General features: G+C 55.1%; 1 protein-coding gene across 2 annotated transcripts; it reads right to left on the reverse strand.

Moving 5' to 3' along the window:
- Nucleotides 1–30,869: 30,869 nt before the first annotated feature.
- On the reverse strand, nt 30,870–80,019 carry TBX5 (T-box transcription factor 5). Of its 2 annotated transcripts, none has more exons than XM_008272284.5 (9): nt 77,701–77,915; nt 75,881–76,065; nt 74,103–74,197; nt 72,011–72,130; nt 71,220–71,367; nt 67,958–68,110; nt 60,661–60,752; nt 40,485–40,711; nt 30,870–31,818 (listed from the first exon to the last, which is right to left on the reverse strand). In XM_008272284.5, the coding sequence occupies exons 2-9, from the start codon at nt 76,025–76,027 to the stop codon at nt 31,244–31,246; spliced, it is 1,557 nt and encodes a 518-aa protein (XP_008270506.1). In that variant the 5' UTR covers nt 76,028–76,065; nt 77,701–77,915; the 3' UTR covers nt 30,870–31,243. The 2 variants fall into 2 exon arrangements, with proteins under 2 accessions (XP_008270506.1, XP_051682554.1); XM_051826594.3 differs by lacking the exon at nt 77,701–77,915 and adding an exon at nt 79,891–80,019 and having other exon boundaries at nt 31,100–31,818.
- Between the last annotated feature and the right edge of the window lie 61,039 nt (nt 80,020–141,058).

The raw sequence follows: 141,058 nt of genomic DNA on the forward strand, positions 1-141,058 counted from the left end.
CTGTGCGGTGAGATGTTTGATGCTGCTTGGGCGCAGCCCCCCACCTGTCAGCCAGCTTCCTGCCGGTGCGCACCCCCCCCCCCCCGCTTCCCGGGAGGCAGCAACCCATCCCTGCCACCCACACGGGAGAGCTGGACTAGGTTCCGGAATCTCAACCTTGGCCTGGCCCAGCCCCCAGCTGTTTCAAGCATTTAGGGAGTGAACCAGTGGATGGAAGATGTGTGTGTGTGTGTGTGTGTGTGTCCCTTTTGAATAAATAAAAGGAAATAAATGAAAGTCTCTACAAAGTGGATTTGAGGATGCAGCCGAGGTAGGCTCTCAGTGCACACCCCTGCTGTCTGGTCAGTGGTGTCCTGGGCAAGCATCTACAGCCCTCTTGGCAAGAGTTTCTGCTGGCCTGGAGCTCAGAGTAGACCAGAAGTCCTGGGGAACTGACCCTCCAGGGAGCGGCCATGGCCAACTGAAAGACTGGGACTGCAGGATCTGTGCTCCAGCTTTTTTTTTTTTTTTTTCACATTTATTTTATTTATTTGAAAGACAGAGTTACAGAGAGAGGTATGGGGGGGGGGAGAGATCTTGAGATCTTCCATCCGCTGGTTCATTCCCCCAAAATGGCTGCAATAAGTTGGTGCTGTACCAATCCGAAACCAGGAGCAAGGAACCTCCTCCAGGTCTCCCACAGTGTGCAGAGGCTCAAGGACTTGGGCCGTCCTCTGCTGCTTTCCCAGGCGCATCAGCAGGGAGCTGGATCGGAAGTGAAGCAGCCAGGACTCAAACTGGCATCCATATGGGATGCAGGCCAGGGTGTTAACCCACTGTGCCACAGCGCAGGTCCCCACTCCACAGCTTTTTATCCATCAGGTGGGCCAATGGCTGGCACATTCCACATCATCCCTCAGAGCCCCCCAGCAGGACTGCGCCTCAGTGTCCCACAGCAGTCACCTGCCACAGGCAGCGCTCTGTGTGTGACTTCCCTGCTCCCTGATGGCTGCTGCCTGGCACCCCCCACCAAGGGAACCCCAAGTGAGTTGAAAACGGGGAGCCCTAGGATGCTTGCCTCCGGGTCTGCTTCTGGGGAAGTGTCCCTGACCGTCCTTCATAAGAAGTCACGGCCCCCTCTCCCCCGCGACACCTTTGGGCATCCCTCCATTCCTGTGTTCCAGTAAGGCGTCTCTCTTCTAGGAAGCACAGAGCTCGGGTGCAGGCTGTGGCTACTCGCAGGAGCAAAATGCGCATGCGCACAAAACGCACGTGAGCGAGCACACCGCGGGCAAGCCCGCCTTGGAGGCGAGAGACCCCAGGGTCCTACCTCGGGGTGGGGGCTTCTCCTAGACCCCCTGCTGCTGAGCCCTTGCAGTCCTGGCTGAGCTGAGTTTGGGAACAACATCCTTTACAGCTCGGGAAAAACAGACCAAGCAGAAGCCCGGCGGGCAGCCGCCCTCGCCCTCGGAGGTTCCCAGCACTGCGCCCCAGCCCCGTGCGCGCCCCTGTCTGTTTGTGTTGCTTATCTGCCGCCCCCACGTTCACCTCTCCCCCAGCTCTCACTCCAGGGCGGAGTCACCACCCGACTTCAAAGGCTTCTCCACCCTTGGAAGTGACTCCTGGGCTGTGGGGGCCCGGAGAGGGAGGGGTGGGCAGGGCAAAGGGAGGAAGGACAGGTCCAAGGCCAGAACTTCTCCAGTGCACCAGGGCCTGCCCGTCAGCACGGGCCCTACATGTAGCGCAGGGCTCTGCGGGGCCAGGCCTCCCTGTCCTGAGGGTCCCCGGCCCCCTGGTCCACATTCATCTAGTTGATGGTGAGCGGGCAAGTGGGCTGTGAAAGCTTGATCAAGCTTGGACGGGAATCTAGGGCTCCATGGGGAGTGACTCTTTCCCTGTCCTCATCTGGTGAGTAGGAAATGAAGATCCCCCCACCCCAAAACCAGGGCCGGCGCTGTGACATAGCTGGTAAAGCCACCTGCAGTGCCGGCATCCCATGTGGACGCCGGTTCAAGTCCCAGCTGCTCCACTTCCGATCCAGCTCTCTGCTATGGCCTGGGAAAGCAGTAGAAGATGGCCCAAGTCCTTGGGCCCCTGCACCCACGTGGGAGACCCGGAGGAAGCTCCTGGCTCCTGGCTTCAGATTGGCCCAGATCCAGCTGTTGTGTCCATCTGGAGAGTGAACCAGCAGATGGAAGACCTTTCTGTCTCTCTGCCTCTAACTCTGCCTTTTAAATAAATAAATCTTTTTTTTTTTTAATCTCCTCTGCCGGTTTAAGGACCAAATGAGAAATGGAATGCCAGGTGCCAATGAAAGGGTGGCGCACAGTAGGTGACTAAGCCAGGTGTGGAGGGAACCGTAGCTGGCAGCTGTGAGAGCCTGGCGCACACAGTAGGTGCTTCATGATCGCCACCCTTGACTGATGTCCCGCGGCTGTGACGGGGTCTCCAGAAGACCCTTGGCTGGTTTCCCTCGCTAACCGTAATTCCATTTTCCTGCTTTCCTCTCCTCGCCTCACGGAGGAGAGAAATAATTCATCCTGCTCCCTCCCAAATCCTTCCTCGCCCCACACGCTCTCCGGGGGCTTGCCCAGAGCTCTGCGCCGCTGGAACCATCCCAGAGGCCCCTGTGGAGGCAATGAGATCTTTCTTTATGGGAAAGACAGCCCCGGCAGAAGCACAACAAAAACCACATTTGAAGCGGGTTGGATGCGGTCTGACCACTGGGCTCTCAGCCCCTCCGAACAATGCGCCCTCTATGGAGGCTGCGTCGTAAATATCTTGCTTGCTTATCCTAGGCTGGGAAGTGGTTTCCCGGGCCAAGAGATTGCTTTCTTCTCCTTTATTTATGGGGCAGTCTTTGAAAATCCCACTCTTTGGGTCTGCAAAGCCCATTATTGGCAAGGAAGATGATGGCAAAGTTTGGCAAGAGCGAGATCCCTTGTGGCTCGGGGCTGCGGCTTCCTCCTGCCGCCCTTCTTGGTGATGAATAAGCAGGCCATCGCGATCATGCGTGGCAAGAGGAAAGGTGATTGGGTACTGGGCGCTGGCTGTGCCAAGTGCTGAGTTTCATTCACGTCCCCCACGGACCTCACGGACCTCACTATCAACCCCATTTCTCAGGTTAGGAAAGGGAGGTTCAAACTGGTTATGTAAACCTAGCAAGGATCCATGTCTATAAGAGGTGAAGCGGGGCTCTCGACCTAAGCCAGCGGGACCCCAGAGCCCAGCTTCTAAACCACCGGTTACCATAGCAACCGGGAAATCAACAAGAAACACCCTCGGAGCTGGAGGTGGAGCACTGGGCTACAGGGAACACGCCTTCCGGCCAGCTATTTTTGTTATAAGGTCAGAGCACTGGTAACTAGGAGTCCCCCCACCCCAAACAGGCGGTAAGCAGGACTGTTCGCGTGTCTCTGCGGTCAGCCTCACCTAGAACGAGCACCAAGCCTTCCTGACCCTGCAGTGCCCTGGAGCTATGAGCAAGCGCCTTCCCCTATAAACACCGAGACGCCCACTTGGCTTTGCAGCAGCTGCCTTCAGTGTCTGGAGGCAAGGAAAAGCTTACAGGAGCTTCCTTGGGAGCCCTGCCTGCTGGGAGAGGCGCCGAGGTAGGCAGCTGGTGCAGAGTGGGCACTGGCTGTCCTCCAGAGGGGACACTGTCCCCACGCGCCTTGGGACAGCTCCGGGCGGGGTGGCCTCTGGCAGAACCGGCAGAGAGAGCCTCAGAGACCCAGCCAGAGGAACCCCAGCGGCCCTGGTGGCAGCTGGCCGGGGCGGGCCCCAGTCCCTTTGCTCTTGGGCTGGCCAATGGTCTCCACCCTTCATCTGCTCCACGTGAGGCCAGGGGCCGGCTCCTTCATCTCCCTCGTAGCAGCAGCCCCATGGCCAGCAGCCTCTGCCAGGTCTTCCCTTCTCAATCATCAAATCTCAGCTCTGGGGCCACCTTCTCCGAGAAGCCTTCCCTGACCACTTGAACTAGAGGCGCCACCACCCAGGTCCACCCGGTCACCTCTCCCTATTTCCCTTCCACTGTGAGAAATTACCTAGTCTGTTTAGCTATTGGTGGCTCACTGCCGTGTCCCCGCCAGCCACCGGAACGTAAGGCAGGAGAGCGCAGACCCAGTACCTGCCTTGGTCACATCTGTGTTTCCAGAATCTAGAGCAACCCCTGACCTGCACATAAGACGTGGTGAGGGGGTGCGTTCAGCAAAGGAATTGGTGGTCCAGTGCTCCCAAGTGAACAACGCCATAGAGTGGTGGAGGAGCAGGCGGGCCGACAGAGGCAAAGCAACAGGGACTACTCAGCCGCCCCTGCAGCTGCACAGATACCCACCCTGCTTCCTCACCCCCCGGACTCGGCCCTTTCTCTGTCTCTGAGCTTCTGGAGAGTGCAGACAAGGCCATTTCTCATAGTGAAGAGGAATTACAGAGGGAGGTGTACTGGAGCACTCCTGGGCAGAGGCTACTGCAGGTCGGGTGGTCATGGAAGCCTGCCTGGAGGAGGTGAGAACTGTGTTGCGATTTGGTGACTGAGGAAGAAGGCACTGCTTCATGGGGCTTCATGGGGGCTGTATCCCCGAAGCCAGCACTGTTAGGCCTGAGCAGGGCCGGGACGTCCGACCGTCTGGGTTTAGACACCACTTATTTGTGTGTGATTTCTGATGAGTGACTGGTACTCGGACCCAGCAGTAAACGGAGGTCATAACAGAACTTCCCTCCTAGGCTCAGTGGGGAGACCAAATGGGACAGCTGGGTAGAAGCCGGACCCAACGCAGAAATTATAATAGTAATTATAATAATAATATATAATAATTATAATGACAATTATCACAAAGGGTTTTGGTGTCCTGAAACTTAATTGCTGGGATTTAAGATGTCTGAATGTCATGTGTTTTCAATGTATTATTATCAAGTGCTTCATGTTGTAAGCCTATTGTTCTTATTTTTTTTTTTTTGACAGGCAGAGTGGACAGTGAGAGAGAGACAGAGAGAAAGCCTATTGTTCTTATTAAATATTTTCATGTCAAATATTTCACGATGAATTGTCGTACTGCTTAAAGCGTATTGTTGGCGCAATGTCTCTAATGTATTATTTTTTACTATTCCCTGAATACAGGAATTTCTGATGTGAATGCTTTCATCTCTCCCTGTCGGGCGCCCCCTCCCTCTGAAAATGGAGGACGCAGCCTCTGAGACTTGGACCCCAAGAACTCCGTTTCTGGTTTTATTCTTGGGCCCACGTTCCTTGGCTTGCAGAAACATTTACAATGAGCACCCCTTTTTATAGTTAGAGTCTGAAGGGCAGGGAGAGAATGGGAGGGGCAGGCATGTAGTGAAGAAGCCAAGCTGAACCCGCTGCGTGCAGGAAACTGCAAAGAGGCAATCTCGGGGCAGGTGACGGGCCCTCTGGTCGAGACGCTGCTTGGGACGGCCTATGTCCCATCCTAGAGGGCCTAGGTTCAAATCCCGACTCTGCCCGCAGTCCCGGCTTCCTGCTAATGTGCACCTGGGAGGCAGCAGGTGATGGCTCAAATGGTGGGGCCCTTGCCATCCATGAGGGAGACCTGGATGGAGTTCCCAGCTCCTGGCTTTGACCTGGCCCAGCCCTGGCCATTATGGGCATTTAGGGAGTAAGCCAGTGCCTAGGAGACCTCTCTCTCTCTCTCTCTCTATCCTCTCTGCCTTTCAAGTAAGTAAAATAAACCAAATTGAAAAGATGATAGCTATGTTAGGTCGGAAGCCATGACAAGCCGGGTTCCTCTCGCCGTGGACACCTGGCTGCTCCGGGCCCACTGCCCCCGGGATGGCAGCATCTCTCCTCTCGGCTGCTGGGAGCGGGGCCGACAGTGGCTCTAGGCTGAGAGCCTCTCTGTGACTGCCCTTGGTTGACAAAGGCCCCTCCTGCAAGGTCACACCCCCACCCCCATGGGGCAGCCCACATCCAGTGGCTGCTGCATGATGGTGGCTGCCTTCTTCCAACTCAGGACGACTCAGAGGGCTCAGCCCTGTGCCTGCCGTCCCCACGGGGAGGGCCGAGGCCCTGCAGGTGCATCGCGGCCCCTTGTCTCCTGCCCCCTGACCTCTCCCTCTGCAGCAGTTGGTCCCCAAAGCCCTTGGCACGGAACGCCATGTCCACTGATCCCATCGCCGAGGCAGCGTCCTGGGGGGCTCAGCCTGCAGCAAAGGGGTCCCCTGCAGCGGGCACAGTGTCGGGACAATCACCACTCTCGTGACAAATGGCGTCCATGCAACAGAAACCCAACTGAAGCCGGCTTCAGAGCCACAGAGGAAGTGAGACTCAAGGACCCAAAAACCCATGGTCCCGGGATACACAGTTGATGACAGCAATGGGAAAGATTTCCTTTTATAAATAAATAAATAATGAATTAATTAATAAATAATAATAAATAACTATTTTGTAAAGATTTATTTATTTGAGAGGCAGAGTGATAGACAGAGAGAGGGAGAGACAGAGAGAAAGGTCTTCCATCTGCTGGTTCACTCCCCAAATGGCTGGGCCAATGTGAAGCCAGGAGCCAGGAGCTTCTTCTGGGTCTCTCACTTGGGCCATCTTCCACTGCTTTCCCAGGCCATCGCAGAGAGCTGGATCAAAGTGGAGCAGCCGAGACTCGAACTGGCGCCCATATGGGATGCTGGCACTGCAGGCGGTGACTTCACCCGCAATGCCACAGCGCCAGCCCAAGGGAAACACTTTAGCCACCATTCTTGTCACATCATCACCTTGTCAGGCCCCGCAGGAAGCACCTTACCCATGTCACCATGTCCGCTCCTATAGACCTTGAGCGGCAGGTCTGGGGGCAGGTGTCTGGGACCCCCACATCTCACCCTGGGTGCTGCTCTGGGACTGGCTCCTCCATTTCCAACCCAGCCCCATGTTAATGGGCCTGAGAAGGCAGCGGATGGTGGCCCGAGGGCTTCAGTCCCTTCCAGTTGGGTGGAGAACCCAGACTGAGTTCCAAGGTCCGGGTGTTGGACTAGCCCGGCCCCAGCTATTGCAGCCATTTGGGGAGTGAACCACGAATGGAAGACCTCTGTCTCCCTCCTTCCTGTCACTCCAACTTCCAAATACACCTTTCCGACAAAGAGGCAGGTGTGATGCTTTTCATAGATGAGTAGCTGAGCCTCGCTCAGAGAGGTTAAGTGATTTACTGAGGGCTGCACAGCTAGTAGGGAGTGCAGCCAGGGCGCCAATTCCTGTCTGCTTAGCTCTAAGAACCTTGACCTTCAACATCAGGTCTGCGCTGAGCCTTAGGAGACACGCAGGGAGGACAAACTTATCCCCATTTCACGGATGGGGTCCTGAGGTCTGAGCGTTGCGGGGGAATTTACCGGAAGTCACAGGGAGGTCCAGAAAGGGCCCAAGGAGGATGAGCTAAGCTCCTGCGAGAGACCGCTCTCACTGGTTCAGACGAGCGGGGCCCAAGCCCGAGGAGCCGTCCCAGACACGTGTGTGTGGATGAAGCACTTGGCACAGAAGAGAGCTGGACAGACGCGAGCCGGAGCCAACTGGCAACCGCGGAGGGACTCCTCGCAGATGCAAGGTTGCACACGGGCCCATTCATCCGCATGATGAATGGGGAGGCCGCGCGCCTGCGCCCTGGGGCCCCAGAGAAACCAGCACCTTGGCGGGGGCGGGGGATGCACGTCCCACAGCCCCCCGCCCATCTGCATCTGCAGCCAGCCTCCAACGCCCTCTCTCCGGCTGCCCCTCTGCCCTGGACCCTTATCAAGTGGGCCCTGCCCCCCCGCAGCACAGTCCTTCCCCTCTCCTGGACGCACCCTACCTCCCCCCACCCCCCCACCCCCAGCCCGCGCACCCCGGCTTCACGGTCTCCTCTTCATAAATCACCGCGCCGCAGGAACTGTCTCTCAATCAATCTCTTCCAGGTGTTGGCTCAGACAGTCGCTCAAGGAGGCTGTCCGCCCCCTCGGGGCTGAGGCGCTAAGAGCCTCCCGGTCTGGGAACAGTTTAAAGCCAGATCGCTGCTCTCGCTTCTCAGGGTCTCCTGGTGCAAAGGCGCGCCCCGCCTCCCCAGGATGCACTGAAGGCCTGCAAGAGGCTCCAGCAGAGACGGAGGCGCGAGACAACGGGCTGTGTCAACACTCAAAGGCTCCGGGAATGTATCTGCTGCTCCCTGCACACGCGCTCCACGTGGGGGATCTGAGCCCCCAAAGCCCCGGCCCTCCAAGCGCAGCGGCAAACTTGGCTCTGCCTGGTAGCGTTGTCGTCTCGCGCTGACACTCGGCTGGGAGTGGCAGAGATGACAGAGTGTGGCTCCTAGAATCCCATGTCAGTCTTTTATTTCCCAGGATCCCTTGCTAGGAGGAAGACAACCCCTGGGGTCCTGGCCAATAGGAGGCAGACAGAGGCTGGAGCCAGGGTAGATGGCGGGGACAGGGAGAGCGTGAAGCTGCAGGGTGCGGGGTTTGCTGCTGCAACAGTCGGCCCGCGTGCAAGGTGGCGCTGCCACCTGCTACCACCTTCCAGAATCATCCTGGCATGCAAACGCCGCCACAGCCATGAAGAGCATGTAGCAGTGGCCAGGGCCACCTGCTGACGGGCTCCCAGGGACCTCACTGCGGGTCAGGCCACAGCTGGACTGCCAGTGCCCTCGGGATCCATAGAGCCGCAGGGCAGGCGTGGGGACGACTTACCCACACACTACCGCGCAGCCCTGGGCACACAACTCTGAACGCCCTCATCTGTGATGGGGGCTGGGATTTGGAGCAGGTGCCGTTGGCTGCACAGCGGAGCAGTGGCTGCACAGCAGAGCAGGGAGACGGGCTGGAAGTGGAGCAGCTGGGTCTCAAAGCAGTGCCCATGTGGACGGCCGGTGTCACAGGCGGCGGCTTTTCCCAGTACGCCACAGCGCTACCAAGCCCACATTCCCCCCTCCATTCCTCACTCTGCTCATTCCCACTTCCTCGGCTGCCTTCCTACAATGGTCAATCCCAAGAGCATGCCCCCAGGAAGCCCCTCACACGGGGAGCTCCGTCTAAGGGTCTGCTCCAGAGCCTAACCTGTGACCCCGACTCAGCGCCCACATGGTCCCTTTTCTGTTCTGCTGAGGAAACCCCAATTTTGCTTCCTTTCCTCTCCTCAAAGTGACTTTCTGCTTCCAGCAAAACAGGGCCCCATGCACGGAGCAGCAGGTAGATGGATTAGGGGACAGGTCAACTAACGCATGGACGTGATGGGTGAGTGGATGGATGCATGGATGGACAGATAGACCGACGGATGGATGAACAGATAAGGTTGGAGGTATGGATGGACAGATGACTGGACAGATGGTTGGATGTGTGGATGGGTGGATGGGTGAATGGATGGATGGATGAGTGGGTGGATGGATAGGTGGACAGATGGATGGATGATGGATGGATGATGGATGGATGTCCATCCACTGGGATGGATGGACAAATGGACAGATAGTTGGATGGATGGATGCGCAGATGACATGTGCATGCATCCATAGATGGACTGATGGATGATGGATGGATTTATGGATGGATGGATGGATAGGTGGACAGATGGATGGACGACACGTGCATGCATGGATGAATGTGTGAATGGATGGATGGATGATGGGTGGATGGTGGGTCAGTGGATGGATGGACAGATGAACAGATGGATGGGGGATGGATGGATGGATGACATGTGTGAGCATGCATGGATGGCGGAATGCATGGCTGCCTGATTAGCGGTTGGAGAACTGGAGCAACGCTGGTGACGATATCTCCTTCCTTGCTGCTTGAGGTCTCTCCACCTCCGTCACAGGCGAGTCAAACCCTGGGCTGCAGGCCTCGCTAAGGAGCATGGTTGCTCCGCGGACTTTGTATTTCCTCTAAGTCAGTGACAGCACGAGATGCGAGATCTTGGCACACTTCTTCCCTGACGCTCCCGCTGCTCAATGGGAGATGAAGCGAGGCTGTGCCTCTCCTGGACGGTCCTGTCCTCCAGTGCTGCCTCTTACGCGAGCACACACAGGAGTTGCAGGCCGGGTATCCTAGGTCCAGGCAGGCCAGGGAGGCAGGGGGTCAGCTTGCCAGGAACTGTGCGTGCCTGATCCAGCCCCGTCCGCTCTCTGCCACTTCCACATCTATCTATTATGAGCTGGAGTGAGATCCTCTCTCAGGCCACATCCTCCCTGTCACGTTTTGTCATTTAGAATGTGTTCAGCTGCAAGCAACACACACATGGATATCAGCATATCTTGTATATTAAAACGTCACTTAAGAACTCAGAAGGTGGGGCTGGCACTGTGGTGCAGCGGGTTAAAGCCCTGGCCTGAAGTGCCAGCATCCCATATGGGTACCGGTTCTAGTCCCAGCTGCTCCGCTTCTGATCCAGCTCTCTGCTATGGCCTGGGAAAGCAGTAGAAGATGGCCCAAGTCCTTGGGCCCCTGCACCCACGTGGGAGACCTGGAGGAAGAAGCTCCTGGCTCCTGGCTTCAGATTGGCACAGCTCCAGCCATTGCGGCCATCTGGGGAGTGAACTAGCAGATGGAAGACCTCTCTCTCTCTCTCTCTGCCTCTCCTCTCTGTGTACTTACAAATAAATAAATAAATCTTAAAAAAAAAAAAAGAACTCAGAAAGTAAACATTCCCAGGGCTGGAGGAGCTGCCCAACAATTCGGTCAAAAGTAGAGACCCCTCCAGTCCCTTCTCTTCACCTTATTTAACATGATGGCTTCCATTCGCATCCTCTTGCTTCACAGTCACAGAATAGATGCCTGAGCACCAACTATCACACTTCACTCCAGTGTTCAAATCAGAAAGCAAAGGGTCAAAAGAAAACTGCTCCCTCTTAGCAGCGAGAAAAGTGTTTCCAGACTCCCCCCAGTAGGAGTCTCTGTGACTCTTGGGTCTGAACTCGATCACACGGCTACTTCTTGCTGCAATGAAAGCTGAGAAAGTTAGAGCTTGAACAAAAGGAGGAGGAGGAAGGGGGAGGGGGAGGGGAGGACGGGAGGGGGGAGGAGGAGGAGGAGAAAGGGTACGGGGAGGAGGACGGGGAGGAGGAGGGGGGAGGTGGGGGAGGAGGAGTGGGGAGGAAGGGGGGAGGGGAAGGGGGGGAGGAGACTGACGGGGTGGGGGTGAGCACAGCCAGGAGGCAGCTCCTGACCCCCCCGCCACTGGACTAGGGTCTCCTGCTTTGGACCTCACCTTGGCACTTACTGCAGCGAGCCCCCCGTGCCCAGAGTGAACCAGCCGCGTGGGGCTCCATCCTGAAGAATGACGAGCAAGCACCTGAAGCCTCCGGTGCCCTTTGGGACGTGGCTGCTTCCAGCCCCCGACCCGCTGTGCTCCAGCCACACCGACACTTTCCCGTTCCTAGAGCTGCTGGGGCTCAGTCCCACCTCAGGACCTTTGCACATGCTGTTCCCGCTGCCTTATTTTTCCGTCACTTCCTACCCACCTTCTTGCAGCTTAAAGAACCTTCCCTCGGAGCAGCTGCCACTACTTCCGTAGGCCACAGACACAAATCACCTTTACAGGGGGTTCATCTGCATCCGTCCCCACTCCCTGGACACTTGCTGTTCCGCTCCAAAGGGCGGGGGTGGTGCCATGTTCCCTGTCAGAAGCGGGAAGGTAAAGGCTTTAGGACCACGCCCCGTGGGTGTGAGCCTCAGCTCTGCCACCTGCTGGCCGTGTGGCTCCCAGCAGGCTCCCCAGCCTCCGTGTCTCCCTCTCCCCGAGGCCAGGGTGAGGTGAAAGCTACTTCATAAGGTTGTTACAAAGATCACACGGGCACTGGTGCAGCAGCTGCCTGGCTGCCTGGGACCTGCATCCCCTCTCTGGGTACCTGGTTCAAGTCCCAGCTTCCCCAGGTCCAACCCAGCTTCCCGCCAATGCACAGCCGGGGAGGCAGCGGGTGACGGTTCTAGCACTTGGGCCCCTGCACCCATATGGGAGACCTGGATGGAGTTCCAAGCTCCTGACTTCAGTCTGGCCCAGCCCTGGCTCTTGTGGGCATTTTTTTTTTGAGTGAACCAGCAGATGGAAAAAAATCACTCTCCATCTGTGTCTCTGTCCTTTCAAACAACAATATGAAAATAAACCAAAATAAAAATTTTTAGAAGCTTTAAGGAAAGATTAAGTGAATTCATCTATAAGAAGGTTCACACAGTGCCTGGCATACGATATGTTATAGAAGATTTTGACATTAATATCATTTATTAGCAGCTGCACATTCCCAGTACCTAGTGAATGCTGGTGCACAGTAGGTGCTCAAGAAATACTTGTAGGATAAATGGCCATTTTTTTCTCTCACAGATAGTTCTGCCTTTTTGCTTCTATGTCCTCATCCCTCGCAGCAGGACCTGGCACATAGTAGGTGTGCAGTAAGTAGGGTGCACACCAGCAGGCACACAGTAGGTGTGCAGTAAGTAGGGTGCACGCCGGCGGGCACATAGTAGGTGTGCAGTAAGTAGGGTGCACACCAGCGGGCACACAGTAGGTGTGCAGTAAGTAGGGTGCACGCCGGTGGGCACACAGTAGGTGTGCGTAAGTAGGGTGCATGCCGGCGGGCACATAGTAGGTGTGCAGTAAGTAGGGTGCACACCAACGGGCACACAGTAGGTGTGCAGTAAGTAGGGTGCACGCCGGCAGGCACACAGTAGGTGTGCAGTGAGTAGGGTGCACGCCGGCGGGCACACAGTAGGTGTGCAGTAAGTAGGGTGCACGCCGGCGGGCGTCGCCAGCCCCTTGGAGCCTTCTTCCCTTTCTTTCTCCGGTTCAGGTGGGGCCTTCAGCCGCCCGCCCCGGGCAGCCTCCCCAGCCAGAGCCTCGCGCGCCTTCCATCACACACAGGAGTTCTCTTGGAAGACAGCGCGCGAGGGAAGGAGCCATCAGGCACTGTCCGCTCTCTGGAAGCAGCACTTATTGGTTATTATTCGTGATTCATCATTAGGAATGTGCACGCCATCAGCCTCTGCGCCAATCAGCAGTCTGGGGCAGGCCCAGGGAGGGAGCTTCCGCCTGCGGGAGGCGGTGCCGGGAGCCACTGCCTGCGGACATGCATGCCACACCCCCAGGGTCCTGCTGGGATGCCACACCCCCAGGGTCCTGCTGGGTTCCTATTGTCGTTAAGCTTGAATGATGCGGCTGACCCAGGTATCAGAACGCAATACCCCACAAACACGCACAGCTTTTGTGGGCCACTTTAAGAGCTTTTAAAAATCAGAACAATTTGATTATACAACTAAAACATGACTGTGTCCTCCTTCCTTAAAACAAAGCAGGAGTTCTGTCTCGTAAGGTGCTGGTGAAGATGCCGGTGCCCCCTGCTGTACCCCCTGGGTTCCCTCCCCAGCTCCAGCTCCCGACCCCCGCTTCCTGGGGCGATGGCTCAAGGGATTGGATCCCTGCTCCCCAGATGGGAGCCCTGGATCGCAACCCTAGCTCCCAGCTTCAGCCCTGGCCTCGCCCTGGCCATTGTGGGCATTTCAAATAAAAATAAATAAATATTGTTTTTGCAAATTGACTTTACAGATAAAAAACACATGGCGCACTCCATCCTGGCCCCGTCACCGGCTCTCCGACAGTGTGCGGGAGCCTCGGTCCCGCTTATGCTTGAACCAGCCTGCACCCGACTCCGCGGCCGGCTTGTTCTGCTCGTGTGTAGACTGATGTCCTGTGTGTGTGTAGACTGACACGGAGCCTTCTCAGCTGGGGTGTGTTGATTTGCTCTGTTGTTCTGAAATGACTCCACATGGCCAGGCCGGGCGAGTGCACACTGGGGCTCCCTCTGTGATCCGGGTATCACACGCCCTTGCCACACACGCTGTATGGAGTCGCCTTGTTCTCTTTTTTAATCTTTATTACTTTACATCTACTTGAAACGCAGAGCAACAGAGAGAGACAGAGACAAAGAAACAGGGAGATCTTTCATCCGCTGGTTCACTCCCCAGATCCCCCCAACAGCCAGGGCTGGGCCGGGTCAAAGCCAGGAGCCAGGGATGCCATGTGGGTCTCCCAGGTGGGTGGCAGGGGCCCAGATGCACTTCCAGGTGCGTTAGCAGCAACCGGGACCAGAAATGGAGGGGCTGGGACTTGAAGCGTCGCTGATGTGGGTTGCGAGTGTCCCCAGCGGCTGCTTAACCCGCTATGCGGCACCCCCACTCCCCCCCCACCGTAGCGTAGCGCAGCGCTCAGAAGAGCAGGTGGAGTCCCACTCACGCAACCCCCCCCCCCCCCCCCGCGCCTCTGAAATCACCAAGGAGTGGTGGGGGGAGTTCCTTTGTGAAATGCAGATGCCTGGGTCCCTTGCAGACAAATTGAATGCAGACTCTGCGGGGGGCCTAGGCACCCTAGCGCCACAATCCCGCAGACCTCGGGGCGTATTGGAGCTGCTTCCCAGAGAGCTTTTAACGGAGCTCTGCGCATGCTCCCCCGTGTGTCTGCATTGGTATTGCCCCAGGGCGGGATTTCTCAACTGGCGCGGCTCACGTAGGGCCGGACCATGCTTAGTGGCCAGGGCTGCCTGTGCACCACCGCCCCCTGCCCACCAGACACTGGGGGACCCGCACGTGCATCGCGACCACATAAGGCGTCTGCAGACTCCAAGGCCCCTGGGGGCCGGACTCTCCCCTGGTTGGCAGCCCCCAGGCTGCAGGACGCACGCGGGTACTTGAGTGGACACTGCCCTGTGCCCTGCCGGACAGCTTTCTGGGTCCCCACTGCTGGAGTCCGCCCTGAGAATGGTGGAGGGGGGCCCGTGTCGTGGGTGGCACAGCAGGGTGGGCACCAGTTCGAATCCTGGCTGCTCCACATCCAATCCAGCTCCCTGCTGGTGGCCTGGGAAAAGCAACAGTACTTGGACCCCTGCCACCCATGTGGGAGACCCGGATGAAGCTGCTGGCTCCTGGCCCAGTCCTGAGCATTGCAGCCATCTACAGCGTGAACCAGTGGATGGAAATTCTCTCTCTCTCTCTCTCTCTCTCTCTTTCAAATAAACAAATTAAAAAAGAGGGAGAGAGACTTGGGGCTGGAACCTTAGCATCTCTCTCCACTGCCTCCCCCAGCCCCCCACCCGGGAGCACGGTCACACTATGGAGTACAATCCTAGAAGCTAGAAAGTGCGTCCCAAGGCCTGCAGTTAAAGGGCTTTAAGTCAGGATGAGGAGGAACTGAGTGAACCCTCCCTCCTTACCTCATCTCCCTCCACGTGATTCTGCTTTGGGAGGGCTACTTCCTCTTCCTACCCCCACTCACATTTCCAGAATGCAGCGGCCAGGCCAACGCTGGGGCTCAGCAGGTTAAGCCGCCTGCTGATGACACCGGCGTCCCATCTCCGAGTGCTGGCTCCAGTGCCGTGGCTCCGCTTCCAGTCCAGCTTCCTGCTAATGCACCCGGAAGGCAGCAGGTGCTGCTCCAAGGGCCTGGGCCCTACCCCGGTGTGGGAAGCCCGGATGGAGCTCCTGGCTCCTGGCTTTGACCTGGCCCAGTCCCGGCTGTTGCAGCCATTCGGGGAGTGAGCCAGGGGATGGAAGAGCTCCTCCCCTCCTCTGCTTTCTGAATAAATTAATAAATCAATCTTTATAAAAATTTTCCAGACTCCCCTCTCTATTTAAAGTCACAGTCTGTGTCCTGGGTTTCACAGGCAATGAGTGTGTGTGTGTGTGTGTGTGTGTGTGTTTTCTGTCTGCACATGCGCACACACCACGTGTCTGAACCAGGGTTAAATTCAGCCTGGGAAGGAAGAGGAGAGGAAGGCGCAGGTCCCCCCCCCCCCCCAAGTCGCTGTGTCTTGAAGCCAGATAAGCAGCCGAGCCATCCGTCTCCGCCAGCACAGTCGCCTCTGTCTGTGGCACTGACGCACTCACGCACAGACGGCTTCTGCCAGGACAGGGGAGGAGCTTGGCATCTAGGGCGGGGCGCCCCAGAGAGCGGGGCTGGTCTGGTGTGGGCCCCCCAGAGGGCCCCACTCTGCCCCCCCCCCAGCCTCCCCGCCATGGCCCTGACCTGGAGACGCCCCGCCCCCCGCCCCGCTGGAGGGTGCAGCGCGCGAGGACAGCGGATGGCGTGATGGCCGGGTGAGGGAGAGCAGAGGAGGGGAAGGGTCTTTCGCAGCCCTGGGCCCCGGCCCACGACTCCCCCTCCCAGGATCCTTTTCTGGCTCTTCCTAGACTAGGACAAGGAAGCCGAGACCCGGAGAAGCCCGGCCCTTGTGGGGGGCCACGTGGCTGCTAGGGGACTTTTGTGCCGGGAAGCTGCAGCCTCTGTAGCAGGCTGTCTCCTGCAGAGGAAGCCGATCCGAGACATCGATGACCCAGGTGCTTTCCTGTCCAGGCTTTGCTCCGGCTCCCGAGCCTGGGGGACATCCAGTTTCAGCGGCTCGAGTCCGTTTAGCCAGGACCTCCCACCTCGGACGGCTGATCAACCTGGGGGTCTGCCCAAGCTCCTCCACCTTCACCACGCCACGCCCAGGGGAGGTCTCGCCACCCCGGCCTGCCTTAAGCAAGAGTCCTCCTGGCTGGGGTTGGCCAGAATCCCTCTGGCCCCTGGTGCTGCTGTTCCCTGGGAACACCCACTTACCCGCGCTGGGTTCAGAGCTGAGGTCAGCGTCTCTCCCCCCTGCTGCAAGACCCCTCTGCCGGGGTCCCTGCCCCTTAATCGAGTTGGCGTCATGAATAACTTTATTTTCTGAGCTCTGCCGCTGTGCGGGGCCCTGCTCCAGGTCCTGGTGATGGAAGCCGAGCCTCGGCTTGGTCACCCATTTCTAGAAAGCCCCTCCTTTGACTGAACTCAGACCCGCAGAGAGCATGCTCACCAGACTCCATCCTTTTGGCCGCTGGAACACAGATCTTGCCACACTGTGAAGCCGGGTTCTGCAGATGCCGAGGGACCCCAAGAAGAACAGTCCTCTGCCGTTGAGTGAGGCGCTCTCCGTGCTGGGTTCGTGCCCTGGGCCCCTTGTCACAGAAAATCAGCACAGGACACAGCAGGGGCGGCTCAAGCCCCTCTCCCCTCGCTGAGGCTTGGGGCCAGTTTTGTGGGTTAGGTGATGAGAAAAGCTGCTTCCGGAACTGCGGACCGGGCAAATTCTGGTTGGAGGGGCTTGGAGCCAGGCCATGCATGGCAGGGTTTTAGCAAGAAGGGCTCCGGCCCCGGCTGTCTCGGACCAACAGACCCCCCACACACACTCCCCATGGGCCTGCAGCGTGTCGGCCCCACTCGTGTGCTGGTCTCTCGGGTTCACAGGGGGCGAGACTTGGGGTATTATTAGCGCTCTCTTTGTACCTGCACGACCCCGAAGATAGTAGGAGCTTTAAAGATACGAGCCAACCGCCCGTAAAAGCACAGGAGGGGGGATCTCCAGGAGAGGAGGGGGGAGCTACAAGAGACGTCTGGGTTCGGGGCAAGTCTGACTGCTCTTGGGTTCACCGCGGTGGCATCACCCAGGAGCCACAGGGTGTGACATCACGCTTACAAGCACCCCTGGGACAGCTCCCTCCTGGGGATTGGGTTGTCATCTGTGAACTCCTGGGCTCTCGTAGCTGACTGTGACTCTCCCCTTGTTTTGGCAACGAGGAAACCCAGAGCCAAAGCTGCTTCTGTTAACGACACGGGAGGCTGCAGTTCCGAAGTCGGAGAAGCAAGACGCCTAAATTAGCTTCCCAGCCGAGAGCAGCCACCTATTATGAGTTCTGTGTGTCCGGAATTCGCACAGGCAATTTGTTTTTTAATATAAGATTTATTTATTTACTTGTAAGAGTTACAAAGAGAGAGACACAGAGAGAGAGAGAGAGAGGTCTTCCATCTGCTGGTTCACTCCCCAGTTGGCTGCAATTGCCAGGGCTGGGTCAAGCCAAAGTCAGGAGCCAGGAGCTTCCTCCGAGTCTCCCACGTGTGTGCAGGGGCCCAAACACCTGGGCCATCTTCCTCTGCCTTCTCAGGCCCTCAGTAGGGAGCTGGATCGGCCCCAGAACGGACAGTCTGTGTCTGTACCATGACGTCGGGACCTGGGGGTGGGACGACCTGACAGCTCTTCACTCAGTGGCTGGTGGCAGATGCTGGCTTTTGGCTGGCGGCTTTGGTCCCCTTCTACATGGGCCTCACCTGTGGTCTCTCCCCGTCGGGTCCTTTGGGCTTCCTCGCAGCATGGCGGCGTGGTGTCAAGTGCGAACATTCTGACGTGGACAAAGAGGACATGAGGGTATTGTGACCTAGCCTGGGAAGGTCGCAGACTAAGGAGGGAGCGGAGCTGCACCTGCTGTTCCCTGCTCGGCCCTTGATGCTGGGCACTTTACCCTTCCTCACGCCCACACGCCACTTGCCAGAAATAAGCTATCGGGATCCATCCCACCATCAAGAGAGGGGCCAGACTCCTTGGATGGGAGAAGCATCAAGGCTCTGGGAAGAGCGTGCAGGACAAACAAGTTGCTGGGGCCCTTTGGGAAAACACAGTGACCACAGGATCCCAAATGGAACGCACCAGCCACTGTGGCTCTGTCTTCCCATCTGCTGCGGTCTATGGGGACCACGTGCATTTCGCAAGCAGCCTCCCCTTCTTCAGGAGAATGGGCACAATATAGACATGAATGGCCAACCGTGCCCTTTGCTGAGCGCTTGTAATGCACTAGGCACCGGGCAAATGGCTCCTTCCAGACAACCTCATCAATAGTTCACAAGGGAAGAAACCGGAGCTCAGGCCATTGAAGATGTTCAGCAGAGTGGCTTCACCACGCAGCGGCAGAGCGCCAGGCTGACAGCTGCAGCTCCGCACCCAGACGGCCTCCTCCAGGGCCGGGCCTGGAGCCTCACTCTGCCCCGAGAGTCCGGCCTGGTGTCGGGACAGGAGGGCTCTCCAAGCCCCCTGACCGCCCAGTGTGCATGCACACAGCTTTCTCTGGGAAGCAAGGGAGCAGGAGCTATGGGTATCCTGGAGTTCTGCATGCAGGCAAATGGCGGTAGAAGGTAAGTTTAGGTGGCTGCACAAACGTTTGAAAGCCATGCAGCCTGTTTTCGTAATGCACATTTTCCAAGCACAGTTTGGAGAGCCCTGGTCTGTCAAGATGGACATTCACCCCAGCTTGAACCAGCCAGCCTGACAGGGACCCAGTAGGAGCGGTGTGAGCACCCACTTCCCGTCAGGCACCCAGGGAGCTCTCAGAATCTGAGCCTGGCACAGGGGCAGTAGGACAGGCTGCTCCTTGGGACACCCACATCCGGTATGGAGCACCAGGTTAAGTCCCTGCTACTGCGATTCCCATCTAACGTCCTGCTAGTGCGCCTGGACAGCCTGAGTGCTTGGGTCCCTACCACCCACATGGGAGACTCTGGTGGAGTTTCTGGCTCTAGGCTTTTGCCTAGCCCAGCCCAGCCCAACTCCAGCTATCACAACCATTTAGGGAGTGAACCAGCAGGTGGAAGATCTATGTGTGTGTGTGTGTGTGTGTGTGTGTCCCTTTCTATATCATTTTGCCTTTCAAATAAATGAGTACATAAATAAATCTTTTTTGATAAAAGGGAATCCAAGCACAAGGCATGCAGTGTTGCACTGGACTGTGGACTACTTGAAGGCAGGGGCTGTGTTGTGTCAGCCGATACAGCGCAAGTGTTTGTCCCTTCCAGGAACGGAACTTGCGCCTCCATTCCCTCCCCTGTGAAATAGGGAGGCAGGAGCACCGTCTGCGACTGGGCATCCCCACCTTCCAAACTGTAGTGCCTGTGTTCAAGTCCCAGCTCCACTTCCCATTCAAGCTTCCTGCTAATGTGCACCCTGGGAGGCAGCAGGTGGTCCCTGCTTCAGCCTGGCCCTCCCCAGCTGCTGTGAGCGTTCAGGGAGTGAACTAGCAGATGGGAGATCTCGCTCTCCCTCCCTCTGTCTCTCTCTCTCTCTCATAAATACAACTTTTAAAAGTTAGAGTACCACCTGCACACCTCACAGAGCTACACTGACAATCTTCTAACTGGCCGGATCTCTGTTTGGTGTTGACTTCTAGAGTTCAAAAGCAAGTTCCCAGCTTGTGCATAATGATCACAGAAAACATTCCACGTGCAGTAAACAGAGCTTTGGACGCACCTGGGTCTTGAGCCTCAGATGACAAAGGCGAGGCCTTACCCCTCCCCCGCTCTGGAAGTGGCAGCCTCAAGGCCAGGGGGCACGTGTCAAGAACAAGTGGAAATCTCCCCCCCCCAAAAAAAAAGATTCTTGTGAACTTCTGACCCCTCGAACCAAGGTCTTTGGGACAAGCGTCCTCGGCTCTCGGATCTAACCAATGACAGTCATGGCACCCGCAGGTGGAGCCGCGTTGGGGGTGCCTTGCTGCGTGCTGAACACAAGCCACGAGCTCCCGTGGCCAGGCCTTGCTCTGTCTCTCCTGGCCCAATTAACACCAACTTGTATTTCTCTGTTCGCGGTAGGATGCGGCTGGTGAGGCAGCGGGAGAGAGAGCCTCATTATTTGCTCTTTGCTTGCTCGTGGAAATAGCAGGAATCCTTGGCTCTCAAAACAGAGCCAGCTCTGAGCCAAGGAGCTCCATCCAGATATGTTATATATTTATTCAAGGCAGCCATTGGCCGGGATATGACTATAAAACACACATTTTGAATAAAAGAGGGAGATTTATGGTGCATTTGTGAGACTGAATCGTATCGCTCTGCCTCCCCAGGCTGGGATCCTTAATCACTAACATACCCCCAGCTTGTACACTCGGTGGGCACGGATTGCTTCCTTCTGGTCCCGCCCCCATGAAAGATGGGATGGGGATCGCGCTGCTCTATCTGACAGTCGGTAAATGAATTGCCAATTCATTCCAAGCTTAGGTGGGGGCGGGCTCTTTCCTGGGAAGGGGAAAAAAAAGAGAGAGAGGCGGGGGGGAGGTGGCTTTCATATGTATCTTTGATCAGTCGGGACTTGACAAATTATTTTCCTAGGAATTTCTGGATCCTTAATGCCACAAGGGGAAAAAATGGATTTGGCCTAAAAGAAGAGCTTTCATGTTTCAGAAATTAGAGCGACAGGAAAGTGTTTCTTGGGTTCCTTACTCTCTTTGCTTCTCTCCCTCCACGGTATTTTTTTTTTTTCCAAGGAAAGGAGACAGAGAGCAGAGATATTTGGGAAAGGCTGTGGGCAACAGCTGGGCTGCCTGCTGGTTAATTTTTAATTTTTTAAAAAGATTTTATTTATTCATTTATTTGAGAGGCAGAGTTACAGACAAAGAGAGGGAGAGACAGAGAGAGAGGTCTTCCATCCACTGGTCCACTCCCCAGATAGCTGCAATGGCTGGAGCTGGGCTGCTGGTCTGAAGCCAGGAGCCAAGAGCCGACATCCCATATGGGTGTCAGTTCAAGTCCCAGCTGCTCCACTTCTGATCCAGCTCTCTGCTAAGGCCTGGGAAACCAGTAGAGGATGGCCTTGGGCCCCTGAACCTGCGTGGGAGACCAGAAGAAGCTCCTGGCTCCTGGCTTTGGATTGGCCTAGCTCTGGCTGTTGTGCCACTGGGAGGTGAACCAGCAGATGGAAGACCTCTCTCTCTCTCTCTCTCTCTCTCTCTCTGCCTCTGCCTCTCTCTAACTCTGCCTTTCAAATAAATAAATAAATCTTTTTTAAAAAAAGGATTTTGCTCAAAAAATAAGCTATTTTTACACCCCACAGCCTGGATAGATTTCAATGGCACCGAATGAGGAAAAAGTCACTTTCCCAAAGACCCTATCACATGCGAGTCCGTTTATGCAACACTCTTGAGTGACAACATGATCGCTAGAGAGGCCAGTTCTGGGTGATCAGGAACTAGGAATGGGGGTAGGAGGCGTGGTCATGGCTATCAAAGAGCAGCAGGAGGGAGGGTCCTGACATGATGGACAGGCTGAATATTTGGCACAACCCTACACATGTGATACAATCGCACAGCCCGGCACACACAGGTGCACCTGAACACAAATCTATGCAGTGGTGGCGCCGCACATCTGTGTCGGTGCCCTGAGGGTGGCCCTGCTCTGTGCTCCCTAAGAGTCAGTGCCCATGGGCAGAGGCGCAGCAGCCCCTGTGGTGTCTCCTACTACCACCTGCGAATCCACGTGATGGGGCCGCCTGTCCAGGGACCATAAACACCGTGATTATCTGGGGCTCGCTCCGAGCCTGGGCTTGGGGAGGATTTGGAAGGGGGGCCCGGGAGCAGGAGGGAGGAAAGGAGAAACAGCCGAGCAATTGGGCTGCTGACCTGATGAGCACTGTGGACACCCACAAGTCCTTCCAGAACCTTCCGAAGCATCGTGTAGAATGCACATCTAGTGTTACAGCCCTTGGTCCACCGACTCACTGGAGTCGTGATCTCTGGGCAGGGCCTGCATTCAGGCCAAGGGGTCCCTGGGCTTCAGGGAAAACCAGGGAGTGGTGGCTGCCTATTGCGAGGGTTGGGGGGGGGGACACACTGCCACATGCACTGAACTGCCCCCCACTAACCACGGCTGGAATCAGAGTGGGCCAAGGGCACAGAAGACGCAGCACAAGAAACATCAGCCCCCCAGCCCTGCGCCCCCGGGAGAATCCTGTCTGCTGTGAGCACACCCATTACCTGTTGAGTTGGTTGTTAATCCATCAGGCCACTGTTAGTGACACCTTCCACGGTGAAATACAAGCAAACAAGACTAGGGCATGCCTCATGGAGCTCTCCTGGCCCCAGAGAAAGGCCTGGATTTCAACGTCAGCTAAGGGTGGTCTTTGTGGCACAGGGGGTAAAGCCGCTGCTTGGGACGCCAGCATCCCAATCAGAGTGCCTGGTTCAAGTCCTGGCTGCTCTGCTTCTGATCCAGCTGCCTGCCCATGAGTCCAGGAGGCAGCAGTGCTTGGGTCCCTGCCGCCCACGTGGGAGACCCAGATGGAGCTCCAAGCTCTCGGTTGCAGCCTGGCCTAGTCCTGTCTGTGTGGCCATTTGGGGGGTGAACCAGTGAATGGAAGACTCTCAATCTCTCTCTCTCTCTCTCTCTCTCTCTCTCTCTCTAATTATAATCTTTATACTATCACAGTTTCTTTCTTTTTTTTAAAGATTTATTTATTTGAAAGGCAGAGTTACAGAGAGGCAGAGGCAGAGAGAGAGAGAGAGAGAGGTCTTCCATCCGCTGGTTCACTCCCAAATTGGCTGCGATGGCCAGAGCTGCACTGATCTGAAGCCAGGATCCAGGAGCTTCTTCTGGGTCTCCCATGTGGTGCAGGGGCCCAAGCACTTGGGCCATCTTCTCCTGCTTTCCCAGGCCACAGCAGAGAGCTGGATCGGAAGTAGAGCAGCCGGGACTTAAACTGGAGCCCATATGGGATGCCAGCACTGCAGGCGGTGGCTTTACCTACTATGCCACAGCGCTGGCCCCCAGTTTCTTCCTCTCCAATCTCTCCTTTCCTGTGTGTTTATGTGTGTGTGTCTCCCTCTCTGTGTCACTCTACCTTTCAAATAAATAAAACTTTAAAAGAATTACAATCAAGATTCCCCTACCCTCTGTGCCTTCCTGAGGGGGTTGCAGTTGAGTTGGAATCTGTTATTTTTTTTTAAATTTTTTAAATTTATTTTGACAGGAAAAGTTATAGACACTGAGAGAGAGAGACAGAGAGAAAGGTCTTCCCTCTGTTGGTTCACTCCCCAAATGGCCGCTACGACCAGCGCTGTGCCGATCTGAAGCCAGGAGCCAGGTGCTTCTCCTGGTCTCCCATGCGGGTGCAGGGCCCAAGTACTTGGGCCATCTTCCACTGCACTCCCAGGCCACAGCAGAGAGCTGGACTGGAAGAGGGGCAACCGGGACTAGAACCCGGCGCCCATATGGGATGCCAGCGCCGCAGGCGGAGGATTAACCAAGTGAGCCACAGCGCCGGCCCCTGGAATCTGTTCTAAAGTCCGTGTGGATTCAATGTGCAGAGAGGGCTGCGTGCTTCCCTGCAGCTGTCTCCCTTACCCGCTCCATCCGCCCTGTGGGTCCCTCTCCTCCCCTCCTCATACAGACGTGGAAAGTGAGGCCCGGGCAAAGGACGTGGCTCACACACTGTCCCAACAGCATCCTTCACTGAGACGGAAGGTGTCGAGGATCTGCCAGTCAGAGGCACAGCACCTGCTCTGGCCCACTCTGGCCACCCGTCCTCCTCTCCTCCTGGCCCCCGGGAAGTGGTAGCAATGGCGTGAGTCACTGCATCAGTGCAGGACTGCACGAGCTACTCCAAAGCCGGGTGACCTTGGCCATGTCACCCAAGTGCTCTGCTGAGGGGCCTCATCTAGAAAGCAAGTGTGAGATTTGTTCTTCCCTGGTGGTCCTGGGACCCCGCAGATCTGCCATGTGGCGTGGGGTCCGGCCGGCAGTGCGTGGTCAGTACGTGAAAGCTGTTGTTGCCAGTGTCACTCCAGCTAGCGACAGCAGGGGGACAGCGGTCAGATCTCGACACCTGCACAAGCTGCCTCCGCTCCGCCCAGATCACGGTTCTAGGAGCAGAGACCAAGGAGGCTTAAAGGAACGCGTGAGGCAGGATTAGCACATGTGGCTGCTCTGTTACAAGGGGAAAAATGCATTCTGAGATGAGAAAAGAAAACAGCATTGACCGATCAGCCTCTGGGGTGTAGAAATTACCACGGCCTCCTGGCTGCCACAGAGGGTCCAGGGTTGACGGCGCAATCTAAACTGTGCTGCAGATCCTGCTGGCGTGGGAGAGCTATGTTCTAGTTATTGTTGAAGGTGAGGGTGATGAGGATGATCTACTCCTAAGCCCCGCCTGGGCTTTGGTCTGTTCTAAAGTGACGGACCGCGGGGCTGTTTCCCACCCAGAGCAGGAGGAGAAAGAAGGGGACAGCGATGGATGTTTTCACCCGTGAGTGGTTCTCTAAGCGAGCTCAGGGCAAGCCCTGGCTGCCCTTTGTCTCACCCGGGCCTCCGTGGACCCAGAATCCTCCGGGATAAGTCATGTACTCAGCTTATCCCCATGTCACAGGCGATCCGGTGTGCAGTCCCAAGGTCACAGAAGCAGGAAGTGACAGAGTGAATTAGAGAACCCAGGTCCGTTGTAGAACAGAGGCCAGAGATGTGAGCACCTGATGTGTGTGTCTGTGTGTCTGCATGTGTCTGTGTGTGTGTCTGTGTGTGTGTGTGTCTGTGTGTCTGCGTGTGCATATGTGTGTCTGTCTGTCTCTGTGTGTCTGCATGTTTAAGTGTGTGTCTGTGTGTCTGCGTGTGTATATGTCTGTGTCTGTGTGTGTCTATGTGTATCTGCATGTGTATGTGTGTGCGTCTGTGTGTGTGCGCCTGTGTGTGTGGCTGTCTCTCTGTGTGTATGTGTGTGTGTGTGCATCTGTGTGTGTGTGCTGTATTTCTTAACAAGGGGGTCCTAGCTCACCCCAGCCAGACATCAAGACAACTGAGAATGCAAACAAGTAGCAACCCCACAAAGTGAAAACTGAAAGGAACCTCCAGGCACCCCCTTGCTTCCTTGTTGGTTTTTTTTTTTTTCCTTTTAATTTGAGAGACAGAGAGAGCGCAGACAGAGGGTATGCACCTGTCCCTATACTGACTCTAAATGCCTGCAGTGGCCGAGATGGGCAAGGCCAAAGCCAGGACCTGCAAGCTCAAGCCAAATCTCCCAGGCAGGCGGCAGGAACCCAATCCCTTGAGCCCTCGCGGCTGCCTGCCAACGTCTGGATGAGCAGAAGCTGGGGCCAGGAGCCCGAGCTGGGCACTGAGCTGAGGCGCTCGTGGGGGACGTAGGTGTCTTTCCCCAGCGTCTTTTGTTTGTTTGTTTGTTTGACAGGCAGTTAGACAGTGAGAGAGAGAGAGGCAGAGAAAAAATTCTTCCTTTCTGTTGGTTCATCCCCAAAATGGCCACCACAGCCAGCGCACTGCACCGATTGGAAGCCAGGAGCCAGGTGCTTCCTCCTGGTCTCCCATGGGGTGCAGGGCCCAAGCACTTGGGCCATCCTCCACTGCACTCCCGGGCCACAGCAGAGAGCTGGACTGGAAGAGGAGCAACCAGGACAGAATCCGGTGCCCCGACCGGGACTAGAACCTGGAGTACCGACGCCACAGGTGGAGGATTAGCCAAGTGAACCACGGCACCGGCCTTCACCAGCGTCTTAACCACAAGGCCAATGCCTGCCCTACCACCTTGTCTCTGCGGGAGACCACGCTGTGATGATATGAAGCTCGACCCGGCCAATGTCTCTCACGATGGGACCTCTCCGTATAGACAGCAGTGTGCCATCCCTCGTGAACCTGTGTCAGCCCACAGCCAAGGGCAAGCTAGATTTTATTTTACTAATTCTGTTCCTAAGTACAAAGATAATTCATCTTCATCACAAAAAACCAGGAAGCACCCCAAAGCACAAAGAGAACGCGACACCCATGATCCCGGCACTCACTGTTGTGTAGAGCGGCATAACAGCGTTTTTGCTGGTTTCTGTCCAAGTGTGAGTGAATGGAGGCGGGCGTACTAGTAACACCGGGGAGCTGTCATGGAGCTGCTGCCAGCTACCGCTCTTACGTCCAAGGCTCCCTGGGTCCATCTCCTGTCTTCCCCTTCCCAGTGTGTTCCTGAGTGACCATGTGGCAGTCCACCGGACCGGCAGACACTACCATGTTTACGCAATCCCACATTTGGGAATATTAAGGCTAACTCCAGTTGCGCAGGATCAGAAAAACTCATGGTGACTTCCCAGAAAACAGTGATGCGGATCCCTGATTACTTCCTACACCCGGCTCCTCCCAGCGGAATGATCAGATTAAGCGATTAGCACATTGTAAAGGCTTTTCTATACTTTGCCAACCTCTCCTCCCAAAAAGCTTACCCAATTTTCCTTTCAATCGACGGCTTAAGAGGTTGTTTGCCATTTCCTCATTAACAATAAGCATTTGCCGAATCAATGGGTAAAAATGACTTTCAACTTGCATTTCATAGACTGAACTCCTCCTTTGGAAGCAGCTGTGGCGTCTCCACTTTACTGGATGCCTGGACCTCCGACAGTCCTCCGGGGGTGATGGGACGTCTCCCTCCACTGGAGGAGGACGCCAAGGCTTCGACACACTGAGGCTCCCATGTGAGCTTCACCGTGTACCAGCTGTGTGATCTCAGGGGCACACGCATGGGCTGACGCTCGGAGAGTTCTAGGGTTCTTTCTGCCTCCATCCCATTGAGTCCCGCACTCCAGGGACCCAGGAAGCCAGGAGGGTGCTGTAATGTTCCTCGCCCGAGTACAAGGAAGCCGGCACCCACACTTGCAGATCCCCCCTCCTACAGCAGTGGGAGCTACCTGGAAAGGGAGTCAACACAACAGACAGGATCCCAAGGAGAATCCACCACACACAGGCGGGCCTTCCCACGTGTTTGCAGAGTGAATGCGTGAATGCAGACTGGTGGGAGGGACCACTCATTTGTGAACCTACCACTCATACTTCCATCATGATTTCTGCCTCAGGACCTTTGCATATGCCATGAGTTCTGCCTGCAATTATTTTCCTCTTAATTTTTCACCTGGATAATTCTACTGCCCACTAGGGCTCGGGTCAAAAGTCGCCTACCTCCCCCAGATCATGTTAGGATCCTTGTCTTTCCCTTTATGATATTGTGCCTGTTGCCTGCATAGCAGACAATTACCTGTTTCTGTTTCTGTCGCTAACCCACCAGCTCCAGGAGGACACGCCCCCCGTCACCTTGTCCATCCCTGTGTCTCCAGCACTTATGTGTCCAGACCAGAGCATTCACAACACACAACGTAGGAATATGACAATGTGTGACACCAACACAATGACAGAACTCCATGAACGTTTGGATATTACATCTCTACTCCTACCAATTCAGAAAAACGATTCAGCACAACCATTGTCTGGGACCCAGAGTGGTTAACCTGCACCGTATGGAAGGCCAATGTCCCTCCCCCGATATATATAACTTGCTGCGAACATATTTTTTTTCCAGTGGTGACAAATGTTTGAGTTGTGTGGTGGGGGTGTTGTTAACTCCATACAGGTTGAGCATCCGAATCTGGAAATCCAAACTCTCCCACTTTTTGAGCAATGCACGCTCCTGCAAGAGGAGGAATCCACACCTGAGAGGTCCCAGAGAGAATGCAGGTGCACTAAAATACTGCATGAAACTCCCTTGGGGCCGTGGGGATAGGCGTCTATGGAACACAAGCAAATTTCATGTTTAGATTTGGGTGCCATCCCCAAGACAGATCACTGTGTCCATCCCAGATCCAAACGGATCTAACATGCAGAACTTCCGGTCCCACATGCTCTGGATAAGGGCCACTCAACCTGTGCTTGGATGATGTTCTTCTGAAAGAATCGCCTATCTCGTATAGTTGGGAAAAATAGTTTGGGAGAGAATTTCTTCAAAGGCAATCTTCCCTTTTATTTTTAGCTGAACCCACCAGAATTAATATTTAGAGCCAGAATTTATTCAGTGAAACTTGAATAATTCTGTCCCTTGGGGATGGGCAGGTCACTGACCTAGTTTTTCCACTGCACTTGGGAGCAGCTGAATTGTCATTTCTTTATAATTAATTCACACTTCTCGGAGGTCTTTGCCTAGGCAAGATCCTGGGGCAGGGGGGTGCTGATTGCATGAATAATTCGTAATCAACAAGTCAATGGTTCTTGCTTCGAGGGGAATGGGACATAGTGGTTGGCTCACTCTTTCTTTCTTTCTTTCTTTCTTTCTTTCTTTCTTTCTTTCTTTCTTTCTTTTTTGACAGGCAGAGTTAGTGAGAGAGAGACAGAGAGAAAGGTCTTCCTTCCATTGGTTCACCCCTCAAATGGCCGCCACAGACGGAGTGCTGTGCCAGGAGCGAGGTGCTTCCTCCTGGTCTCCCATGGGGTGCAGAGCCCAAGCACTTGGGCCATCCTCCACTGCCTTCCCGGGCCACAGCAGAGAGCTGGCCTGGAACAGGGGCAACCGGGACAGAATCTGGCGCCCCAACGGGGACTAGAACCCGGTGTGCCGGCACCGCAGGCGGAGGATTAGCCTAATGAGCCACAGCGCCGGCCAGTGGTTGGCTCTTGATAGCTAGAGGGATGTAAGCAGGAGCGTGAGAAAACCAGAAGAAAAAAAAAGACCCCAGCACTGTTTGCTCCCCCATTTACTAACCCAGAGGTGCGACGCAGGCCAAACTCGAATCCTCAACATGCGGCATTTTAAATAAGCATCCGCCCAGATCTTGGCACTGGGCTCCCCGAAGACTTCATGGCAGCAATGGGGTCAGAGCAGAGAGCCAGCAGGAGACAAAGAATGGAGGGGGTGACAAGGCCAACAGCAGCAGGAAGGCAACACAGGTGAAACATTGTATTCCAGGGACATGAACCATGGGGTGGGTGGAGTCTGGATCCAGGATCTCCTGTAGATGCCAACACACGCTGGTGTTCCGATCTCGTCTAGAAAATTCTGTCTGCCTGGAACCTACACACATGCCCTGGGTACTTGAAATCATCCCAGATTCGCTCTTATAATGAAAACGGCATGCATGCTGGGTAAACATTTCCATAGAGTATTGTTCAGGAAATAGCACAGGCTCAGTACGGGTGCACTGTGCGTGTGTGTGCGTGTGTTGGCCCGCAGTTGGGTGAACCTGCAGGTGCAGAGCCCACAGACTGCACCGGGCTCCACCACGTTCCAGTGCAGTGGGTCCTCCCTGTCCCCGAGTGGAGCAGAAGGAAACAGAGAGGGGCAGACACTGGCACGAGACACAACTCTTTCCAGCTAACATCCCCTCCCTTCTGTCAGGAGAAAGAACAGGGAAAAAAAAAAAAGCCAGGGTGTTTAAGTCGCTCGGACGTTTTTAAGCACATGGTTTTTATTAGGCATTAACTGGCACACAAATATAAGGAACAAGTACGTAATCCTGCCCCTCCCCCCCTTAGCAACACGAAGACAGAACCGCGAAAGACACCCACGTACAGACACACGCACACTTGCACGGACTCGGACATTCTCAGCCTCAAACATTACCCTGTTCTCTTCCTTAGGGTCACTTACTGGTTGTTTTTTTGTTTTTTGTTTTTTGTTTTTTTGTAATCAAGAAAGCAAAGCACATTCAGGAGGAAAAAAAAAACACACAAACTTGGTTTTGAGTATCAATAAAATTAAAAGCTCTTGGCCAGCTCCCATGCTGGTTTGCATTCCATGTTATTACTTAATTAGAATTCCTATTTATAAATAAATAGTACCAGTAAAATATTACATCTGAAGAACCCTACAATAACGTTTTACTTACACGGCCTTTTGTTTTTTTAGCACTGTTTTCTGCCTTCCGTAAGCACAGTTCTGTGTCGGCATCGGGTGCTGGAGCAGTCAGCGGTGAGCAGGTCTCTTCTCTAGCAAGCGTGGGTTTTGCTTTGCATCCCATTTGGGTCATCGGCGACGGAGGTCTGGAAGCTTGGAGCTGGCTTTGTTTTTTATCAGGAAGAATATTTCTTTGGGCTTTTTTTTTTTTTTTTTTCACAACTCTTGTCAGCGACAGAGCTTGTGCCCTGCTTATCACAGTTTGGCCCCACATGCACACCGGGGCTTTTTAAGTTGTTCAAAGCAACCTTTCCGGACGGGAAGCTATAGGCCACGTTGGAGCGACAGACGGCTGCACAGACCGGGAGCTGGGAAGCCGGCGGGGCTGGGGGAGATAGGCTGTCAGATGGGGCCCCACGTTATCCTGGCTCCGGCAGAGGGGCCGCGACTGGGCGCCACGGTGATGGAGAGTGCAGGGCGAGAGCAGAAGACGGCAGGAACCTTTCCAGAAACATCTCCCGGTGGAGGTAGGTGCTCTTCCTGGTGGAGGAGGGAAGGGTGGCGGCGGCCGCTCTTAGGGACGGACGAGGGGAACCCCACAAGTACATATTTTGAACCCTACTTGCCTCAGACCTCCCCCCACCCCCGCCACCAATAAGGGACTGGGTCCCGTCAAGAAAATTGAAAGAAAAAAATATATTATGATTTATTATATAACACAGTCAACATTAATACCAAGACAGGGAGACGCCCACCACGTGCTGGGAGAAGACAGCTGACGGGGCAGGCAAGGTGTTGGCTGGGGGCCCCGGGGTCTGCCTGATGAGCGTGGTGGCCGTGGGGGGCAGGACTTGGCTGATTCTGCTCATTCGTGAAGTTTTGAGACAAAGCAATGAAGTCACGTGGTTCCAACGGCGCTGTGAACCGCTGAGTGCTGGAGGCCATCACAGGGTGAAACTCTGGTCCACGGGGTTCTCTCTCTCTCCCTCTCCCTCTCTCTCTCCCTCTCTCTCTCTCATTCTCTGGTGAATGTCTGTGACGACGCAGGCTCCACCTTAGCTGTTCTCACTCCAGTCTGGCACCATACCAACCCCGTGCACAGAGTGGTACTGGTGTGGGGACAGGGTCCTAGGCACGCCGTGAGAGTAGAGGAAGTCAGGGGGCTGAACACTCCCGGGGGACTGCAGGCCAGTCTGGGGCCCACATTGCCTGACCACAGGCTGGTGAGCCACGGAGGTCTGGTGCTGGAACATTCCCTCTCCGAGCTGTGCCGAGCCGTGGCTGGCCATGCCAGCCAGCCGGGGGACCAGGGGCCCCGAGGTGAAGTGAGCGGAGAAGTGCTGGTAGGGCAACCTGTCCATGGGCTGCACGGTGGTGACCGTGCAGCTGCTATAGGAAGGCATGCTGGGCCACGTGTTGCAACTGATATCCTCCAGGCTGGGCACCGGCTCGCTGGGGGGCGCCGAGCTGGCGTACATGCAGGCCTGCCGCTGGGCCGATTCTGTCCTGTAGGAGGCGCTCAGGGCCTGCTGCTGGGGGTAGCTGGGGCGGTAGAAGGGGTCCTCCTCACTGGGGGAGGTCTCCATGTAGGGTTTCTTATATGGATGCTCTGTGGTGGAGCACTCTTCATCTGCAGAGACAAGAGGGACACCAGTGAGACCAGGACAAGCGCCGGGCGGCCAAAGGCAGAGGCCGCCACTGGGCTGGCTGCCCAGCGGACCGGAGCGTGGAGTCGGCCGACTGCTAGCTACAGCCCCCCTTGGATACCTACGGGTGGGCTATGTGGAGACCCTGGGCTGTGGAGTTCCAGGTGACGGCCGATCCACTTGGGGCTCAGTTTCTTCATCTCTAAGAGGGAACTGGGAGGCAGGCATTGGACACAGCAGCTAAGGCGCCACTTGGAATGCCCAGATGGGAGTGCCCGTGTCCCGGCCCCACTTCAATTCCAGCTACCTGCTACCGCACACCCCGCAGGAGCATGGTCGGATGGCAGATGCATGGAAGGGGATGGATCAGGTATTGGGGTCCCTGCCACCCACACGGGAAACTCGGGTTACAGCTGCAGGCACCTGGGCAGCAAACCATTGGACAGGAGCTCTCTCTTTGTCTGTCCACCACCCCACCATGCCTTCTAAATAAATACTTTTTTAAAAAATGTAAATGGAAAGTGTAATAATAGTGCTACAAAGGGGAGTGTTGAGGATTCAATGGGAAAATATGAATTCAGCACTCAGTCCACAGCCTGGCACAAGAAAACACTCAACAAACAGTCGCCATCACCATCTTCCCTCATCCCCTGCTGTGAATTCCTTAAATCTGTCGTAGCCATCATTACGGTTCTTGAACCTGGTGCACACCTGCTAGTTCATGACAACAGCATCAACAGTCACAGTAACAGTAACAGTAAACAGTAACCACAGTGTTTACGCCACCTAACGCTGTTCCAGGCACACCCATTAGAGCCTCACCACTGCCCCAGGAGGCGAGTTCTACCTCTGCCCCCACTGCGAGAGGAAAGAGAAGAAGCACATGGAGGTTAAGAAACCTTCTAACTGCTGGAGCCAGGATTAGAATCCCAGTAGCCTGACTGCAAAGGCCCTGCTCTCCAACGTCATGATCCACGGAGAAGCGAAGAAATAAATACGTGTGCAATGCAGGGATGCAGGGATGCAGGGGTGGACGGATGGATGGACAGACGGACGGACGGACGGACGGACAGATGGATGGACAGATGGATGGATGGACGGATGGACGGATGGGTGGATGGATGGACAGATGGATGGGTGGACAGATGGGTGGATGGATGGACAGATGGATGGGTGGACGGATGGGTGGATGGATGGATGGGTGGATGGATGATTGGATGGATGGATGGATTGGTGAATGGATGGATGGGTGGATGGATGGATGGATGGACGGGTGGGTGGATGGGTGGATGGATGGGTGGGTGGATGGGTGGATGGGTGGATGGATAGGCAGATGGATGGTTGGATGGGTGGATGGATGGTTGGATGGATGGATGGGTGGATGTGTGGATGGATAGGCAGATGGATGGGAGCTTTAGATGGATCCCCACATCCTTTCCTGATGCCTCATATACACAGGGATACCCAGTTCACATTTGTTGAGTTGGTAGAATGAACGTGCTGCTCTCTCCTGACTGAGGACTTCACTCCTGCTCTGTGCACTGGTCATTTCCTCATGGAGAACACTCTGTCCCTGAAAGGTCTGCTTGACTCACCGTGGAGTCGTCGGCCCCGCCGAGGACTCGTGAAAGTGCTAGGCTGTGCCCTAGAACACACTGAGACTCAACGCTATGAAAACTATGCGCACACCAAGTTGTTTTTTTTTTTTTTTTTTTTTGACAGGCAGAGTGCACAGTGAGAGAGAGAGAGACAGAGAGAAAGGTCTTCCTTTGCCGTTGGTTCACCCTCCAATGGCCATTGCAGCCGGCACACCGTGCCTATCCAAAGGCAGGAGCCAGGTGCTTCTCCTGGTCTCCCATGGGGTGCAGGGCCCAAGCACTTGGGCCATCCTCCACTGCACTCCCTGGCCACAGCAGAGAGCTGGCCTGGAAGAGGGGCAACCAGGGCAGAATCCGGCGCCCTGACCGGAACTAGAACCCGGTGTGCCGGCGCCGCAAGACGGAGGATTAGCCTAGTGAGCCGCAGTGCCGGCCCACACCAAGTTTTGCATGCAACTTTAAGGGGTGCAAGGACTCCCCAAAACTCAGACTCCAGGCCAAAAGGTATGTGTGGATTTGGACCTGCATGGTATCTCATGATGGCCATTTTTCCTGAACTTTTCAAGACCCCTCAAAGGCATGGATTTAAAAATATCTTGTACCAAACCAAACATTTTTTAATTCCATCTTCCATGAACGTTTTGAAGTACTATCATACTTACTTTACAGAGGAGCTAAGAAATAAGATTGAGCGTGTGTGTCGTGATAGCCACCATCAAGAGCAGCTCTGGTTGCAAGGATAACATCACCCGTCAATCTCACGGCAGACCTAACCTACACCAACACCTTCTAGCTGTCGCCTTGGGAGGAAGCAAGAGTTGGAAGGACCCGTCAAGGTGTAACCCTGAGCACAGAGCCATGGCTTAGCTGGCATCTCACCCTCCACACTGAACACCTTCTTCACTCACCTTCCAGTTTCTTCCTATTCAACAAAAGATAAGAAGTAGTGTCTGTCTTGGGGGGAGTTGGAGAGAAAAACAGCGGGGGGTGTCCAGGCAATTCTCTGCCATGGTCAAGGGCCACAAGGGCAGAACACTGGACCAAGCGGCAGGTAAGAGAGTGTAAGAGCTGATATTTAGGGAGCTCCCCCTAAGTGACCTCACTCTCATCTCACAGCAAATCCTCAAGGCCAAAGCTGAAACTCAGACATCGCTGGCCCACGGTCACTCGGCTGCAGAGGACCAGAGCCTGGAATCAAAGCTGCATCGGATGAATTTCCTGCCACATCTTGCTTCCAGCTCACTAGATTCCTCATGGCCAAGGCCACCACCCCAGTCACCCAACACAGATTTACTGAGCGCCTCCCAAGTGCCAGAGACCATGCTGAGCATTGCAGACAGAGTGCTGGGCGGGTTGATGGGATCCCGTCCGAGAGGTTGGGTCCCGTTGGGTCCTGCTGCGATCTGCCTGCGGCCATGGGAAGACGCACACGTCCAGAGCGCAGCCATTCTCTTGCTCTGGGTCTGAGCCAGCCCTGCAACCCAGATGGAGCAGCCTGCACTTGGGTTCCCCCAACCACCTCCATTTGCCTCTTTCTCCCTGCGACACCCACAGGTAGATCAAAAGGCTCCCCGCACAAAGGACTTCTACATTAGGGTTCTAGCCACGTAGCAGCCAGCAAGTTCCATTTTCAGCCACGTTCCTTCTGGGACACATCTGGGACCCATAGGACTCCCAAAAATTCATGCAAAAAAAAGAAAGAAAGAAAAATGCAGTCGCTCTCCCAGGTGTTCTGTCTTCGTCATGCCAACCATCCAGATGTGTGAAGACATCCAGATGAGTGAGCGGCCACGGTTTTCACCCTTCAGCGTCTGGAGCCTCGAAGACACCGCCCACGCTCGACTTGTTTTCTTCCTTGTTCCTCCTCCCTTGATGCTTTCTCTTCCATTCCGCCATGCCACCCCCACCCCCGCCCCACGGATTCATAAATCTGAATGTTTCCATTGTTGCTAGAATCATAACCTTTAGGATTTTTATTTAACCAGGGCGTTCCCCTTTTCAATAATAGAAAGTACAGCTGCAGGGTACCCTTGGCAAGAGAAAAAAAAAAAAAAAGAAGAAGAAGAAAAAAAAAACAAGGCGGGCTAAGCATTCTCCAGTTTCTGATCCCGGTCCAGATTTGTTACAAGTAAAAAAGGGAGAATAATAGGAAAAAGGCCGGAACACATTTTGGAAAATCGTAAAATTATACATTCCAGTCTTTAATGCCCCAAAGATCTAATGCAGAGCCCTAAGAACCCTCAGTGCTGGCCTGCTGATGAAAGCGGGTCCTGAGCATTCTCGGAGTCTCTCCGCCCTCATGACACCGTAAAGAAATTCCAAAGCCGGCATCCAAGTCTCAGGTCGTCATGACAGATGCTCTGCACAGAATCTCCCTGTTTATTTTGGTTAGGGTTTGGTTCCTTTCTTTTTACTGCAAGCCTGGTAACTGTGTTTGCCAGAAGGCTCTCTGCAGCCAAGTCACTCCTGGCTTTCCTGGGTGGGGAGGGGCTGCACCCTAGGCACAGTCTTCTGACGGGAGGAGTCACAGGTGTGCATCACGAGGGGTCTATTCCAAGTCAGCTCCTGCGATTCTGAACCCAACGGGGTCTCCTGGCCAGCAGGGACTTTCTTCCTGACGCCAATTACCCGCCAAGGGAAAACCTGGTCCCTGGGATTTTTCTGGATGTTTTTGATTCTGGATCAAATGGCTTTAGTAATGCATTCAGAACATAGATTTTTAAGGCCCAGAATTAGGGCTCTGATGCTCACTGGCTAAGGGATCCTGAACGAATCACCAGACCACTGCAGCCTTAGTTCCTGATTGTAAATGGGATAATACCCACACTGCTGTGGGATTTAACTGAGATAATGCTACTTGCAATCTGGATTCTGTCTTCCTTATAGCACAGAGCTTTAAAAATCCCTTAGTTCACGGATAATCTGTGTAGAAAATGTCAGAGTCTACACCAAGCCCTACAGATATTAATAAGTGACAGGACACAATATGGGCCCCACCTGTATTGATTTTGTTGTAATTTTGCATATACTAGCCCCAAAACCCACATTGTTTTGGAAAAAAAAAATCTCTTGGTTCAAATTTTCTTTGTCCAAATAACCAGGACTACTCTCTTTTTCTCCTCTCGCTCTCGCTCTCTCTCGGAAGCCTGAACAGATGGCTCTCTGAAGGTCATCCAATACTTGAAGGTATTTGGGTGGGTTCCAGAGCTAGAAAGCTCACAGAGCAGCCTGCAAATCACTAATCCTATTGAGCAAATATTGTCACAGCTCCCAAATGGGTCATTTCCTTCAGCGAGGGAGTTAGTCCAGATGAAAGCCCAGTGCGGGTCCCTCACACACACAGACTCGGAGCCAGAGCAGCCGTCAGCCTGTCCCCGGCACGTCGGAGTGGGCCAGGACCGAGGCCTGTCACTCAGACACAGCTCCTCCTCCATCTGCACCCAAGCCAGCGTGCTTAGCCGACGTGGAGAGGCAGCGGCCCTTGACGCTTACAGATGGATGGATGGACGGGTGGACGGACAGGTGGACGGACCCCTGTGTGTGTGCTCCTTCAGAATATGGGAAGCCCCTCAGCTGGGAACCGGAAGACTCAGCTTCCCGGCTCATTTGGCCACCCTCGGAAACCATGAAACGTGTCTGCCGGCTCATCATCTGTCTCCCCTTCCCCCTCTCCCCGTGGGAATCCAACTTTCACCTCATCCTGGGTGTGTACCACGCACCCAGCACAGTACCCAGGACACGGTGATGCTCAGTAAGTCTTCTTATGAAGATGCATCCCAGGCCTGCATCTCTCAGACTCCAGCTCAGTCTCTGCGTGGGGAGGGAGGACCCAGAGAAGGGAAGGCAAGGCTGTGATGCCGCCTCCAAAAACATGCAGTAGGGACAAGACCCTGGCCCCAGTGGGTAAGACTCCCCTTGGGACGCCCACATCCCATATCACAGTGTGGAGTTCGAGTCCTGGCTCCTCCACTTCCGACCCATCTGCCTGCTACTGCGTATCCTGGGAGGCGGCAGTGCTGACCCAAGCAGTTACGTCCCTGCTGCCCATGGGGGAGACTCAGAAAGAGTTCTGGGCTCCTGGCTTCAGCCTGGCCAGTCCTGTCTATTATGGGGATTTGGGAAGTGAGCCAGCAAATGAAAGCTCGCTCGCTCGCTCTCTAATCAAAACAGCACCAAGAAAATGCATCCTGCAGTACCTTTTGCAATATCCAATTCCAACTCTCCCTTCAATCTCTTACTGGCATTGCATTTGGTTTCTACTGGGAAGAGGGTGCGAGTCCGGGTGGGAGGATAAGAAAGACAGACAAGTGCTCCCCCAGGCCCTGGGGTCCCGGCTTTGATGGAGTGGCATTGATAAAAGACCTCCCCTGCTTTTTTGGCTCCATCCATCGGGAGAGATAGTTTGGAGACAGCCGGGTTCAAACGCCAGGGAGCCCTGTGGCCTGCGGAGCCTTGGACGTTTCGCTGGGGCTGCCTGTGGGCCGGCTGGAAAGGAGACAGACAATGAGGGGAAGTCAGATAGCGGGGCAGGCAGGGGCCAGCGGGAAACCACCCACGGAGTTATCACTTAGCGGGAATCCCGAACTGGAAGGAAACCTGGCGATTGCTTATCGCTCCGCTCTGCAGCGTGGAGGTTCATGATGAATTGCTATGCGTTGTCTCCCAGGCGGGACAGACGGGGCTCGGCTGGAATGCTCCTGTCCCCGAGGGAGCTCCTCTCTAGGGGGTGGAGGGAGGTGAGAAGGGCAGAGGTCTCTGCGAAGGCGGAGGGCCTTGCGCAGGGGGCACACACCCACACACCCGTGGTCACGGGCTTCGGGGCGCATCTCAGGCCGGCCCACGCACGAGCCGGGGGTGGGGTGAGGTTGGGGCAAGTCTCCAGGCTCCCTGGCCCTGAATCCGTGAGAAAGGGGCCATTTTTCACCTTGTTGTCTGCAAGCAGTCACGGAGCCCTGGCCCCACCCACATCTCCAGCCCCTCCCACCCCTCAGCGTCCGCCTGCGTCCCCTCCCAGGCTGCCTTCTGCCTCTCAAGTCCTGAGTGCAATGGCACACGAGGGCTGCAGTGCACCGGGCCCTGCCTTCTTCAGTGGCCTCCTCTCCCAGCGCCTCCCTCTCGCCTAGGCTCTTGCATCCTGGCCTTGTGTTTGCTCCCTGGAGAGGACAAGCCCCCCACCCCTCCCCAGGGTGTCCTGCCTGCACACTCAGTCACACACACACACCCCGGGGGGACCCCAGATCCCTGCTTCAAGTCCTGCTCCATCGCCCAGGACCCCAGTCCAGTGTTCCGGTGTGAGAGTTGCCGACACATCTTTGCACATCTCCTGGGTAACGATCAATCACAGTCATGCCAAAGCCATCCTATGAACACTCGAGAAACGTCCGACCCGCCTGCCACAGTGTGTGCTGCCTAAGAGTGGGACGGCGGGGAGGGACGTCACCCAGCCTCCCCTTTGCCGCACTGTGCTGGCCCCCCTGGCTGCATGATCGCATGTCCCATCATCTCAGTTCCATCACATGGGTGCCACTGTTATCCCCGTGTTGCACAAAAGGTAGCAAGCCACCCCCGGCCACATAGCAGCAGAGAGGCAGCTAGCTACTGGACCATTTCTGCAACAACAACCCAGCCTCCAACTCCTGCTCCCCCAGTGGCCATCCCAAGTCGATCTGAAGTTCGCGTGGGGGCCACACAATGCCCAGTGAAACTCAGCCACCCATAGAGCCGAAGGGGCTGGCCGACCTCCCGTTCGGAGTCTCCCCCTCCATCCTTCCGGAATGTATTTATAAGGGCGCTGCTCGAAATATCGAGCCTAAAAAAGTGCCTCGGTTCTTTTTTAACGTCTTCCTCCCCTTCTTTCGGTCTGGCATTAATTTAATCGACAGAGCTCCCTAATTCAAACCTGGTGAGCTCTTCATCAGCAAGTTTGACCCTGGTCTCAAAAGCACCTCTCCGGTGGGAGATGAGATTTTTGAACACGTAGCTGATAAGTGAGACAGAACAGAGTGGTGGAGAGGGGTGGTGGCTATAGCAGACCAGCAAATGCAGATTCAAATTCCACCCTCTAAAAAAAAAAAAAAAAAAAAAAAAAAAAAAAAAAAAAAAAAAAACTTTGGGAGCCTCAGTTTCCCCATTTGCAAAGTGGGTTAGAATAGCACCGGCTAAACCGCATGGTTGGCAAGGCCTGGTGGGATGATGGAAGGGCTTTCTTCTGTACAACACAGCACAGCGTCTCTGTGCGGAGACCTGCCCTCCATGGGATGCTCTGAACCTCCTGCCCGTGCTAAGGAGTCGGACGCGTCTCCGAGCATCTGGTCTCCAGCCCCTCCGCCAGCGGACGTGCTGGGAGTCGGGCCAGGGGGCCTGCTGCACGGACACTCTTCAAGCCTTGGGGAATCCACGGGGCCTGAATGGGCCTCAGGTGAGTCTGGGAGTCAGGCTTCGCCCGGCTCAGCTCCCCAGCCCCAGGCTGGCCCCAAGCGTGGTTTTTCACAAGGCCAACATGGGCACGTGTCAAATGGCCAAACTGCTGCTCGCCACATGGAGCGCCCGTGGCCATGGGTTCCTGGGAGTGAGTTTTTTTTTTTCTTGAGACTGAAGCACTGGGTGTCAGACTACCAAAGGCCCTGCACTGGCCCCTCTAACGTCTAACACAGGTGCATCTTAGAGCCAAGCTACGTGCAGGGTAGCCCTGAGCCAACAGAGGACTGCCATGGTGACGATGCCCTCGAGCCACGTCCAGGAGAAAAGGCCTTCCATGACCGTGCACCCACAGACTGTTTAAAAACCAGGCTCAGTAAGTTGGCTCTGCTTGCCAGTCTCCCAATGGCTGAGGTGGGGTTCACCCCAATGGTCCTGAAATCCTGCTCATGCCAAGTACGTTTTCTCCAAGAAAAGGGGCATTGGAGCCCCTTCAACTTGACCTGTGTCTCTGTGCGCTTCTGTGTCGCTTACGTGTTCAGAATCAACAGATGGCACCGCGCACACTCGGCCACCGCCAGGGAAGGAGGAAGAGGTGGGGAGGAGGCGCGCCGGGCTGGGGCTGTCGCACTCACCTTTCCGCTTGGTGCAGTGATAAATCTGGCCGTGCTCCTGGGCCAGGGGGTACGGGTTGGGAGGGGGCAGAAGGTCCGTCGAGGGGCCGGAGACCCCGTTCTCACACTGGTACTGGGACCCCAAGTTGGAGGAGGCAGAGAGAGCCCGGGGCTCACTGCTGAACGGGCTGTGGTTGGAGGCCACCTTCTGCCGCACCGTGCTCCGGGGAACCACGGGGTACTCTTTACTGCAAGAGAGGAGATGGGAAACAGCGCTGGTCAGTGCCCTGGACGACCCCCAATGGCCGAGCGGGGGGCTCAGAACCCATCAGGGAAGTCCCAGGATAAGAAACCAGTGGTCTCTGCGGGGCGCAGGAATGCAGTTTCGTCTTGTACGTCACACGCCCTGGATGTGTACTTGGGCACTCGCTTCTCCTGCCTTATACATTAGGCAAGTAGGCTTACGAACAGCTTCACACAAGGGCAGACAGGTAAAGGAGGACCCCTTAGTCAAGAATCCCTCTTCTCTGGCCCAAGTCCTTGGACCCCCGCACCCGCGTGGGAGACCCAGAGGAAGCTCCTGGCTCCTGACTTGGGTTCGGCGCAGCTCTGGCCGTTGCAGTCAATTGGGGAATGAACCAGCAGATGGAAGACCTCTCTCTCTCTCTCTCTCTCTCTCTCTCTCTCTCTGCCTTTCCTCCTCTCTCTGTGTAACTGTGACTTTTAAATAAATAAATCCTTATTTAAAAAAAAAAAGACTCCCTCTTCTCAGGGTAGGCACTGGGTGCCGTGGTTAAGCCACCATTTGGGAAGCCCGTGTCCCATATCAGAGTGCTTGGTTTGAGTCCTGGCTACTCTGCTGCTGATCCAGCTTCCTGTGAATATACTTGGAAAAGCAGGGGATGATGGCCCAAGGCCGGCTCATTCCTGGCTTTTGTGGGCCACAGGGTGAGTGAATCGATGGATGAAAGATCTCTCTCTCTGTCTCTCTGTCTCTCTCTCTCTGCCTTTCAAATGAAAAAAAGTTTATGTCAAAAAAATAAAAAGAGTATTCCAGTCTAATCCACGTGTCTTCCAATTCCCTTCATTTGAAAGTGAAATGACAGGCACGGGTTCATGTCCCGGCTGCTCCACTTCCGATCCAGCTCCCTGCTAATGGCCTGGAAAAAGAAGCAGAAGTTTGGGCCCTTCCACCCAACTGGGAGACCCAGATGAGGCTCCTGGCTCCAGGTGTCAGCCTGGCCCAGCACTGGCTGTTGCAAACATCCGGGGAGTGAACTAGCAGGTGGAAGTGCTCTCTCTCTCTCTCCCTTTTTTTTTTTTTTTTCTGTAACTCTGACTTTCAAATAAATAAATAAATAAATCTTCTTTAAAAAAAAAAAAGTCCAGATGGCTTGGGCAGTCATTTGGACCTCACCTCTGGATATTAAAACAAGGCTGTTATTGTCCACAACAACCAAGATACAGCATCAACCAAGGCGCCCATCAGCCGATGAATGAATTAAGAAAATGTGGTGTAAGTAGAATGGAATGTTATTCAGCCATAAAAAAAGAAGGAAATCCTGTTAACTACAGCAGAATGGGTAGAACCGGAGGACTTCATAAAATAAATAAGCCAGACCCAGACAGACCAATCCTGCATGTTCTCACTCATGAGTGGAAGCTAAAAAATAAATCCCAATCTTAGTGATTACCAAGGGCTGGGAGCGATGGTGGGGAGGCAGGGAGTTGGACCAAAGGAGTCAGCTGCTGGGTTCCACGGTGTGGGCGTGGTGAGGGCCTGCAGCTCCCAACCACCTAGCACACATCATATCGACAACCAGAAGGTTCCCAAGCCCCCAGCCACACAGAAATGCGGGAGAAGGGGGCACGGCCACCCCGACTTGCTCGCTGTGTACATGTGCCGAAATGGCACGCTGCAGCCCTAAATGTCTCTGCTTGTTGCTAATTTGAAAGAAATGGCTTTCAAATCAGGGCTGAAGTCCTTGTGCGCAGCCGGTAGGGGAGGATAGCTGAGCCGCCAGGGGATGCGGGTGTGAGCCGGTCAGCCTGCTGCTCCCGCCGCGGAGGGAGTTCTCTCCCTGAGCTGCTGTCCTTGTCTCCAGGGATGCCCCTCACTTTCCCATGCCACCTGCACCCAGGCATAACGGGGTTGCACTCGGCCCGCGGCAAGAGCTCAGCCAATGGCAACCTTCGAGACTGTTGCTGACTTGGGAAAGTGGGGGCGGAGCGAAGGCAGTGCCCCGACCAGGCAGAGAGATCAGCGCCTGGGGTCTACACTTGGCTCCACGCACAGCAATGCAGTGACAGCCCACGGACGGCCTCCTTTGAGGAGTTCCAGATGGGCTGTCCTGGAGCTCCCTGGCCTATGAGACAGCCCCGGGGGATGAGACCTGGCAGCGTCAACCGCATCCTCTCCTGGGAAGCAGCACCAGGAACCCCAGCGGAAGCACAAGGGTGGGAGGTGGCTCACACAGGGGCAGTGGGACAGGAGGTGAGAGGAGGACCCGGCTAAAGACAAAAGGGACGGCAGGAGGCGGGCATTCGGCCCAGCAGTTAAGACACCACGTGGGACACCCCCACCCCTTATCAGAGGGCCTGGTTCGAGTCCCGGCTCTGCTTCCGATTCCAGCTTCCTGCTGATGTGCACCCTGGGAGGCAGTGACGGCCCAAGGTCTTGGGTCCCTGCCACCCATATGGGAAGACCCACATGAGTACAGGCTCCCAGCGTGGGTCTGTCCAGCTCCAGCTGTTGCAGGCGTAAGGGGAATGAAGCACCAGACAGAAGACCTCTCTCTGCCCTTCTGTCTGTCTCTCTGCTTCTCCAGTAACATGGATAAACAGATTTCTTTTGTAAAAAGAGACAAGGGAACCCTTGGACTCCTATAGTTATCTTGAAAGATATCAAACGATGCCCCATAAATATTATGTGTCAATGAAAAAATTAATAGAATGAGAAGATAAGAGACAATGACTAGAAACATCAGAGTGTGGAAGAAGGAAAAAGATTCACCCATGAACATCCTCATCCCACTTAGGGTGGGGAGGGGACCTTGAGCAAGGCATTTATAAAGCATACATATTGCCTCATCACCACTCAGAAAGGTTTTTCAAAAGATTTATTTATTTATTTGAGAGGCAGAGTTGCAGAGAGAGGAGGAGAGGGACAGAGAGATCTTCCATCTGCTGGTGCACTCTGCAGATGGCCACAATGGCCAGGGCTGGGCTAGGCCGAAGCCAGGAGCCAGGAGCTTCATCTGGGTCTCCCATGTGGACAGCAGGGACCCAAGGACTTGGGCCATTCTCTGCTGCTTTCTCAGGCACATTAGCTGGGAGCTGGATCAGAAGTGGAGCAGCCGGGACTTGAGCCAGCACCCATATGGGATGCCTGCCTCATAGGTGGTGGCTTTACCTGCTACCAGCCCCAGAAATATTGTCAAGGTGGGCATTGGGTGCACTGTCTAAGAAGCCATTTGACTGCCCATGTCCCATAGCACAGTGCCTAGGTCTGAGTCTCTGCTCTGCTCCCCATCCAACTCCTTGTTGATGTGCGTGGGGCGGGGGGTGGGGGGGAGCAGGTGGTGGCTCAAGAACTTGGTTTGGTCCCTGCCACTTGCATGCAAAACGTGGAATGAGTTCTGAGCTCCTGGCTTCAGCCTGGCCCAGCCCTGGCTGCTCAGGAATTTGGAAAGTAAACCAGCAGACAAGAGATCTCTGTCTCTGTTTCTGTCTCTGTCTCTCTGCCATTCAAATAAATAAAAGATAAATTTTGGGGGCAAGTGTTGTGGTGCAGCAAGTTCAACAGCCTTTGGGATGCCTAGGATGGAGTCCTGCTCCCAATCCTGCTTCCTACAAGGCATCCGGGAAGCAGCAGATGGCGGCTCAAGTCCTCGGGCTCCTGCCACCCATGTGGGAGACCCAGATGGGGCTCCTGGCTCCTGGCCGCAGGCTGACCCAGAAACGGCTGTTGTGGGCATTTGGGGAGTGAACCAGTAGATGGAAGCTCACTTGCTCTCTCTCTCTCTCTCTCTCTCTCTCTCTCTCTGCTTTTCAAACAAATAAATCCTTTCCAAAAAGTGAAACTATATCTGATAGCTACATTTCTGCATAACTGTCTTCATCTGTAACCTGTGTGTTCTGCTTGGTGCCTTTCACCATGTGCCTCTGCGGAGTGGAGCAGGTGCTGGGGAGCCCGAGGCACTCACAGCTGAGAGGAAAACCTCCCTGTAAGCCCCAGAAGGCAGCCAGTTGCAATTTCTGCCCTGACTCAGAACCATCCATTTTTCCCCATATTGCATTTTTTTAATCAATTTTTGGCCAGATAAGCTTTGCCTGCTTGTATGCAGTAGCATCTGAAAAATCATGGGTTTGTGGTATAATCTGGAGCCCCTGCAATGCAATTGAACTAAAAGCTTAAGCATTAAAATTAAAGCACTCAGCCGGTGCCGCGGCTCACCAGGCTAATCCTCTGCCTTGTGGCGCCGGCACACCGGGTTCTAGTCCCAGTCGGGGCGCTGGATTCTGTCCCGGTTGCCCCTCTTCCAGGCCAGCTCTCTGCTGTGGCCCAGGAGTGCAGTGGAGGATGGCCCAAGTACTTGGGCACTGCACCCGCATGGGAGACCAGGAGAAGCATCTGGCTCCTGGCTTCGGATCAGCGTGATGCACCGGCCGCGGCAGCCATTGAGGGGTGAACCAACAGCAAAAGGAAGACCTTTCTCTCTGTCTCTCTCTCACTGTCCACTCTGCCTCTCAAAAAAAAAAAAAAAAAAAATTAAAGCACCACCCCTCCCCCGGAATCCTGTCCTATACAAAGACCTACCCATAGCTCCTTTCGAAGGAAGCTTCCTTAGCCCGTTTCATTCCTGCTGTGCTCCTAGGAGGGAGGTGTTCTTGTGTCCCCATTTCACAGATCAGGAAAACTGAGGCCCATGGAGACTGAGCAAGCTGACCAAGGTCACAGAGCCAGAAAACTTCTTTTGATTTTTTAAATCCAAGGAGGAGGAGTTCAGAGCCAAGACTCCCTGCCCATATCTCCCAACCATCCTGGGTGTAACCACCTCTGGCCTGTGCCCCAGCCTTTGTTTGTCATGTCAGAGCATGACAGAGTGGCCAGACAGGGGACACTGGGCATCCACGGCCAAGTTTCCATGGGGCTTCAGACACCCTCACGACACCCAGGGGTCCCGTAGCCGAGCTGCCCTGTGGCATATGCCATCTCAGACCCAAAGCTGGAGCCATCCCCAGCACCATGCCAGAGAGAACTTGCCCCCTGGGCCAGGAGGCTGAAAGGAATGAAATTAGCTTTATAGCTCTGGCTTTGTGGTTCAAGCTACGTAATGGAAAAAGAAGAAGAAGAAGAAGAAGAAGTATAATAATAATGAGACATTACAAAAGTTGTCAGATCCTGCTGGGATTTCTATTTGGGTCTGCGAGTTTGAGCACTGGGCTGTCACAGCTCCAACAGGATGGGGAAAAATCTCTTTGGGTTTTATATTTTTAATGAGGACTTTTTTTTTTCTTTAATTAAAGAAAATAACTCCCAAAAAAATGTTGGCCAGGGGAATTTACAAGAGAACGTATCAATGGACTCCGTGGAGTTCTCCATTCCAGCACCGCCAAATTGCAAAATTACTCTCTGGAAGGCCAAATTCTGCTTTTGATTATTGACACTCAGAGAAGCAGGAAGGCTGGGAGGGCCCCGTCACTCCCGGGCCCCCGTGGCCTGCTTCCCTCCGAGGTGCTGGAAGCGGCACCCTTGCCATCCGTCAAGAACGTCTCCTTCAGTGCTGACACGCCACGGCCTCGAGCCGGCTGACAGGTGTCAAAACGCGGGAGTGGACGGGCGCGGGGGCTTCTCGCTCACCCACGGAAGGGCCTCAGCAAAGCGAAGAAAATGTCAGAAGCAAACAGCGCCGGGGTGGTTTGCACCGGCCCCTCCATCAGCCAGAGGGATCTGGTTAGCGTCCGTCCCGCAGATCAACTCTGCAGCCTAAGAGCATCCATGACAAAGCCCGGGCGCGAGAGAACGAAAGAGAAAGCTGAAAAGCCCTTGCGAATCTGGGCAGCCACACAAGGCAGATCTCCATCCTCCTCATCAGCATCCTCCTCCCCTTCCTCCTCCTCCTCCTCATCACCCCTGCCGCTCTCAGCATCACCTAACGTTCCAGGTGCTGTGCTGTGTGACTGCAATGCCTCCCCTCATCTGATCGTGGATACAGAATCCCTTCCTGCCCGTACTTAGAGGTACTTTAGAGACAACGAAATGCATGCGCAGAGAGGTTAAGTGCCTCACCCTGGGCCACACAGCTAAGACAAGGTACAGCCATGATTTGCCCACTCGTTCCCTCTTGATAATGGGGAAATTGTTGCCTGTACACCAGCTGCGTGGCAAAGACAACCACCCACTAGACAAAGCAGCATGCTGGTGACAGAGGCTGTACCCCAGCGAGGTCAGCATCTACTGGTCAACTCCCCGTTCGAGCAACCTTTAGCCGTCCACACCCCAGCGCTCTGTGGCTGCATCAGCCTGCTACACGCGTTCCACCCGCCTGCACTCCGGAGGGAAGCTGGGATCCCGAGTGAGTGTCGGAGCCTGCAGAGCAGCCTCGCCCCAGCTCCGCCGCCCCCCCCATCACATTCTGTTCCACGTGAGCGGGTGCCCTGAATGACGCCATTGTCGCCGGGTCTGGTTGTAAAACGTTACAAGGGAATATTGAAGCCCACGGCCCAACTGCACCCTCAGCCCGCCGCCAGCCAAGCGACACCCCCGAGGACCGTTTCCACCGCAGCCCACTCAATCGGCCCTTTCACGGGGGCAGGTGGCCGGAGCGCCGGAGCGCTGGCGTGCCGGCGTGCCGTGTTTGCTTTTGTTTTCCCCCGGTGACGCTTATCCAATTTCTGGCGGCCGTTTTCCAACAAGCAGAGCAGCTCGGGCAAAGCTAGGGACTGGAAAATCCTGCTCTTGTGGGGCAAATTCCTCTCCTTGCTAACACTTTCATCCGTGATTAAAATCTACAAAGCCCCCCCCCGCCGCACCGCCACTCCCGGGAGAATGTTCCCGACTTACTCACTTTCTAACACGCTTGGGGAAGTCACTCTACTCCAAGCCCGGGTGGACACAGCGGGAGCCGTGGAGGGCACGCCCTAGGTGCGATTTAGCCCGGTGCCAATAATAAATAATCGCACACTCCATCGTGTCTGCAAAGCACTTTCTAATCATTTTTATTAGTTAGCTCGCAGCACACCGGCAAGCTGAAGACCATGGCACCATCTCGCTAGTGAGAACCGACAGGCACAAGGAGACTATATAAACTTCCCAGCGTGGATTCCACGGGTGTTGTGTGATGGGAGAGGGGCCAAGAATCTCAGACACCTTTCTCCCTGCCCCTGAGCACCCATCGTTTGTGACAACTTGGCTTTGAGGCCCCCTTGGGAAGCCTCGAGCTCATAGTACCATACAGGGGGTACTTTCAAGTTCAGACTCGAGTTGGGCTAAATGGATGTGCCCTACATCAGAACCCCACCATGAACTTGGCCACTGGCCGTCTGGTCTCTTTCCTCCTCCAAGTCTCAATCTCTTATCTATAAAATGGGAATACTAAGAGCAGGCACATCTTGAGGCTGAAAAGTGACATGGTGTATGGAGAGGCTTAGGAAGGGGGGGCTGTGCTCAACAAACACTAGCCTGTGAAGTGTTCATCATTCTATAAGAGGTCTCCAAAAAGTTCCAGGAGGGGTCGGCATTGTGGCACAGGGGGTTAAGCTGCCGCCTGCCTTGCCAGCATCCTGTATGAGCACCGGGTTGAGTCTCAGGCTGCTCTGCTTCTGACCCAGCTCCCTGCTAACGCACCTGGGAAAGCAACAGAAAATGGTGCTTGGGTCGCTGCCAGCCACGTGGGAGACCCGGATGGAGTTCCTGGCTTCTGTCTCCAGCCCGGCCCAGCCCCAGCTGTTACGGCTATTTGGGGGAGTGAAGCAGTGGATTCACACTCTACTCCCTCTGTAACTCTGCCTTTCAAACAAATAAATAAATCTGTAAAAAAAAATAAATAAATACAGTTCAAGGAAAATATGTATCAGGAAAAAACAATGTGTGGATTTCAAAAACTTTGCACCAAAATAAACTTGTCTTCTAACTCCATTTTCCACAAGCTTTGGGAGCCGTCTTTGCCACACAGAGCCAGCTCTTACTCTGCAAGGCTTCACATGGTCTTGCAGCCCCAAAATACCAAACATTTAAATCTCATCAGTATTCCCAGGGAGAGGCCCACGCTTGCTCAGAAGGGGTCCATGAGTCACCAAAAAGGTTTTGGTCAGCACAGCATGGACAGGTGGCATGGGCACAGTGGGGCAGTTGGGGAGCAGCTGGAGGAATGAGCCAGGGGCCGGCACTGTGGCACAGCAGGCTAACGCCCTGGTCTGAAGCACCGGCATCCCATATGGATGCTGGGTCGAGTCCCAGCTGCTCCACTTCCCATCCAGCTCTCTGCTATGGCCTGGGAAAGCAGTAGAAGATGGCCCAAGTGCTTGGGCCCCTGCACCCACGTGGGAGACCGGAAGAAGCTCCTGGCTCCTGTCTTCGGATCAGCTTAGCTCCGGCCGTTACGGCCATTTGTGGAGTGAATCAGCAGATGGAAGACCTCTGTCTCTACCTCTCTTGGTACCACCTTTCAAAGAAATAAAATAAATCTTTAAAAAAAAAAATGACCCAGATCAACTCCCGTTGCCGCAGATTCTCCGTTCGCAGAAGGGGACACACAAGACCATCTCACAGGACAGTTGTGTCTCCAAGGTCAAAGCTCACACCACAGGGTCAGACGTGACCCTAGAGACTGATTCAGGCTGAAGGGGTGATGAGATCATGGTAACAGTTCCTCAAACAGCCTCGCCAGGTACTAGGACTGAATGGAGCAGCTCAATGTTTTAGTTCGGTATCAGGAAACCACAGTTTTAACCAGTTCAACCACGCCTTAATTCTTGGTGTTTTTTTGTTTGTTTGCTTGCTTGTTTTGATTGTTTTTTTTTTTTAACTAAATGACCTTCCGCAGACTTCTTCCTGTATCAAGGGGACTACCTGTAGGCCTCTTTGTGTTCTGGGGGAGACCACTTGGGGGCCCATTGGTCATCAAGGACCTCCCGGTGGCTTTGGGTTCAAATGCTGACCTTCGCAGGGTCCCCCAAGGCAGCTACTGGTGAAGGTCCCTGAATACGCTGGGTCCCAGCAGGGTGTCTGCCTCCTCCCCGCCCCCACCAAACAGCCCAGGCAAAACCTGCAGGCAAATGGGTCTCACTGGGAGACGGGGCTGTGCAAGGCTGTGGGACTCTGTCCTGGGGAATGGGTTTCCAACTTGGATGTTTAATCCCCTGGGAAATGAAAAGCAAGTGATGACACCCAAACTCACCCCTAGAGAATTCGGGGTCATTGCTCTGGGGTGCAGCCCGGACACAGAGTATCCAGTGTCCCCAGGGGAGAGCAGCTGCCCATAAAAGGGTGCACACTGAGGGCTTCCGCTGATAAAAAAAAAAGACATCAGCACTGGGCATTTGGCGCTGTACAGACGTTGCCAAGGAGCCTGCACCCTCTATGGGAGTGCCCGGGTGTGAGTGCTGGCTCTGCTCTGGATTCCCCAGGGGCAGCAGTGATGGCTCCCAGGATCCGGTCCCTGCCACCCCTGTGGGAGACCCGGATGGAGCTCCTGGCTCTGGGCTTTGGCCTGGACCAGATCCAGCGGTTAGGAGCATTTGGGAAGTGAAACAGCAGATGAAAGACCTCTCTCTCTCTCTCTCTCTCTCTCTCCCTCTCTTTCTCTCTTTGCCTCTGCCTCTCTGTAACTCTGACTTTCCAATAAATAAATAAATCTTTTTAAAAAATAAATAAACAAAAGGATGGATGGACAGACAGATCTGTGGATGGGTGGAGAGAGAGGTGATGGGTGGTGGATGGTGAGAGAGAGAAACAGAGAGAAAGGTCTTCCTTCCATTGGTTCACCCCCCAAATGGCTACTACGTCTGCCGCTACGGCCGGCACTGGGCTGATCTGAAGCCAGGAGCCAGGTGCTTCCCCCTGGTCTCCCATGCAGGTGCAGGGCCCAAGCACTTGGGCCATCCTCCACTGCCCTCCCGGGCCACAGCAGAGAGCTGGACTGGAAGAGGAGCAACTGGGACTAGAACTCGGCACCCATATGGGATGCCAGCACCGCAGGCAGAGGATTAGCCAAGTGAGCCATGGCGCTGGCCCCATGTCTGTGCACTGACGCGCTGTGCTGTGCCCCAGAAGGAGGTACAGGTATTAACACGTGAATGAAAAATTGTGGACTTGAAATAAATAAAGGGGGAAATGAGCAGAGGCTCCGAACAGGCGCTTCTTACCGGCAGACCCGCAAGGGTCAACAAGCAGATGAAAATATCGTCCCCTTCACTACTCATTAGGCAAAGCAAATCCTGCCAGCACTGGGTCATCGGCACCTCACACCTGCTGGCATGGCTGTCATCCAAAAGACGAAAGGTGGCAAGCGTGGGCAGGAGTGTGGAGAGAAGGGAACCGTGGCACGCTGAGGCCGGGAGATACCTTGTACGGCCGCTACAGAAACGAGTGTGCCAGTAACTCACAAAGTTACAAACAGAACCACCATACGCTTCAGCCATCTGTCTTCTGGGACGCTGTCCAACGGAAATGAGATCATTATCTCCGAGAGATAACTGCATTCCCAGGTGTATCGTGGCGTTATTCGCAATAAAAGAGAGGAGGAGACAATGTAGGGGCCCGTCAGGAGAGGAGCAGACACAGAGGACGCGCTGAGCCTGCACGACAGCCCGAGTCAGCCTTGACAGAGAAGGAGATTCCGGAGCAGGTGCTTGGCACAGTGAAGGTGCCACTTGGGGGACCCGGATGCCACTCAGAGCACCTGGCTTCCTGTTCCTGCTCCACTCGGAATTCCAGCTTCCTGCCAACGCACGCCCCGGGAGGCAGCAGGCAGCGGTCCCTGCCACTCCTGTGGGAGACCTGGAGTAAGTTTCTGGCTCCTGGTTTTATCCTGGCCCAGCCCCAGCCGTTGCAGGCACTTGGGGCGCTCCCTCTCCCCCTCCTCCTCCCTCTTCCTCTCTCTCTCTCTCTCTCTCTCTCATCCCTCCCTCTCCCTCTGAAACAAAATAAATAAACAAGGCTTTTGAAAAACTTCATTAAACGTAAGAAATCCTCTCAATGCAAACACATCTGAAGGCCATCAAGCCAGACACGCGAAGACCAACACGGCACCACCTCTCCAGCTCGTGCCACTGGAAAGGAGTCGGCTCGCAGCAGCCGAGAGCAGAAAGGAAGCTGGGAGGGAGAAGTCGAGAGGTGCAGTTTCATGTGTGCAGGATGAGGAATGCGGCGGCACGCGAACGTGGCTAACAACGCCGCCCCAGACACCCGGAACGTGCTGGGGGCGGATCTCAAATGTTCTCACTGAGGGGAAAGACAAGAAAATGATGCCACTACGTAGACATGCATGAAGACAATCCCTTGTACACCTTAACTGTATCTGGCGTTCACACTTCCATAGAGACCACAAGGGTGTGGACGGGCGAGTGGCTCGCAGCACCGTGGGGCTGGGCAGGGGGAGGAAGGCCCGAGGAAAGCAGCCGAGGGCTGCTCTGGGGGTCCGTGGGCTTCACAGACATCTGTGACCCAAGAGCGGCTGCCTGGGCCGGCACGGTGGTATAAAGGCTAAGCGGCCGCATGCAGCGCCTACATCCCATGTGGGTGCAGGTTCGAATCCCAGCTGTTCTACTTCCGATCCAGTTTCCTGCTAATGCACCTGGGAAAACAGCAGAGAATGGCCCAAGTCCTTGAGCCCCTGCACCCATGTGGGAGACCCAAAAAATATCCCTGGCTCCGGATTTCGGTTTGGCCCAGCCCTGGCCGTCACAGCCATTGTGCAGTGAGCCAGGGGATGGAAGACCTCTCTCTCTCTCTCTCTCTCTCTAACTCTGCCTTTCAAATAAATAAACTAAATCTTTAAAAATTAAAAAGGAAATCCATTTGAAAAAATCAAGAGGTGCTTCTTCAGTGTGAGCTCCCAGTCCCCGTGGCCTCTTGCTGCACCCAAACCCTGCTGGCAGAGAGAGGCTGTCACCAACCAGGCAGGGCTTCGTGGCTCATGGGGAGGTAACGCCTTCTCCAGAGCAAGGCCTTGGCAATCACTGAGCTCATGGATCATCTTTAACCAGGAGCCTGAGCGAGCACCGCGCTCCACTTTCAGATTGAAAACAATGACCCTGTGCGGGCAGCAGCTGAACATCACTTTATACTCAGGACGGACGGGACAAGGGAGGGGAGTGTCAAACGGAAGGATTCTTAACCTTTTAGGGGCCCCAGGCTCACAATTCCCTTGAAATTACTTGAAAGGTTTTCCTGCTTCTACATTGGAGATTTTCAGAGAGTGTCTTGCTTTCAATGAGTCTTCAAAAAGAGGTCTTCAATCCATATTAAGAAGCATACCCGGGGCTGGTGCGGTGGCGCAGCAGGGAAGGCTGCCACCTGCAGAGCCGGAATCCTATATGGGTGCCAGTTCTAGTCTCAGCTGTTCCACTTCCAAGCCAGATCCCTGCTAAGGCCTGGGAAAGCAGTGGAAGATGGCCCAAGTCCATGGGCTCCTGCACCCACGTGGGAGACCCGGAAGAGGATCCTGGCTCCTGGCTTCGGATTGGCGCAGCTCCAGGCATACAGGGCAATTGGAGAGTGAACCAGTGAATGGAAGACCTCTCTCTGCCTCTCCTCTCTCTGTGTAACTCTGACTTTCAAATAAGTAAATAAATATTTTATTAAAAAAAATAAGCATTCCCAGAGCTGGTGCTGTGGCAAAGCTGGTAAAGCCGCTGCCTACAGCACGGACATCCCATATGGATGCTGGTTCGAGTCTTGGCTGCTCCACTGCTGATCCAGCTCCCTGCTCATGGCTTGGGAAAGCAGTAGAAGATGACCCAAGTGCTTGGGCCCCTGCACCCACGTGGGAGACTCAGATGCAGCTCCTGGCTCCTGGCTTCAGTGCAGCCCAGCCCTGGCTGTTGTAGCCATTTGGGGAATGAACCAGTGGATGCAAAATCTCTGTCTCTCCCTCTCTCTCTCTGTAACTCTGCCTTTCAAATAAATTTGAATTTTTAAAACAGCAGCATCCCTCCAGAAGCAGGGGGCAGTGGGTGGATGTAGGCAGGCACCCCCAGAGGAGGGTGAGGATGGCAGTTTCCAGTGGGGAGCGTGGACTCCCCTCATGTTCAGGGACCAGGCCTGGGTAATGGTGAGCTCCAGTCCAGCCTAGACACCGTGGCTCCAATGTCCCCACCCAATCCCTGGCTGGGTGGGTGAAAACCCAGATAAACCAACTCCCAGTCCTTGTGCCTCTCCATGCGCCAGCAAGTACAGGCAACTTCCTTCCCTCTGTGAAGGTCTCCAAGGCCATCAAGGTCCCCAGCTGTGACCCAGCCACAGTTGCCTGGCCTCCTGATAACGCTGTAGAGATACAGGTTTGAGGAGCCGGCACTGTGGCACAGTGGGTTAAAGCCACAGCTTGCAGTGCCAGCATCCCATATGGGCGCCGGTTCAAGTCCCAGCTGCTCCACTTCCGATCCAGCTCTCTGCTGTGGCCTGGGAAACCTGTGGAAGATGGCCCAGATCTTGGGCTCCTGTACCCACATGGGAGACCCCAAAGAAGCTCCTGGCTCCTTGCTCCAGATCAGTGCAGTTCTGGCCATTGTGGCCATCAGGGGGAGTGAAAGAGCGGATGGAAGACCTCTCTCTCTCTCTCTCTCTCTCTACCTCTCCTTCTATCTCTGTGTAACTCTGGGTGGGGTCCCTCCCCCTTGGGCTCCCAACCCACCCTAGTGGGTCACATTCAGCCAATAGGATGCAGCAGAGGTGACACCACATTTCTTCCCAGATCACCCTGAGGCTTCCACGTCCTGAGCGCACGAGCGGGACACGGCCACCGGCAGATGCTGCAGCAGGCGGCCAGTGAGTCCCAGCTGTGTCCTGTGTCATGTGAGTGGGCCATCCTCACATCCAGCCCTGGCCCCGCTTCTGTCTGCAGCCCCAGTCAGCGAGAACCGCCAAGCGGGCTCCTGCCCAGCTCCTGACCCACGAAGCAAAGCGCCTCCTGGTGTCTCTTGGTTAACCTGGCACCCAGGGGCCACCTGCAATGCCTCCTCTTCTCCCTGCAGGTGACATTTACGGAGCATTCATACAAAATGTGGCACGGCCTCGGAGTTATTCCTGGAATGACTGAGGTAGTTTGCTTGCACCCCCTTACCCTTTAAGGAGGCTGGGGCTGCCCTGCAGTGAAAGCTGGGGCACCCCACAATCCCACCTTGGCTGGTCACACACAGAGAGCAGATGGGACCGGCTGGATGTGCACACGCAGCACAGCAGTCGGCACTCACGCGTCACCTCATGGCATCCTTGCGGGGGCCCTGGAGGTCGGTTCTATCAGTAGCCCCATTTTACAGGTGAGGAACCAGAGGCTCAGCGGACAAGGGGGCCCAGAGCCACTCAGCGGCTCCTCCTGGACCCTGACTCCAGAGACCATTGTTCCCTTGTGGGCCCTGCTCCTCTGTACTGACATTCTCCAGGAACTGGCATAATAATTGCACTTGTTGAATCAGCAAAACAACAGATTGAAACCTGAATGGGGGCTGATGTGACAGTGCAGCAGTTAAGCTGCTGCCTGGGATGCTGGAATCCCATATGAGTGCCAGTTCGAGTCCCCGCTATTCCACTTCTGATCCAGCTCCTTGCTAATGCACCTGGGAAAGCAGCGGAGGATGACCCAAAGACTTGGGCCCCTGCCACCCGCATGGGAGACACAGATGGAGTTCCAGCCTTCTGGCTATGGCCAGCCAAGCTGTGGCCATTTGTGGGGGGGTGAACCAGCAGATTAAAGATCTCTCTTTCTCTCTCTCTCTCTCGGTAACTCTGCCTTTCCTATAAATAAATAAAGCTTTAAACAAAATACTTGAATACATATAAGTCAGTCTCTGGGCCTCAGTGTCCCCTTGTTTATAAAAGGGGAGGTTGACCAGATGCCATCTCTTGCAGGTACTTCTTTCTCTAGAAGTCCATGCTTCCAGGAGCCGCTCTGGGTGTGCCTCCCTGTCCCAGCAACACTACGGCTGGCCCCCAGGGAGCCCCAGCATCTGACCCCTGCACGCCACCTCCCTAGAGGTACAGCCACCTGCCCACTGCAGCCAGACAGCCCCTCTTCCCAAGAGAGTCGAACCCCATTCTCCCCTGGAGGCCTGCTCCCATCTCCGTTGAACTTCTCCCGGCCCCACTCCCAGCGGCAGCCCTGCCGCCTCAGGGGGGGGGTGTCCAGAACACGGCCCAGTACACGTGAAAGACAGAAGCAAGTTCAGAGACAGGGACGTCCTATGACAGCCCAGGGCTAGGCCGTCTGCAGAAGCCGCAGAGCCCCAGCTATTCCTCCACAGGCCAAGCCTTTATGCATAGTTCTCCAATTTCTGTTATTTGTGTATTATCTTGACAATGTTCACCAATCTTAACGCTAGCTTTACTGCTATTTTGTTTGTATTTCCCTTTAATTAACCGTCAATGAACTCTGTTTCTTCTTACTTTCTCCCTCCCGTCTTTCATAAGAAATCAGTCTCACTGAAAACAATGAAGTCTATGAAATCACAGGTCCCATGTGTCCGTGTGTCCACACACCATGAAAATCATCTCGGGGCTGGTGCTGTGGCATAGCAGGTAAAACCGCCGCCTGCAGTGCTCACATCCCATATGGGTGCCAGTTCGAGTCTCCGCTGTTCCACTTCCAAGCCAGTTCTCTGATGTGGCCTGGGAGAGCAGTAGAAGATGGCCCAAGTCCTTGGGCCCCTGCACCCACATGGGAGACCTGGTGGAGGCTCCTGGCTCTGGATCAGAGCAGCTCCGGCTGTTGCGGCCAACTGGGGAGTGAACCATCAGGTGGAAGACCCCCCCCCCCCCTCTGCCTCTCCTTCTCTCTATGTAACTCTGACTTTCAAATAAATAAATGAATCTTTAAAAAAGAAACATCTCCTGGGCTGAGACACCTACATCTCATATCAGAGGGCCCGGCTTCACGTCCCGACTCCACTCTGCACCCCAGTCTCCTGCTAGTTCACTCCCGGGGAGGCAGCAGTGACGGCTCAAGTCCTTGGGTCCCTGCCACCCACGTGGGAGACCCAGATGGAATTCCTGGCTCCTGGCTTCAGTCTGGCCCGGGCCTGGATGCTGTGGGCATGTGGGGAATGAGCCACCGGACGGAAGATCTCTATCTATCTCTGCCTCTCTGCCTTTCTAACTAATTCACTGATGAAGAGAAATGAGTCTCATTCTAAGTAATAGTATCTAGGCCTCACAGGCCTGGCGCGTCTTGTAAAATCATCTCCTCCGTCCCCAGACCCGGGTACTGCAATTTACAGAATATTAAATTTCAAGATAAAGATTTTTAAGTCACAGAAGAACTTTTCCAGAAATATTTTTATACGAGGCTGGATGTTTGAATCATCCATGTCCTTCACTCTGCTTTGCCCAGAGCCCTCCCATTTGTATCATAAGCAGCGATTGGTTCTGTAAGACAAAACTATCAATGCGTGTGGAAGATTGACAACGCCCTCACGTGCACTTCCGGAACCTCTGCTGCAGAGATGCGTGGTGAGGGCCCTGTCGCTTCCCAGGCAAAGCCAGAGGCCACTTGGTTCTGCGGACTGACTGCTCTTAGCTCTGCATAAGCCCCGCCCCTCTCCCGCCCTCTGCTTGTTGGAATTAGAGCAAATTTCATCTCTCTGCCCTCCTCCCCGAGCCAGCTGTCACCGGGCGTGTGGGGGACAGGAAACAGCATTACACGATTAGCAGGGAGCCTGCTGCTCCCGCCTGCCTGTTATCACGCTGGCTCCAGAGAGCCACAGTCCCCACTTGTCACTACCTGCTGCCACCAGGGGTTGGGACTGTGCCCCAAATAAACTCGGAACCAGGGGAAAAGAGGTCCCGTTTTACTGAGTATGAGCTAGGCGTCCAGCCTGCTGTAGGCATTTTCCCCTACAATTCCGAGACCCCTGGAAAGCCCACTGTGTAGCTGAGAACGGCGCGGCTCTGTGCGATGCAATCCCTTGGCCAAGGTCACACGTGGAAGAACGCAGAGCAAAGATTAACCACAGGTCTGTCCAACTTCGGAGTCTCCCCAGGAGCCGCTCTGCTTCACGCCCTCACTTTCCCTAAGGACAAATCCAGAGAACTAGGACGACGACCCTGCCTGCTCCCCATACCCGGTTGGTAGCTCAGCCCCTCGGTCGCCCAAGTGCAACTCCCGACACGGCTACGGACACACGAGGCTCTCAGAAGCAGAGACATGGAACACACCCGGACAGCCAATCACCCGCTGCCTCTCTCCCTCCCGCCTTTCAGGGACCTGGAGACCCGGAGCAGGTGGTGAGCACGGCCAATTCAGACCCAGGCAGAGTCACCAGCCGAAACAGCCAAACAGCTGTGTCGCTGAGAGCGTCGAGAGAGACTCGCACCTGTGCTCCCCCAACCCATCCTGGCTCTCCATCTGTGTTTGTCATCTGTCCCACCCACCCCCAGGGCATAAGATGCCCCGAGGAATCCTGGGAAGGGACACAGGCTGACCATACAGTCTGCAGCTGAGCGAAGCTTCCCGGAGGAAGGAGGAGCCACAAGTAGATCTGTGATGGCTCGGAGACGGCTGAGCGAATCAGGAGGGGAGAGAGTGCGAGGCACATGGAACGTGTGTTCGAAGGGCCAAAGGTCACAGAAAGAACCCAAGTTTCCAGCATATGGGGTTGGGGAGGGGGACACAGATGAGGGACAGAGCAAAAGCCTGGCTGGATGAGAGGGGCGTGGTCAAGCAGGCGAAGGCAAAGGGACCTTCCCCAGAGGGCAAGAAGGGGCTGGCAGCTTCCTGGCCTTGTCTGATTTGTATTTTTTTTTTAAACACCATTTTTGTTTAATTTATTTGACAGGTAGAGTTATAGACAGTGAGAGAGAGAGACAGAGAGACAGGTCTTCCTTCCGTTGGTTCACTCCCCAAATGGCCGCCACAGCTGATGCTACGCCGATCCGAAGCCAGGAGCCAGGTACTTCCTCCTGGTCTCCCATGCGGGTGCAGGCACCCAAGCACTTGGGCCATCCTCCACTGCCTTCCCAGGCCACAGCAGAGAGCTGGACCAGAAGAGGAGCAACCAGGACTAGAACCCAGTGCCCAGATGGAGGACTGGATGCCGGCGCTGCAGGTGGAGGTTTAACCAAGTGAGCCACGGCGCCGGCCCCATCTGATTTGTATTTTACAAGGATCTGCTGGGCAGCTGCTGGAGAATATTCCAGAAGAGAAGAGGACTGGGTCAGGCCTCAGGAAGTCAGAAAGCTGCGGCTAGTGAGGACACTGGTGGCTCCCAGCAGGCTGGCCGGAGAAGCGGCGTGAAATCTGGGATATGTTAGGAAGGTGGCACGGCTAGCTGAGTCCTTCCCCAGTGGCCTTGGCCACAGCAGTATCCACTCAGCCCCCTCTTGCACAGTGCAGACTGCCAGCGTAGGGCCGGCACCTGGCTGGGCAATGGCCACCTAACCTCTGCGACCAGGAGCAGTGAGGACAGGGCGGGAGTCAGAAGGCTGCGGGCGCAAGGTCTGGGCACACTGGTCCCTCTCGGCTGAGATGGGATTGCCCACAGGACTCACCTCCAAGCCCTAAATGGAGGCACTCAGAGCCAGAAAGCAGCAGAAATAACAAGGTGAGAACCTGGTGGTTTCAGCCACAAAAAGTACCTTATGCACCTGCGAGTACGAAGGAAAGTAGTTACGAACACAGGAGTGCACAGGGGAGTGGGGTGCAGACACTCCTGAAGGCAATGTCCTGTGGGGTTGTTAAAAGCATGCAAAAACAGGGTTGGGCCATTGGTGCCGTGGTTGGGACACTGCTGGGGACACCTGCGATTCCACGTTGGAATGCCCAGGGTTGAGTCCCGCCTCTGCTCTCCAGTCCAGCTTCCCTGGGAGGCAGCTGGTGATGGCCCGAGACCTTGGGTCCCTGCCACCCATGTGGGAGACCCAGATTAAGTTCGGAGCTCCTGGCTTTGGGCTGGCCTAGCTTTGGTTGTTTTGGGCATTTGCAGAGTGAACCAACAAATCATTCTCTGTCTCTGCCTTCCAAAAAAAAAAAAAAAAAAGTCATTTTTTTAAAAGCATGCAAAATTAGATCTGGCAAACCGGCTATCTGAGAATAATGTACATGGCATGTGTTTCTGACCCCAATGTGGAAACCACAAGGCTGTAGGCTTCCTCCTTCCTGGGTCTCTTGGCTTTCTTGGAATGAAGACGTCCATCTATGCGCCTGACTTTATTTTCACAACTTCCATGAGGGATAAGGAAAAACATCCTAAATGATCTCATTTTATTTTGAAACGCCAACCCATCAAAAGCGGGAGGGGGCAGGAGGCGGGGAATGCGTCTTGGTCGAAAGAGATCAAGATGTATTTGAATTCTCTCGCCATATGGTTAGTTATTTAGGAAGCATATCAAGAGGTAGAGAGGATGCCTGACAACACTGGCAATGCTTGTGCAAGCCTTCCCAATCAGACGGAATTCCCACTGTGGACATTTGCTACAACCCCTTCTATCCGTCATATCAGCAACTGTGACCACAGGATATGTAAAAATACCGAGCAATTTTTAGCACCAGCTTCAAATCCCCCAGTGCCCTGGACACCACATGGTGTCAAGTTTGTCTGTATTTCACCCCCAGGAAATCAAGTCATTAACTTCTCTTTCATTTACCAAGAGCTGTTGCCAAAAAGAATAGCATTCATCGGCTGTGACTTATGGGAAAAAAAAAAAAAAGAAAGGCTTCAGTCGAAGGAGAGAGACAGCCGAGGAAAAGGAGAGCGCGGTAGGTTCTGTTCCCGAGGCGGATGGGGAGCGGTGAACCTCCTTGTGGCCCCCTCCCCGTCTCCATGGGAAGATCCACCTTCCAGGTGGCCTGGTGATGTCACCCCCTCTCGAGGGTCATCAGAAAGAGGGGTGCAGGAGGCTCATCCCCCCGCCCCCCCCCCCGTCTGAGTTCCTGGCACTGTGTGGGCAGGAAGCTGGGGGGCGGGGGGCGGGGTGCTGCAGGCTCACCTGCACTCCGGGGGGGGGGGTGTGTGTGAGGGGGAGGGGTGGGAGCCCCGCCCCTACCTTTGCATCCTGGACATCCTGTGCAGCTCCATGTCGTCACTGCCCCGGAAGCCTTTGGCGAAGGGATTATTCTCGATCTTTAATTGCGTGATCTGAGGGAAGGAGAGAGAGCGAGTTGGTTTCCACTCGATTGCCACGCGCTAATGAGAAGTGTCGTGGAAACGCAGCCTCCAGCAACCCAGAGAAGCAAATTAAGGCAGGCACGTCAACAGAGCCAGCACTTCATTCTCGCCGAGGCTTTGAAAAACGTCCGACATCAGGCTGCTTTTAAAAGGGGGGAAAAAACCTGGATTCGGTTTGCCCATTAATTAGAGTCATACTCTGCATCATTCCAGCCAGGGTTTTTTTTTTTTTTTTTTTTTTTTTAATCTTTGGCATTTTGTGTTTCAAGCGCAATCCCGGCCTCCACATTTGGTCCCCTGTCTCCGGAGCCCCGTGCACGCGGCTGCTGAGCACCCGGCGGCACCGTGGCGGTCTCCACGCGGAAGGGCTGGCTCCAGCATGTGAGGATTGCTTCTAAACATTGTGCCAGGCCTCACTGCATGTGCATTTCATGGTTTCACAGACAGAGCAGGCGAGCTCAGGTGGGAAATGGTGCTGCTTAAAACAAACACCAGGGCCTCCTGTACAGGGTCCCAACTACTCCACTTCCCACCCAGCTGCCCGCCAACCAGCACCTCGCAGGCACCAGGTGATGGCCCCGAGGACTTGGCTCGCTGCCACTGACGTAAGAGACCCGGATGGAGTTCTGGGCTCTTGGCTTTGGCCTGGCCCAGGCCTGATTGTTTTGGGCATTTGCAGAGTGAACCGGTAGATGGAAGATCTCTCCCTCTTCTTCTCTCTCTTTTTAAAATGAAATGAAATTATCTTTAAAGCAAGTATGTTCAACTTCATTATAAATAAATAAGCAGCAACAGACAAGAATCAGAACAATCACAAGCACTTCAAAAATTCATGAAAAATGGAATTACGAGTTCATTGGGGTGAAAGCGTTTTGAAAGCCTTGCGTAGCTTTCTCTGAGCTTTTGGAAGACCCCTTGTAGCTGTGAGTCCACGCCCCTTCAAGCTCCCAGGCGAGGAGGAGAGAGAGCGACCTTGGAAGTCTGTACGGTGACACAGCACAGCTGAGAAATAGAACGGGGTCTTTCTGAGGATTTTGGTTCCAGGCCCAGACCTTTAATTTGAACCATCGACACGTATTAGATGAGTGTGAACACACAGTAGCAGGCCCAGGTGACAGAGCGCGTGCATGCAGAGTTGTCTAGAAGCGTTTGCACCGTGTTGCCTGGCAGTTGCCTTCTCTCACAAAGAATTCCCACCCTAGACACGGCAGCAGCACGGCCCCAATTCGCTGCCTGTCTGTCCAGCACCTGTCCCCAGGTGAGCCTGACTTCTTTATTTAAATCAAGCCACTTCCACGTAAATTCATTTCACCCATATCCTATCCCTCCCCTGCCGCTCAGCAAAAAAGGGGCCAATTATATCGAACTCCTTCTGCTGGTACCCACAGAAAGCCCCAGCCCAGAACAAGCCTTCTCTTTGCTGCGAGGGGAGGTGCTAATGCCTTCAGAGGCGAATTTAACACAGTCTAGTCCTCAGCTAAGAGGAGCGACGAGAAAGATTTTCCCTCTGCGATTCCATCATATTCAAGCTCCCCTAAAAAATCGCCGCATCTATTCCAGTAGTGCAAACATACTTTGAGAGTCCCTGTTCAGGGATCAGTAATGAATGCTCTCTCCCATTTGTTCATTTGAGGCATTCTTGTACGTTCCGTTTTCCTGAAGAGATACCTGTAAGGTTTCCTTCTAAGACCCTTGTAGAATGAACACATTATATGTGTGCAATCACAACACAGTGTATTCATAATTAATGTGTTTCAATATGATCCCAGGAGTTGGCGTTGTGGCTCAGTGGGTTAAGGCACTGCCTGCGATGCCAGCATCCCATATTAGAGAGGCACTTTGGGGGACCGGGCTGTGGTACAACGGGTTAACGCCCTGGCCTGAAGCACCGGCATCCCATATGGGTGCCAGTTCTAGTGCCGGCTGCTATGCTTCCGATCCATCTCTCTGCCATGGCCTGGGACAGCAGTAGAAGATGGCCCAAGAGCTTGAGCCCCTGCATCCACGTGGGAGACCCGGATGGAGCTCCAGGCTCCTGGCTTCAGCCTGGTGCAGCCCTGGCTGCTGCAGACATGAAGGGCTGAATCAGCAAATGGAACATATCTCTGTCTCTTCCCTCTCTCTCTAGCTCTACCTCGCAAATACATTTTTTAAAAGGTAGATCTTTAAAAAGGAGGAAATACAGGATTTCAACTAAGTAACATTCTGGGAGGGGCAAAGCTACGGAGACAATGAACAGAGCCATGGCTGCCAGGTAGTGGGGGGAGGAGGGGTGGGCAGGGGCACGCACAGAGGACTCAGGGCCGTGAAATTCCCTGCACAGGACAGCACACCCACGGGACAGCGCTGCACGTCATGGCCCTCTGTCCACACCCACGGGACAGCGCCCCACATCACGGCCCTCTGTCCACACCACACCAGGAAGAAGCCCCCTGCAGACGCTGGGCTCCAAGTGACAGTGATGTGTCAGTGTCGGCTCATGGACCGTAGCAATGTTCTGTCTGGTGTGGGATGTTGATAACAGGGGACGCTTTGCAGCTGCCAGTAGAGGGAGAATGAGAAATCTCTCTGCTTCCCACCCAGCTTTACTGTGGCTGCAAGAGGACTCTTTTTAAAAGTCTACTGGGGGCCGCCACCGGGCTCACTTGGCTAATCCTCTGCCTGTGGTGCCAGCACCCTAAATGGGCACTGGGTTCTAGTCCTGGCTGCTCCTCTTCCAGTCCAGCTCTCTGCTGTGGCCTGGGAAGGCAGTGGAGGATGGCCCAGGTGAGCCAGGTGCATCTTCCGCGTGGGAGACCAGTAAGATGCACCTGGCTCCTGGCTTCAGATCAGCGCAGTGCCGGCCATAGCGGCCATTTGGGGGGTGAACCAACAGAAGGAAGACCTTTCTCTCTCTCTCTCTCACTGTCTAATTCTACCTGTCAAATAAGTTAAAAAAAAAAAAGTCTAAAGAGATTTTTATGGGTGGCTGTTGTGGTGCAGTGGGTTCAGCCTCTGCTGCAGATGTCTGTGTCCCACACTGGAGTGACTGGGACTGAGTCCCACCTCTGCTTCCCACCCAGCTTCCTGCTAACGCACATCCTGGGAGGCAGCAGCTGATGGCTCAAGTCGCTGGGTCCCTGCCGCCCCTGTGGGAGACCTGGATGGGGTTCCTGGCTCCGGGCTTCAGCCTGGCCCGGTCCCAGCTATTGCCAACATTTGGGGAGTGAACTAGTGAAGAGACAATCTCTCTCTCTCTCTCTCTCTCTCTCTCTCATGCATTCTATGTGTGTGTGTGTCTTTTAAAAAAGATTTATTCATTTTATTTGAAGGGCAGAGTTACACAGAGAGAGGAGAGGCAGAGAGAGAGAGAGGTCTTCCATCTGCTGGTTCACTCCCCAGTTGGCTGCAATGGCCCGATCTGAAGCCAGGAGCCTGGAGCTTCCTCCGGGTCTCCCACATGGGTGCAGGGGCCCAAGGACTTGGGTCATCTTCTACTGCTTTCCCAGGTCATAGCAGAGAGCTGGATTGGAAGTGGAGCAGCTGGGACTCGAACTGGCACCCATATGGGATGCCGACGCTTCAGGCCAGGGCATTAACCTACTGTGCTACAGCAACAGCCCCAAAATAAATAAATCTTTTTTCAAAGTACTGACCCTTGGGAAATGTTAACATACAAGCTTACCTGCAGGTAGAAATATCTGTCTTATTTTGAACATGGCTCCTTGCTCTCTAACCCCTACTTATAAAATCCCCTTCCCTCTGGAGTACCCAAGCTGACACACCTGGGCTTCCCCGCTCTGCCAGAAGCCTCCACTGAATCTGACCTCTATTCCCACACAAACGCACTCTCTCCAAAATCAGCATAAAACCGGATATCCGGCAGGGGGAGGGGAGGGGCTGGGGGGAACAAATATAAATACCAGCTTCAACCGGTGAGACAGGGGTTGTAAAAATTAATGAGAATAATTGTTGTGAATTCTTGCTTTTGAAACAAAAAATTAAAAAAAAAAAAACCTCACGAGGGCCAAAAATCTTAATTATGTCTCTCTATTAAGGGTTCATTTCCTGGTCCCCACCAGCAAGCTTGTACCTCATAAATACAGGCTGCATACACAATGATTTAAGCAGGAGGAAAATGGCGTTTAATGGCAGAGTGGGTTAATATTGGGGGGTAGGCATGCTTGCATACACAGCCATTGTTGCAGGAGCGGGGAAATGAAATGGCCACGTGACCTGTTTTTTAACACCTAAATATTTCTAGGGCTTGCCCTGGGAGCTGCTGACAACCGCAGTGAAAACCTTACAGGAACCTGTTTCACAGAGCGGCCGTCGCTGGGGAAGATTCGAGTTTTTTAAATATCTTTTTCAAGCTGTCAACCATCTGGGGAAATAACTCCCAAATCCAGCTCGGATCACAGCTGGGCTGGGGAAAGGCGGCTGGTCGTTAAGAGTCCTCTGGTCTCCAGAAAGGGGAACGAACCCTCCCTTCCCCCGCCCCCCCCCCCCCACTAAAACTGACCGCTCCAATGCCTACCTGCACCTGGTACCTGCACCCAAGTACAGAAAGCTCACTCCAGAGGCAGGAGCACTTTGACCAGAACATCAGTGGCTCATTTCCCCCCCAAATTGTCCTGGCAATGGAACCCCACACACTGCTCTCCTTCCCCTGCTCACAAAACGCTAGACAAATAGTCCTTGAATTGACGACATGATCAGAGAACGAGCCAAGCCAACCACAAAGACTAACATTTGTAGTTATTTCTCAACCACAGTAATAAGAACTTATTTAACATCGCAGTCTTTCCCATGCTAAACAGCCAAGGAATTACACTGACCAGGCAGAGTCTACGTTTTGGATTAAGTCGCCTTGTTAAAAAAGCCGATCAGTTAAGTGGCCAATCAATGGTCTGATCAATCATTGGTAGCACTCGGCACCAGCTCTACGCCAGGCCCTGCGTGTTCCACTTTCCACCGATTATCTCACCGAGTCCTCGTGACGACCCTGGGAGGCGGATGTTCTAGTAGTCCCATTTTACAGATGCGGAAACAGTTAAATCGTTTGCCCAAAGTCAAATAGATCCGAACCCAAGCAGTCCACCGCTAAACCCTACCCAGTGGTGAGTAAGAACTCAGCTGGCTTCTCCCCATGAAGTCAGAAGTCTCAACAGCCGGCCCAGGTGGGACAATAAAGGAAGCAGACTGAGTCCACAAATCACATGCGATCCTGGCACGCTTATTTAAATCACACATCATATATCCACGCGGCGAATGCTTGCAGGGGCTTTGGCTTTGGCTTTGACTGGAAAAGTGCACTGCTTGGGCTTGCTCCTGACAAAGAAAACAAGTGCCAGGCGGCAGCAGGACAGCCGGCACAGGGGACAGCCATGGAAAGTGGCTTCCCATGAAACCCCTCTCCGGGATGCCAGGGACCCTGACAGCCTGGCCAAAGGTGCTTTTATGTGCAGCTCCACTGGGCTCCCTGTGTTGACCCAGCCAACACAGAAAGAGAAAGCAATCCCGACGTGTGTGGCCAGGACATGCATGCGTGTGGGGGGGATACACGCTTCTACACCCATGACCATTTGGACACACAGCCCCCCGGATTTTGGTCAGAACTCACACACATGTGCCTCGTTGGGCAGGCACCCATAGGTGCACATATGCACGGGGGGGAGAAAATTTTTCAAGACAGACATTTGAGGGGGTTCGGATCTGTTCAGGAAGGGCTGTGGTGACCGTTGGGTGTCTTCCAAATACTACACCTGACTGTGTGACAGCGATGCCTCAAAAAACGATACAACAAACAAAGGGTTAAGGAGCACGGGGCTCCCTCCCCCAGACCCGCCCACCCCTAAGATCCCAGTGCATCCCCAGGATGCTTTCTCGGGAGGTCACCTTCATTTGTCCCCACTTCCTGTCCTTCCTGGATGAACCTGGGTTTTCTCAAGAGGGGGAAAAAAGCCCTGATGTATTTTGGGGCCCTCTGTCAGGTCCGGAGGCTCTCAGCGTATATACGTGGGGAACTGAGCTCTCTCACTGCTGGTTTTCCCCTTTATTTTTCCTGTGATCGTGACCACAAAGTTAAACATAGGCCCATAGCAGCCGCAGAGGGAGCAGCTCTCTGGACACCAGCCTCACATTGACCTGAAAGAGTTTGTAGGACTTCCACGGCACCACCGTGCTCTGCCTGGGGCGACTCCCAACACTCCTCCTCCCTGCTTCCAAATCTCTGCTTCCAGGGGAGCCAGTTCTCTTCCGGACGGACGGAAGGCAGCTCCCTCCAGATCCGGGTTCCCAGACAAGGCCAGGCCGTGTGGCCTGGAAGGGACCATCCATCACCGCGTGGCCTGGTCAGTGACAAGCTGGGTTTGGAGATCACCACTTGTTACGTAACAGCCCCCGCCTCCATGGAGACCTTCTGTGCCTCGCAGCCTGCACTGAGATGACCGTCCTGTGGGGACCCGAGGCTCTGGGCCACTACGCCTGCCTCTGATCAGCTTCCCCCACCCTGACTCCGCTGGCCTGGCTGGGACGGGAGTTTTGAGAGGAGGGGCCACACCGTCCCCACAAGGCCTGCACTCACCACCCCACCACACACACACACACACAGACTTTGCCACCTGCCCCACTGCCCATTGAGATGCCCCTAAAACACAAAGTAGAGGACAGGAAGACGCTGACCCCAACAGCAAAGGTGGCCCCCATGAGGGGCGGTCCCAGGCCCCAACATGAGAGAGCTCAGGACCATACAACAGCTCAGAGCGAGCTCTCCTCCCTCTGAGACTTTCAGGAGATCAGCAGGTCGCCTTCTCCCGGCATTTGGCATTTGCGTATGCCTGTTTCTAACTGGTGTGCGTGCCTACGAGGGTACTTCAAAAAGCCTGCAGAAAATGTGATTCAAAGAGACACCTATTCGGAGGCATACAACACCGAAATCCTTGCACGCCCCTAGACGTGCGCGTGATGCCCATAGCAAGCTTGGGGAATCCGAAACAAACAGTCACAACCCTTAACGAAGGCTGCATCTGTGTCCCTGCTCCAGTAGCCCCCCAGGGGGAGAAGCGGGTCCTGCCGCGTGGCGTGGCGGAGGAATGAACTTGCCCTTGGAGCCTGGAGTTCCGGCCTAGAGACCCCTGCGAACTCCCGCCAAGGAGCAGACGCCCCCGGCGCTGGGTCCCGGGCTGGGGCTTTACCTTGTGGTTCTGATAGGAAGTCACGGCGATAAAGGCTGTCTCTGGAAAGACATGGGTGCAGAACGCCGTGTTTTTCGAGCCAAATCCATTATTTTCGTCCGCCTTCACGATGTGTAATCTGGGCTGGTATTTGTGCATGGAGTTTAGAATAATCTAAACAAAATACAGAAAATGAGATTGTAAGAAAATCAAACCTCCCTTTGTTTCCAGATAAAACTGCCCCTTGCTTCCCCCCACACACACCCTGCCCAATCACCCTCGTTATAAGGGCTCTAGAAAAATAGATTTTTTTCCCTCCTCTTTTGAAAAGGGGCCAATGATTTCATTAAAAAGAAACATTTCAAAAATGACAATTTCCAACCGAAAAAGCCAGGGTAATATTCCAGGAATCTACCCAAGGCACACAGAGCAGTAAATCAGAATTCTTAATAAAGTTTGCTTAATAAATTAACTCCCTGCACTTCCCGTCCCCAGCAGGATCCCTGCAAGTGTGCAGTGAGCAATCTGGGGTCTGAGGGGTAAATTCTGGGCGACAACTGTAGAAGAATGGGGAAGACACAAATAAACAAACCCACAAATACAGGGCGCGCCCGGAACGCTCCGGGTCGCGGAGGAAGTGTGTGCAAACCGGAGGACGGGCAGCAGCGGCTGCACGTGTTCCCGGAACAGAGCAGCAGTCCTGGCCCTTTGTCTGGGGCATGAAAAGAGGGGCTGGGAGGGGCTCCGGGGCGAAGCAGGCCTCGCCCCTCAGCTCGGGCAACGTCACGGGGTCCACAGCCAGAGCTAGGCTTCTGGGGGCCTAGGGTCTCCCTCCCTGGCGGCCCTATTTCCAGGGATGCACGGGGTCTGACTGCTGTGACTACGATTATTCCTATTCCTATTATTATTGTTATTATTTATTATTATTATTGGAGGAGGAGGAGGAGAGGAAGGAGACCTCGGCTGCACGTTCTCGCTCCAGCCAGGAGCATTCGCGGGAGATGCGCCGCGATGCCAAGAAACGGGGTTTCCTGGGCGGCCGCCGCCCGACTTCGGACGCTCCCGGGAGACCCCCGGCCGCTGATCCGCGCCCACCGAGCGCGCGCCGCGCCTGCCCAGCCTGCCGGCCCTTTCCCAAGCAGCGGCGGGGGCTGTCTCAGTGTCTTTGATTATTTGCAATGATGACCCCGGGGCAGGCCCCTCGGACCAACCCCGGAGCCCGCCCCGGGCCGGGGGGAGGGGGCAGCGGCTCTCCGGCCGCGCGGCTCTAATCTCGGGCTGTCCAGCCCGGCCGCCTCCCCGGCCGATAGCGACGCCGACCGGGGCGGCGGTGGCGACAGAGAGACGCAGCGGGGCCCCGCCGGCCGCCGCAGCCCCCTGGCCGGCGCGGCCATCGGCCCGGCTTAGCCAAATTGCTTTGACGGCTGGGGACAGTGTGGAGACATCAGCGCGAGGGCGATCTAATGGCTCCTAATTTCATCAGAGCGACTCTGGATCAGACTGTCCGGAGCGGGGAGGGGGCGGGGACGCGCGGCGGCGCCGAGTGCCCCATCCCCGGGTTCGGAAGGACCTGCGGACTCGCCAGGGTGCCCCAGACACCGTGGCCTCGGCGGCCGGGCTGGGCGCCTTCCCCGGCCATCGACCAGAGAAGCTAAGGGGTCGCTGAGGGCGGAGGCGGAGGGTTCCACTTCCCAGCACACAGGGCCCTTACAAAATGGTTGCGTTCTGGAGGGACAGGTCCGCACCCAACACCACCCAGCCCCGGGGCACTCCCGCACTGGGAAACACCAGCAACACCTGCGGTGGGCCACACGCCCTCATCTAGATGGAAAAGAGGCTCCAGTTCCCGCTAGGAAGCCCCCTGTACCTCTGCCCTCCCAGTAACACGGACAGGGAACTGCCGCTCTGCCCCCTGGCCAGCCGTGCAAGCGCCTCTCGGCCTCAGCGGAGGGCTGTCTGCAGGTCCTGAGGTCCCCTTCCCACTCCAGACCCCTGGCTTCAGGACAACATCCCCAAGGACCCCCAGGAGCAAACCATCCTCCCTCCTGGCCAAACACAACCCGCCCAGCCCCCTCCTCTCCCCAAACTGGGGACCCTGTGTGCCTGGGTGGTTTCTCCCGGGAGAGACACTCCCCACTTTTGGAACCAAAGAGACCTGGCCTCAAACCCCTGTCCCCAAATACAGGCTGTGTGGCCTTGGGCAAGTCACCCCCTTCCCGCGGCCTCCCCCGGACAGAGGCTGCGCGTGGCGGTGCCCCTGCGTGGGCCACTGACCCTGTCGAATGCCCTGAGCTGGATGAGCCTGCTTGTAGGTGCAACGGACAAGCGGAAGGTTCTGCATGCTGAGTTCAGAGCCTGCGTTCTGTTCTAGTGATTGTTTCCAACGGGGAGATCTGGGGACACTTTTACAAAATTCGGTGTTTTTCTTGGGAGGAGTGGGTGATGCCCAACTGAGAATCTACCAAAAGCTACAATGGGGCGGCTGGGGCTGAACACTGAGGATCTTGGGTTTGGGAGAACTCACAGGACCCCTCTTTAGGGGCCAATCCCGACTCCAGGCTTAGGGGCCTCGTCTAGGTCTGCTTCCTTGGGGCATAGTGGGGGCAGGGAGAAAGTTGGGCACTGGAACAAACAGATCTGCCCCAGATCACTGGCGGGACGGCTCACCCCTCGTGGGCTGGCTCCTCATCCCGGGCTCTCCCTCTCAGATCAGGCAGGGTGTGGAAGCCACGGGGCAGGTAGGCGGCTCCTGGGGAGCCGGCCTCTCAGCAGTGCATGCTAGGGACCCCACTGGGCTGCAGGCTCCACGCTTTCTGCAGGACTGAAAGCCAGCCCTGTCCCTAACCACACCGGGGACTGAGGCCCAGGGGGTCACACAGGCCTGAAGTGAGCAGCTGTAGTGACCCCTCAAGTCTCACCCTCCACAGAAGCAGAGAGTTGGCTGCTAGCAGCAAGGATGCAGCCCCCCCCCCCCCAGGAGGACCGGACCAGCCCGCATCTCCAGCTGCCTGGGGAGGAGAGACCCAGAGCAGGAGGGGAGGACCACTGGGGGACCAGCAGACATCCGAGGAGGAGGAGAAGGAGGAGGAGGAGGAAAAAGAAAGCAAAAGAAAGAGAGAGAAATAAATGGACAGAGAAAAGATGGGAGGAGTAGGGGAAAAAAGGAAGAGAAGTCAGATCCAAGAGGTAGAGGAAGAGAATAAGGGGGCTGGGGGAAGGAGCGATGGAAAACATAGGCACAAGAGGCGGCGGCAGGGGCACAGCCTAGGGCCTCGGTACTCACGTGTCCAAAGGGGTCCAGGTGGTTGTTGGTGAGCTTCAGCTTCTGGAAGGACACGAGCTGCCGCATCCAGTGTGCCCCAGTGGCCGGCGAGTCTGGGTGCACGTACAGGCGGCCTGGCATGGCGGGCTCCGCTTTGCCGGTCACAGACCTACAGCGGAGAGAGTTGTGGCCGGGGAGCCTCAGGGGCAGTGCTCTGAGCTGGGGATGATCTGGAAATGGCCACCCCCACCCCCACCCCAGCAAACCCAGGTGCCCCCGAGCGCCTGGCGCCGGTGTCGGGCAAAGCTCCCTGGCCTGCTCTCTCTGCGTGCACCTTCTGCGCCAGGAGCGCCTGGGGCCTCGCAGTTTGTCGCTGCAAGACAGCAGCAGGCTCTGGAGGTCTGGATGTGCAAGAAGTCTTGAAGTCTCCTTAGGGGCTTTCAAAGGGGCTTCACTTTCAAGTCTCGGCACTATTGGCAGCGGTGGGAGCAACCCGTCCAGGGACGGGGCCTCTCCTCTCTTGCCGCGTTAACTGAAATACCAGGGGCCGATTTTGCAATTTAATTAAAAAGGCCCGTTCAAAGCAGGTTAACTCATAAAAAATCACTGTAAATGGTTTTATGCCCCCAGAAATACCTCCAGCACTTGGTAACAATACCCTTTTGAAAAATCCACAACCCTGGGTGCTGCCATAGATGCAGGTACCCCGTTTCCTCTCAGTCTCAGTTTTCTAGTCCATAAAATGGGGCGCAGTGGGGGAGGGGCGGACAGTCTCCTCCCCGCCCTCGCCCACCTGCCATTCTGGTGCCTACCATTTGTTATCGGCGAACTTGTATCTGTGGTCGTCGGCGGGGACAATGTCCATGAGGAGAATGTATTTCGTTTTGGGATTGAGGCCAGTTACCTTCACTTTGTAACTGGGGAACATTCGCCTGGAAGAAAGGTAGAGGGAGAAGGAGAGAGGGACGGGGCCGGGGGCGGGGAGGGGGGAGGGGAGCGGAGAATTAATATCCGTATTCCAAAGAGCACCTCCACCCCGTGTGATGGAGAAGAAATTCCTGGGGAAACATCGTGGACGCGAAAACGGGCCCCGCTCCGCTCTCCCCGGGATCCAGCCCGGGTTTCCCTGGACATTGTCGTGCGTGCGGAGGAGGGAGGGGGAGGGAGGCGGCCACTGTAGGTATCCAGGAGGAAAACAGAAACCAGGAGGCAGGCGCTTCTAGAACACTGGTTCTCCGGGGTCTGGGAGGGACTCCCGCGTCAACGCCTGCTCAATGCCCTTTGCAGAGCCAGGCACCTACTATTCCGGGGAACGAGGCTTCTTAGCCCCGTGCAGCCAGGCGCTTCGGCCCAGCCTCGCACCGCGCGCGTCCCGCGGACACCCAGGTGCGCGCGCCCCTGCGCCCTGGCTTCCCATTAACTCTCTGCAGGGGCGAGGGCACCAGCGCCCTGGCTAACTCGGTTGGTTCCCCGACCAGGGAGCCCTAGCAAGAGTTTATTCTTAAATGTCGGCAAACTTCACCCAGGCGAAACTCCCTGGCCCTTAGCAAAGAAATGCCAAAGCCACTGTGGAGTTGGTTTCAGTAAGAGCTGGGGCCTGAACCCTCGATCCACCAGGACTCGATCCACCTCCCGCGGAGTGCGCCCCGGAACTCCGCGACCCCCAGGGCTGCCCTGGGGCGCACGGAGAAGCTGCTGGAGCCGGCTCGCCTGGCACTGCTGCGAAGATGGGAAACTGCAGGCTGTGCCTTGCAGCCACGGCGCGGAAGCCTCTCCGGGTTTATCCGCCCGGGAGCGCGCCCGGAGGCAGCGGCGTAGGAGGCTCCGCAGGCCTTTTATAGTGAAATCCTCTCGGCTCAGGCGCGGGCTGGGGGGGAAGGCGTCCCGGAGAGGTCTCTCCTTCCTCCGGGAAAGGGAAGAGGACCTCATTTCGTTGGTATAAACAGAACGCGCTTCCCTCGTTGAATCAGGCCTCGCGCCGAGCGGGGGAGCCGACTTTGTTTAATTTCAAATAATAATAAATGTCACCGTTGTCAGTTTATTGCGGGAGGCTTGGGCTGGAGAGGCCGGGGGCGTCGGGGAGTGGGCTCCACCCTCCCGCTTCACACACTCCGTGGCTTCGGCCTCGCGGCCTCCGTGGCTTCGCCCGCCTGCCTCGGGCAGAGACCCACGTGGAAAAGCCGCCGGGCCGGGCCGGGGAAGCGGGAGGGTGTCCCCAGGCCTGGGCACGCGGGGACGCGCCGGCCTCCCCTCCCCCACGAGGCTAGCGTCTGTAGCCACAGCTCCGCGAGCGTCTAAGCGGAGCGCCAGGGGTGAGTGTCTTGGCTAAGCTGCCCTGTTTATCGGTGTCTGTATATAGAGCTCGGCCGAGCCCCGGTTCAGTTTCAAAGGCTTCGCCTGCGTTCTATAAACAATGAAAGAAGGTAGCGCATACATTCAACAATTCGGAGTTTGGCAGTCGGGTGGGACCCTGGAGCCACTCCAAGGTCAGAGAGGGTGGGAGTGGTGGTGGGGGTGAAGGATCGAGTCGGAGACCTGTGCAACCCTAAGCCGGGCTGTGCCTCTGCGCTCCCCCTTCCACGTCCCGGTTTCTCTCTGGACGAATCCACCCAGGCGGCTCAGCCTCCTAACCCCTTCCTTCTTCCTGCCTGGGAGCTACAGAAAATGCCCATTTCTGGAGGTGACTGTTTGGGGTATTCCCCCCACGCAGCTGGAGATCCGTGGGCGAATTCTCCCTGCGCCTCCTGGAGCGGAACCCCATGCTCTCACCTCCAGCCACCTTCTCTCCATCATCTCCCCCACAAGAGCCCTGGGCACAGCTGCCCCTGCCACACGCGCGCACACACACACACACACACACACGAGCACACGCACACGCGCACGCGCGCGCACACAGCGGCTCACCTTCCCGCCTTGGTTATGATCATTTCCGTACCCACTTCGTGGAATTTCAGCCACAACTCTCTCTCGTGCAGAAACACCTTGATTCCTTCCATGCCCTGCAGGAAGGAGAAAAAAGTCACAGGAACACGCTCTGGGGTGCAGGGGAGTTGCCCGCCTGACACTTCCCCCCAAAAAAACAGACCCAGACTGTTGCTCCTTCTCCCGCTGCAGGCGGCTTGAGGGTGAACAGCCGCCCATGACCCTTCAGGGTGTGCCTGCCCTGGAGTGCCCCCAGCCTCTTCTCCAGGAATCCCTGCGTAGGGCCAGTGGAGGAGCCAGTTTCCAATCCTCTCCTGTTCCCACAGCGCTGGGCCACCTCCCTCTAATGCCACCAGCACAGAATGAAAGAACCATCCACGGCCAACATGCTCGCGAGTGGCTGTGGGCAAAGCCTGGCTGGCTAGGTTCAATCCAGATCCAGTTTAAACTTAAAAAGAGAGAAAACCCCCAATCTAGAAAACTCCATGCAGGCTACTCTGGTCTAGACCCCCAGATGTCCACGCAAAAAAAAAAAAAACACAGATGTGCGGAGATGTGCCTGGTTATTCAGCGCCGTGGTGAGTGCAAATAGGAGCATTCGCGAAATTTCACATTTCATGGTGTTTATATTACCATGTTGTTCCCACAATCCAGAACAAAAATTAATTCTGTCCGTCTGGGTGAGCAAACCTTCCAGGCCTCCCCACAGCTAGCTCAGTCCACTTTCGGCAATTGTGACTACGGAGCACGGTTGAAACCATTTTGATATTTCCGCTTTCAACTAAAAATCTACAAAACACGGTACAAAATAGCAACAGTCTCCGCTTGAAAAATATCTCCGTAACCCATCTCAAAAGTGGATTTTCTTTTTCCTTAAAAGCAAAATTTTCTGTAAGTCTCCGAAAATGGGATCACGCTCTGGGCTGTACAAACACACACACATTTTCCTGGGCCGTGAAGGCAATGGAGAAACGCTATGGGAAAGCCGGGAAAGACAATGAAATGCCGCCGCGGAAGGGTTTTAGCTAGGCGCAAGTGCTCTCTTGTGGTCAAATCACCCCGCTTCGCGCCCTGTGACACCCGATTTAAAAACCATCGGGGGTGTTTGAGTTCCGCCGCCTGGGTCGTGCAATGCACCCAGGTTTGGGGCCCAGAGCGCAAGGCCTGCCTCCTCGCTCAGCTCGGACCCAGCTTCTGCCCAGGCGAGCCCGGGCTCCCTGGGTCCTCCTGGCATAGCCCCCGAGCGCACCCTGCAGCCGGCGAGGGCTCGCCAGCCCGCCAGGCCCCGACCTCAAGACAAATGGTGCGGCGCGCGGGTCTAGGCGGCGGCGCGGAGGAGGCGGGCGGAGGCGAAGGCGAAAGATCTGAAGAGAGGTCAAACCATCGCTCATGCCGGCCTGAAGCGGCCGCTGACCCGGGCCGTAATAAGGCGCTCGGGGCCGGTGCTGCACCTAGGGCAGTAGGAAAGGACTGAGCTGGGCTACTGGTAGAGGACCCCAAAGGGCTGCCGAGCTGTGACGTCCCCAACAACGCTTCTGGCCTGCCGATTATCGTCCCCAAGAAGTGTACCAAATAGACTAGTATTTGGGGACAGAGGGCAGACAGAGGTGGAACGGAGGAAGAACACAAAAGAGACAAAAACGGGCACTGGGCGGGTTTCCTTCTGAGCCCGCAGCTGGCGCAGAGCGGAGAAGCAGCTGCTGCTGGCTCTGGTCTGGACCCCAGGGCCCGAGGGCTATGGCCCGCCGCTGTCTTCTTACCTGCTGGGTGAAGGCGGCCTGCGGGGACGACGGGGACTTGCTGGGGGTCCCCAATGCACCCTCGGGTTTGGCATCGCAAGGTAGATCTTTAGAGTCAGGCTCCAAGGGCGTGTGAGCCAGGCCAAAGGCCTCATCTGCGTCGGCCATGGTGCGTCGGGGGCCCTGTGCCCGCGCAAGGTTCTGCTCTGAGGACAAGAAGGAGAGAGAGAGAGAGAGAGAAATGCCAAGAGATAAGTTGGAGAGTACAGTTTTAGCGAGAGGAGGGTGCAGCTTGGCGCCCCAAGCTCCAGCCACCAGCACCTCCGTTCCCAGCTGAGTGAGGCCGCCGAAGGTCGTATTATTCGCCTTACTATTACTTTATGAACGTGCACGGCCTCTTGCGAAAGACCCGCGTCAGAGCGCAGGAGGCCAGGCCCCCATCTCCACTGGGCAGGCTCTCCCCGATAAGCCACTGCCCGTCAGATTTGTCTGGACTTCTGGAACAGCCAATAAAGATAAGGCGTGGGTATTTTTGGAAGCCATTGGGTACGAACCAAAAACAAAACAAAACAAAAACCCCAGTGTCCTTTTGAGAATTTTCCCCCCTTGTCAAATTACAGGCAGCCCTCAGAGCTCTTTTTATGAAATTTAACGAGAGGGATATTTTTCTGCTGCAGGCAAGACGCCGGAAATAACCCGCCTCTTGCAAAACCAAAAACACAGGGGAGGGAGGTGTGCCCGTGAAGAGACCAGGTTCAAAAGAGAAGTCGCCTCCGTCTCTGGTCCCTTACCGGACTTAAAATGAGAACTTGTTGAAAACGAAAAGACCTCTCTTTTCCCTCGCCCTCCAAACTACAGCAAGGTCCGCTGGAAAACCAAAAGGTGGACAAGCAGAAGGCCCCAGGGAGGCGCGCCCCTGGGTGCCGGCCGCCGGCCGGGCTGCGCCTCCGCCCTGCTCTCTCGGCTCCCTAGCCCCGGGCCAGGCATGTTGTCGAGCGGCCTGGCCGAGCGGAGCAGCTTCTCTGAGCTTCAGCCGGGCCCCTGCGCGCGGAAACCACAGGCCCAGGCCCGGGTTTGGCGAGCAGAGAATCGGCGCTCGCCGAACGGCTGGGCTGCGGCTGCTGAACCGGCGCTCCCGGGCGGCTGCAGCGCCCGGCGCGGCCCAGGTCTGCGAGGCTGAAACAACAGCAGCCCGGAGGAGCCCGTTTCCTGGCCTCTGAGCCCCTCCAGTCTCTATATTCCCAAGTAGGGCTCGCCCCCTCCCGCCTCAAGACCCGGGAAGACTTGGGGAAGCGGGCGCAAGCGGCGGCCCCCACGACCTTAGGCGCCCGCCGCGGGAGCAGAAGGCTGGATCCCACCCTCGTCCGCAGGGGCCAGGCCCGAGACTTAATAGGCCGAGAAGGAGGGCTTTGGAGGCCCCACTCCCAAGTAGCTTCGGTCTCCTCGCCTTTGGGGTCCGGGGGAGGCAGCGGTGGGAGCCCCGCAGTCTGCTCACAACAAAAGAGAGTGGGGCTGAACCCCCCTCCAGCTGCTGCTCGCTGCCGGCCGCAGGGAGAATCCCAGCCCGCGCCCTTGCCAGGGTTCCGGGGAGCTCCGGGCTGGCGGAGGCGAACGAGATGCGGTTTGACAGAACCAGGCCGCGCGTCTCGCGAACCTCGCCGCTGCTCCCCCAGCCGCGGCCGCCTCCCGGGCTCCACTCGGCCACGAGCTCCGGGCCGCGCTACGTCTCTGGCAGCCTCTGGCCGCCGCAGCTCTGCGGAAGGCACGGCACGGCTGGAGTCCGCCATGCGCGCCGCCCCGAGCCGCCCCGGCTCCCTCCCGAGCCTTCCGGGGCCGGTTACCTCGCTCCGCGAAGCCGCTGCATTCACCACGTCCCCTCTGGCTCCTAGCAGGGCAGTGGGCGGCGAGGCGGGGGCGCAGGCATGGTGGCTCCGGGGTTTACGCAGGGAGCTGCTCGCCCCGGCTAGCAGCTACCGCTGCCTGCGCGGGAGTCCCCACCGCTGCAGCCGCCGCGCGACTGCCTACCTCCAGCGCACACCTCCTCCGCTCGCCGCTCGCGCTCTCGGAGCACGGTCAAGTTGGCAGGCGCCAGACAGCTCCGAGGAGCACCCGACTCTGCCCCGGAGCACAGGCAACCTCGGAATCCCAGGGCCCCGCTCCCCCTTGCACCCCGGGGGAGAAGCAAAGTGGAGAGGCTGGGCGCAGCCAAGAAGTCGAAGTCCTTTCTGAGCAAGGCTCTCGGGGTTAAAGTTCCGGAATTGTAGGTAAAGACTGACTCTCTCTCTCTCTCTCTCTCTGAAACACAAGCCAACTTGGCTGTGAGCACTTACGCTGGGTTGCCTTGATGCTTACAAAAATACTGAAATCCACTATCCAACTAGCTCCCACCTCTCTCCCTCTCTCCCTCTCCCTCTCCCTCCCTCCTTCCCTCCCACCCTCTCGCCCTCCCTTCCTCCACCACCGACTCCACTAGATTTCCCAAACACTGGAATCACAACAGGATTCTCAAACCTAAGACCCCTCGATCACCCCCTCCCCAGCCTCCATCCATCTCTGCTCCTTTGAGGGAGTGCTGGCTGCAAAAACTTCCGCAGGAATCATCGAAAATAGGGCCGACTGTGCCCCGGGCGGTCCCGGGATCTCGGCGAGGCTGGCTGTGCAAAGAATGGAGGGTCCTACCCGTGTGCACACACTCGCTCGCTTGCCGTGGGCCTCTGCGGCCTCGCCCACATCCTCTCTCCAACGCTGACCTCAGAGGGAGAGATGGGTGACCCTGCCTGGCCCGCCAAGCCGGCGCTGGCTGCCCTGACATCGCCCCTCCGCCCCCCACTCATCACCCCCACTCCCAACCACTGCAGGGTGAAGGCAGGGTGAAGGTGCAGTTGCGGGCGGCGAGGGCTGAGATCAAAGATGCCAAGAAATCACCGTGGCCCCCACACCCCACCCACCGGGCCACCAACTGGCCCTGGCTGGAGGTGCACAAGGGCAGTGCCCAGTTTCATTCAAATAAACAGCCAGTGGGGACCGGCTGGGGCTCTCCTCCGTTCGGCTCTGCCACCGGCCCTTCCTTTCTCTGAAATGTATTATTTTGAGGGAGAGTCGGAGAGGTCAGCAGAAGCAGAAACAGCCAGACGGGCTCAGCCTGAGCGAACCGGCTGGGATGCTGAGGACCAGCGCTTAGAATCAATGCCAGGGGTCCCGTTCTGCTTCCCTCCCTCGCCTCCTGGACCCCTGCATCCGCTTCTCTTGGGGCTCTGCTTAGAGACTTGTCCCTCCCCCCCACTGCCCATCCCCAGGCCAAAGTCTGCAGAGGGGGACGAATGGGGGGAGGAGAAGGGCCTGGGAGGTCACTGTGGCGGCTTCGCCATCCCCGCAAACCCCGAAATGGTCGTCCAGCCCAAAGTGTGGGCCAGCCAGGGACAAAACCAATCCTCCCTCCACCTTCCAGGTTTGTTCTCAAACAGACCTTTGCAGGGGCAATTTATTTATTTATGAAAACACCAGCTCCCTTCTAAATCATCATTTAAAGGCCCTTGGGCTCGCTGGCCCGTCCGGTCCAAACCGGAAAGCAAACATGGCATGGAGATGAGCGGCAGCCTGCACATCTCCGGTAGGAGGAAGGGGAAATCCAGAAAGACCTCATCAATCCCTTGAAATTCTCCGAGATTTGCGGATAAAATTAATTCCCATAAATAATCTGTAGGCCCCTCCTGAGAGGCAAACTCTGGGCTCCCCCAAGTCAGAGCCGAGCCAGATTCGCTCAGTTCCTGGACTGCAGATGGCCAGGGCCACCTAGCAAAATCGGATTTTTTTTTTCCCTTAAACCTGGTGGAGAGGAATCCACTTTTTCCAGGTGTCCCGCGCAGGCAAAATGCAAGGGAGTGCCTCCTAATGTCGCTGGCGAACGCCAGTGAGGTGTGCAGGAGAGACTGAGCAGAACCGGGTGCAGGTCAGAATCCAGGAGTGTAGGTAAGGTGGGCAAAGGGGGAAGAAAAACCCGCCGCGCCCCGTGAGTCTTGGGCGACACTCACCTGCGCAGAGCACACCTCGGCTTGGCGGGGGGGCAGAAGCCAGGCGCGGCGCCTCGCTCAGGAGGGCGGCTCCAGGTGGAGACCTTGGAAGGGAGTCCCCCAGAAGCGACCCCTTCCTAGGCCAGGCCTTCTTCTAGCGTCCGTCGAGAGGAGCCCGTACCTCCCAGCTCGCAGTGGGCTTGTGGTCTCCGACAAATTAAATATTACTGTTTATTACCAGGCATAGCCCCATAAAATAAAGAGGCGACCCGGCGATACCGACTATCTCACCAGCGCTGCACCTATAGGACGTGGAGACGTCACGAGCCACGCAACGCGCCCGCGCTGTCACGCCTGACTGGGGGGCAACGGCGGGAGGCTCGCCCCTCCGCGCCTTCGCCTATCAGTCCCGGTCCCGGACGCGGTGGCCCCGGGGAATACAGAAAGAAAAAGAAACACACCGCGTGCTCCCTGGGGAGACTGGGGGGAGTCGAACAGCAGACACAAACAGAGCCAAGGTGGACTTTGGCGGGGAGGGCGGAGCAGGGGGTCTCTCGGGCCGAGTGGGGCTGGGAACCCGTTTGGGGGGGCCCCCTGTGGGTCAGCAATTCGATTGCTGCGAGAGACCTCTAGGGTTTATTTATTTATTCCCCACCCCACCCCTCCTCCCAGGAGGAGCAAACGAATGTCGAGGCGCCCGTCTAGCGGGCTACACCGGGGACGCGCTAACTCCGTGGCAGCTCAAAGACCTGCGTGGGAGCCACGGCTGGGTGATCGCCGAGGCGAGGCGAGGCGAGGCAGAGGCCGGGAGGCAGGAAGAGAGCCGCCAGCCGGCAGGGCTTGCTAAAGGAGAGGCCATTCTACCCGGGGCCTGGGACTGTGCTCGATCCCGGCGAGCGAAGCGCCCCGAGCGGCCTGGCGGGGGCGGGGTGCGGCTGCGGGTGGGGTCGGACAGGGTTGATTTCTGCAAGGGAGAAAAAAAAAATCCCAGCTCCGGGGTCCGCACGGAAAAGAGGCCCTGTCTTGTGTTGTATGGACGATGACTATTATTTCTGATGCGATCAATGGCTGTGATTTCTAAGCAGTCCGGCGGTGGATGTGCGCAGGCTTCTGAGTTAGCTGGAAACCCGCTCGGTTCTGTTGCGAAACCGCTCAGACACCCCTGGCGCCGCAGAGGGGAGAGCTAGGCCTGCCCAGCGCAGAGCCCGCGAGAGCCGGGCCTCCCGGAAGGGTAAGTTCTCCGCCGAGAGGCCCCGAGGGAGCCGCCGGACGTCGGACTCGAGACCGGGCCCCCCCAGCTGTAAGGAGGCGACGCCTGGTTTGGCGCACCCCGGGTCCCCGAGGGCTTTCCGAGGCACGGCCTGGCCGCAGGCCCGGTCCGCGCGGAGCTGCAGCGGCCGAGCAGCGGCAGGAGGCGAGGTCAGGCCCGCAGGGAGAGCGGGCAGCTTCTCCCAGCGCCGGCCGCGGGCGCGCCGGCCAGCTGGACCCCCGGTGCTGCTTCCAGCCGGCGGCCGCCGCATCCCCGCTCTCCGCCAGGCCGCCGCGGCTCCCGCGCGCTGCGCTTTCGTTTCCCGAGTTATTAATAACTACCTTTTCCCAAACCCGAGGCCCCACTGGCCGCAGCGTTGGCTCCCGGACGCCAAGAACGCGACCCGGAGTCCGTAGCCCAAACCCTGGTCCGCCGAGACGAGTCCCGGGTTGACCTGTAGGCCGAGGTGGGCCAGAAACCGCGGCCTGCGCCGCGCCGGGGCTGCAAGGGGGACGGCGAGACTCGGAGCGGAGCGAGTTCCTCTTGGCCTGGCTCCCTGCTCTCGCACCGCAGGCGCGGGCCCCGCAACCGCCTGCCCCGGCTCGAAAACAATCCCACAGGCGCCCCGGAGCCCCTGTGGGCTTCCAGACCCAAGCCCCCCACCTTTCCCCCGCCCCGTGCTGGACTGGAGAGCCGCGGTTCTCGCTGGAGCAGTGGACTCGGGCGCCGGCTGCGGCGCGCGCCTCCCTCGGCTTTCCCGGGACCCGAGCTGTTCCAGACCGGCTCCCAGTTCAGGCTGCTCCCCAAGCCTGCAAAATCCCTGCGCTGATTTAATATTGAAGTGGGTCGGAGAGCAAAGGATTCTTGTGTTAAAAACAGAGAGAGAGAGCGAGAGAGCGAGAGCGAGAGCGAGAGAGCCAAACAAAGAGGACCTGGGCTGCTGAGGAAGTCCCATCCCAAATGACCACTTGGCCTTCCTCCGGGAAGAGAGAACGCACCCTTGTCCTTGCTCTCCCAGTGTCTCAGCCTCTCCCGGGGCCCCAGCTGGGGTGGGAAAGTAGAGGGAAGTGCAGATGGGGCTGGGAAAGTAAGTTAGCATCATGACCATAGAAAAGATGACCAAACTCAGCGACTCATTTTGCAAGAGAGAGGGTCAGTCGGAGGGTGAGAAATTTCCTGGCTTCTCAGGGGGTTACTTTCCCTCTCGCCCAGTGAAATCTGGCCCTGCCGGCGCTTCTTCCAGGAGCAGGGAATAACCCTTCGCGGTGTTTTGTTCCGGGCCTGCCTCCCATTTGGACCCGAGCTGCGTGTCCAGTGTGCTTCCCTAGTGTCCCCACCAAACATCCTTGCTGCTATCTGTACCCGGGCCGGTGCTGTTGCACGGGTTTAGGAAATATTCTGCCCCCACCTCTTCAAATTTGGGGGCTGTTTTCTCTTTTTCTTATTTGGGGTAATGAAATGAGAAGTGGATGCAGGAATCATCCTAAAACCCAGCCGCGAGGACCCTGGTGTTGGGGAAGGAAGAGAGAAGGCGCTTGCAGCTCACGGAACCCACTGTGTTGGCCCTCCTCAATTTAGAAGTTCCCGGTTGCGAAGGGTGAGGGTCTTCAGCTAAGAGAACCCAGAGACCCTGGGGTATATGCTGAGCCTGACAGCTCCCATGTTATCTGCAGCCCAGGACCTGCCCAAAGCCTCAGGGTGTAGTCACCATGTCTACACCGAGTCTACACCGCCAGCAAGCCCTAAAAGGAATGCGACAATCTATCGAGTCCCAACGCTCTGATGCTGTAAGAGAGGCTCAGGCTCACGCATGCAGGTCTGGGGGTACAGGCGGGGGGCTGTCTGGATACCCCCACCCTCCGTGGAAGGGTCCTATGGAAACTTGGGAGCCCGCCGCTCTCTGGGGCTCTGGGAAGACAAATTTTCTTTGGCAAACCGAACAGTGTCACGCTGTCGACACAGCAGACTATTTTTCTTGTTCTCTCACAGGGTTGGTTGGGGTTGGGGGGGGGGGGGAGAAAGCAAGAAAGAAAGGGAAATTAAATCCACACGTGTTAAGCTTGCTCAAAGGGCCGGATTCAAAACCAGAGACAAAACTCCGACTCCAGCTCTGGCTGCCTGCGGGCCTCTTTCCAGCCAGCCTGGCCTCACAGAGCTGGGCATCCCCACCGGAGAGAATTCGATCCAACATTGCATAAAGCCCTGTATTTTGGGGGGGGGGGGTGTCCCTCCCCAGTGCATACCTCCAAGGCTCAGCACTTACCAGCGGCAAAGAAAGCAAAGGAAGTAGAAGCAGTGAGACGAACTCTCCCCCTTGGTCAAAGCTCAGCTCCGTATCGCCAGAATCAACTCAAGGATTCGATTCGGGGCGATGGTCACCCTGTGAGCCAGACCAGTGACCTTGGAAATCCTTAAGGCTCTCGGACTTGGGCTTAACCGAGTCAAGAGAACCTGACGCCTGGTTTGACGGATGCTGGAAGAACGAACTCATTTACCTTTTTTGTGGGAAGATGTTGCAGAAGAGGCTCTGGGCTCCAGTAGGGAGAGGGGCTCTGGCCCTGCGGGGACGTGGGGAGTGGGTAGAGGTGGCCACCGTGCCTGGAGCTGGGAGGGAAAACTCAAGTCTTGAGCTTGAAGAGGTGGATGGGGTGACAAGGGCGGCCAGCCCCCAAACTGGAAGAATCCCTCACCACCGCGATTACTTCGTGGCGACCTCTCATTTTTCTCCCCTTTCTTTCTGGGCAGCCAGCACCCCAGCCGGTCTCTTCCCGGCCTCTTGGTGCTGGGTTTCTGGCCTTTGGGGGCACCCCCCAAAAAAAAACTTCAGGAAGCAGGGACCCTAGGAACCTCATCCCCACATTCAAATCACACCCAAAAATCCTCGGGTGCACTGACAGGTTCCTGATGGAGAAGTCCCCTGCCATTGTTTCCGGCAGGGCCCTGGGTTTCCTGGTCACCATGGCAACAATGGGGCGCCCTGGGCGTCCCGGAGCCTCGCTGGTGGCTTTCACAGAACAGAGATTTGCCAAACAGAAAACCGAGGCTTAGCATGGGGTAGGTTTTGATCTTGAACGAAAGTCCCCTTTCCTACTGAGTTCCAAGCACCCCAGAGGTGTGGGCACACAGAGTACAGGGGACCTTAAAGGAATCCCCAAGTTGGAGCACCCCAGCAGGGGGCCTGGGACTTCCCCACCCCCAGCACCGCAAAGTACCCAGCGGGATGCCGAGGCCTGGAGCTGTTCTCCTACACGGAAGGAGGGAAGCCAGGAGCTGGAAACTGACCTTCAGGTCCCCAAGGTCTTATGAAATTGGGGGAGGGGGAGGGGAGGCAGGCGGGATTGTGCTTTTTTTGATCAGAGGGAACGGTCTCCCTTGTGGACGTCACAGTCACAGTAACAACATTAAAACACTGTTTTTGCCTCCCTTCGCTTCGTTCTTGAATCTGCAGGGTGGGTGGGGAAGCGAACAGCACAGGCCAATTCTCTGTGTCTCTGAGACCGAGCCAGGGTGCTGCCGGGTGAGGACTGCCCAGCTTGGCTGGGCAGCCACGGTGGGAGCAGGAAGCCGGAGAGCCTGGGGGCAGGGCGGGGGATGGGGGGAGAGCAGAAGTTCCATCCCCAGGGTGGGGTGGCGGGCAGGTGGCAGGAGGCCCCTGTGGCTCCATCTGCACTGTCACCGGTCCTCCGGCTTCTGGCACCCTGCAGTCTCCGAACCTCACCGATCATAGAGGAGAGAAATTCCCTTCCCTTCCCTCGCTTCCGATGGGGCACCTCCTGTCCCCAGGAGGTCCTGAGCTGCCCCCACCCACTCCTTTCCCTTGGGAGAATCCACAGGCAGCCCACAAACAGGCTCTGACCTCTACCCCTGCCCCGAGTCCTCTCCCTCTGAGGGCAGCATTTTGCATTCATACTTTCAAGAGTTCTGCTTGTGTCTACACAGCCACAAAGAGAGGAAAGTGGATGTCAGTTAATTGTCGCGGCCACCATTCCGGGAGCTGCTGTGGCCCGGCTTCTTGTATTCCTTTACTCTAAGATCTCTAAGGAAAGGGGGCCCAATTTCCCCCAAGTTTACCGAAGAGGCAGTCTGGTTCCCGAGCCTGGAGCGGGTGGGGCAGGGAGGAGGTCGACTGGGCCGGGTGAGGACGAAAGATGCCCTTTCCAAGCCTCTGAAAAGCACATTCCATCTGGAACCGGAAGCAACTGCCCTTGGAGTCTCTGGCCTTCAGCGGGAAGGGACAGGAAAGCGCACCCGTTCTCCGGTCCTGGCCTCCTCGGGGTCCAGTTGCCAGGGACATCACAGCCTCAAAGCCAGCACACCGGTCCCAGGAGGGAGGAGGGGAGCCAGGAGAAGCAGCCCCTAGCTTCATTTTTTTTTTTCTTTTTGGAACAAAGAATCAGGCTCAGAGGGGGTGAGGACTTGCCCTGGGTGGCACAGCCCATGCTGGAAATGTCCGTGGCTCCTGGCCTGGCCTTATTCTCTGGTGCTTTGGGAGCAGAGCCTGCGAGGAAGGCGCTGCCATTCCCCGCACGCACACGCAGACACCACGCCCAGTGCCTGTGCGTACAGGCAAGGGAGGCCACCCTGCAGCCTCCCTCTGGGAGACTCCCCTTTCCCGGGGTGGGGAGAGCGCCCAGCCTGGCCCTCTGTCCTTGGCTGTGCTTCCCGGGGCGGTGGGGCCTGGCGACCTCAGGGGAATGAAGCAGACATCACAGGACTGTCCCTGACCTCACAGGGGCTTCAGACTTGTGACCCAGAGAGGCCGCGCTGGCGCCAGTTCCGCAGCCTCCCCAGGGAAGCCCTGCGCTTGCGCCCCCTTATAGCCTTGTCCCAGGCTGGCATTGGTTCTGGACGTGGTGCCGGCGGCCTGAGGAAGACTTCCTAGGGCGGGGTGAGGGGACTGTGAGATTCAAACGGGGGATGGGGGGACAGGGCCTGGAAAAAGGTGCAAGCGACCCCCACTCTTCCACCTCCCTCCCTTCCGTTCCTCCACTCACTTCTTTCCTTTCCTGGGCGCAAGGTCTTCTGGGGGTGGAGTCTTCCCACCCCCGTGGGACATGCACCCCCTTCTCCGGGGAGCCCCCCATGCCAGCAGACACGCATCTGGCTCCGTGTTGGGGGTTTCTCCCAGCTTCTTCCAGTGCCCAGCTCCCTCAAGGGCCTGCTGGGCACTGCCGGCCCCGAGCTGTGTCTGGGTGAAGTGCACGGGGCTCAGGGGCAGCCTGGGTGGGTCCCACTGCCTCCCTGCCCAGTCCTTGGCTGGACACCCGCCTGGGCTCGGGTCTGCTTTCCCCATGTCCTGGGGTCTTTCTGTGTGACCATGTGTCATCGCAGGAGGGGCTGTGTGTCGCTGTGCTGGTGTGTGTGTGTGTGTGTGTGTGTTTGCGCTTCCTTGAGGGGCATTTAAGAAATACACAAGGACACCTAGAAAATACATGGAAAAAGGAACAAAAATAAGTTCATTCTGATGCAAAAATTTCTAAACTTCATACCAGGCATTTTCCATGAACTTTTTGAAGACCTCTTGTATGCACGCGGATTTTTTGCACCACAATAAACTGATCTTTTCACTCCACTTGCTGTGCATCTGTGAAGCACCTTTGTAATTTTTTGGTGTGTGAAAACATGCGTGAGTCTTTTTGTGTGTATGTGCGCGTGTGTGCTTGTATCGGTCTGTGTGTCATGGGAACACTGTGTGCCTGTGTCGCTCTGTGTGTCATTGTGGAGGGCACAGTGTGTATGGTGTGTGTGTCTGTGTCTGTGTTGCTCTGTGTGTGTCACAGAGGGCACAGTGTGTGTGGTGTGTGTGTGTGTGCATGTACCTGTGTCACTGTGTCACAGAGGGCACAGTGTGTATGTTGTGTGTGTGTCTGTGTGCATGTGCCTGTGTCACAGAGGGCACAGTGTGTGGTGTGTGTGTGTGGTGTCTGTGTTGTTCTGTGTGTGTCTGTGTCGCTCTGTGCGTGTTGTGGAGGGCCCAGAGTGTATGATGTGTGTGTGTGTATGTGCCTGTGTCACAGAGGGCACAGTGGGTGGTGTGTGTGGTGTGTGTGTGTGGTGTCTGTGTTGTTCTGTGCGTGTCTGTGTCGCTCTGTGTGTGTCGTGGAGGGCCCAGAGTGTATGGGGTGTGTGTGTGTGTGTGTGTGTGTGCCTGTGTTGCTCTGTGTCACAGAGGGCACTGTGTGTATGGTGTGTGTGTGCCTGTGTTGCTCTCTGTGTGTCACAGAGGGCACAGTGTGTATGGTGTGTGTCTGCGTCACTCTGTGTATGTCGTGGAGGGTCCAGAGTGTATGGTGTGTGTGTGTGTGTGAGTGTGTACCTGTGTCGCTCTGTGTGTGTCGCGGAGGGCACAGAGTGGGGGTGGGGGAGGGGCGCTCGTACTGCAGGACTCAGCCTGGAGGGCGGCCACCACCCAAACAGCCGCGCGGTCCGCGGTGTCCTGAGCTCATAACCTCGTTGGTGTTCAGCTGCCCTCCTTTTTTATGGACCTCTTTTATGATTATGATTTTTTTTACCTACAACTCCGAGTGGCAGCCTGCAGGCCTGGGCCTCCTGGAAGGCAGTTATGGGGCTGCAGCTCAGCCTGGGAGGCCACGGGGCCACCACCGTCTCTTTAGAAACAGACTCCACGGCTACTTCCTGGGAGTGTGTGTGTGCGGTTGTAATGCGGCCCCATTCTCAGCCCCAGCACTCAGGGGAAGCCCCACAGCCCCCGCCAGGTGCAAGGTGTGCCGTGGGGTACAGACTCCGGCAGAAACCCATGCCCACCGTGACCGTCCGCAACCAGAGCTAAGGGTGCGACCCAGAAGCACAGCCCACACTGGGCCTTCCCACAGTTCCAGCTCAACCCTGAGCCCTCAGCTTGTATACGTCTTGGAAGTTAGTCCCAAGACACCACGTGCTCCCCCACCCCCAGCCTGCTACCCCCAAGCGTCTTAATCCCAAGCAACCTTTTCCCCCAAGTCCGCAGCCCTGGTGGGTCCCAGAGGACCTGCTCCCTGCTGCTGTATGGATGCCAGGGTGCTCAGACCCCTGCGGCAGAAAATTCCCAGGGAGCCGCGCCTGGGGGCTGCCCAGCCACTGAGCCGGGCCCCCGCCAGCCCTGTGCTCAGTGCAGCAGCTCCACTCCTGGTGGTGCTGCCAGGAAGCTGCCCCACTGCTCCCCTCGCTGAGGACACTGCCCCAGCCCTCTGTCCCCAAGGGGCCGAGTAGCAAGCTGCTCCAAAGCCAGCCACTTGGGAGTTACAGCACATAGCCAGGCACAGCCACTCCCTGCACAGCTGCAGGCACAGTTCTCTCTCTCTCTCGCTCTCCCTCTCTCTCTCCCTCTCGCTCTTACACACACACAATCACACCAGGCAGTCATCCACCTCATGTCTGCGTGCAGCACTTTCCATCCTCGTCATCACACACCCACATAAATACAGGCACTGTCCTTATATGTGCACATACGTGCACACACACATGTACATATAGACGTGTGCAGCCAGCCCTCTGCACCCATGACTTGGCATTCAACCAACAGTAGATTGAAAATGGTTTTTAAAAATTGCATCAGGGAGCCAGCACTGTGGTGCAGTGGGTTAAAGCCCCGGTCTGTAACACTGGCATCCCATATGGGCGCTGGCTTGAGTCCTGGCTGCTCCACTTCTGATCCAGCTCTCTGCTATGGCCTGGGAAAGCAGTAGAAGATGGCCCAAGTCCTTGGGCCCCTGCACCTGCGTGGGAGACCCAGAAGAAGCTCCTGGCTCCTGGCTTCAGATCAGCACAGCTCTGGCTGTTGTAGCCACTTGGGGAGTGAACCAGTGGATGGAAGACCTCTCTCTCTCTCTCTCTCTCTCTCTCTCTCTCTGCCTCTCTGTAATTCTTCCTTTCAAATAAATAAATGTTCTTTAAAAATTGCATTGGTATTGGACAACAGAAATGTTATTTTCGTGTGCTGGTTGCCTAAATGTTGCAGGAGAGCCACTGCGTACAGGGCATTTATGGTGTGTTGGGCGTTAGATGTGACGATTTAAAGTCATGATTGAACATGTCCCTGGAGAGATGCAGGCGTTATGTGAGAACACTGTGTGTTCATATAAGGGACGCCGGTGACTGCGGGTACAGGTGTCTACGGGGGTCTTGGAACCAATCCCTCATGGGCACTGAGAGACAACTGCATAATATGTGTCTATACATGCAAACACACATGCACATAAACACGTGCACACATATATGCATGCGTGTGCTTACACACATACATGCAGGTATACACACACATACACATAACAGCCACGGGAATGTTCCCATACTCAGAAGCACATACACACACATGCATGCACGCACACACACACACACACACACTCCCTCCTCACCCAAGCACACAGCCAGGCAGTCTCACTCCCACACAGGCACCTCTGAGCACCCCCAGACTGACTCCAGAACTCCCCAGAGACACCAAAACCCACAGATACTCAAGCTCTCCACAAACAGTGATGTGGTGCTGACATCACCACACAATGCACCCACGCGCTTCGTGTGCTTTAGGAGAGAGAGAGGGAGAGAGAGAGAGAGCAAGAGCGAGTGCTCCTATGTGCTGGCTCACTCCCCAAACCCCTGCAAAGGCCCCCCGGGGCTGGGATCAATCCAGGTCCTCACCTCTGCCCCCAGGGCAGACAAGAGCAGGAAGCTGGCCAGGGATGCAGGCAGCCCACACCCACGCCCACGCCCACGCCCACACCTGCCCCTGGCTCCTGTAGTCACAGGCGTGCGAATACACACCCCCAGTCCTGCTCCATTCACAAAGGATTCACTCTGCAGTGCCCCCCCCCACAGCGACCTTGTACCCTGGCCCCGCCTCGCACGTAGCCATGCACATGGACCCACCCAGAGTCTGGCTGCCCGTGCCCAGCCTGGGGACAGTCACAGGGCTGCCGCCACCAATGCACGGTGAGGTTCACCTGGAGAGAGCCCCAGGACTCAACAGCCTCCAACCAGGCTGGGGGGACCGGACCGTCACCCATTTGGGAGGAGCAAGGACAGCCCCGCCCTCAGCCCAGCCCTTCCCGAGCCGCCTGACCACGCCCACAGGGGCCCTGAAGCTTTGGCCAGGACGGGACCCCTGCGCACCCCTGCGGCCCTTGGCGATCGCCAGTCCCACTTGTGAATTTCACGTCTGGAGAAGCTGAGGTCTGGAGGCGCAGAGGTAGGGAAGGAGACCCTGAGTCCTCCCCGAGTGCGAATCACAGGACCTCTGAGAGCACCTGGCCCCCACCCCACCCCCACCCCCATCACCACCTTCTACCCTTCCACCCTGTCGCCCCGTCCAGATCCTGAGTTTCCTGCCTCACCCCAGCTCACAGCTCCCCAAATGGCAAATCAACAGCCTCAGAGTAACATTCCAGCTCCCCCCACCACTCACACCCTGTCCCCCTTTCTGCCTCTGCATTCTCCCCCACCTCTGTCTCTGCTCCTCCTCTCCATGAACCTTGCTTCCCACCCCAGGGCCTTTGCACAAGCCATCCCTGCTGCCCTCAGCTCTCCTGGGTGAGGCCAGCCAAGACCACTCACCTCCTAAATGCCCTCTCTCTGTCCACTCTCCGCCACCACCTGTTCCATCATGGCAGTTTTCTTCCTTCATAGCACTGGCCACTGCCACAAGTTATTTTGCTGGTGGATTTGCTTGCTTCCTGGCTAACAACGGCTCCCTCATCAGGTTTTTCTGAGGATTAAGTGAGTCACTAGAGGTAAAGGTGGGAGCACCTGGGGTATTAGCTGTTGTCATTCTTCCTTTTTTTTTTTTTTTTTTTTTTTTTTTTTTTTTTTGACAGGCAGAGTGGACAGTGAGAGAGGGAGACAGAGAGAAAGGTCTTCCTTTTTGCCGTTGGTTCACCCTCCAATGGCTGCCGCGGCCAGCACACTGTGGCCGGCGCACTGCACTGATCCAATGGCAGGAGCCAGGTACTTATCCTGGTCTCCCATGGGGTGCAGGACCCAAGCACTTGGGCCATCCTCCACTGCACTCCTGGGCCACAGCAGAGAGCTGGGCTGGAAGAGGGGCAACCGGGACAGAATCCAGCACCCTGACCGGGACAAGAACCCGGTGTGCCAGCGCTGCTAGGTGGAGGATTAGCCTATTGAGCCGCGGCGCCAGCCCCCCCCCCCTTTTTTTTGTTAAGACTTATTTATATATTTGTTTATCTGGAAGCCAGAGAGAGAGAGAGAGAGAGAGAGAGATTGAGCTTTCCTCCACAGATTCGCTACTCACATGCCCACAACAGCCAAGACTGGGTCAAGCCAAAGCCAGGAGTCGGGGACTCCATCTGGGTCTCCCATGTGGGTGTCAGGAACTTAAGTGCTTGAGCTGTCACCTGCTGCCTCCCAGATGCGAGAGCAGGAAGCTGGATCTGAAGCACGGGGCAGCCGGGACTTGAACCAGGCACCCCAGGAGGGGACGAGGGCACTCGAAGCAGCAGCTCCACCCGCCACGCCGCCATGCCCCTCTGTGACTGTCTTCCTGAGCTTGCTCATTAGGTCTCCACGTCAGGCTGCGCGCTGCTGAGGACAGAGTTCCGGCATCCCTGTGTTGCAACAGCACTAGAAAAACGTGCACTAGGTCCTGTCTGCGATGGCACTGGAACAGGTGCACCCTGACCCAAGGGTATGCGGACAGAGACAAACTACCGAGCGAGCCCGGGTGATGGGACGCTCCCCCTCCTGTGTGATACAAGTCAGTGGGGATGGTGCTAAGTCGGCAAGGGCACATAAATCTCCCGGGAGCACATTTCTAGCTCTCTTGGCCCTGCTGGGCCTAGCGCCTTTCTCGTCCCCTCCCCTAAGTGCGCACCTCACCCCTGACCACCTCTCCTTGGCCCTGAGCCCTCTCACTTGCCCACCCTCCATCTCTCCCCAGGAGGCTGGACAAGGAGCCAGCGGAGAGGAGAAAGTGGTATTTTTATGAGCTGATAAGACCCCTGCTTATCTAGAAAGCTCTGTCCAGTCTCCTCAAGTGTCCCCTGCTGGCCGTTTGCCCAGTGGCCTCTCCACACCATGGGGAAGGCGAGTCGGGGCTTCCTGCCTCTGCTCCACTCCCCACTGCCCTGTGCCCTCTGGGGGGGGCTGCCAGGAGGACTGGGGGACACAAGAGGAGGTGAGAGGAGGCGGGGAGGGGGACCATGGTGAGCGAGAGTGCCGTACGTCCCCAAGCAGGTTTGCTGTGCCACTACTTAAGGACGCCAACTATATTAAATTCTATACGCTCCCAGCCTCTTAAATCCGTTTATGGCCCATACTAGACCCTGAGCTATAATAATAATAAAAATAAAATAAAGGATTTATGCATTCAGGGTGTGGACTGGTCGCCCACAGAAATAGTTGTTGCTAGCTGATCTGGCTGGCCTGTCGCCCGCAGGCTGACCTCCTGCTGTCGGGGCTGAGAGAGGAGAAGGAAGTTCCTGGCTGAAGAGGAGGTAGAGGGAACCCAGGCCCAACCAGATAACAAGCAGCGTTTGCTTCGCCTTTCTTGAGCCACTTTTGCCAAACTACGGTCTCTCCACTCCCTTCTCTTGAGCTCCCGAAGAAGAGTGCTCTTGTACTGAACCCCGAGTGGATCTCAGTCCAAGCAGTGCTTCAGAGCTGGAGACAGAGCAGATAACTGGGGTGGGAAATGCCCAGAGAGGAAGCCGGGCATCGTGGTCAAGGCCTCCACGGGGCTGAAGGTTCGAATCCTGACCCTGCTAACTTCTTGGTGGTGTGACTGGAGACTCTTCATGTCTTCCAGCCTCAGTGGGCCAATCTGGACCATGGGCCTTGACAGCACATCAGCCTCAGGCGGGACAAAGACACAGAGGAGATGTGCGAAACACCCTGCACAGGCAGAGGGGGCAATGCCGGCTGTCTTAAGACGTGCAGAGGTGGGAATAACCCCAGGCAGTCACAGGCGTAACTGGCCCCTGGAAGGTGTTGGTACCAACTGAACAGAATCTGCAGGGACAAGCTGGGTGTCCCCTGGCTGAGGTTTCTGGGGAATGAGAGGCAGGAGCAGGCAGAGAGAGGAGGTGGGAAGTGCTCATGGCCAGAGAGCCCTGGCCCCAGATCCTAGGGGGTGTGGGAGGTTCTCTCTTTGCAAGCTCCTTATCAGGAGGCTGGGACCCTCCCCCCTCACCTCTGCTCAGCACTTAGACCCCCTAGGAGTCAGCGCTCTGGGGCAGGAACCCGGGGGCTGTGTCTCCCTGCTCTTTTGAGTGACAGCCTGAGTGGGGGAGGGACTTCTGGCCTTGAAGTCGAAGCCTTCAGCTGATGAGGCACAAGTGGCCACATGCAGGTTTCCCGCAGGCTGTGGGGCAGCAGTTCTCAGCTTCTGATTACCTGCTATCAAGGAGTCCATGCAGGGGCTAAGGAGGACTGCGTGCAGGTACTAACCCGATCTTACCTGCTGCTCCACACCTGAGCCCTCGCACAGTCCACTCCCACAGACCCTGCACTTAGCTCTGACCAGCGCATCCGTAGCAAACTCAGTGCCTTGTGTGTTTCTGCTCCCTTGTCCCTGCCTTCTCCTTGTGAATGACTCTAGGGTGACCTGAAGGAGGACAAGGCGGGCGGCAGCATCTGCCCAGGTGTCCCAGCTCAGGCCCTAAAGAAAGGCAAAGTCAGCTAAGATCAGTAAAGCCACCAGGTTGGCTGAAGCTTGCCACAAACCCCCAAGTGAGCCCCATAGCACCAGCTGCCATTCTCTGTGAGATAGCAGTCTCCCTGGTTATCTGCTACCCGCATTGTTGTGCCTGTAGATAATGAGACAGGGCCAGGAGCTGGGAAAAGGAGTTTTGAGGTTGCAGTTGCAACATTTCAGGCCTTGGCTGTCATTTCAAAGGATGCTACTTAAAGCATCAGAAATCAGGGATGGCCATGGCGGGGCAGCAGGTTAGGCCGCTACTCGGCCACATCCCACATTGGAGGGCCTGGGTTCGAGTCCCACCTCGGCTTTCCCATCCAGCTTCCTGCTAATGTGCACCATGGGCGCTGGCAGCTCATGGCCCAGGTCGTTGGTCTCTGCCACCCCCACAGCAGGCCCTGAGCTCTCCTGGACACTACAGGCTCGGCCACAGCCAGTGCAGAAGTGATGGACCCCGGGCTAGGTTGTGCTCAGGGCCTGCCTCCTGCCACCGGGACTGTGCAAGGTTCCTAGAGCTGCCTTAACGAAGTAACTTACACGAGACTCAGCTCACAGCGGTGCCGCTAACATCCAGGGGCAAGGTGTCAGCTGGGGGGGCTCCTGCTGAGAGACCCGCGGCAGGGTCTGCGCATTGCTTCTCCCTGCCTCCCGTTGGCTGCCAGCAATCCTTGTCTTGCATTACCCCCCTCTCTGCCTTCACCAGCTGGTTCCCCCAAAAGGCAGCAATGGTTCCTTCCAGGTCTCCCACGAGGGTGGAAGGCACCAAGGGGCATTCACAGGGAGCTGGATGGGAGGTGGAGCAGCCGAGCCTCTCACTGGTGCTGATCTGGGATGATGGCATCCTAGGTGCTGGCTCAACCTGCCTTCCCAGTGTGCAGTGGCAGGAAGCTGGAATGGGAGCTGCAGTTGGGACTCGAACTCGGGCCCTCCAGCGTGGATCCAGGTGTCTCAACCATGAGGCCAAACACTCGCCCCAAATTAGCTTCCAATTCCATTTTCCATGACCTGTTTTTTTAATTAATTTATTTATTTGAAAGGAAAAGTCACAGGAGAGAGAGTGAGACACACACACACACAGAAAGAGAGAGAGAGAGAGAGATCGTCCATCTGCTGGTTCACTCTCCAAACAGCAGCAACAGACAGAGCTGGGCCAATCCAAAGCCAGGAGCCAGGAGCTTCTTCCAGGTCTCCATGCGGGAGCAGGGACCCAAGCACTTGGCCATCTTCTGCTGCTTTCTCAGGTGCATTAGCAGGGAGCTGGATGGGAAGCGGAGCAGCTGGGACTCAAGGTGGGGCCCACATGGGGAGCTGGTGCTGCAGGCGGTGGCATTACCTGCTACTCCACAGCACCGGCACCTCCTGTGAAGTTTTTCCACGCCGTGGTAGATAAGTACATACATACTATGGTGTATATTCTTGGAGCTGAGAGTCTCCCACAACTTCTGCTCAGCTCAAGGAGATGCATCAGGACCTGTCTTTGGCAAGAGGAGACCCCAGAGGGGACACCAGCTCCTACTACATGATCCGAGGCAGGGCTGGCGCAGCGGCAGCGAGTGGAGCCAAGCTCCCAAAGTGCAGCTCGCGGTCCCAAAGCAAGGGTGTCTGCTTGGGGCAGACCCTGCTCCCGTCCCACTTTCCCCGCCCTGTGGCTTACAAAGTAGCCATGCCTTGAAGTACACGAAGGGACAATGAAGGAAGTTGTTTTGACCCCTACCCGCCAATCGAAGATGCTTGTGCCTGGGGCGGGCGTTAAGCGGTTGCCTGCGATGCTGGCATCACATATGGGTGCCAGTTCAATCTAGCTCTCTGCTAGTGGCCTGGGAAAAGCAGCAGAAGATGGCCCGAGTGTTTGGGGCCCTGACACACATGTGGAAGACCCAGATGAAGCTCCTGGTTCCTGGCTTTGGCTTGGCTCAGCCCAGGCTGTTGCTGCCATCCGGGGAGTTGGCCAGCAGGGGGGAAGATAGCTATGTCTCTGTCTATCTTAGTCTCTTTCTCTCTCTCTTTGGTTTTCAAATAAATAAATAATTTTTTTAAAAAAATATATTTGTGCAGCCTACATGGGTCATGGAGACAACACCTTCTCCCACAGTTGTGAGTCTCCACTGATTTATCTCAAAGCCTTCTTTCCCCTTCCACACCCGAATAGGAAATGAAACAGTGTGAGATGAGATACGGAGGGTTGCTGAGCAATCGTGAAGGAAGATCCTTCTCAGAGCTGACCTGTGGTGCCTCTTCCCCGGGATCACAAAGGGGAAGCAAAGCACTTGGCATCTCTGGTTCAAAGTCAGCAGCAGCTGCTGGGAGCAGCGTGACAGCACGGCCAGAGGGCGGAGCCGGCGGCCCCTGGCGCCAGCAGCTTCCATGTTCCAGTAGCCCCGGGCAGAGTTCCTTGGTGGGGAACACTCACGTGACCACTCACGGGTTTGGTGAGTATTTGTTAAGAATCCGATATTGCAACACCTCCTGGCCTGTGCACTGTCGATGTCTCATTTTGTTGACATGGAGGAGGAGAAAGAATGGCAAGGCTTTTAACAAGCTCTAGTGTGATCCCCCCAAAAAATCCCTCTTGTTTAAGGTTTTGGGGAGCAGTGGGGGCAGAGAGGGGGTCCCCATGGCAAAAGCGCAGTGTGTGTAGGTAGCTGGATCCCTCTGTGCAGGGCATTATCAAGCACAGAGACAAGCAGACTTGAGTGACCATGGGCAAGTTATCACCCCTCTGAGCCTCAGTTTCCAGTTCTGTAAAATGGACCAAATGGTACCTACCTTCTAGAATTGGCAAGAGAATTAAAGATGTTCACCTGTGTCTCCCCGACAGAGGACGACCAGATGTAGCAAAAGCGCCATTCTTTCGTGCATAGACCCAAGGCAAGGGAACCAACCTGAGAGGGGGCTTCTCAGCCTCCATGACTCTCCCTGAAGTTCACTGTCATTCGCTTCCCACCCTTCTTCAGCCACAACACCGGCCTTTTGATTACATCCTACCAGTCCGGGGCTGGGCGGCCGGCCCTTTCAGAACACCCAGCACTCTACCGCTGACTGCAATTTCCCCCTCTTTTCTCTGGACCAACCGAAAGAAATTTAGTAGATGGACACCCAGGTTACACCTGGAATCAATTTAATCCTCTACCCCACCTTCTTCTAAAGTCAGCCTCCAGGGCTACCAGGCAGACACCTGTAATTCAAATAAGCATTGGCCGCATACTCTGTGCCCGGAACTATTCTTGGTGCTGAAATCACAGCGGTCAACAACAAAGGAACCTCTCTGCCCTCAAGAAATTCACATTCTTGTGTCTTGAAAGAGATGAGCCTTGCGTGGTTCCACACGGACTGTACAACCGAAGCTTTCTCTCAAATGCCACTCCAGAAAGAGCCATGCAGATCTTTTGTTTAATTTATTTATGTATCTGAAAGGCAGAGTCACACAGAGAGAGGCAGAGAGAGTTCTCTCACCCACTGGTTCACTCCTCCAATGCCTGCAACAGGCGGGGCTGGGCCAGGCTGAAGCCAGGAGCCAGGAACTCCATCTGGGTCTCCCACAGCGGTGGCAGGGACCCAGATGCTTGAGCCACGACCTGCTGCCTCCCTGCGACAGCAGCAGGGAGCTGGACCAGAAGCAGAGGAAGCCTGCCTTCCTGAACGAATCGTAAGAGAGTGGCCCAAATCTGCAAGCACATTTACTGAAGATGCCCTTGACCGTGGCCCTTGGGTAGCCCTGAGCATGTGCACAGTCCCTGAAAGCTTGACCAGGGGCACTTTCACGTGGCCATGGCCATCAGACACAGGAGACTCCCGGGGAGTTTTGGAAGCCAAAGACTCAGGGCAATCCCATTTTAGGGCTCTGGGGAGAAAGCCTTAGCACTTTCTTAGCACTAAGCATGATGCCCACAAAAATGCACGCGGAAACGTGGGACAAATTCAGACAGAAGGACGTTTTCCGAAACAACTGGTCTGTGCTCTTCTCACTCCCCGGCCATCGCTGGGGCTGCTCTTCACTGGGGCGGAGGATGGGGGGCCACAAAGAGACAAAAGAGTCACTGGAGTTGATTGACTCTGGGCTCCACATTGGCATGAGACGTGGCAAGTGCCTGCCGGAGCAGAAGCAGACTCTGAAGACGATCAGAGCAAAACGGACCCCCCTCCCCAGCAATCTGAACCGGAGGACTGCGCCGCGGCAGCCATCATGGCAGCGGGGCAGCGTGTGGGAAACATGGCGGAGCGCGCAGCTGGTGCTCCTGAGATTCTGATGGCTAGAGAAGCTTGCCAGGTGCACTGGAGGAAAAGAGACGGTGCGGACGCTTCCTTGAGTAAAAGTTGCCAGCGCTGGTGCGAACCAAAAATGGGAAGCTCAAGAAAGACAAAGAAACACAGAGGAAGAACATCAACTACATAGAAGGCACCGCTCTGGCTTGGATTCTGAACTGACGGCCATGGAGGGGTGGGATCACCATGAGATCCTCATTGGCCGCAACTGATGGGGATGAACTGACTTGACTTGAATCTCCCAATTTGGGGAAGCGTGCTGGGATTACGTAAACATCCGTGTTTCTAGAAAATACTTGCTGTTGCATTTAAGGTGTCTACCTTACTTAGATGGTTTGTTCACATTACTTACATGGAAGTGAATAAAAACATATTAGCATACATACGCAAATATATATGAGGATACTTGAAAAGGTCATGGAAAATGGAATGCAAAGATAAAGTTATTTTGGTGCAAAACAATTTTTGAAACACTTTATATAGTGTTTTCACTATGTACATTTTTCCACTAAACTTCCTTTTTGGAAGTTTTTTTTTTTTTTAATTTTATTTGAAAGGCAAAGAAACAGATGGAAAGAAGTGTTTCCTCTGCTGGTTCACTCCCCAGATGCCTGGGCCAGGCTGCAGTGAGAGCTGGGCCAGGCTGCAGCCAGGAGCCTGGGACTCCATCCAGGACCCCGTTGGGTGACATTGACAGGAAGCTGGAATTGGAAGCAGATTAGCCGAGATTCGAACCAGTCGCTCTGAAGCGAGATGTGCATGTCCTAAGCAGCAACTACTGCGACAAACACATGTCCCTGATTTTCAACAAACATTCCCGTCGAGTGCGTAGAGACCCCTGCACCCATGCTGGGGACCCGGAAGAAGCTCCTGGCCCCTGGCTTTGGATTGGCCCAGCTCTGGCCATTGTGGCCATTTGGGGAGTGAACCAGCAGATGAAAGACCTTTCTCTCTGTCTCCCTCTTTTTTTTTTTTTTTTTGTACCTCTGCCTTTCAAATAAATAAATCATTAAAAAAAAAAAGAAGAAGAATAGAGAGACATACGGGGAGAAGAAGAACTACTATTTGCACAGATCCTGTGTGATGATGAACCCACCCAAGAAGGAAACAGACAAAAGAGGAAGAAACATCTCAGCCCCTTTGATCCCAACACGCCTGAAGCCAACATGGCCTGAGACGTCTCAGTTTCATGAGTCAGTAAAATCCTCCCTGTAACAACTCTTTTCTTTGTTCAGCTGGGTTTGGGTTGCGTTCCAGTCCGGTGACGTCAGTTAGAAGCCCTGAGCCTGGGGACGGCACCATGACGCAGTAGGTTGATCCTTCGCCTGCTGCGCCGGTGTCCTATATGGGCACCGGTTCTAGTCCCAGCGCCTCCTCTTCCAATCCAGCTCTCTGCTGTGGCCTGGGAAAGCAGTAGAAGATGGCCCCAGCCCTTGGGCCCCTGCACCCACATGGGAGAAGCTCCTGGCTCCTGGCTTCAGGTCGGCACAGCTCCGGCCGTTGCAGCCATTTGGGGGGTGAACCAGTGGATGGAAGACCTCTCTTTCTTTCTCTCTGCCTCTCTTCTCTCTCTCTGTGTAACTCTGACTTTCAAATAAATAAATAACTCTTAAAAAAAAAGAAAGAACTGCTTTTGGAATTCATTAAGCCTTCTACATGACCTGGTTGGTGATTGGATGAAGGCTGTGGGCAGTCTGATGGTAGTGAGGTGAGGAGGTTAATAACATTTTCCAAGACAGAATAGCTAACAGCAGATTCTCAGATGGACGTTAATGTCTCAGACCTGACCCAGCCTCAGGAACAACTGACAGGGACGACAGGGGTGCCTGTTTGGCTCCGCAATTACGGAGAAAGGTTCATGCGATCTGAAGAGAAACCAGAGTATGGCTCAGCACTGTGATGCTGCTAGGAGAGACAGATAAAGCCTCCACCTGCGGCGCCAGCATCCCATAAGAACGCCGGTTCGAGTCCCAGCTGCTCCTCTTCTGATCCAGCTCCCTGCTACTGTTCCTGAGACAGCAGTGGAAGATGGCCTGAGTGCTTGGGTCCCTGCACCTGCTAGGGAGACCATGAAGAAGCTCCTGGCTTCAGCTTGGCCCAGTTTCTGCCATTGCAGCCCTTTGGGGAGTGAACCAGCAAATAGAAGACCTCTTTCTCTCTCTCTCTCTCCCTCCCCCCTTTTAAATAAATAAATAAATCTTTTTTAAAAAATGATGCTTCTTGAAAAACCCACATCGCACGTCAGCATGCCTGGATCCGAATCGCATCTCTCCTTCTAGTTCCAGCTTCCTGCTAACTCCCGCCCTGGGAGGCAGTGATCGCCTAAGTATTGGATCCCTGCCACCCATGTGAGAGACCCGGATGGATTTCCGGGTTCCTGGCTTTAGCCTGCTGCATTCCCAGCTGTTGCAGGCATTTGGGAAGTGAACCAGCAGATGGAAGACTTCTCTGCCCCTATCTCTCTACCTATCAAGTAAGAATAAATCATCTTAAAGAGCATGGAAAATGCATATGATGAAAAATTACACATCAATTTCAATTTTTTTTGGCACCAAAATAAACTTATCTTTTAATTCTCCCCTCCAAAAACTCCTCACATTGCAAAGCAACACAGTCCAACCTTGGACATCCTGGTACTCACACACATCTCCTTCAACCATGTTTAATCCCCAGCTAAAGACAGCAACAAAGTCCTCTGCCTGACAAGACCCCAATACCTCCCCCCCCACGGACTCAGCCGAGACCATGCAAACCCTTGCTCCACAGAAGATAAACCCCTTCACCTTGCAGTAGCGCCATGCTCTTGGCTGATCCCACGCACGCACACACACACCTAGTCATCATGCACCTCTTTCTCTCCCGCCTGCTGCCAGCCCTCCTACCGCCAGCCCTTGGCTGGAAGGGCTGCCTTGAAGCACGGGGGAGGTTTCTTGCTGACTTTCTCCCTCCCGCAAGGACGTGTGGCATTGTTTCCCCCGCCACCAGCAGCAGCCAGTGTCTTTCATCCGCTCTTCACCACGGATTCTGGGGCTTTATAAGCAAATGAAAATGCTCCAAGTCCAGCTGACATCCATGGGGTCTCAGCGAGGAGCGAGGAGCGGGACCCCAGCATTTCCTGTAGCCGCAGCCTCAGACAGAGCAATCTAAAGAGAAGCCAGCTGGCTCTGCTCCACCTACCAGGGAGCTATTTTCAACATTAAAGAAGCTGAATTTAGCTGATAACTGATTAAAGAGATTTTAAACACAGCTAATTGGGTTTTAATATCTTGACAGGGGTGGGAAGATAAACAAAAGGACTGATGTTGCCTTTGTCCAGCAAAGTTATTTTGAAAACAACTCATTGGATCCCGTCTAGAAACCAACTGTTTGCAGAACGCATGTTCCCTTCTTTCTCATCCCAGAGAATGAAATCAGAGAATGAAATGTCAAGGAAAACAAAGCCTAAACGTTCTCAGGAGCCTGAAGTTGGCACAGCAGTGAGAAAAATCCTGTTAACACAGTCATGGTGCCACCTTGCCTACCTCACCTAAGGTGAGCTCATCGCAAATGTCCCAAAAGGCTTGGGGCATGCCTGCAACAGAAGGCATTTACCCAGAAGTCTGGGTAAATCTAAGGAACAGGAAATCATGCTGTAAACTCTACTTCTGCTCTTGTTTTCTGTAAGTCCAAATGAATTCACCCAGCTTCCCACCTCAATTCTTCCCAGCAGCCTTATCTTGCAAGGCGAGAAAGGCCCATTGCTTTCGGTTGAGATCTGGGGCACAGGGCACAGGGCGCCCAGACGGTCTGAGGGCTCTGCCTACCATCAGCAGTCATCAGCTGGCCCACACGGTCTGGTTCTGTGTTTCAATCTAGGCTGCTTGGAGTGGTTAGATAGAAAAATTGAATGGAGGTTCCTGCTGCTCATTTTCAAGTCTGAAAAATGAGACAGCTAAGAAGAGCTGTTCAATTCCATCCCAAAGATCAATTCTCAACTTTGAATTTTGTATCTCTGGTCCAGGTGTGGCTAGCCTGCTCACAGCATACTGCAAAGGTAAGATTCTTGCTTCTACCTTTAACAGCTTTCCCATGTACGGCTCCCCCTCAATCTTTATGAGCTGGCCCTCCTGTTTCCATTTCACAGAGGGAGAAACTGAAGCTCAGCAAGGTGAGTGAGGGGCGAGGTCACACATGCAAACCTTGACATTGGAAACATGCAGTGAAGTCAGCAGTGTGCACGTGACAAGTCCCACAAGTCTACTTCTGGTATCTATTCCAAAGAGACTCTCACACATAGGAGAATAATCACCACGCAGGAAGAAGCCAAGGCACACATACCCGTGGTATCACTGCTTAAGAAAAAAAAAACAAAAAAAAGAAAATGACTGAGAATCCATTAGTAGAGCACACAGCCTTGGGCTGGCGAGTTAACGCCACACACGCCATGATTTCTAATCTGAATCGTGGAAATCACAATAGCTAATTCATATGTCTGCAGATTGGGCAAGCTCATTAAATAAAATCCCGAACAGTGTTGGCACATAGAAAGTCCAATGTCTGGATTAGCCATGACGATTCTTAGATGCTAGATTGCTATGCAGCAGTTAAGATAAATATTTATATAAAGTTTGGCACTACAATTTCTACCTATCAATACAAGTTGAACTCAGAAATATAATGCTAAGTGAAAATAAGTTGTACAGCTGCTATATGTAGTAAAAGATGCACGCAAAATTGAAAATACAAAGCCAGATTTGGTATTGCTTCAAGTCAGGCGTACATTCCATAAAGAAAAAAAAAAAAAAGGAGAACATGGATAATTCACCAAAAAAGATGATCTTGGTAGCTCTAAAGAGAGGAAGAGGAGTTTTAAAGTCAAAAGAAGGAAAAGCAGTTCAACTTGGTAATATTATGCTGCTCTTATTAAAAAACTGTTTTGAAGTGAATATGACCACATGTTAATATGTGTTTTTTTCTGGGTGTAAGTACATAGGTATTTGACATATTAATCTATGTACTTTTCCATATGCAAACAATTTTTTCAAGTATAAAGAAAAAACCCACAAAGTTTATGTTTACGTTGCTATGAGAAGCTCACACTTAACATATTTGCAATCCTGTACCCCCCCCTTTTTTTTTTTTGCTTTTTGGCTTTTTTCCTAGTATGGAAGAGGGATAGATTTTATTTGCTAATAACCAAAAAAAAGAAAAATACTATTTACCATCCAGCTGTGCAAGGATCTTTGCAAAGCAACATGAAGTCATTTTCTAAACACATCTCCAGGGGAGAGTCCTGCATTCATGGCTGTGTCCACAAGGTGTGGAGACCTTCCACCACACCCTGCACCTGAGACCCCCAGCACGGGACAGCCACAGAAGGAGGCAGGGAACAGCCTCTCCCAAGGGCTTTGCTGGGGTTTTATGCAAAGGCGGGGTTCCACTGCAGTGGACAAGGGAATGAGTTTCTGAAACATTTAATTTTTCGTGTTTGAGAGGTAGAGAGAGAGAGAGAGAGTGAGTCAGACACAGAAAGAGAGAGGGATCTGTCTGCTGGTTCACCCCCAGATGCCTGCAATGCTTAGGCCAGGCCAGGGTGAAGCTGGGAGCCAGAAACTCAATAGAAGACCCCCCTCACATGTGTAAGAAGCACCCAATTACTTGAGGCATCACCTCCATCCCCCAGGGTCGGAATTAGCAGGAGGCTACTGAACCCAGGAACTCAAGTATCGGATGTGGGCGCCTTAACCACCAGACCCACTCCAAGGAGTGAATTCTTCAGCCAGAAAAATTCATTTCAAAACTCCATGGTTTATAGTTAGTGCATAGTCTTAAATTTGTAAATGACACCCTACTTTTTAATATGACCACAAACATTTTCAAACGCAATGCAGAGCTCCTTGCTTATAGAATTCTACCCACACACAGAGTGGCCAGGTTCTGTGGTTCAGGCGATTGCTTCAACTGCTGGGGTCACATACACTCACACACACACTCACCCCAGAAAGACCAATTCCATTTGCACAGCCCCACTTCCAGTCTCTCAACGTGGAAGACGGCAGGATCAGAGAATTTTCAGTCTTTCTCTTTTTCTGAACACGGTATGTTTTAAGGTACGTCTGTTGGTGGGAGAAGCTGAATTCCCTGATTGTTTGTCTAGCAATGATCTAAGCTAAGTGTCACGGCACAGCAGCAGGAAGGAGCCGGCCAGCGAGAAGGGCTGGCAATTTGTTAAAACCATGACAGCTAACGTTCATTGCGTATTTTCTTTGTGACAGGCGCAAATCCAGACGCTTTGTCTATTTCCTCACATGGAATCCTCGTAGGAAATTTTCAAGGCAGATTCCGGTACCATCCCAAGAAAGAGAAGTTGGGGAAAACGTGCCCACAGTCCCAGATAGAAAATGCATGGACCAGCATGTGGCTCTCTCCCACCAGACCACAGCTACATGTTGAATCTAAGTGGTTATAATTGCAATAAGAAACTCATCTCATCGTGCTTAAATGATATCCAGAAGATACACAAGAAAGCGCCACAGTTGGAAATGCCGCAGAAGACGGAGGGCTGTGGAGAGGGGCGGCGATGGAGACATTTTACTGCACAACTTCTAAAAAAAAAAGACTTTGAATTTAATTGTTATAAGATACAAGTATAGATGAAAGGGACGCGCATTTTAGTGCCTTGGATGTGAACATCCTGCAGGCTCCAGCGCTCCTTGCTGACTTGGCCCGGAGCAAGTGCCATCTGCCAAAACAACCCCGGGCCCCTGGCATTTTCCCGGGGCATCGCTCTGGAAGCCCAGGAATGCATTTGAAGTTCCAAGGCATCACCTGCAGAAGCCCAGTCCCCAGATAAGAGGAAATTCGGTAACGGCCCCAGCTCCTGTGTTTAAGGGCTCCCCACAGGAATCTTGGCCTCACATCCGGATCTTAACCGAGACTTTTTCCAAAGCCAAATTCTCACACCCCATTACCTTCCAGGGCTTAGCACTGGCTCCGGGAATGAAGAGCTGCTAGGATTTATGGGAACTGCGGTAGGAGCTGAAGAGAGAGATGGGACCTGGGAGCAAATTCCTCCCGCAGCACCGAGTCCACGGGTGGGTTTCCTATGCGCAGCTTAGGGACGCTCCTGACTTACTTCTGTCCTCATCAAGCCCACCTCGCAACCCCCGCTGCTACCAGGAGTCACAGCAAATTGTCTCTCCGGCTTTGTGTTGGAGCCAGCTGGCCCGCTTTTCCTTGAACTTAGCTGTCCTCTTTGCAGCACTTGATTTTCACGTATTCGAACAAAAATTAAGGGACGGGAGAGGAGTTGGAAGTGTGGGAGGGGGTGCGGAGAAAAGAGGACCATGTTGAAGTAGGGGTCAGCTAGGTTGCAATGATTCCACTTAGGGACAGACCGAGCGGGTTTGAGGGCATCTCATGGGCTCTGCGAGCTTGGGTAGGAGACTCGCTGCAATGAGCCACAGTTTGCACATCTGTAAAGTGGGGCTGAGGATGCCTGCCCTGCCCAGTGAGAGAGAGACGGCATACTCTGCGCGCATCAGGTGGTAGCTACTGTTCTTACGGGAGGGGGAGACAGTGGAACAAAAAGCCGGACTGCTAAGAGGAAGACCACATAGTCAGCAGCCATTTTTATTACATTTGCAATTAGTGTAAAAGTTATTTCTATCAGGTGGACATCTGGGGCAGCAGTTTAGATGCTACTTGGACTCCTGCATCCCATGTCAGAGCACCCGAAAGTCCTGGCTCCTCTTCTTCCCACCTGGCTGCCTACTAATGAGTCCTAGGAGCCAGCAGGTGGTGGCCTAAGGACTTGGGTCCCTGCCACCCACGTGGGAGACTTGGATTAAGTTCCAGGCTCCTGGCTCCCATCTGGCTCTTGCAGGCATTTGGGAAGTGAACCAGTGGATGAGTGATCACTCTCTGTCTCTCTGCCTTTCAAGTCAAATGACAATAAATAAATAAAATTTTAAAAAATACTCATAGGACAGGTAAGATACGTAAAAGTCCTCCCCTACCCTCCATCAAAAAAAAAAAAAGAGGAACTTCTCCTGTCTCAACCATTTAGGTCACCTTCTGGGTGGTAACTATGGTGACAGGGTGACAACACTTAGTACCCCCTTCTGGAGAGACTGCATTCACACACACACTCAGCTGTGCAGTCAACAAACCTGTCTGCCCCATTGCTTGGAGTCTTTAATCCCAGAGACCCTTTGCCTAGCTGCCCAGGCAGAAAGCACTCCATCTTGTCACAGCTGTGTAATATTTCTCTGCTTTTCCACCCTCATTCATTCCATCAGATCCTCAGGAATGTCCATCAAGCTGTTTTCAAACTTCCAGGGGCCCCTGCAGTGCTGCACTGGACATCCTTGTAGGTACGCAATTTCACAAATGTGCACTCACACCTGTGGGATAAACACTTTGCACCTAGCATAGCTGCAGCCAATGCGAGGCTCCCAAATTGTCCCCCTCAGGGGCTGGAACCTGTTTATCCCTCAGGGAGTGCCTGCTTCCCACACCCCCACCGGCTCCATGTGTTATTTAAGGTTTTTCCTATGCGTCTGTCTTCTGACTGGGTTCTAAGCTTCGGAAGAGGTAGACACTCAATGGGTAGAAAACAGGTCTCTGCAGCTGGCCGCCCAGATCTTTCCAGAAAGCCAGACTCAAGGCGCATAGGCTCAGGAAAACGCCCTGGGATGCCGCTCCCAGGATTTCTGGCCCGGAGTCACCCCCTTGACTGCCACACGGGAGCCACCTGCTTCTCCCCACCCCTGGCAGCAGGAACAGGTCCTGTCAGTCCTTCCCCCACCCCCGGGAGTCTGAATTGCAGGCAGAGCTTAAGGCCTGGGAGGAAATGACCTCTGATTAATAAGGAAGGTTTGGGAAGTTGGATGGGGTGGAGGCTACTCCTGGGGCAGGGTGGTCAGATGTTAATATTCTCATCACTTAGGGAAGGGGGCGAGGGTGTAGAATTCCTCCACTCTTTGTCAAACCAAAGAAGTGCAGCAGTCGGAAGATGAATGTGGGTGACTGAGCAGCGTATTACGGAACACGAAGCTTTTCATTCGGGTGTATTTATGGGTTTATATTTACCTAATAAATATAACAATGGATGAACAGCTGCTGAGAAGGGGAGACCTGGGCTCAGAGGGAGCAAAAAAATAGGAATTTATCTTCCAGGAAGAGAGCTAGGTGGTCTCAGAAGCATTTTTAATCTTGGGTGGTTTGTTTGTCTTTTAAAAAATTCTTGCTAGCTCTTGGCAAGGTTTTCCTCCTGGGCTCCAGAATAGACCAAGATGGGAATCGGACGGGCAGCTGACATATGCACACCCTGGTATGCACACGTGGGTGATAACACCCGGGAGGACACTGATAACTGCCCGGTTCGCCCTCTTGCACATGGACGGTGCTGTTGGCCGTGGAAAATTCGCCATCTCATTCATCTTCCAGCCCCCCTCTTCTCTCACTCTAGGCAATGCTGGAGAGGCCGGGGCTGCGGGAACGCGGGGCATCTTGATGAGGTTATCAAAGCCTGAGCTCCCTTTCTGTCTCCACGCCCACAGGACCTGTCTTCCGCTGGGTTTGCCCTGATTCAGGAAGTCTAAGTTCGACTGCAGCATCTTACGGGTGAGAGGAGTGGAGAATAACAGAATGGAAGACGAAGAGAAAAAAAAAAATAAAAGAACTAGGCAGGAGAAAGCAAGGCGACGCAGATAAGGAGGGGAGGTGTCACTGGAAAGAACGGGTTTGAAATATTCTAAGTGTGTATGGGGGAGACACACCGGGCGTAAAATGGAAAAGAGGCAAGAGGGAAGACGGAAAAAATAAAGGAGGCGCGAGGAGAAGGAAGCGCACAACAGGCGGGAGAAACGGAGCTAACCGGGAAGATGTGGTGGAAAGAAAGCAAAGGAGGCTAAAAGCTAAGAGACAAGCCGAAGGAGTTTCTTGAACTAATGCTTCCGAAATTATTCCCATCGAACCTTTGAAAGAACTAGCTCCCGGCATACAAAGGCATTTTCGATTAAACCTCATTAGCGGGCGGGAGTCACAGGCCGGGGTAAGGGGTGGGGGCAGGAAACCGGCAGCCCCCGCTCCCACGGTGCTGTCCCGGCTGCTGGGTCGTACGGGCAGCGCTGCGCCCGACGCCGGGGTGCTAGGCCTGGACCTTTTCCTCTCCAGCTGGAGAGGCCCTGGGTTTGCGACGGAGCCCTGGGTTGCGTCTCGGCCTGCGTTCCCAGCGCGGCGGCTCCCGGGCTGCCCAAGGCCGGGGTCGGAGCCGCAAACGGCTGGGGCGCAGTGGCTCGCGCGCGCCTTGGGAACCCACAACCCGCGTCTCTTGGGCAGCCGGACTAGGGTCTTTTTTTTTTTTTAACGGCACCGATCTGTAATTGACACATTTTGATTCCGCCTGTGAGTTTGCCCTCCGTGGCTTGATGCCATAAAATCCGTGGGACGTGGCAAAGGCGCCCCTATCCCCCACCCCCTCCCAAGGCCCCAGCTCGCCCCAAGTTTCCTGCGCTGCTACAAATAATCGTGTGGAAGGCGGCCAAGAATAACGAGAAAATAAACACGGCTCCCTCGCGCGCCGAGCCCAGGCCCGGGTCCCTGCAGGCCGCACCTGGCTGTCGGGGCCCCGGGGAGGCGGGGAGGCTGAGCGCGCGCCCGCGCCCCCGCACTCATTGTGCTACAAGGCTGGACCGGCAACTCTGGCCCTGCTCCGGGCCTTCTGTCCACACCAGGGTGAGCCTGCTAGCCTTTGCCTCCGCCGCCTTTCCAAGCAGGAACCCAGCTGAGCTTCGGACGCCTGTCCCAAACACAAAACCACCAAAACCTCCAAACCTCAGTAACCAAAGAACAAGCGCAGATTTCAATTCGGGAACTTTCCCGAGAAGCGACCTCGCGCTGCTTCTCGCACCCTAGGTGTGCGCGGGTGGGCGTGTGTCACGGGCTGCGCAGGAACGCATAGCCAGGGGGTGCCCCTCATCTTCGGGTACGCGATCGAGCAAATGAGCCCCAGCGCGCGTGCAACTAAATATGCGTGCGCGCAGATGATTCTGTCTACAGATCATTATTGCGTAAATTAGCCGTGGCTCCGAAAGTGCAAACAACATACGCAAGTGATTACCGATGTGCAAATCATTCCGTGCCCCGGAGCCGGCGGTTTGGGGTTCGCGAGCACCTTTGCGTGCAAAAGTGTTCGTGTGCCAGGGACCTGGGGTGCGCGCCGAAGAGTCCACCGCGGGAACAATTGCGCGGGTGCGCTGGGATGCGGGTAGAAGGCGGAAGAAAGGCTCGCAGGACCCATTCGCTCCCCGGCTGCTCGGCGAGCGCATCTGCAAGCGCTGGGCGCAGTCGCGGGAGGCAGCGCGGCTGGCTTCCAACCGTGCAGCCTCCGAGCGGCGCCCGCCCGTCCGCACGCTCCCGGCGCCGGAGGGAAAGCAGAGGGCGGAAGGAGGGGGGTCGGAGTTCTCGGCTCCTCTCTCTGCCTGCTCCGAGCTCCGTACTCGCTGAGGCCGGGCGCGCAAGCCGCGAATTCCCCGGGACGCCCGATCCCCTCGCGGTCCCTGTAAGACCCCTAACCGCCTCCGCAGAACTGGCCGAGCCCTGCCAGGGTCTCTCCGTGCCCTAGAGCCTGTAGGAACTTCCCCGGGCTCTGAGCCGCGCTGCCTTGCCGAGGGAAAGCGAAAGTTCTCGCGTTTTTGCCCGGAGCTCGCTCGGGCTTCGAAACTAGCGCCGACCACGGCGGGAGGAAAAGGTGGGCCAGCCAGGACCGTGCGTCCGCCACGGGCACTAGAATGGCAAAACGTGGCCTGGCTGCGGCGGTCGGTCCCTCCCGGCGCGCACACGTGTGCCCAGAATTATAATACAATATAACACATCGTAATATCGGATATTGCACCGCGTTTACCTTCCATTAGGGTGTGAGTACTGTGGGGCTGTGCTTATGTGTTTGTTACGACGTGCGGCAGGTTTGTATCTCTCCATCCCACCAGCATGGGCCGCCGCGGCACCGACTCGCTTGTTTGATCCTCACAAGGACCCTTCCAGGCCGTGCACTCCAGTTTTGCAGAGGGGGAGGCACTGGTCCCGAGCTGCCCAGCCAGAAGGGGGCCGGGCTTGGACTGGAACCCGGGGCCTGGGGAGTAGCCTAGGGGCGAAAGGCAGACCTCACCCACACAGCTCAAGCTGGAAGGCCCTGTACACCTTGCACCGCTGTTGCTGCAACAATGTATTATTTATTTTACTACTTTCTCACCCTGTGGCTGGGAGGAGCAGCCGCCAGCCTGAAACCCTCTCTCTGGCTGGCTGAGAACCTAGTGTGGACAGGTCTCCAGCTCTGCCGAGCTGCTCCGGTTTGATTTTGGTCTGGCCAGCTCTCCCAACCACCAGACGAGAGCCAGGACCAGAGAGGTTACAACACTTGGCCACCATCACTCAGCAAGCGAGCAAAAGAGGTTCTGCTCCAGCACTTAGAATCCAGAACTGCATTCCGGACTCCATCCCAAGTGCTGGGGTTTAAATGTTGGTGAAGGACCACAGTGGGGGGAAGGTTCTGGGGAGGGCGGTCCTAACACTGGGGAGTTAGGGACATCCTGGGGTGCCCTTTCTAATGGGGAGGTGGCTTGTGAGCCTGGGTTAAAGTCTGCGTGTGACCTGGCTGCTAAGCTGCTGCCTCCCACTCAGACAACAGAGCGGAGGTTGCCTCCCACACCCCAGCTTTCCTCCTCCCCACTGCCTGCCTGCAGGAGGAAGAGCAGGTGTGTCTTCTTGGGTACAAGCACAGGGCTTGCATTCAGTCCCTTCTCTAGCTGCAGAAGTCGGGGTCCCTGCAGCCTCCACGTACCCCCCAACAGCTGGAGGTCTAAGCCCAAGTGCAATGCTGAAGGAGCTCCGAGGAAGGGGCCTTCTGGGTCTCCTCGCAGAGAACAGTGCTGGCGAAATTAAACCAGATCCTTCCTGGCCGTGGGACTCCGATCCCTGCCCCAGGTGGACACACCGTTTCCCGCCCGAGTACCCAAGGTGTCTTGAGCTGGGTGGACAAGTTCATTGGCTGTTTTCTGTGCACAACAGGTCCCTATCCTTGACCTCTGTCATAGGTTGCAAGATGTGGGGGAAAAACCCTCTCTCGGGTTTCAGAGCCTGAAGGAAATGCAAGGATTTGAAATTCAGAAACTGGTTCCTGTTGGTTCTGAAAATGGCATCTACTGGGGTCGAGAGCCAACTGGTGTCTTTTAAGCTAAAAAAGTCAATGAAATCTTCCCAATATCTGGCCCCACTCTGCTGCTGCCGGGCTACCTTGGCTCATTCTGAGACCCACATCGGCCGGGGACAGGGTTGGAAATGGATTCAGTTCCCTTCTGCCTTTGTTTTCTGTTTTACTGGAGTTTGTTGTTGTTTGCTTGTTTTTTTTTTCCCCCACCTAAAACTTCTGTACCTATATCTTTCATGAGAAATGCAGATGGGAAGAAAGAAGATCGTCTGCAAATGTTGGCCCAGCCTCCTCTCTCCCATTTACACTCAAATATCCGGGTATTTGGGGGAAGCGTGGTGAGCCAGTGTTCAGGAGCCCAGAAGGGCTGCTTGTTTTTCTTCTCTGCTACTGTGTGCATCTGCGTTCGAATCGAGAGGTGGCAAGAGGCGTTCCCTTTGGGCAAACTGGGGGTGGGCTGCCTTCAAACCTCTCCCCCAGGCCCTGAGAGCACCAGGAAGCCCAGGAAGAGGCAGGAGATCCCCTCACCTCCCACTCTCCCCACAGCACCTGTCTCTCCCCTCCTCCTCCAGCCTCTGTGGCTTGGACAATTTGGCTTGGGGGGAGAGGGTAAAAATCCAGGATCTGGAATACCCAGGAGAGAGAGTGGATCTTCGGGAGTTACAGCTGGACAAGAGAGGATTTCTCTTGCTCTCATACCGTCCACACAGCTGTCCCCACAAGAGGAGATTTCCACTGCTCCGGGCAATTCTGGCTAGTTCCTTAGAACATCTGGGTAGTTGGCAATGTCAACTGGATACTTCTAGAGCCCTGGGATGTCGGAATATGTGACTACCAGGGCCGCCAATTCAAGCCACAGTAAAGGAATCAAGTTTTAACTCCGTTTTTTTCGTTTTGTTTCAATTTCCAACCAGCGGTTGGGACTGGAACTTCCTCCTGGGTCACACTCAGGATAGCGAGGGGAGCCCCCGCTTCTCGGCCAAGCCCGCAGAGCAAATCCCTGGGGGGCTCAGCAGGGCCACAGAGAAGGCCGCTCCGAGGGGAGGAGTTGTTGGGTGCCTGCGGGCGCCACGCGCACCCAGAACAGATGACATAAGCGACGCTGACAAGCGCAGCCCGGCCGCAGCGCAACAAAGAAGGGGTCCGCCCGCAGCGTGGGCCGCGGGGATTGCCAGACACGTTCAGAAACGCTGTGCTGGCCGCCTGCCCTGCGAGGGCCAAGCGGCAGGCTGCAGCGCGGGCCAGGCTGCGGGCGAGGCTGCGGGCGCGGAGCGGCGGCACCAGGGGCGTCCTCCGTGGGGCCGAGGGCTCTGCCCCTGGCTGTGCTTTCTCAATCCCCCTCCCTTCCCGGTCAGGCACGGGCGGCCCCCCAGCTGCGACCAGAGAAGGGAACGCGCTGCTGAAGTTTGGCCCCTAAGGAGTTTGAGACCCTAACGAGGTCTCACCCGCTGATGGGAGCCGCCCTCGAGGCCGAGGACCATGCCGGCCACAGCTGGGGCTTCAGGGCCCAGCACAGAGCCGGAAACAAATGGAATATTCATGGAATCAGTGCTTTCAGTCTTAGCTTTGCCATAAGTCCCTGCCCCCCCCCCCGCGCCCCGCCCTGCTCCGTGTCCCTTCTGCCGAACCACAGGGCAACCTTGTGTTCCTGCCAGGGTCAGGAGAGATGGCAGTCGCGAAGCCACGAATTGACTGCCTGCACCCTTCGACCAGCTTTCCGTTCATTTATTCTCCCAACAGTCGTTCCAAGTAGGGACCTTTATGTGTCCATTTTACAGATGAGCAAGCTGGAGCTGCAGCGGGCTGAGCAACGCAGAACACCTGGTGCGCGGGGAGACCTGGGCACCCGGCGCTCTGAACGCCGGCCTTGCTCCAGGGCACTGTGCGGGCTGAGTCCCTGGCCCCGATGTCTCTCCAGACCTCACGGATGTCTCTCCAGACCTCACGACGATTCGCCCACAGTTCCTGCCCAGAGCAGGGATGGTCAGCCTTAGCCCTCGCTTCTGTCCCTAACCGTGTACCTGGAACTAAGAAGTCCAGTCAGACCAAGTCCGGCTGGGCCCGCGCCTGTGGTTTTCCGGGGCTTGCCTGGGGTCTCGCCCAGGGGTCTCGCCTAGGGGTCTGGCCTCACTACCCCGCTCGGAATTCCCGAAGCCCTAAGATCCGGTGGGTCCGTAGGGAAAAGGCTTGCGTGCGGAACCTGAGCGGCCTCGGCTCCGCACTCCGCGCGCGCTCACGGCGAATTGCGCCCCGGCGCGTGGGCACAAACCCGCCTCCTGCCCGCGGGTTTGCGGTCGCGCGCGGTGGCTGCGACCCCTGCCCATCCTTCAGCGTAACGGATGGAGCGCGAAAAGACGAGGTGCAGAGGGAAGCGGCGTGGCGAAGGGGGCGAAACGTCTTGAAAATAATACACCGAGGGAGGGAACTATGGACAAGGGTTTATCAGCACCCCCGCCCCCACTGCCCGCGTGTTTAAAACCCCTAAGTAACTTTAGATTGTGTCTTCAGTTAATATATCTCTCCCTTTCCCGCGGGCTGACAGGGAAGCGCCGTGATGCAAGATGCCTGAAGAAAAGCGACTTTAAGAGTTTCCACATTGTTTAGCTACACAAACGTGTTTGTGGTTCCCCCGGCCGCCCCTCCCCCACCCGCCTCCGAATCTCATTTCTCTTTATGGCTCCAATTGTTTGAGGATGCCCGCGCCACATAAATCCTGCTTCGAGATTAATCTCCCTGCTCTCTCGCGCTGGGCGCACTGATTTTTTTTTTTTAAGTTCTTTAAAAGAGGGCGCCGGTCAGAGATTTATTAACAAGGAAAAATAGTTTATTTTTATAGCTGACCTCAGAAAGGTGGGGGTGGAGGTGGGAGTAGGGGGGAGGGGGAGAGCGGTTCAAATGGATAAACAGGGAGGCCGGGAAGGCTGCCCGTGTCGGAGGCCACTCAGGGCGGGGATGTCCTCTTTTCTCCTGGATACCCTCGTTTATGGCCGTGGATGCGCAGCCAGGGCTCCGGGGATGTCATGATGCGCACCTGTGTGAGGGAGGGGCCCACACACTCCCCCAAGAAGGGGCCTCTTCACGCACCCCCTGAGCGCCCTCTCCCCACGGTTACAATCTCTGGGTTGTTCAAGTGGAGGTTCTTAACAGGGCTCCAGGGATGTCCATCACTAAATTGCACATGCGTATCTATCTATTCGTCCTCTGGAGTTTTCACGGGCTTCTCCGTGGCTAACTTCTCCGTAAAACTTTACAAACCCACTGCTAAGGGAAGAGCCAAGCCGAGCGGTTCACTGGCCCTTGCTAATGGCAGCCTGCAACCCACCCCCACCCCCCAATTCTAGTTTCTGTCTTTCACATTGGGGTGGTAGGTGCCACTAATGAGTAACAACCAGGAGCCTTCACCTAGAACCTTCTGGAAGCTCATTGAGGCCACGTTTGGGGTTCAGGATCTTTAGGGGTCTCCGATCAAGGGCCAAAGGGCGCTCAATCTCTGAGCTTGAGCCAATGGCACTGTCTCTGTGACTCAGCTCCCTTCAGACTTTGAAAAGGGACATTTTTGAGGACGCATGTTCCCTTTCACAGCCATGGCCTCGTGGGGACACGCGGGAGGAGAGCCCTTCATCTGTAACGCTCCACTTTGCACCCAGGGTAGCTCCGGGTGGAGAAGGTGGGTTCTTAACCTTGCGGAGAGACTGTGGATCCCTCTGAACTAAAGCAGAAAAAGCGCTGAAATAGGTGATTCTGCACCCAGTGTTCCCGGGCCCTGAACAGGTAAATGCACTCCTTGTGTAATGCGAGGAATTGGAGCGTGCACCCTGACCAGTGTCCTGGGGAGGGGTGCCCGCTGTCCACGGGGCTCCCCAGCGAGCACAGCAGGGTGAGAAGGGGAGAGCAGCACACCTCTCCTTTGATTCGTGGTCCTGAGCTCCACCAGAGACCACCTGGCACCTCGGCGTCTGTCTGTCTGCGTGTCTGCTCGCGGCCCGGCTGCCGGGAGTGAATTCTAGAGGCGCTCAGCGCATGCCGCTGGACCCATGTTAGCGCGCGGTGAGCTGGTGCCCCGCGCCGGAGGGAACCCTCTGGTGGCGGCAATTTCCCAGGGGCCCAGGCCGGAGCGGCTGGTCCGAGGTGCCGGGGGAAGCACACGTCTGGTGACTGCCACCCTGCGCGGGTCACTGACTTCGCTTAGGAGCCTCGGGCCACCTGCGCAGGGCAGAAATCGGCTCCCGGTTTAACCTGTGCGATCCCACCGGGGCCACACGCTCCAGCTGACTCTACACGGTGCCCGAATGCTCCCATCGATCACCAAAAATGAGGCTCTTTGTATTTTATAACGATCTTGCCATTTCTCATGTTGCTAGACACTTAGCTGCTACTAGCATTTCTGCTTCCAAGAGAGGAGGCTGGACCCAGGTTAAGCAATCGGCCCGGGAGGGAGTTCACGGTACTAACAAAGGGACGGACCAAACTCGCACTCAGGGCTTCAATCTGTCATTTTCAACGGCACGGCCGGTAGCCTCCTCCAACAGGCCCGCCTACCCCAGCACAAGGCGCCCCTCTGTGCGTGCTGGCGTCGCGGCGGAGAAGCGCGCCGCACATGGTCAGCCGGGCGCAGGAGGCTCAGGCCGAGGTGCGGGAAGGTGACCATGCGCAGAGGAAGTCAGGAGCACCACGCGGGCGCACCCTTTCCGCCAGCGTGGGGTGCGCGGTCTGAGTCCCAGCATCGCCGGTCTCCTGCGCTCTCACCGTTCCCCACCCACTGATCCCTGGCATGCTTCCTTTGACTCCGCATCCCGACTGCCGCCACGGTCCCTAAAATACCAGCCTCTCACTCGCCCATAGCCGACGGCCGGAGGGCGGAGGAGCATCCCCGGCTCCGCAGCCACCTGACCGCTTACCTGGTTGCGGGTGGGCGGATGTAGGCCCGCGCGCTCGTAGCCTGGGCGCTGGCGCGCGCGCACCGCTCGGTCCAGCATCCACTGGCCTCCAGCCGCGTTTCCGGTTGTAGCACCGGGTGCCCCCCGAGTGCAGCCGATAAGCTATCGGCCAGGCCGGGGAGGGGCGGTCAGCGGCGAGCCAGGGCACCTCCGGCCGGCTCCCGGCTCCCGGCCCGGCTGCCTGCCAGCGGCGGCTCAGGACGGCCGCGAGATGCCTGCCCAGGCGTTTCTGGTTACAATCACCTCACACACGGGGCCTGCATTCCGCCCCCGCCCTTACCACGAAGCCTAAAGTCACACCTTCTCCTCGCCTGGCGATGAGTGCCGGGCCGCGGCTGTTAATCTATAGCGCTCCAGCAGGTCCGCAAAGCGGCGGATTTTTGGTGGTCAGAAAACCCAAACTGGACTACGTGTATCTCCCGCCAACCCCTCCAGCCCCTCTGGCCAGGACTGCTGGGGGTCCTGAGTACCTACCTAAAGGGCCAGAGGCTACAGTTCCAGAAGGGGATTTTTTTTTCCCTATTAGAAGGCTAGGGTCTTAAGGGGTTGGAAGGGTGGCTCTTTTTAGCCTAAAAAGTCATCATTGCTTAGTAGCTGCCATTTATGGAGTGCTTGTATGCCTGAATCCTTTGCAAAACCCGCCCGGGGTCAGGGGCTACTCCCCCCGCCCGCATTTTGCAGAGGAACAACCAGTCTTAATAGGTGCGGAGTTGTCCCAGAGTGACAGCTGCAGGGACCCCGTTCCCACCAGCCTCCAGGTGTGGTAAAGATAGGAGAGAGCCACTCCAGGGACAAGCCGAGCGACCCCAAAGGGACCTCCCTGCACTATGCAATGGTGCATGCCAGAGAATTCCCAACAGCATGGCTGTTGGCCTGTCCTGACGTCCCGGGTAAGAAGCAGTTTGGAGCTTTGGTAAGAGTCAAGAGGAAACCCCTTAGCCAGGAGCCCAGGAGGCCAAAGCTCCAGCCCCAGCCGCGGCTCCGCGCTCTTGCTTCTCAGTTTGGTGAAGCCCAGGACCCCACGCCTCTGGGGTCACGCAGCTTCGTTAAACCTCCCCTCATCTGGAGAACAGGGCCGCCCAGCATCCATAGAGCAATTAACCTCAGCCACCCTCTCCCTACCAGTTTCCTTAAAATAAATGTGACAAACGTTAGCCTAATGGTCTGCAGGGAAAGATCTATGCGTGCAGGACTGTAACACATGGCTCCCCGCCCCAGGTCGAGCAGGCAGTCCAACTTCAAAGAGCCGCCCGGTTGGTGATCTTGCAGATTTTCCTGCCTTTCAGGAAACAAACAAACAATCAGCCGGGTTATTTGGGTCAGGATGACAGCCCCAGAGGCAGCGCTAATGATGATGATGATGATGGTGATGATGATGATGATGGTGAAGTCAGTATTTACCGACCACACGTGTCAGGTGCTGTGCTAAGCTGCGTGTGCTGACTCATCTGCTCTTTGGAACCCTGGAGGAAGATCGCCCCGTTTTCCAACCACGGACTGCTGAAATCCCCGTGCCTATACCAACAGCGAGTAGCTGGTAGTGCCAAGATTCGAACCAGACCCTCCAGGCTTTAAAAAGCAAGCACAGGATTAAAAAAAAATGATAAATGCACGTGATAAAAAACAATCAAGCAGGGGAGGGTTTGCAAGGACCTCTGACCTCAACTCCCCCTCTTTCCCCCTCCCCCAACCCCTAATATGAAAGCCTGTGTTTCCTGTATCTTTTTATATTCTGCATCTGCACTGAGGGTCTTCAGAAAAACAAACAAAAAAGCTCCTGGAAAAATTCTATATTTCAAAAGTCCAGGCAAAAATTCCAATTTATTTTTATGCACCGAAACGAACTTTTCGTCCCATTTTCCGGCGAACTTGTAGAACTTTGCCCGCCCTAGTGTGCGTAGGAACACCCAGAGCCTTCTCTTCAATTGCAAATAGAGCTCCGCGTGCCGGAGACCCTACACTTTTGCATTTGTATTCAGTCAACTTATTGACAGTTTCAAAGTTTGGGCGCTGTGGCCATGCAAAAAGAGAGGGACATTGGTGGAACTGGTTTCCTGGAGATGGTATGGGGTCAAGTTTTGCTCAGGGTCATTGTAGCTGCTTAGGGACAGAAATGAGGGGGGCAGGGAGAGCGGGGGAGAGCGAGCGCGGAGAGCGGAGAGGGTATCAGGCAGCCCAGACATCTCTCACATTCCAATCAGAGATAGCAGATGTCCCAGGGACAGAACAAGCTCATCCGCTCTTGGCGTGGGGGGGGGGGGTGTCACTCAACTTGCAGCTTGGAGCAGGAGACTTTCAAAGCCTTAAATGGTCTCTGCGAGGCTGCGGAGCCCCATTCGCCCGGCGCATGGTGCGGAGGGGCAGGCAAGCTTTTGGGTGGAGGCTTGAGCGACACCAGGCTTGCGGGACAGCAGGCACTGGGGGATGAGCCGGGACTATTTCGGTCCTGGCTTTAGCCTGTGCAGCCCCTGCCTGCGGGAGGGAGGGTAGAGGCACCAGCCCGAGGGGAGGGCTCCCGGGCCGCTTCGCGCACGCCCACTCTCAACACAGCCACCGCTGCTGCTTCTCCCCCCCCCCCCCCAATGTTGCCTTTTGTGTGTTTTGGTTCCAGAATGTCACGCGGAGGCACTTGTGTTTTTATTCCTGAGGTTTTTAAAAGCCCACGTTTTTACGACAAGCCGTGAAGCTCCGTGGGAAGGCTTCGGGTTGTGGCCCTAGGGAGAGGTATGAGTGCAGTCCTGGCCTGGGGGACCTGCCGAGAGGTCTGGGCCGGGGCTGGGGGCTGCTGTCTGGAACAGGAGCGTGGGAAGGGATCCGGTCTGCTCTGTGGTCCCGGGTTCAAAGCGCGCCGCCCCTCGCTGCCTCCCTCCCTCCCTGCTCTGGTCTCCAGCACGGGATACTATTCCAACCTTTTCTCTTGGGTTCCTCCATTTCCTCATTTAAAAAAATTTTTTTTAATTTATTTGAAGATTGACAGCTAGAGAGAGAGAGAGAGAGAGAGAGAGAGTGGTTCATCTGTCTTACTCTCCCAAAATGTCCCCAAACAGCCAGGGGTGAGCCAGGCTGAAACCAAGAGCCAGGAATCCCCCGGGCCTCTCTGGGGGGCTGTGCCAGCCATCACCTGCTGCCTCCCAGGGTGCACAGCAGCAGGAAACTCAGGATAGGAGGGGCTGGAACAGGCCCTGGGATAGGGAGTGTGGGCGTGCAGATGGGGGCTGCACCACTGCACCACGACACCCACGCCACCACCCTTATTTTGTGCCTTCTCTCGCCCCTCCTGCCTCTTCCTCTGGGCCTGTGTGACTGAGCTCTCTCCTTTACAGAGGGAGTAGCTCAAGGGTTTGGGGGGAGCTGACCTCAACTCAAACAGGGCGTGTGTGTGTGTGTGTGTGTGTGTGTGTGTGAATTTGAGGTCGCCTTGCTGGAGCCACTTGCACGCTTGGTGCCTCATTTCAAAGGCACATTCGTAGCTGTTTCACTTCTATAAAAGTTTTCTAAAGAAATAATCAGAAAGGGGAGCAGATATTGGTAAGAATGTCCATAGCCGTGACATAGGCAAGGACAGGAGGTTAGGGATTTAGAAGCCCAAAATAGGAGGCTAATAAAATTATATTTTATCCAGAGATAGCACCATGCAGCTACTGAAAATTCAGTCTCGGGGTGGGTGTTGGGGCTCACTGGGCTACGCTGACACTTGGGAGGCCCACATTCCACATGAGAGTACAGGTTTCCATCCCAGCTACTCTGCCCACTGCTGGTTCAATGCGGAGGCACCAGCTGGTGGCTTGAATCCTCCAGTTCCTGACACACAGGTGGGAGACTCACATGGAGTCCCAGGCTCCGGTTTGGCCTGGCCCAGCCTTCGCTGTGGTTGGCATTTGGGGAGATTGCCCGCTCTCTCTCTCTCTCTTTCCCCCTCTCTCCTTTTCTCCCTTCCCACCTTCTCCTCTCTCTCTCTCCCCGCCCCCGTCTTTTAAAAGTCTAATTTATTTTATTTTATTTTATTTTATTTTATTTTATTTTATTTGACAAATAGACAGGGAGGGAGAGAGAGAGAGAGAGAGAGGTCTTCCCTCCATTGGTTCGCCCCCCCAAATGGTGCCGTGCTGATCCGAAGCCAGGACCAGGTGCTTCCTCCTGGTCTCCCATGCGGGTGCAGGGCCCAAGTACTTGGGCCATCCTCCACTGCACTCCCTGGCCACAGCAGAGAGCTGGACTGGAAGAGGAGCAACCGGGACAGAGTCCAGCACCCCAACCGGGACTAGAACCAGGGTGCCGGCGCCGCAGGCAGAGGATTAGCCTAGTGAGCTGAGGCGCCGGCCTCTAAAAGTCTAATTTCAAGTGAGAAAAGTGCAGTATGTTTTCATAACTCCCTTTTCACCACATGCGTATGCCTCTGTGTGTGCGTTGCACACATGTTGAAAAGATGGTGCGTGTCCAGCACGACCCCCACACTGGAATGCAGGATTGTAGAATTTGGGGAAGGACTGGTTCCTTCCAGTTGCTTCTCCCGAATGTTGACATCTGAAGCCAGGTGATGAGATCCTGTTGGTTCATTAGATTGCCCTTTGTACTTCTGAATACCCAGAAACCTTCCCAGAAGCAAATATTTCCAACATGCGCAATCAGCTCCAGTGTTTTCGGAAACATGGTTGCCTTGCAAAGACAGGGCCCAGGTCCATTTCTCCTCTGGACCTCTTGGTTTAGAGCTTCTCCCAAAGCCTCCTTTGGACTTCTGGCTTCCTAAACCTTAGACTGCTGATCTGAGCAGGCGCATGGCTGGAGACGGGAGCTTGCATTTCCAGGAACCACCTGGCCGGGGAGAGCTTGCAAAGATTAGAAGGCAGCAGAGGCCAGGGCGGTCCATCAGGAGTGTTTGCAAGAAGAGGTGTTTTGTTTTTGTTTTTGTTTTTTTTTTTTGTTTGTTTTTTTTTTGACAGGCAGAGTGGACAGTGAGAGAGAGAGACAGAGAGAAAGGTCTTCCTTTGCCATTGGTTCACCCTCCAATGGCCGCCGCGGCTGGCGCGCTGCGGCCGGCACACTGCGCTGATCCGAAGCCAGGAGCCAGGTGCTTCTCCTGGTCTCCCATGGGGTGCAGGGCCCAAGCACTTGGGCCATCCTCCACTGCACTCCCGGGCCACAGCAGAGAGCTGGCCTGGAAGAGGGGCAACCGGGACAGAATCCGGCTCCCCAACCGGGACTAGAACCCGGTGTGCCGGTGCCACAGGTGGAGGATTAGCCTATTGAGCCACGGCACCAGTCAAGAAGAGGTTTTTTGGAAGGCCTGGAGTTAACATAGGGGAGCAGGAAGCTCTGGGGGGACATTTGGCTGCTATTACGAATGAAGGAACCTGGAAAAGCAGAGAAGGCAGATGCTGGCGAAGGTGGGCGTCTCGGTGGGCTGAGGGAGGTCGATGACCCTGGGACTGAGTCACTCCGAACAGCCTCTGTGTCCTGACAGCCGAGCCCCGGAGACCCGGAGGCAGCGGAGGAGGCCAGCAGGTCCCACTGCAGAAGGGCAGGGGGCCTCGGCACTGCCTCATCTGTCCCGCCGATTATTGTCCTCTCTTGCTGAAACCAGTGAGGCACCCACTGGAGGGGGCCGTCCTAGACCACCTAGAACCACTCACTAGGAGTGGCGCTGTGGCGTGGCGGGTAAAACCACAGCCTGCAGTGCCAGCATCCCACATGGGCGCCGGTTCGAGTCCTGGCTACTCCACTTCCAATCCAGCTCTCTGCTATGGCCTGGGAAAGCAGTAGAAGATGGCCCAAGTCCTTGGGCCCCTGTACCCACGTGGGAGACCCGGAAGAGTCTCCTGGCTCCTGGCTTCGGATTGGTGCAGCTCCAGCCATTACAGCCACCTGCAGAGTGAACCAACGGATGGAAGACCTCTTTCTCTCTGCCTCTGCCTCTTTGTAGCTCTGCCTTTCAAATAAATAAATAAAGCTTAAAAAAATAATTACTCACTGTATAAGCAACCCAGCCTGTCAATTCATGTGTTCTGGCTTCGCGGGAAATGCCCCATCTTCACTGGGGTATTTCTCCGCAGCTCCCTGCTTCCCTAGTGCTGGACCTATCCATTACAAATGCTGGTTCCTGGGTCCTGCTGCACCCTCAGGGTTGGATCTCTGATGTCATCCCAGGCGCTCATTAAGGCGCTGAGAGGTACAAGTTGTAGGAAGTTCTATCATATGCTCTCTCCATTGTTTGTTTTGTGATATCATAGATACATATTGTATGATATGATAGGGTAAGGGTTAGGATTATTGTTAATTTTAGTGTTAGGGCTAGTGTTAAGACCAATTTAGGTTTATGTTTAGGGCTAATGTTGAGGTTAGAGTTAGGAATAGAAATAGTACTAGTTCTAGGTTAGGGTTAGGGTTAGGGTCTGGGCTATAACTAGGGTGAGGGTTGGGCTAGAACTAGGGTTAACACTATGGTTGGGTTTAGGGTTAGGATAGGGCTAGGGCTAGGGCTAGGACTAAAGCTAGGTTTACACAATGTCTGTGGCACACACTGTATCAAGAGCTGTCTCATTTAATCCTCGACACTACTCCTTCATGTAAGCCATGCACCCATTTCACAGAAAGTGCTCTTAGCCTGCCTGAGAGGGTCCTGAGAGGTAAGGCTTGGGAACACAGGGGTCAGACTGATGATGCGGTCTTGGAAACCGAAGTGACCAAATGGCGAAAGTCACGATAAGTGGGGGTTGGTTGGGATTTAACCAAAATTCTTGCCTCTTGCCGCACAGGGAGGGGAAGGGAATTGTCCACAGTCACATAGGAGGGTACTGAGAAACAGCCCATCGGAAATGACTTTGAAAGATGAGTTTACTTCAGTGCGAAAAGATCCATTTATAGCTTTTTCAGCACATGGCTTTTCCATAAATTTTTTGAAAACCCTTTGTAGGCATGGATTTCAAGATTTTTGCACCAAAGTGTTTTTAAACCTTAGACCGCATTTTCCTGTAGTAAATGAAAATAGTCTTCAGGGTTTCTGAGGAGGAGGAATGATGTAGAATAAGAATTATGCATTCTGGAGCTGGCGCAGTGGCATGGTGGGTAAAGCTGCCACCTGCTGTGCTGGCATCCCATACGGGCTCCGGTTCAAGTCCTGGCTGTTCCACTTCCCATCCAGCTCTCTGCTGTGGTGTGGGGAAGCAGTAGAAGATGACTCAAGTGCCTGGGCCCCTGTACCCACATGAGAGACCCAGAAGAAGCTTCTGGCTCCTGGTTTTGGATCCGCTCAGCTCCAGGCATTGTAGCCATTTGGAGAGTAAACCAGAAGAGGGAAAAAAAAAAAAAAAAGAATTATGCATTCTGGCAGTGGTTAAGACAGCACTCGGGACACCTGCGTCCGTTTTCTGAGGGCCTGGGTTCAAGTCTTGGTCCCACTTCTGGCCCCAGATTCCTGCTAATGCACACCCTGGTGGGGAGCAGACAATGGCTCAGTTACTTGGGTCCCTGCTCCCACATGGGGGACCGGGGTTGTATTCCAGGCTCCCTGCTCCTACTGGCCTCAGCCCTGCTAATTGAGGACATTTAGGGGAGTAAACCAGAGGAGGGAAGATCTCTGTTTGTCTCTTTCTGTTTCTCTGACTTGCAAGTAATAAATAAATCAGTTTTAGAAGAATTAAGCATTGTCGATGTTAGCCTGGGATTTTCGTCTCTTACTTAGCTTATCCACCTGCTAAGTGTGAAGATGGGCTCCCGAGAGTGGCACAGCAAGGGTTAAACAGAAGACTCAAAGAACCATTAAGGGAAACCAAGCAATGCACTGAAAACCAAGAGGCCAGGGTCCTCGACCAGGAGCCGACACTGATTCTTCACCTGCCTTTGCCGCTGGTGGCTCTGGGGCCTCAGTTTCCCTGACTGCACTGTTGCCGAAACCCTAGGCTCCTGAGCCCTCTCTCTTGTGACACCCCTGTTCAGGCTCCAGGAGGCTTTCCTGATGGTCCTCTGAGCTCCATTCTTATAGAGAAAAAAAATTAAGAATCTGGGGGCAAGCGCTCCAACATGCAAGTGGACTCGGAGAGTTTTCCCAGGTCATTAAAAAGGGAAAATCGGTCTCCCTGAGAAAACAAATGCTGCTCTCACTGCGAGTGTGGGTTATCAATCGGAATTCTGATGACTTTGGGGCTGACAATTTTAACAACCACTTAAGTCTCACCCTGTGCCTTTTATCTGAGTGCTACACAAACATTGTTAAACACAAAAGCGGGGGCCAACGAAAATGGTATCATCTCAGAGAGGGGAGAGGATCCAGGGAACTAAAGCTTCGCAGCCCACCTCCTCCCACTCTCCCCTCGGCAGAGCTAATCAATGGCCTGGCCAGGCTTAGCATTAATAAGTCTGGACTCTTGCACTTTTGACCTAGCTGTTAGATAACAATTCCTTTGGCTGGGCCGTGGGTTATTAGGCATGAAGAGTCAACTTGATAAATAGATGACGTTTTATTTATCTAAATTTCTGGAGGAATGGTGCTTATTTTAAAAGGGAGGAATGCAATTTATAAATAATTTATTTGCCCAGGATGAGTTAAAACACTGAATCCATATTGGTAGAAAAAGATACTTTATTGACTGAAAACTAATACCGAATCTTTAAACTTGCACGTTCCTCATTTTTTTCATGCTTTGATGCCTAATTAAGAGGTATTTTGAGTTACTTCACATTCAGTGTTACAGTTGAAAATGCCGTCCGGCGCCATGGCTCAATAGGCTAATCCTCTGCCTGCAGCGCTGGCACACCGGTTCTAGTCCTGGTCGGGGTGCCGCATTCTGTCCCGGTTGCCCCTCTTCCAGTCCAGCTCTCTGCTGTGGCCTGGGAGTGCAGTGGAGGATGGCCCAGGTCCTTGGGCCCTGCACCCGCAGGGGAGACCAGGAGAACCAACTGGTTCCTGGCTTCAGATCAGTGCAGTGTGCCGGCCGCAGCGGCCATTGAGGGGTGAACCAAAGGAAAAGGAAGACCTTTTTCTCTGTCTCTCTCTCTCACTGTCCACTCTGCTTGTCAAAAAATAAAAAAAAATTAAATGTCTTTCTCATTTGCCACAGTGAAATTGCAATGCTGCAATAATTTATAATCCTGCAAACATATAAACTGTTTAATCATATCCAAATTGAGATTATGTTAAATAAAGGATTATATATCTGCCAAACTGAATATGATTTGATACCACTTCTCTCTTTCTCTATTTCTCAGCAAGTTTTTAAAAAAGGTAACAAAATACTATGCATTTTCTTCAAAATCTCCAGATGTTCTTTTTTAAAAAATATTTTTATTCATTTATTTGAGAGGTAGAGTTACAGACAGTGAGAGGGAGAGACAGAGAAAGGTCTTCCATCTGCTGATTCACTCCCCAAATGGCCACAACAGCCGGACCTGAGCCGATCTGAAGCCAGGAGCCAGAAGCTTCTTCCAGGTCTCCCACGTGGGTACGGGGGCCCAAGGATGTGGGCCATCTTCCACTGCTTTCCCAGGTTGTAGTAGAGAGCTGGATCAGAAGAAGAGCAGCTGGGACTCGAACCAGTGCCCATATGGGATGCCGGCGCTGCAGGTGGAGGATTAACCTACTGTGCCACAGCGCCTGCCCCCCGATGTTCTAGTGAAAGACCAAGTGGGCATGCCAATTCCCCTGAAATGCCATTTCCACGTGCACTTGCCAATGTGCACAATAAGGTGCCTACAGAGGTGGTCATGGCAGCATTGGAGTGAGACTGAAAAGCTCAGGCAGTGTGTGTTTCATCTAAGCCGATAGACGCCCCCATCCACCCACCTCAGGGTGCTGGGGTCAGGTCTCGGACCTGGCTCACGACTCCAGCCTCTTGCTAATGCAGATCCTGGGACACAGCCATGATGGCTTAAGTCACTGGGTCCTTGTCACCCGTTGGCTGTTGTGGGCATTTGGGGCTGAAGCAGTAGTTGAGAGCATTCTCTTCCTCTCTATCCCTCTCAAATTGTTTTTTTTTTTTTTTTAAGTTAAAAAAGTAAATAAATAAATAATTGAGGAAACCCCCTGGGGCCAGTGCTGTGGAGTAGCGGGTGAAGCCACCGCCTACAGTGCCAGCATCCCATATGCGTGCCGGTTCGAGTCCCGGATGCTGCACTTCTGGTCCAGCTCTCTGCGGTGGCCTGGGAAAGCAGTGGAGGATGGCCAAAGTCCTTGGGCCCCTGCACCTGCATGGGAGACCAGGAAGAAGTTCCTGGCTCCTGGCTTTGGATCGGCGCAGCTCCGGCCATTGCGGCCATCTGGGGAGTGAACCAGCAGATGCAAGACCTCTGTCTCTCTGCTCCTTCTCTCTCTGTGTAACTCTGACTTTTTTTTTTTTTGATGGGCAGAGTGGACAGTGAGAGAGAGAGACAGAGAGAAAGGTCTTCCTTTACCGTTGGTTCACCCCCCAGTGGCCGCTGCGGCCGGTGCACTGCGCTGATCCGAAGCCAGGAGCCAGGTGCTTCTCCTGGTCTCCCTTGCGGGGGCAGGGCCCAAGCACTTGGGCCATCCTCCACTGCCCTCCCTGGCCACAGCAGAGAGCTGGCCTGGAAGAGGGGCAACCGGGACAGAATCCGGCGCCCCGACCGGGACTAGAACCAGGTGTGCCGGTGCCGCAGGTGGAGGATTAGCCTACTGAGCCGCGGCGCCGGCCAAACTCTGACTTTCAAATAAATAATAAAATAAATTAAAAAAAAAAAAGAAAACCCTGACATGCAGCACACCTGTGTCACCCAGAGGACAGCTTGAACTTGGAGTTCCGAGAGACCCTTGCTCTACCCTTGCTGTATACATGGCAAGGATTTAGCAACAGTTTGGAACCAGGCAAAAAGCCTCAGCTTTCGATTCCCTAGGCTGTCTTGGCCTTCTAAGGTTCTGGTCTCTCAGAGCAGGGCCTCTCCTCTCATGATGGCCAATCGCGCAGTCCTGTTTCCCAGCAGAGACAGTGCAGGACAAGACTGCGGTCCAGTCCTGGCCCGCGACATGGAGGGAGAAGCTTTGAGAGTGGAGGAGCGCTCCTGACAGCTGTTCTCCAAAGATCCCCCCGCACCAGTGGGCCAGACCTCCCGTCGGCCCGCAGTGTCTGCTCCGTGAGTCCAGACAGGCCCTGGGACCTCCTTTTGACAGATCGTGGCAGCGCTGATGCTGTGTGGCTCCTGAGGCCGCATTACCAGAAGCCTGGGAGCTCCCCTCTAGCGCTCTTACAGGTTTGCCCCAGGGGGATCAGCCACCCCGCGGAGACTCTGCCCTGAGACCCCCATGCTGGGAGGAAGCCCAGCCAGTCTGGAGGAGGGATTGCATGGGGAAGGAGGGACGCCTGACTCTGCCCTAGCTGGTCCCGTCCCCACCCCCGGTTAAGCGTGAGATGAGAATCCATCTTGGACATGGAGTTCAGCTGATGTGTGAACAGCTGCAGCCCCAGCCGCCCTCTGGCTGCACGCTCACGGGAGACCCTCTTCAGCCCGAGACACCACGGGAGGCTTTGTCTGTTTCTAAGAAACTGACGTAGATAAAGCTGGCTGGCTCCTTCTCTCTCTGGCGGTTCAGGCAGGAGGCAGCCGAGGAGATCCATCTGCAGGGCGGTGTGTACAGTGAGGATGGCAGAGCCCAGCAGAGAGGACCCTGAGGCTTCGTGGTCTTGCCCCCGACACAGTCAGCCCTGAGCCTGCCCCGCCTTACGCCCATTCACCAGCAGCACCGGACTGAGTCTGGGCTTTGTGTTACTCGAGCCAAAGCCTTCCTCCTGGTTGTGCACCCCAAGATGCTCACTGGTATCCCAGAAGATGCTGCTGCCGTAAGATTTCAATGGAGCTGAAAATTCCTACCGCCCACCGTGCTGTGGTTATGGTAACCTCTTAGTACAGCACGCCACTCACGTGTTCATGGTGACGTTGGTGCAAACCAACCTACTACTCTTTCCGTCGTTTAAGAGCGTAGCGTGGGAGTGGCTGTTCCATGCAGTGGTTAAAGCTCTGAACACCCACATCCCACGTGCGTCGGAGCGCCTGGGTCAAAGCTCCAGCTCCACTTCCAATCCCAGCTTCCTGTTGGTGAGTGTCCTGGGAGGCGCAAGAGGTGGCTTAAGTGATTGAGTCCCTGCCACCCATGCGGGAGACCTGGATGGAGTTCCTGGCTCCTGGCTTTGACTTGGCCCAACTCCAGCTGATGCAAGCTTTCTGGAAATGAGCCAGCAGGTGGACGATCTCTCTGTGTGTATCTCTCTGCCTTTCCAGTGAAATGAAAATAAACAGAAATTGAAAAGGAGAGCACAGGGGCCAGCGCTGTGGCGTAGCGGGTAAAGCCACCACCTGCAGTGTCAGCATCCCATATGGGCACCGGTTCGAGTCCTGGCTGCTTCACTTCCAATCCAGCTCTCGGCTTTGGCCTGGGAAAGCAGTAGAAGATGGCCCAGGTCCTTGGGCCCCTGCACCTGCATGGGAGACTCAGAAGAAACTCCTGGCTCGTGGTTCGGATCGGTGCGGCTCTGACCGTTGCAGCCAATTGGGGAGTGAACCAACTGATGGAAGACCTTTCTGTCTCTCTCTGCCTCTCCTCCTTTCTCTGCCTCTTAAATAAATAAATAAATCTTTAGAAAACTAAATAATAGAAGGAGAGAACACAATATAATAATAATAATAATGATAAATGACTGTTATTGGTTTAAGTGTATACTACACTATACTCTTCATCATTATTTTATAGTTTTTATGTTATTTTATTCCCTATAAAAATGCTCACACTATAAAACCGTGTGTTGTTACACGACAGCAGCCCCAACATCTCCTGTTCACCAAGTTTCTGTTTTAAAAGAACTATTTGAAAGGCAGAGAGAGAGAGAGAGAGAGAGAGAGGGAGAGATGGAGAGAGAGATCTTCCATCTATTGGCTCTTTCCCCAAATGACTGTAACAATTGAGTCTAGGCCAGGATGAAGTCAGGAGACCAGAACTCCATGTGGTCTCCCACATGAGTGTTTTGGGCCATTGCCAGCTATCTTTCCAGGTGCACTAGCAGGGAGCTGGATCAGAAGTGGAGCAGCTGGGACTTGAGTTGGTGCTCACATGGAATGCCGGTACTGCAGGCCAGGGCTTTAAACTCTGCATCACCGCACCAGCCTCTTGAATTTCTTTTATTTTCTTTCCTTTTTTTCTTTTTTTTTTTAAAGATTTATTTGTTTATTTGAAAGTCAGAGTTACACTCAGGGAGAAGGAGAGCCAGAGAGAGAGAGAGAGGTCTTCCATCTGCTGGTTCACTCCCCAATTGGCCCCAACAGCCAGAGCTGCACTGATCTGAAGCCAGGAGCCAGGAGCTTCCTCCAGGTCTTTCTACGTTGGTACAGGGGCTCAAGGACTTGGGCCATCCTCCACTGCTTTCCCAGGCCACAGCAGAGAGCTGGATTGGAAGTGGAGCAGCCGGGACTCGAACTAGCGCCCATATTGGAGGCTGGCACTGCAGGCGGCGGCTTTATCCACTATGCCACAGTGCCGCCCCCCTGAATTTCTTGATCACATCGAGACATGTCCAGTGACTGACCTATCCTGCCTGGGTTGGCGTGAGTGCACCCGTAATGTTTGCCCCGTAATTAAATCAGCTGATGAGGCATCTCTCAGAAAGCGCCCCCTTGTTCAGCAACACAGCACTGCAGTGCATCCCCAGGGTAGGAAAGACGGTGGGCTAGGTGCAGGTGCAGAGGTGAAACTATGGGGGTCAGCACAGATCGTACTGTTAAAATAAACTAATATATTTTAAAAATAGGAAAAATGTGGAAACTTATTAAACTTGGGGTTCTAGATAAATCACCAAAATAGATGTTTCTCTATTTCTATTTCAGTGTTTATCTATTTATTGTTTTATCTATTGGAAAAGCAGAGAGGGAGAGAGAAGGAGAGAGAGGAAGAGAAATCTATCTGCTGATTCGCTCCCCCAAATGATCACAGCAGCCAGGGCAGGGTCAAAGCCAGGGCAGGGTCAAAGCCAGGAGCCTAGAACTCCATCTGGGTCTCCCAGGTGGGTGGCAGGGGCCTAAGCACTTGAGCCACCACCTGCTTTCTCCCAGGGTGCACTAGCAGGAAGCTGGATCGGATGTGGCGTACCCAGGACTCAAAACAGCACTCTGATATGGTATGCAGGGTCCCAAGCAGTGGCTTAACCCCCTGTGCCACCATGTCCCCCATACACTGTTTTTGTTTAAGTTTTTCTTTATTTGAGAGACAGAGATACAGGGAGCAAGGGGGAGGGAGACAGTGCTTCTATCTGCTGGTCTTCTCTCCCAGTGCCCACAACCTCCGGGAACTGGGGACTCATTCCAGGGCTCCCACAGGGGTCGCTGGACTCAGCCACTTGAGCCCTCACCCCTGCCTTTCAGGGTGCCCTTTAGCAGGAAGCTGGAGTCAGAAGCCAGAGCTGGGAACCAAACCCTGGAAAACTTCTGTGTGGAAGTGTTCTGAACGCCTGTCCCAGAAACCGGGCCGACCGGCCGCAGGGGCGTTTTCTGAGGTTGCGCACCTCCCCGACGACAGACAAGTGCTTGCTTTCCAGCGGAAATCTGTTTGCACTTGAGTTGTCGTCTGCAGACAGGGGCGCAGCAGAGGAGAGAGCTGTGTCTTTGGGATGGGGAGCGACCGGAAATGATGGAGGGTGAGCTGCTCCGGGGTCACCTTGTGGCTCTGTGTTCTTGGTGGCAAAGCCTGGCATACAACACAGAACAGGACTGTTCTCCCCACTGCTGACCGCCCAACAGGTGGCCTTGGGGAAGAGGCCCCGCGCAGCTTCCCAACATCAGCATCCACCAGATGGCATCAGCCAAGGGCCGCCGAGAGTCCACAGCGAGCACCAGGCTCTGGCACCCTCAGCAGTTGCGGGCGGCTTGCACCGACCACGTGGCTGCAGGGGACAGCATCTGACCGGCACTTGACTTTGCCACGGAGGAACGCCTCTGCTGTTGAGACTTCTCCGTCTGGGCACAGTGATGCCTTCAGTATGGCTCGATCTAGGAGCTCAAGGGGTATCCTCAGCCTTCTCTCTTTTTCCACCTCTTGAAACGTGAGAAGTAAACATGGCGGATTCGGAACGCGATCCCCTGCGGATGAATCTTAGGGGAAAGGCTGATGAAGAAATTTCCAGTGGAAAGACCGGGCTGCCGTCACCCACAATATGGTCTGGCCTTGGTGGATGTTCCATGCGGACTTGAGAAACACGTGTGTCCTGCTGCTGGGGGTGGGACAGTGGGGACAAGGAGTATGGTCTATGGCCATCAGTGACATCCAGGTGATTGATGGGGGTGTCGAGCGCTGCTGGAAGCACAAGTGGTTGGGGAACAAGTGAGCAATAGCACAGGGGTGTGAGGTTACGATGAAGACCTAACAGTCCAGGGCCAGCACCACGTCTCACTAGGCTAATCCTCCGCCTTGCGGCGCCGGCACCCCGGGTTCTAGTCCCGGTCGGGGCGCCGGATTCTGTCCCGGTTGCCCCTCTTCCAGGCCAGCTCTCTGCTGTGGCCCGGGAGTGCAGTGGAGGATGGCCCAAGTGCTTGGGCCCTGCACCCCATGGGAGACCAGGAGAAGCACCTGGCTCCTGGCTTCGGATCAGTGAGATGCGCCGGTTGCAGCGTGCCAGCCACGGCAGCCATTGGAGGGTGACCCAACGACAAAAGGAAGACCTTTCTCTCTGTCTCTTTCTATCACTGTCCACTCTGCCTGTCAAAAATTTAAAAAAAAAAAAAAAGACCTAACAGTCCCTCACGTGCATGCAGGGATCAAACCGTGCGAGACAGAAGAGGGTGTGGCAGGGACAGCAGGGGTGCAGTAGCAGCTGAAGCCACTGCTCGGGATGCCCACATCCCGTAGGGGAGTGCGGTTCAAGTCCCAGCTACTCCACCTCTGATGCAGCTTCCTGCTTTAGCATCCTAGGAGGCGGCAGGTCATGACTCAAGTCCTTGGGCCCCTGCCTCCCAGGTGGGAGACCTGGATGGAACTCCTGGACCTTGGCTTTGCCCTGGCCCAGCCCCAGCTGTTGCAGGCATTTGATGAGTGAACCAGGAGATAGATGATATCTCTCTGTCTCTCTCTCCCTCCCTCTCTCCTCCCTCCCTTTCCCTTCCTCTCTCTTCTTCTTCTTCTTCTTCTCAGTCATTATTTCAAGTAGATGAACAATAAATAAACATTAAAAATACACCCAGCTGTCTATCAGAAATGGGCAGATCCAGCAGGCAGAAACTCAGAAAGGACAGAGTTGGACTCAGCACCACCATCAGTCACCTGGGTATAATCGATGTCCATGGGCCCCGCCCCCAGCAGCAGGACACACCTGCTTCTCAAATTCACATGGCACATCCATCAAGACAGACCACATGGGGGCTGGTGCTGCAGCGTAGCGGTAAAGCCATTGCATGCAGTGTCGGCATCCCACGTGGGCCCTGGTTTGAGTCCCAGCTGCTCCATTTCCAATCCAGCTCTCTGCTATGGCCTGGGAAAGCAGCAGAAGATGGCCCAAGTCCTTGGGCCCCTGCACTTGTGTGGGAGACCTGGAGGAAGCTCCAGGCTCCTGACTTCAGATCGGCGCAGCTCCAGCCATTGCAGCCAATTGGAGAGTGAACCAGCGAATGGAAGACCTCTCTCTCTCTCTCTCTCCCTCTCTCAGTACCTCTGCCTTTCAAATGAATAAATAGATCTATTTTAAAAAATGAAAATATGACATCAAAAATTTTAGGATACATCAAATACCAGTGCTTGTGGGGAAAGTGATGGCACTGAATACATAGATCAGACAGAGGAAATACATAAAATCGGTGATCTAAGGAAACTAGAAAAAGAAACTAGGGAAAACAACTAGAAAAAGAAGAAACTAGAAAGAGAAGAGTAAATTGGGGATAAACCAATACATTGAAAACAGGAAGTCGGCTGGCGCCGCGGCTCAACAGGCTAATCCTCTGCCTAGTGGCGCCGGCACCCTGGGTTCTAGTCCCGGTCGGGGTGCCGGATTCTCTCCCAGTTGCCCCTCTTCCAGTCCAGCTCTCTGCTGTGGCCTGGGAGGGCAGTGGAGGATGGCCCAAGTGCTTGGGCCCTGCACCCGCATGGGAGACCAGGAGAAGCACCTGGCTCCTGCCTTCGGATCAGCGTGGTGTGCCGGCCGCAGTGCGCCGGCTGCAGCAGCCATTGGAGGGTGAACCAACGGCAAAAGGAAGACCTTTCTCTCTGTCTCTCTCACTGTCCACTCTGCCTGTAAAACAAACAAACAAACAAAACAAACAAACAAAAAAAAACACAGGAAGTCAACAGAAAAAAATCAAGGAAACTACATGCTATTCAAAGGCACAGCCAACTTGGGAATCTAGGACGTTGTTCGCGTCTCACTTCCGCTGCAAGTCAGAGTCGTGAGGCAAGGTGCTCTGGGGGAGAAGGCCTGAAATACACCAGTGTACCTGGGAGCAGTCTGAACCCGGACTGGAACAAACCAGCCACGGGAGACTCTTATCAGACACCATGACCACTTGACCCTAACCTGAGCGCTGGGTGATCACAAGCACTATTGCTTAATCTGTGACCATAGCATTGAGTTACAGGAAAAGCAGCTAGCTGGCTCAGGACGCCCAGGGGAGGGCTGCCGGGGTGGCGAGGAACCACAGCTGGGATTTCTCTAGAAAGCCTTCTGCAATGATTGCAGATGAAACAGGGTCTAATCTGCTCTGACTGCGCATCGCCTCACGCCCCGCCCTAACCCCACACCTGTATAACCTGGTTTTTCTTTAAAATTTGAATAATACGGGGCTGGTTCCATGGCACAGTAGGCTAATCCTCTGCCTGCAGCACCGGCATTCCATATGGGTGCCGGGTTCTAGTCCCGGCTGCTCCTCTTCTGATCCAGCTCTCTGCTGTGGCCCGGGAAAGCAATAGAAGATGGTCCAAGTCCTTGGGCTCCTGCACCTGCATGGGAGACCTGGAAGAAGCTCCTGGCTCCTGGCTTCGAATCAGCCCAGCTCTGGCTGTTGCGGCCAGCTGGGGTGTGAACGAGCGGATGGAAGACCTCTCTCTGTCTCTTCCTCTCACTGTCTGTAACTCTACCTCTGAGATAAATAAAAAACAATTTTTTTGAATAATACTCAAAGTCACAGCTGATTTTTGCATTAATTTTGATTTTTAAAAATGCTGCATTGAAAGATGATGAACTTGGCTGGCGCTGTGGCTCACTGGGCTGATCCTCCGGCTGCGGTGCCAGCACTCTGGGTTCTAGTCCCGGTCAGGGCACCAGGTTCTGGTCCTGGTTGCTCCTCTTTCAGTCCAGCTCTTTGCTGCGGCCCAGGAAGGCAGTGGAGGATGGCCCAGGTGTTTGGGCCTTGCACCCACAAGGGAGACCGGGGGGAGGTGCCTGGCTCCTGGTTTCAGATCAGCGCAGCATGCCAGCCATGGTGGCCATTTTGGGGGTGAGCCAATGAAAGGAAGACCTTTCTCTCTGTCTAACTCTGCCTGTCAAAAAAGAAAGAAAGAAAGAAAGATGATGAACTTGACGACCGGGTTTTTTGGTGCCCTCTCATATTCTGCGGTAGAAACAGGCACCTCCCTGCCTGCTCTTGTCCTGGCGCTGCATCTAATCCCAGCGTCCCGTCTGCTTTCTTCTTGACCCAGGGGTAACCAGAGCTGGCCTCCTGCTTCAGTTCCACCCACTCTCCCCTCCCCGGCAGGTGTAACACCCTGCTCTCCCCTCTAGGGGGCCACAGTGGAAGGCACAGTCCAGCTGTGGGACAGCAGAGACAAGATTCCAAGATTTGAGTCTTTCTCACTGAGCCCACACCTGCTGGTGCTTAGGGTTTGGGTGCGTTCGTGGCAATGTTAGATGACTTGGGGGCCCCTGGGCTTCTCACAGGATCCGTAGAAATCTCAGAAAGACTCCTCAGAAAACTAGATGTAACGGGCAGCTGCCGTGGCACAGCAGGTTAAGCTACCCCCTGTGGTGCCAGCATCCCATGTTGGAGCACTGGTTTGAGTCCTGGCTGCTCTGCTTCCGATCCAGCTCCCTGCTAATGTGCCTGAGAAAGCCGTGGAAGATGGCCCAAGTGCTTGGGCCCCTGCCACCCACGGTGGAGACCTGGATGGTGTTCTTGGCTCCTGGCTTCTGCCTGGCCCAGTCTGACTATTGCAGCCATTTGGGGAGTGACCCAATGGATAGAAGATCTCTCTCTCTCTCTCTCTCTCTCTCTCTCAGGCCACCTTCTGCTGCTTTCCCAGTAGTATTAGAAGGGAGCTGGATTGACAGTGGAGCAGCTGGGACACACCAGTGCTCTGAATTGGGTGCCAGTGTCACTAGTGGTGGCTTCATCCCCTGCCCCACAGCGCCGACCCCTCCATTTCCTACCCTGTGAGTGAGAGAGAGGTGGGTCGAGCTCCCAGCATCCCCTCCGTCGTGGTGGACACGCTGACTGATGCCCAGGGTCTGCCTCCTTGCAAAGCCGGGAACAACATGGAAGGAGGCTGGGTCACCCGGCGTTTGTCCTGTTTGTTTCCCTCACTGTGGTACAGCAGATTCTTCCCCACATTACTAGACAGGCCATCTACATATTTAAAAATTTTTTTTTTCTGATTTTGAAGTTGACCAGGTTCAAGATGTGAGAAAGTAGAACAGTCTCCCATGATCTGAGCCTGGAGGGGAGCATGGATGATTGGTCCTTCCAGAAATAGCTCAGAACCTGTGGAACAGGTATGCGCAGGTGTCTGGGCTCGGCCACACCTGTGGCCGGGGGTTGCTGTACAGTGGGAGGCACAGCAACCTGAGTGTACATCCTGGCTCCGGCAGGCGCTGGGGTGACCTGGGCCCATCCTCCTGCTGTCTCCCATTCTCATCCCGCCATCTGCACAACGGGGCCCGTGACACCACACTCCCCACTTGCTCAGCGAGCTCCTGGCTGCACACAGACCTCTCCGCACTGGTTGCATCCGGGGGGCCCGCTGGCATTTGTCGCTGGAGAATTCTTTGATGCGAGGCTGTTGTAGGGTGCCAAGCAGCAGCCCTGGCCTCTGTCTACCGGAAGTCGGGGCACCCCCCTCCCCGCCAGCCATCACCAAGCACCCTCTGCCTGTGCCTGGCACTCTGCAAGCCCCCAGTCAACTCTGCTTTGTGCTCATCTCTCAGTGGAACAGAACAGCGCATTGACCGAACTTAAGCATTTGGTTGCCAAGAATAAAAATCTACCAGCATTTGAACCATCCAGGTAGACATCCGGCTGCTTTACCCTCACCCCGGCCCCTCGGAGCAAACACCCAAATGCCAATGCCTCTCTCTAAGACCTTTTCATTTTGGTCGTAGGGAAGCAGTATTGAAACACCGACGCAGAGGCACCTCGGGCAGTTTCATTGGCTCTCTGCCTCCTCGGTGCTCCTCTTTCTTCCCGCCATGCCATGGGCGAGAGACAAGCCTGAGCCCGCAATTAACGAGCCGCCTTCCCCAGGGGGCGCAGACCTCACCCGCATCCCTCGTTTTGCGTGGAGCCCAGGCAAGATGGGATTCCGTGTGTGCATGGATTCATTCACGGGCACGTAAGGACTAAACCCTCAGGGCTAAACTTGGAAAACGACTGAATTAATCACTTAGGATCTGCATTCGGGGCACATTATCATAATATTGATATAATACACACACTGTTCTTTGCTTATTTCTATATTGAGTGAGACCCTGCAGCAATTTTGAAGAAACTTGAGCCTCACGCACCTGGCTAAACGTTCTCTCTCTCTCTCTCTTTCTCTCTCTCTAAATAATCCAAGGTCTCCCAGTTTTTGAGGATCAGCCTAAAATGAGTTATAGTCACCAGAACATTTTTAAGGAGGGAAATAAATTAGAGTGGTAATAATCATAACAATTATATAATAAATGTTAAGAATCGTAAGTTCCCTGATGTACTTCATAACTTTATGTTGGCGACAGTGGCGGGGGGTGGGGGGCGGGGGTGGGGGGGCATGGAAATTCCATCATCCGCATCTGGTGACATCATTAGGCTGAAGCGGTAGGACGGGGTTCTAAATTCCAAATGTCACCAAGGTGCCGAATGAGGTGGCACTCCAGCTCGCTCGGCTGCGTCTGCTGCGCTTGGATTATTAAAGTCAGCGTTTGCAAAACGAATCTAGGATTTCATGAACGTTTCTAGATTGACAATCTAGCTCTCCTCTCTCTCTCTCTCTCTCTCTTTTTCTCTCTCTGTCTCTCCCCACCCCCAAGGCGGCCCCAGCTGGAAAAACCATCTAGATGCCCCCCACTCACAATAATTCCTCCGTGTCCAGCTGCAGACGGAAGAAAAATAGGTCTGCAAGTAGGGATGACAGATTGTCCCCAAACAAGGACCTTCCAGGAAGCCTCACTGACCAGCGAGCACAGTAACAGCCACTTCCCTGCGTGCTGGGGTGTAGGATTTGGTCTGGAATCCTTCCAGCCGGGGCACCGAAAGGAAAGGACTCAACCCTGTCGGCTCAGACGCAGCTCATCCCAACGCTAGCCAATGCTCCTGGGTCGGGGGGCTGCCTTGTCTCACTCTTCCTGTGTGACGGACGAGTATCACTGGACCCATTTTACAGATGTGAAAACCGAGGCCCAGAGAGCATAAATCGCTCACTGCCCAAGGTTGCAACAGCTCTGGGCAGGAGAAGTAGATCAGACCCAGAGCTAGGTGACCCCTGAACACACACTCTTGACCTTCAGGCTGTGTTCCTAAGGCAAGATGCAGGGAGTTTTCTCTATGTCAAGGTGGGAAAACTCTTCTGTTGGGAGTCACTGCTGCCTGGGTGACCAGGCTGAAAGATCCAAAGGGGAACCCGCACCAGGCCGCCCCACCCCTTCCCAGAATGCAGCCAACGGACCATCGCGGACGCCATCTCCCGTGTTCTGCGTCCCCAGTTTGGGTCTGGTGTTGCCCAACCGCACAGGAGCCCTAACTCTGTGGTCGGAAGCCCAGCCTATGGTTGGAGGGTCCTAGGTTTGCTTGTTTGTTTTTAAAGTTTTATTTATTGATTTATTTAAAAGGCAGAGAGAGAGAGAGAGAGCGCGCGCAAGAGAGCACACTTCCATCTGCTGGTTCACTCTCCAAATGGCCACAACAGCCAGGGCTGGGCCAGGCCAAAGCCAGGAGCCAGGCGCTCCATCTGGGTGTCCTCCAGGGTGGCAGGGCCCAGGTCCTCAAGCCGTCTCCCTCTGCCCTCCCTGGTGCATCAGCAGGAAGTTGGCTGGGAAGCAGAGCGGCTGGGACTTGAACCCGTGCTCCGCTATGGGACGCAGGCACGGCAGATCCCTGACTTCGCTCCAGCCAGCCAGCTGGTCCTGAGCCAGGGCTGCACTCCTCTACATCCTAGTTCACCCACGTGAGAATGATTGTAGCCAGGCTCACTGCTAGCCCAGGCTGTGCCCGTGTGCAAGTAGTGGGAGGCACTCCTTCCTCGGGTAACCTTACTTCCCTGTGGAAATTCTTTGTAACACACGAACGTCATTAAAACAAGACACTTTACTGCCACCTTCTGGAAAACTGCTGTAATAAATTTACAGCAGTGTGAAAGGGAGCAAGGAGAGATGTGAATGCCACCCCTTTTGTGCAGTGCATGACCTGCACCACTGTGCATGGTTGCCCTGAGAATTCCTCATGGGACTGCTAGGGAGAAAACGTGATGCTGCCCGCCGAGTGTTTGCTTTGCACTTTGGTAGACACGGCACACGGGTCCTTGGCAAAGGCTGGCTGCCCTGGCAAGTTCTGGCTGATTCTCTGTCCTGCCCAAAGGACACTCACTGAGAAATCTCGTGTGGCATCCCGTCTCGGGGACGATGTCTCTCGGCCAGTCTCGGCCCCTCTCTCAGCACTTATCTCCCTCGTCCTCAGGCAGCCGAGCATTCTGGCTGTCCTGGACAGCATCTCTCAGCTCCTGCGTGTGTCTCCTCTCTTGTATCCTGGCCAGAAGAGAGAATAGAGAAAACTTGCTGAGCTGGCTCCAAAAACTGTCTGGTATTTCTTTGATGCTTTGAATCCCCGAGACTCCCTGAGCCCCTTTGCCAAGCGTTTAGCGCATTCCAGCTCTGCCTGCTCAGTAGGTGCCTGGAACAGGTCAAGAACACGGCATCAAGGGGTCAACAGAGACCTTGGTTTGAATCCTACCTCTGCAAACATGAACTTGGGCGAATCACTCAACTTTGCCGTGCCTCGGTTCCTTCACAGGTGGAAAGGCGCGACGGACAAGTCTGTCACACGGATTCACGGAGGGAAGACGAAAAGAGACAGCATGTTGTCTCTGAAGTAGCACTAACAACAGGGCACAATAGTTCAGATGGTTTAAAGGTGATAGATTGGGGCTGGCACTGTGGTGTAGCGGGTAAAGCCGCTGTCTGCAATGCCGGCATCCCATATGGGCGCCAGTTCTAGTCCCGGCTGCTCCACTTCCGATCCAGCTCTCTGCTATGGCCTGGGAAAGCAGTGGAAGATGGCCCAAATCCTTGGGCCCCTGCACCCACATGGGAGACATGGAAGAAGCTCCTGGCTCCTGGCTTCAGTCTGGCCCATCACTGGCCATTGAGGATGAAAAATCTCTCCCTCTCCCTCTGTAACTCTGCATTTAAAATAAATAATAATAATAATAATAATAATAAATCTTTTAGAAATGGTTTATTTATGTGAAAGACAGAGCAACAGAGTGAGGGAGAGACAAACAGAGAGAGATCTTCCATCTGCTGGTTCACTTCCCAAATGCTGCCCCAGCCAGGGCTGGTCTAAGCAGAAGCTGGGAGCCAGAGACTCCATCTGGTGCTCCTACGTGGATGGCAAGGATGCAGACACTTGAGCCACCACTGGCTGCCTTCCCAGGTACATTAGCAGGGAGCTGGATTGGAAGAGGAGCAGCCGGGACTCGAACCAGCGCTCTGAGACTGGATGCCCATGCTGCAAGTGGTGGCCTCACCGGCTGTGCCACAGCACCGGCCCCAGAGCTCTGCTGTTGAATAGGTTTCCCAGCAGTAGCACACGAGGCTCTCTGCTGACCTTGGTCCTTGAAGCCAGCAATAAACCCCCAAACCTGAGAGGTCTTTACAGGAAGTTGAGAGGACGAGCCGGAAGTCTCAAGAAGTTGACCTCTGTGTTTAACACAGCTCAGCTACGTGGGAGGCAGAACCTCTTTCCCCAGGAAGCGACTGCAAGCTCCCTGCCGTTTCTCATCTGGGTCGCCTGGCTGCGGGTGGGGGTGGGGCACAGGCGTACTTACCCCTCCGTGGCACCCTCGCTCGCGTACCCATTCCTCTAACTGCTGTGTCCTTTCCCTGGGACTTTCTGTGGAGTCAGGACAGGCTGTTTCCCACTGCCCCAGCCCACACCCCTGGCTCTGGGCTTCTAGAACCTTCTCAGGCCTAGGCTCTGGTATACACGGTTCATGCCTGGGTGGCTGCTGGCTACAAAACAGCTGGTTTTCAGGGCCGGCACTGTGGTATAGCGGGTAAAGCTGCCACCTGCGGTGCTGGCATCCCATATGGGTGCGGGTTCAAGTACAGGCTGCTCCACTTCTGATCCAGCTCTCTGCTATGGCCTGGGAAAGCAGTGGAAGATGGCCCAAGTCCTTGGGCCCCTGCAGCTACCTGGGAGACCTGGAAGAAGCTCCTGGCTTCAGATCAGCACAGCTCCAGCCGTTGTAGCCAATTGGGGAGTGAACCAGCAGGCGGGAAGACCTCTCTCTCTCTCTTTCTGCCTCTCCTCTCTCTGTGTAATTCTTTCAAATAAATAATCAAAAAAAATTTTTTTAAGCAGCTGCAGTTCACTCTGGGGGATGAGGAAGGGCACGGAGTCTGCTCTGAGGGGCATGCGGTCCACAGGTGGCTTCTGTGTGCCTTTGGGCTGGTGGCCTCTCCTCTCGGAACTGGAACTGTCCACGATCTCAGGGTCCTTAACCGTCTTCATGTGCAAATGCTGGAACA

The sequence above is a fragment of the Oryctolagus cuniculus genome, chromosome 21, assembly GCF_051225735.1.
Source record: "Oryctolagus cuniculus isolate XC-2025 breed Fujian yellow rabbit chromosome 21, ASM5122573v1, whole genome shotgun sequence".
NCBI lineage: Eukaryota > Metazoa > Chordata > Mammalia > Lagomorpha > Leporidae > Oryctolagus > Oryctolagus cuniculus.

Coding starts and splice junctions, on each gene's coding strand:
- TBX5 (XM_008272284.5), bottom strand. CDS start 76,027: ATGGCCGACGCAGATGAGGCCTTTGGCCTGGCTCACACGCCCTTGGAG. Junction 74,198..75,880: donor AGGCCGCCTTCACCCAGCAG/GTAAGAAGACAG, acceptor TCCTTCCTGCAG/GGCATGGAAGGAATCAAGGT. Junction 60,753..67,957: donor CTTCCTATCAGAACCACAAG/GTAAAGCCCCAG, acceptor TCCTTCCCTCAG/ATCACGCAATTAAAGATCGA.